We start from the raw sequence: 144,179 nt of genomic DNA, 5'->3' as shown, positions 1-144,179 counted from the left end.
ATTTGCGCCTAGTCCGTCTGTGGCTATGCCCCTGCCCTACAAATGTCCCTCCAGGGTCAAGGCAGTTTCTGGTCACAGATGTGAAACGAGTCAGGATTCCATGGATCCTAAAACCCACATAAACAGATCTGCCAGTGGCCTGGGGTTCCTGCCCCCTTAGGCAGAGTTCTCAGGTGACAAGAGCCTGAGGCCAGGATCTGTGGTGGTGTTGGGGACATTCAGGGTCCATGGGCGACTGCCGCCTGAGGACAGACAGGAGGGAGCGGTAGTGCCTAAAGGCTCTGAGGGCTGGAGGGCAGGGGCAACAGAGAGAGCACTGGGCCAGGGGTCAGGATCCGGCCTTCCAGGCTGCTCAGCAGTCTCAAGCCCCGCAAGCCAGTCAGGCTCCCTGAGCCTCAAGGACCTTTTCTGGAGCTGTTGTGACACCAGGAAGAGAACCACGAGGGAGGGAAGCAGGAGAGTGGTGGCTGCACTTGAATCTTCTACGTGACCCACAGGTTTCTAAACCAACTTCCACCTCTTACCTCATTATTATATCAGGGTCAGCATGTGGTTAATGAGCTATTATTATTATTATTCAGTGTAAAAGAATGCAAGAGAGTAACCAGATGCCAAGGCAGAGGAAAAGAAAGGCAGGTGTGGTGCAAAGGTACAGTCTTACTATAGTTGTCCTGCTCCCCAGTATTCTCCAGTATTCTCCCCTCTCCTGGCCCCCACCCACTTCTAGGTGGGGCACACATTGGTGGGCTGCCTTGGGTGTGGCTGTGCTTCTGGGCCTGGAATCCTCCCAGAAGCTGCAGTCTCTTAGTGACTGAGTTGAGATCATATGTGATCTCCACCTTAAAGAGGTTCTAGAGTCAGTCAAATGCCAGGTCTACCACTTAGCTGTGTGACCTTAGCCAAGTTAACTACCCTCTCTGTGCCTCACGTTCCTCCTCCATAAAATGCAAATCATGATAGGTAGCACCAGCCTCATACGGTGATGCATTACTGAACACATCCATGTCCCCAAAACAAACCTCATGCTTGCCAGCCTCTCTGCCTTTGGTCTTGTTGATTCCTTCACCTGTAAAGCCCTCTTCCCTCCTCATCTCTGCCTGCTGGAACCTGACCTAATCCGCAGGGCACTGCTCAAATGGCACCACCTCCATCAAGTTTTTCTGGGTCTCTGTCACATGTGCCCTCTCCTTCCCTTCAACTTCCCTGACACGCTACACCTCTCTATGACGTCAACGTGGAGTGGCATGAATGACGCCGCACGTATTTTATTCCCAGCCCCCTTCTCAACGGCAAGCTTTGGAGTCAGACCTGAGTTTGACTCCAGCTTTGCCAACTAATAGCTGTGTGATCTCAGCCCAAGTTTCTTAAATTCTCTGATCCTCCATTTCCCCATCTGTAAAAAGAACAGAATAAAACACCTACCTCACAGGGTTTGTAATGAGAATTAAAGAAGAGAATGCCTATAGGACATTTAGCACAGTGCAGACCATATCATATGTGCCAGGAAATGTTATTATAATTATAATGATTATTAGCACTAAGTTGTAAAGGTCACCATTTGAAATTCTTTCCTCTGGGTCCCTCTCCCAATTCAGGTATCTCCTAAAACACAAATCTTGGGGTGAGTTAGTGGTAGCCCCAGGGAGGAGCAACTAGTTAATTCTCACTGAAGACTCAGCTGTTCTCTTGACAACAGAACTTTTTGTGCCTCATGCAAAAGGAGAAGAGAGAAGGGGAAGGAGCAGAAGCTAGAAGGAGTTCCCAAGGAGACTTGTGCCTACTTCTTGGTCTTGACCTTGGTCCCAAGCAAAAGGGGTGTAACATGAAAGATGGCTCCCATGTGCTAAGGGGTCTGCCTGAGGCACCAAGCTGGGACCTTTCCACGTGTTCTCTTTGAACCCCCATGACAAACCTGCAGTATCATTCCTCTCCCTCTTTACCAGTTGATGACTCTGACCTCCAAGAACATAAGTGGCACACAACCAGTGGCAACATAGCCCAGATTCAAAGCCAGCTCTATCTTACTCCAGGGCTTACTGGACAGGAGAGGGGGTGGGTGGAGTAAGGGGAAAGAATGTTCATCCACCGAGAGCACACACCCCCCATGATAGGGCAGAAAAAGCAATCTGTGGAAATATATGGTTTTATTTACGGAAAATGAATTCAGCATACAACTTATCATAATACCATTTCTCGAAACATTAACTCCCATCAATGTTGTAAAAGCCTGGGAAGCTACAAAACATCTTTTTTTAAAAAACTCCCTGTTATCTATAAACATCCACTTTTCAGGCCAACCAAGATGTCGACCCCCCCTCCCCTTGATCTGTTGATTTTAAATCTAGAAAGGTCAGGGGTGGCCACACGTGTTCCTGTGGTTTTGAAAAAGGTTCTCAGAGGCCTGCAAGCCGAGGGGAAAGCATTGCTCACTTTAATTGCTCTGTGAATTAGAGCCTCCCCTTTTGGTTGAAATCCACACCACAAACTTATTATTTTCTCCAGTCCTAGAAACAGTGGTGAAGCCACTGTTTTCTCTTGTCCGATCCCGCCCTCTAGTGGTCCCAACCTAATTGAAAAATAGAGAAAGTAACCCCACCAGAGAGACAAGTGTGCCACCCAGGCCCCTTCACTCCCTTACTCTCTCACCCACCCACCCAGCCAGCCAGCCAGCCAGCCAGCCAGCCAGCCAGCCAGCCATCCCTATGGCTACTCATTTAGGCATCATTGCTTGAGAACCTACTATGCGCCAAATGCAAGCAACAAAGATTCTGGATGCCCTAGGTACTCAGTGATTCATTTGCTAATGTGGAACTTAAGGGTCTGGGGGAAATAGGCCAGATCTGGAGTCCAGAAACCAGGGTTGGAAGCCCAGCTCTGCCCCTTAAAGCCTGAGTGACCCTAGGGACGAAGGTCAGTTCCCTGCTGGACTTGTTTCCTCCCCATGGGGGTAGTAACACCAACTTGCCCATCTTCAAAATAGTATTACATGCACCCCCTTAATCTTTATTTAATTTTCACAACCAACCTGTCCCTCTATTCCTGGAGCACACTTGGGTTTTCATCACAGAGGAAAGGCAGGGGAGCCCATGGGTAAGCCCAGACCACGGCTTCAGAAGCCCTGGGTTCAAATCCCAGTTCTGCCAGTTACCTGCTTTGTTACTTTGGACAAACTACTTAACGTCTCCTAGTCTCTTTTTTTTCTTGTCTGTAAAATGGGCATAAACATAGGGTTCAACAAGATAATTCACGTTCTCACATTTTAGTGTAAGCAAAAGCCCCTGGGGATTTTGCTAACAGGACAGCCCCTTCTCAAACTTACTGGTCCAGAATCTCTGAAGATGGCCCCAGGCATCTGAGCCAAGCTGCCCAGGTGATTCTGATGTACAGCAGCCTTTGACAACAAATGGAATACAGCTGGCCCCCTGGTCGTCAAGCTTGGCCTCACGTTGGAATCTTTAAAAATACCTCCCTCTCTAGATTCTGATAGAATGGGTGTGGGGTGGAGCCTGGCACTGGGATTTTTAAGAATTCCTGGAGTGATTCTCATTTGTAGCCGACGTTGAAAACCACTGCCTTAGTCCCGTGCCTGACACGGAGCAAATCCTTAACACATGTTAAAAGAAACCCTACCAACACATCCGGGTCATGACTCAAAACACTGCCTTTATTCAACAACAACACACAGTGAGCCTCTGTCAGGGGCCAGGCACTGGCAATAGAGCAGTCATCCAACCGAAACAGACAAAACTCTGCCCTCAGGGGGGTCACAATAATGCAGGGGCCAGTGTGTCATCTTGTACTGGGCCCCCAAGATTATGTAGCCCACCCAGGGAGTGGGGACTGCATTTCACACAGGGCCTTGTGGGTCACGGTAAGAACTTTTTCTCTTTGAGATGGGAAGTAGTCACACCTCCCACAGTTATCTGCCTTGGTAAAGAACAGATTTCGAGATGCCATTTCACCTTCAAAAAATGGGACCATCCGATAGCAAGATTTCCGTCGGTGGGGGGACCTGGTCGGGGGGAGACACATGGGTGCAGTGAGGCCTACTCTGACTTACCCTGTCCTGTGTGTCTGTCTGTTCCGCTTCGAGTAAGGCAGTCTGAGCAGGAGATGGACGACCATAGCCTGGAGCTTCCCCGGCCTCTGCTGCTCGCCGTCCTGCAGCCCGCAGCCTCCTTCCTCCCAGCAGACGCAACCGGTCAGATGTTTCCAGCTGTACAGGCAGATGGGAATACTGACTTGTAATCAGGATTTGAGCTTTGCACCTGCTCCCCTTGGCAGGGGCTGAGCCTGTTTCAGAGGCCAGAGGGTGGAGGGGAAACCCTTTTTTAATCCCTGCGGCTACTCAGCTAACCCCCAGCTGCTCGTTAGCATCCATGAGTGAGGCCAGGGAAGCCCCGTGAAATCTTGTTAAATCACTGAGAGCGTGCCCGGGAGGGAGGGTGGAGAGGCCTCTCCAGGTCTTCCAACTAAAATAACTGACTCAGTCACTCACTCTCCTCTCCCTGCATTATCTTTATTCATAGTGCCTATCACAGGCTGACACCTTATGTTTGTTTACTTCTCATAGTCTGCCTCTCCCCCTGGAATGTAAATTCTGTGTTCATCACCACGGTGTCCGCAGCACCAAGGGGTAGGACACCTAGAGGGAGGTTTGTTGAATGAATGAATGACTCGTTTTCAGCCGACTCCAGTTAATACCAACTTTGCTGCTACTAAATGCTCCAGGGAGGAGAACGGGGCTGGGGGAGAACTAACTGACAACAGCAGTTCTGTGTAAGCAGGACAGGAGACTATCTTTCCCTCATAAAGAGAGAGGATTCGTTAGTTGAGTTTGCAGGGCTTTTTCCCTAGGAGGAGGAGGGGGAAGGGAAGGGATCAAATGGGATCACAAATGGGAATCCCAAGTACAGCCATCAGAAGTCCTGTTGGACCTGCGGGGTTTTTTTGTTTGTTTGTTTTTTGTTTTTCCTCCAAAAGCATGGTTCTACATTAGAAACCCAGCCTCCCTGGAAAAGCCTGCCGGCAACGACGGAGCCCCATTCCTGCAGGGGACCGGCAGCCGGCTGCTGTGAAGCCACTGCCCCTTTACCCAGGCAGGGCTCTCCAGGATGCCCCCTCTGAGCTGCCTACTCCTCACATTCCCTGCCTGGCTCCAGGGCCCTGTATCGCGGGCCTCTCCTGCTTCTGCCCTTCTGGCTTTGCTCCTGATCTGGGCCTGGGGGCTTCCTTGCCCACTCCCAGTGACTGAACCCAGACTGTGCTGGGCAGTGGACTTCACCTGGTGCTCTGCCCTCCCATGGCTGCCAGGCAGGGTGCAGCCTTCTAGACCTGCCTGCAGAGCTGCAGCCCTGAGCAGCCAAGGTCACCTGGGGGACGCCCAGCATCGCTCCTATGTAACCACAGGGCCAGCCAAGGGGGTTTATTCTTTTTCCTTCCCTCATGTGGGAATTTGGCCACCAGAGTGATTTTATTCAGGTCACCTTCCCCAGCTCAGAAACCATCAGTCCCCTCCCCCTTTTTGCTGAGCCTGGTAGACATAAACCCCCAGCCTTCATGATCTCTGGCCCCCTCTCCCCTTTATCCCCCCACCTTAAGTATTTCTCAACCAATCTCATTCCTTTTCATTTCTTTCTGTGGCCTCAATCCTCCAGCCCTGCAAATCGACTCAACTGTCTCTGGCACGCAGCCTGTTCCTTCTTGTTATTAACAAGGCTGAGAAGAACGGATAATAAATAAGACCTTGCTTTCAAAGTGCTTTCACACCACCAACCCACAGTATCGCATGACCCATACAAGGTAGATACTGACAGGCAGAGTTTAACTGACTTGTCTACAATCAGCAGCTAGTTGGTGGTGGAGCCAAGTCAGGAACTTACTTATGTCTTATCAGGAAATTATCATTTTAAAAAAGAAGTGAGGGACTTCCCTGGTGGTGCAGTGGTTAAGAATCCGCCTGCCAATGCAGGGGACACAGGTTCGTGCCCTGGTCCGGGAAGATCCCACATGCCGCGGAGCAACTAAGCCCGTGTGCCACAACTACTGAGCCTGCGCTCTAGAGCCCGCAAGCCAAAACTACTGAAGCCCACGTGCCACAACTAATGAAGCCCATGTGCCTAGAGCCCATGCTCCACAACAAGGGAAGCCAGCGAGATGAGAAGCCCACGCACCGCAACGAAGAGTAGCCCCTGCTTGCCGCAACTAGAGAAAGCCTGGGCGAAGCAACGAAGTCTCAACGCAGCCAAAAGTAAATAAATAAATTAATTTAAAAAAAAAATAAGTGAGTGGAAGAGACAGTCCATATTTTAAAATATGACTTTATTATATTTCAAGGGCAAGATTTATTCCCCCTGCTTAGTACTGTAATTAAAGTAAATGTAATAAGATTTGGTATTATATTTGCCTTTCAAACAACTTTTCAGAGGCGCCTGCATTGCTCTGCAAAAGGAAAGCCATCTGCTCATTTATTCACTGCATTAAACACCTGCTCATTCACTCAGTCAACAAATTTGTGTTGCACTCTTACTGTGTGCCAGGCCCTGGGCTTGACACGAAGCATGCACTGGCGAGCAAAACAGGCCCAGCCCTGTCCTCACGCACTTAAGAGTCCAGTGGTGAAGTCAGGTGTTAAACCAAGATTCACACCAAGAGTGTATGATCAGATAGAACCACCATATGATCTAGCAATTCTACTCCTGGGTATATATTTGAAGAAAATGAAAACACTAATTCAAAAAGATATGTGCACCCCAATGTTCATAGCAGCACTATTTACAATAGCCAAGATATGGAGGCAACCTAAATGTCCATCAACAGATGAATGGATAAAGAAGATGTGGTACATATATACAATGGAATATTACTCAGCCATAAAAAAGAATGAAATTTTGCCATTAGCAACAACATGGATGGACTTGGAGGGTTAAATGCTTAGTGAGGTAAGTCTAACAGAGAAAGACAAATACTGTATGTTATCACTCATATGTGGAATCTAAAATATAAAACAAATGACATGTAATAAAACAGAAACAGACATAGCTACAGAGAACAAACTAGTAGTTACCCGTGGGAAAGGGTTGTGGGGAGAGGCAAGATAGGGGAAGGGGATTCAGAGGTACAACCTACTAGGTATAAAATAAATAATGGGAAGATCCCACATGCCGCGGAGCAACTGGGCCCGTGAGCCACGATTACTGAGCCTGCGCGTCTGGAGCCTGTGCTCCGCAACAAGAGAGGCCGCGACAATGAGAGGCCTGCGCACCGCGATGAAGAGTGGCCCCCACTTGCCACAACTAGAGAAAGCCCTCACACAGAAACGAAGACCCAACACAGCCAAAAAAAAAAAAAAAGCCCTTTAAAAAAAAAAAAAGAATGTATTGTACAGCACAGGGAATATAACCAATATTTTACAATAATTTTAAATGGAGTATAATCTATAAAAATATTCAATCACTAAGTTATACACCTGAAACTAATATAACACTGTAAATCAACTATACTTCTCCAACACTATGTTAGTCTGAGCATCCATTTGTCTCACCTGGACTACTGTAGTCACCTCCTAACTGGTCTTTCAGCTCCACCCTTGCCCCCATACAGTCTATGCTCCACACAGCAGTCAAGGGGCAAGTGTTCAGTTTGTGCACATAGAGTCTGACCTGGGTTCAGACTCTTAGGCTCAACCCTGGGGCAAGCCACTTAAACTCTCAGCTTCCCCATCTCTCAACCAGGAGTGATAAAACCGATGTCACAGTATTGTTTGAGCATTCGGTGGATGGTGTGTGTACCACACTCAGCCTGACTCCTGGTTCATAACGAGTGCTCCATAAACGTGAGTTATTGTCACACTGATCCTGGATTCCCTCAAGGCCAGCTCTGCATGTTGAGCATCAGTTGATGCTGATGCTGGTCAGGAAACCAGGCAATGCCTGATTCATTATATGCCAGCCTCTCAGTTCTTCCCCGGCCTTTGGTGGCCACTGAACAACGATTCCAGCTCCATCACTTGGTGTCTGTTACTCATCAGGGATGCACACCGATAGCATCGCCTTGAAGCAGAATTTTGAAACGTGACATGCGATGGGGTTTGGACAGAAGTTTTCTGCACTCAGAATGAAACCACTTCCTGAAACACCTATTCCCCAGACCCAGAGGGGAGCCCTGACTTTTGCAGGCTCCAACTCTGAGGCAAGATTTTGCTGTCACATCCTGAAAGCAGTCTTGGCCAAGAGCGGAGGTGGGTGTAGCTGGGGCAGAGCCATTGCTCATGATGTTTGTGTCCTACTGTGGGATTTCCAAACCATGAAAACAAAACTCATCCTTTTGAAGACACTAGACCCAAACATCACAGGCTGGGGAACACCTGCCCTGTGGTGAGGGATTCCAAGCCGGGCCCCTATACTTACCTTTTCTTATCTTTTCTCACTCCTTCCCCTTCCTGGGAGGCAGGGTTCAGGATGCAGAGTCTGACTGACATGAGTTCAAGTCCCAGCTCTGCCACTCACTGGCTGTGTGACCTGGGGCAGCTGTGAATGCTCTTTGAACCTTGGTTTCTTCATCTATGAAATGGGAAATAATTAATAGGAGCTATGATCATTGCAAAAATAATAAACATCATATCTGAAAATGGAGAAGCAGCAGAGGACAGCAGTTAAGAGGATGGGCTCTGGAGTTTGAATCCCCCTCTTCCACTCACTGGCTGACCCTTGAAAAAGTTACTTAATCTCTCTGATTGTCTCACCTGTAAAATGGGAATAACAACTGTTCTTCCCTCAATGACACATGGTGGGAACTAAAGGTGTTAACACAGGTAAAGAGCCTTGAACAGAGGCTGACACTTAGAAAGTGCCCACCCTTGCTGTTATTTCCACCCAATTCCTATAGCCCTCAGAGGACTGTGTGAGGAACTTGGGTGGAAGGGAGGTCCCGAGATCAGGTGTAAACCCATCACTCTCTCCATTACAAGGAGGATTCATTGCAATCTTCCTTGTTTCCCAGAATGCTTTGCAACTGGTCGTGAACTGACTCCTGAAAAAGAGGCAGCTGGGACCTGCCCGGGACAAGCCTTCCCATGGATCTGTCAGGGAAGACACAGAGGCAGGCACAGTCTCTGAAGGGACAATGGACTAACACAGACACGTGGAAGATGGACATGTCTCCTGCAGTGGTGCCAGCATACGTGGTTTGCGGCCTCTCTGTGAGGTTCTGCTCTCTAGGACTACGTAGCATCCGAGGTCCAGCAGGACAGGAAGGGATGTATCATCGGAGGGCATGGTGAAGGTGGTTCCCTGCCCCGGATGGTCACTTGCCTGCTCGCTCATTGCCACATCACAGGCACAGAAGGTGAGCCAGCCTATGGGTGGCCCAGTCATCTGGTGAAGAAGATGCACAGAGAGGGCATGGCTGGATGCAGAGACAATACGTGGCCAGATGCTTTGCGGTACTACACACAGACGATAGGTTCCCCAGAACCCCGAGAACTGGGACATCGGCTGTCTGGGGCTGCTCTGGGGCCTCAGGACAGAAGGGACCTGGGGCAGGATCACTCTTGTTGCGGTTCTCCTCCCTATCCTCTATGTCATATCAGTGTCTTATCTGACAGACCTGGGTACGAATCTAGCTAAGTAATCCTGGGGGCAAGACTTATCCTGTCTGAGGTTTAATTTCCCCCATCTGTCAAATGGAGTTGATGGTGGGACTGATGTCATAGGGTTGTGAGAATTAAATGACTCACTCCAGATACCTGCTGAGAACAACACCAGGCATGTTTTTCTGTATTCAGTGATTTGCTTCCAGTAAGTGGTTACTGCCATTGTGGTTGGAAATACTCTGACCGTTTTTATTCTCCAAATTCTACCACACATCCAGCCTCTCAATTCCCTGGCACAAAGTAGCATCCAATCTCTCTATAAGCCTCAGAGAAATTGAGGGACTGCCCAGAGAGATAAAGCAAGGTAAAAGTGAGGTTCAACCTATGTTTACAGGGAACAGATAAGCAGATGCAGAGGAGGACTGGATTTGGTTATTTGTGTATTTATTCATTCATTCAATTATCCAACAACTATGAATTGAGGGACCATTGTGTGTCAGGTCCTGTTCTGGCTCCTGGGACCTGAAGTGAACAGGACAGAGATAGCCCCTGCCTTCAAGGAATTCACATTCTAGAGCAGTGCTGTCTGATAGAAATGTCATGTGAGCACATATGTGACTTTAATTTTCTTATAGCCACTTTTTTTTAAAGGTGTAATGAATTTTAATGATATATTTTATTTAGCCCATTATATGCAAAACATAATCATTTCAGTAAAGTCAGTATTAAAAATTATTGATGAGATATTTTACATCCTTATTGCACTAGGTCTTCTAAACCCGGTGTGTATTTTACACATACAGCCATGTGAGTTCAGACTGGCGACATTTCAGGTGCTCAGTAGCCACGTGGCTAGTGGCTACCACACTGGACAGCACAGCTCTCGAGTGTGTGCATGGAGTCAGCTAGATTGGATCAGAAAGACTGTGACGGCTTTGGGGAGAGGGGACCAAATTGCGTCCATCTCTGCACCCTCGTATCTAGCATCTAGCACAGAGGGGGCATTTTATCAACCTCAGGTGAATGAATGCAGGGTGGACGCAAAGACCACAGGCTCAGCGGACAAGGTTTCAACCCCACTGCCTGTGACATTAAGCAAGTTATTTAACCTCTCTGCCTCTTGTTCTTATTTGGAAGATGGGAATTATAAAAGTTGCTCATTACAAGGTTTGGTGAGGATCAAATGAGTAAATAAACATACAGCACTCAGAACAGCATTCACTGAGTAGAATGTCCTCAGTAACTGTTGGCTCTCACCATCATCAACATCACCATCTCACCTCTGTCTCATTTTACAGGTTTCATTTGCATCTTGTACCTCTGCTCAGGCTCGTCCCTCCCCCTAGGGCTGCCGTAACAAAGTGCCACAAAGCGGGTGGCTTAAAACAACAGAAATTTTTTCTCTCGCTTTATTCTTCTGGAGGCTGGAAGTCCAAGTTTATCTTCAGGGCCATGCTCTCTCTAAAGGCTCTAGGGGGGAATCTGCCCCAGGCCTTTTTCTCAGCTTCTGGTGTTGTCAGCACTCCTTGGCACTCCTTGGCTTGCTAGATGCATCCCTCTAATCTCTGCCCCATCATCACGTGGCTTTCTTCTCTCTACGTGTGACTGTCTCTGTGTCTCTTCTCTTAAGGACAAGAGTCATATTGGATTAAGGGCAGCCCTACACCAGTACGACTTTGTCTTCATTTACATCTTGATGACATCTGCATAGACCCTATTTCCAAATAGGGTCACATTCACAGATACCAGGGGTTAGGACTTCAACATAACTTCGGGTGGGGGAGACACAATGCAACCCACAACCCAGGGTTACTGTGAGGATGAGACACTCCAGTGCATGTAAACACCCTGGCACCTCACAGATGCACCTCCTCTAGGTTACGTTGATCTCCTCTGCCAGCACCATGGCCACCAGTGTTCACCAGTGAGACTCAGACTCAGAGAAATTGCCAGCTGCGGGGCCTGTGACTTGAACTAAAAATGCATGAGAGTTAACTCCCCCCAGGGTGAACTTTAGCCACTGGGGGACCAGAAATGGGAAAGAACCAGAAGAAATAGTTCCTCTCCATCCCCCACACAGGATACTGCAGGGACAGAGCTCCATAAGGCCTCTCGGATGATGCCCAGACTGACGGAGCAATCAGCCAGCTCGTTTCTGTTTCTCTCCACACACTCACCTCTTCCTCACGCCTGCTTCCCTGGGGCTGCACTTCTCCATAGTATCAGCACATAATCCCTCAGACTTGCTCTTGCAGAGAACCTGGACTAAGATACTCAACAGATGGCAGTTCCACTGCCTTTTACAGATTCAACCCAAATGATGTCACCTCCTCTAAGGAAGCTCTGATGTGCCCCCCACTCCTACCCCAGTTCCCCCATGCACCCACAGTGCTCTGAACACTCACATCTATATAGCACTGACCAGATCGTATTACCGTTACTTGCTTCCTTGCCTGTCTCCCCACCCAAACTGTGACTCCCTCCATGGACCACAGTCTACTCATCACTGTGTCCCCAGCACTCAGCATCCAGATATTTGATAACTGAATTTTTCTGATTCAAGTAGTTAGCATCTACGGACATGATGTCACTGGGGACGGGGGTGTCTATAAAATCTCTCCATGCACTTCCACCCTGCTCCTGAGAAAACGCCTCTTCTATCTACTCACTGATGCTAAAAATGACTTTTCCAGGTGTCAAAAATCACAATGAGAGCTAAGATGTAAAATGCAAGTATCTCTGAGAGAGAAAACTTAAGTCCTTAAATTCTCACTAAAATGTACATGACTGATAGGGTGTTTCTTTTCTGATAGAGGCAACAGAGATGACCAGCCTAAGGCATTTTATTCCACATAGAGCCAACACCATGCATAGAGCAAAGAGCTTTGGGGTAGTCTGAGGGGTGAAAGGGTGAGGGGGTAATTTAACTCCCTCAAGTTAGCTCTGCCAATCTGCTATGGTGCCCCAAACTCCTACTCCCCCATGGACAGAGCCTGTGAGGCAGTAAAGGAAACTAGCCCAGAAGCCAGAAGACATGGTTCTTTCACTGACGTTTCTGCCTGCTGGCTATGGGATCTTGGACAAAGCCCTTACTCTGTCAATTCCTTTAAACAGAAAATTAAGATGCTCACGATAATGAAGATGATGATTCAGCCTCTGGTTTTCTACAGGGCTATTGGGAAAATCAAATAAGTAACATATGGGAACCTGCTTCCCAATATGTGACGCAATTTACGTATGTGAGGGACTTACTATTTTTAAATTTGTCATAAAGACCTTCTTGACAGAAGGACCTTCTTTCGCAGAAACTTAGAGCTCTCAGGGGAAAGTCAAGAGGGAAAAATTCAGTTCCCTGTGTGACTCTCAGCCACACACCTGTCGGTGTTCTCCTTCCTTTAGGGCTCAGGGTACCAGGAGTCTGCTGGCCTCTTCGGCTCAGGGGAGCTACCATCATCCCGGGCACATCCTCACGCACACTCCCATCCCCTCTGAGCTCCCAGACGAGGATCTGGCCTCCAGGCCTTTCTCCTGGCGTCACTGGGCTCTTCACTAAGGACTAAAGCTCCACCTGAGTTGGAATGTATGAAGCACCCAGGTCTAATCTCAGGTTTAACCCGAGGGGGTATTAGCTAGATATGTTTTTTCCTTTTGGTGGAAAGTTTAAATGAAGAACCTTGAGAAATGAAAAGGACTACAAAGTGAAATCAGAATAAAAAAAACAAAAACAAAAAACACTGCATGTCTCCTCCCAGGGATGTTTCTGTTCTCTCTAGGAAATACCCCAAAATGTAGACTTTTCCTCTCTAACTCTGGATTCATGCTCACACATCATCATTGCTGCCAAGTTTGGTTAGTCGAGATAGTTACAAAGGTCTGCCCAGGTGTGAGGGGAGAGAAAGCTGACCCTCCCCCACCCCAACTTCAATGGAGATGTGTCACATTATAAAAATGTCCCATCAAAGAGCAGCATGTAGGATGGGATATACGTTACTGTGGCTATCTTTGGAAAACTTTATCTGCCACACTAGCTTTTTAATGAAAGAGGAAAAGCTTTCATTAAGAATTACTAAATCAGGCTGAAAAATAAAATGTAAAGCAGTGAATTATTATAGGCATTAATATTGCAAGGAAACAGCATGCTTACCAAAGCATCCCCTTAGAATATAGTTTGACAATAATGATACTTATGATGCTTCTCAGCCTGTACAGTGTCTCCATATCATGCTCTCCTTTAATCCAGCAATGCTGTCAAGCAGGGGCACCCACTTCCAAGCGAGGGAGACTGAGGTTGCCAGCAACAGGTGCCTTGCCCTGGGTCACACACTGTGTAGTGACAATATTAGGGCTTGAACCCAGGGCTTCTGACTTAAATTGTGGTGTCCTTTCCACATCTGACCAGCATCCAGTTTGAGTGATATTTAGCCCCCATTTTAGAGAGCTCAAAAACCCATAAGACATTTTCAGTCTAGTAATCGGGTTCTAGACGTGGCTTTGCTACAGTTTGAGTCTGAGCAAATCACTTTCCTCTCTGAGACTCAGTCTCTGCATCTGTAAATGCAGAGGATTGCACTGGAGGAGTTTAAATTTTTTCTTTAACAAAAAGAAAAATTTAAGCAACCACACCCTTTCCCCAAGTGAAACCTTATGAGGATTCCCCATTCTATGCAACATCTATTCAAAAGCAAAGCTGCTCTACCCACCAGAGCTAAACATGCAGCGACCCCACTATACGTCCATGAGTATACACTCGACAGAAATGCATTCATTTGTCCACCACAAGACTTGTGCGTGAATGTTCATGGCAGCTATGTTCATAATACCAAAACCTGGAAACAACGCCAATGTTCATCAACAGTGGAAAAGATCAATAAATCGCAGTGTAGTCATACAATTCCACACAGCAACAAAAAAGGACAGGCTACTGTTACCCACAAAAACATGGATGAAACTCTCAGATATAATTTTGAGCAAAAGAAGCCAGACACAAAAGAGGATAAACTTTGTAATTCCATTTACATGAAGTCCAAAAACAGGGAAGATCAAGTAGGTGGTTACCTTTGGGAGGGGACAGCACAGAGCCTGCCCAGGGGTGCAGAAAGTGTTCTTTATCTTGATCTGGGTAGTGGCTACACAGATGTATACATGTATAAAAACTCATCAAGCTTTATTTTTGAGATTCCTGTGCTTTATGTCATGTAAGTTGTACCTCAAAAGAAAAAAAGAAAAAATTGGAATTCCTGTGGCTGAAGTAAACAAGAGGGTTTTGAAGATCCATTTGTTAAGCCTTCACCCCACAATCTCCATCCACCCACCCCTTGGGGGACTCTAAGGGACCAGCAGACTAGACCATCTCTAAGGAAAGAGTAGATCCAATAGATTCAGTTTGGGAATTCAGCTTCAGTCACTTTACCTCAACATCATCTTACAGGTGACAGCTGCTTCAAACACCCAACTCCCCGTTCCATGGGTTTCTTGTCTTACCCTTGTTCTTGTCACCTTCTTCCCCGCCCTGCAATGCCCAAAGCCCACGTGCTGCCCCCAGGACCAAAGCCCCCTATATACCCTCCCTAAGTATCACCACCTCCTTCCAATTTCCCAAGAAGGCCCATGCAAGCTTACCTCCTGGTGGTGAGCACAAGCTCCCAGGTCCATCCACTGAGGTTCAATTCCTGGCTCCTCTACTTGTAGCTGGATGTGCTTTTTCTTTGTGCACTGAGGTTGTTAACTGTACAGACCTCATTAAATTGTTAGGAGAACGAATTAAGATAGTACATGGAGAGGACTTAGCACAGTGTCCAATCCAGCCTGGGTGCTCAGTAAGTGTTAGTTACCGTTCTGATCACTGTTTTCTATTCTTCTGTTCTGTCATTGCTTGTTCATGACTAGAGAATATATAGCTTTAAAAAATTAAAATAGCCTTGTGAAATATTTACCACATGCTTTGTTGGACTTCATCCTCACAGCCCAGACTCCTTTTGAGTAGACTGAGGTTAGGTTTCCAAAGTCACACAACTGATCAATCAGTGATGGAGTCAAGACTCAAACCCACTCCCTCCTGCCCCCAAAGTCCATCACAGTCTGAGCTCTTGGCTACTTGCTTAGTGAACCATGTAACAGAGTTTACACAGAAGGCACCCAATCCTAAAAGAGTGAATATATACTGGGCCCACTGGTGTGATAGAGTTTGGAATCAAACAAATCCAGGTTCTAATCCTGGGCTGTGTGGTTTACCAGCTGTATGAACTTGCTCTAATTGTTTTATTTCTCCCTGCCTCAATTAGCTCATCTGTAAACTGAGACACAGTAGTGGAATGCATTAAATGAGATTCCTAACTCTACCAAAAGGAAAGAAAAGTTAACCCCGGGGATTTCCATCATCATGGGATACTGAGGAGGAGTGATTTGGGGAAGAGACCCTATATTTCATCCGTGTTCACCCAGTTCAGAACAGAACCACTTATCTAGGGACAACCCCTCCTAAGACTAGGGAGTTTTTTTATGATCAAATGATTCTGAAGTATGAAATGTTAACTTTGTTTGTGGTTCTGGTCTTTTTTCCTCTGTTGTTAGTTTTAAAAAACAGTTACTAAAAACTAACCTCCCCTCTCAGTCTATCTTCCTCTTCCTGTTTCCAAGACAGAGCCTATAATAGGCAGTTTTGGTTTTCAAATAGCCCATCTTTCTAATTCTCTGTTCCTGATTTATCAGCCATGATATTACTTTCATTCTACTCTAAAGGGACAGGTATGCCTTGAGAGGAATTAGGGTGACATCCTAGACCCCATTATTTTAGGACTTCCAGGTTGCTGTGAGAAGCAGGTGGCTGGAACAGTGACTTAGAGTCGGAAGGGAAGGATTCGGCAATAAACATGGGTTTAAAAGGTCTGACATTCATACACACTCACTTCATAACTTTTCATCACCCCCAAGAGGTAAGTGGGGTAGTCATGCTCTCTCACTCACTTCCACACAAATTACTGAGGCTGCATTTTCTTCTGTTGACAGCCCCCCTTCTTCCCCTGTAGCACTGCCTTTGATGGCCAATGGATCAAGATTGCACCTCTCCAGGCCTGACAGAACATCATCATGTGAAGTGGGCATATTCAAGCAGCTGGCAGGAGTCCAGTCTACCTGGAAGGGCATTTGGCCATCAGAATTGAGTCTTTAAAAGGCTGATACCCAATAACTCCAATTATACCCAATTTATTAAGGAGCCTCAGATTGCCAGGGTTTCAGACACAAACATCACCAATTGTGTGCTCTCAAACCCTGTTTAACAATGCTTAAAATCATCTTGGTCCAATTGTATTATAGGTTATTCAGTCCCATTTTATTTCTATAGAGCTCTGTAGAACTGGATGTTTTTGCTGAGGGAGGATCACAGAAAGTTATAATGATCAGACGTCAATGAGAAGTAAACCCCCCAAAGGATCTAAAAACCTGAGAAGAGAAAACAGAAAGGTTAGAAGGGGAGGCTAAGAAGTGACAAGAATTTCCAGAAGGAGTTCAATTAATGCTGTCATCCTGGGTGAGGAGCAGTCCTGGGCTGGCCTCCTTCTCAGGACGCAGAAGGAAGGCAGGCAATGGTTAGGAACACTCTCTCTGACCTGGGGTGTGATTCCCGGCTATGCCATTTGGACAAGTTACTTAATTTTCTTTGGCCTCAGTTTCCTCATCCATTATATGAGAGATGATAATAACAGGTACCACATTTGGGATGCTATGGGGATTAAAAGAGGTATCACGACTGCAGTGCCTGGCACACTGAGGGATTTCAACAAATGGTAGCCACTGTTATTATCTGCACCCTGAAATTTCTGAATAATTAATCGTGATTGTGAGCACTTGAATGATTCTGTGTATTGCAATTTACACAGAGAGAGTGCTTTATTGTTTAAAAGCACATCTTTGCAATACAAATTGAAACGTGTCACCATCTATCACCTATCAAATTGGCAAATAATACTGCCCGATGTTGGTGAGAATGTGGGGAAATAGGCCTTTGCTGTTGATGGGAAGAGCTTTTTGGCACTATGTATCAGGTCCCTTAAATGTGTCCACGCTGGGACCAAGCAGGATGAGGAGAGAAGTCATGTGGTAGCGAACGGTTGGGCAGAGATGGGAGCAGGATGTCTGGTGGAGGCGAAATGTAGAATCTAGGATGGATCCATGGAATTCACAGATCTTCTTTAGAGTCCCAGACATTCCAGGGAAGAGATATAAAATGTGTGGTCAAGCAAATCAAGTCTCACGAGATTGTTGTTTGGGTGTTAGAGAGAATGCTAACCCTTTAAGACTGGAGACACACAAAGAATATATCTCGCTGCCAACTGCACGTCCCCACCTGGAGGTGTCACAGGCATCTTCGCCTCAGCACACCCATGTTGGACCAACTGACTGCCCACACTCCCCACACTCCCCACCCAAAACTAGCATTCCAGTCTCAACAAACAACGTAAAAGATACCACAACCTACTGGTTGTTCAAGCCCCAGCCTGAGTGGTCATCCTCAATTTCTGCTTTCCCTTCACCTAGTACCACCACCAGCACCACCCCAAATGCCTACGTCTAATCGCTCAACAGGTCCTGTTTCTTCTGCTTCCAAAATGTATCCTGAATCCAGTGACTTCTCTCAGTCTCCATGGCTACTGTCTGATCTAGACCGCCATTATTTCCCACCTGGACAAGCCTTGTTGATTATCTTACTTCTACTCTTAATCCCTCCAAGTCATTCTCCAGGTAACAGCCTGGATGCTCTTTTAAAAATATAAACCAGATTGAGTCACTGGATTGCCCAGATGAAAACTCATCAATTTCATGTTGTCAACCTCTTCATCTTTGTCTACCATCCATCTTCCCCTCACCCACCACCCTGCAGACACACACGCCTTCCCTCTGTACCTCGAACAGTGCACACTCATGGCCTTTGCCCCTTGCTCTTCCCTTAGCCAGAAGGCTCCGTCAGTGGCTCTTCTCATCCTTCAGGTCTCTCCTCAAAGAGGTCTTCCCTTGCTAGACCAGCCAAAAGAGCCCCTCTAGTCATTATCACAATACCTTGTTCAATTTTGTTCACAGCACTTATCTCCAGTTGAAATTCTTTTATTTGTTGACTTGTACATTATGTTCCCCACCATCTCATACCACTAGAATGTGAGCTCTGTGAGGGCAGAAGCCTGCTTACCTCGTTCATTGTTTATCCTCAGCATCCAGTGCATGGGAAGTGGTCAATAATTAGTGGGAAAACAAATCAGTGAATGAATATCGGGGTCACGCAAAGTTGTGGCACCTCCCACTCCAGGGTCCTCTGGTCATTTATGACTTTGATGTTGGTGGTGGGAGAAAGGGGCGGAGAAGTGACAGAATAACAAGTCACCGGTTCTGATGGAAGGACAAGGATGAGTGCTTCTTGTTTAATCAAGGGGAAAACCAGAGGAGAGCTCAGGATTTGGTCCACGTTACAGAGCAAGTTGACAGCAGGAGGAGAAGCTAAAGTTTCTGGATCCTTGGCAATTGTCCAGTTGATTGCTCCAGGTGTGTCTTGTCACTATCTCTATGGGGCTAGTTCACAATGGTATACAATGGATGAGAATTAACTCCATCACAAAGGAAATTCTCTTGGGACATCTGGTCACAGGATATGTAGGAAGTTGATTAATGAATAAACATTCAAATGATGAAATGCTGAAACATCACTAGCTGGTACATGGCACAACAGAGATCCCTTACATTAGTATTCAAGGCACACCACTCTTCAGCTTCTTTCCAGATCTGGGGTCTCTTTTGACCTCGATTTCCCCATCAATGGGAAATACAATGAGAAGCAAATAATCAGCAAAGTCCCTTCCAGCCCTGATATTTTAGAATGCTTCTCTTGGACATGAGTTCCTTCCTCAAGCCAAACTGATTTACTTACTGTCCTCCCTGTCCCCTACCTATATGTAAACCTAAAAATACTCGCTTTTGTCTATACTGGCCCTCTATTAATAATGCTGCCATGTCCTCTCTGCTCTTTGAAATACTGTGTAGCCTTCAATGATCAATGGAATTTCTACTCCCACTCTTCTTTCTTATTTGTCCCAGCTGAAAATATTTTCCTTTTATAATCTCTTGGGCATTTATTGTCGAACCCAGGAGTTGGTAAACTACAGCCTGCAGGCCAAATCCAGGCCATGGGCCAAATCTGTTTGTTTTGTAAATAAAGTTTTATTGGAACACAGCCATCCAATTCATTTGTATATTGTCTATGGCTGCTCTTGATACACTACAAGACAGGGTTGAGTATTTGTAACAGAAACAGTATGGCTCACAAAGCCTAAATGTTTATTGTCTGGCTCTTTACAAAAAAAAAAATGTTTGCCAACTCCTAGCTAATCCATGCTTCTCAAACTTGAGTACACAAAGCTCCAGGCTGGGATCCACACATAAGATATCCAAAGTCACTGGTCAACACAGGGTATCTTCTTGGAGCATCGATTTTACTAGAAGACTGGGGAGAAAAAATGGTTAATAGAATGTAAATGTGGACATTAAAGCAACATATTTATATTAAGAAGTGGATTCCAGCATTTGCATGAAATAGTATGTGAAAATCCCAAATGTGACCAAAATTCCAAGCTTGGGAAGGGCTGCTTCACATTGTTGCTGCTCCTCCACTGTTACAAATATTTTGATATAAAATTTTGGGAGGTACCCATCCATGCCATTTAATTTGAGGTGAAAGTACGTATCTTATATGGTTTTGTATCCTAACCACTTCTGACACAATGCTTGACTATAACAACTCCAGAAGGTCTGAAGTCATTTATCTAGATAAATCCTAAAAGGTCCTCACCTGTCAGGATGGTTAATGGGGTCCTGCCTAATGGCAGAGGAATGGACCAGAGGACTTGACCAGCAGAGGTCTCCTTCGCTATGGGGGGCAGGGCAAGGGGCTTGTTAGTGCTTTGAGTGTCTCTATGGCAACAAAAAATCTAATAACATTCTGTTACCTTAACAATATTTGCAACAATACCATCACCAATTCAAACCACTAATTAGTTCCTTCCTGAGCTGAAGGCAGAACCTATCTTATGATGACCTAGTTGCTTTTTGTTTATATTTGCCTTTTCTTTTCCTATTTACTTATTTTGGAGGAGAAGGGAGAGGAGGTACTAGAAAGTTTACTCCAGCCCTGGCTGCCAACACCACCACTGTTAGCGTTTCTGCCAACCATTCCCCTCACCCCAAAGCATCTCTGACTTCTGAGGGCAGAATAATCCCTATTGCATAAAATGGTGACCCCTCAGTTTGTTGTTGAATGTTGTTGCTTATCTTTGCTTTGTTTTTTAAAGGCAGATGTCCCTAGGAAAGGATAACACATAAAGTTACTAACCTTTTAGAATCAGGACGTGTTTTTGGCACTGGGCGAGGGGGTAGATAGGCAGCCAGACTCCCAGTCAGGGTGGGAAGATCTGATGTCAACCCCAATTCTGCCCCAAATCTGCTGGGCCAACTACCTGCCATTTTTGCACCTTCAGTTTTCTTTCTTGTAATGTGAAAGTTGAGAGCTGGGTAATCCTAAGGAGTGTTTTCAGTTGTAAGATCCTACAGTTCAAGGCAGCATAATTAATGGAAAGATTAAGGTCATGACCACATGGATAGGCCTTGAAAACATAAAGCAAACTGGAAAAGGTTAGTGGCAGAATGACATGTACTGTATGACACCACTCTAACTTTTTAATTTAATTTTTGGAATAGGTAACATAGTCCATCCACACTGTTCAAAAAAATCTTTAAGGAATTCATTTAAGTATCTTCCTTCCCTCCTCTCACCCCTCTTTCCTCCCACATGCAAAATTGTTTTTAGTTTTTTGTATGTAAACTTTCAGACTCTCTTTATGCACATACAAAAACCAGTGGATAAGCAGGCTCATTTTCCCCTTTGCTGCACAAAAGGTAGCATACTATACACATTCTTCTGCACTTTTTTTGTTTTCACTTAATATGTATTAGAGAAATTTCCATATTAGCATAGAGAGTGTCTTCATTCTTTTTTAGAACTGCAGAGGATTCCATTAAGGGGATGCCCCATAATTTATTCAGTCCCCAGTCCCCTATTGATCGATATGTGGATTTTTTCTAGTCTTTTTTATTACAAGCAATACTTCAATGAATAACCTTAAACACATGTGCTTTCGAACAAGCACAAATGTATCTAAAGACAAATTCCCAGAAATGGAATTTCCTTTGTAATTTTCTGCATTTGCTTTAATGATAGAGATTGTCAAATTACCATTTATAGAGATTATACCAATTCACTCACGCACGATCAGTCTGAGTGCCCCTTTCCCCACAACCTCTTCTATGCAGTTTTACCAAATCTTGAGTGCCTGTACTGACCAACTTGACAGGTTTAAAAAATATCTCAATGTGATTTAATTTGTATTGCTCTTTTGATGAATGAGACAGTGAATCTCTTCTTATAGTTAATAGCCATTTGTATTTCTTTCTGTGTAAATAAATACTTTTAGCCCTTTTTCATATACGTAAATTTTTAAAACACACCATACTATATAACATTTATGGCCATGGACATACATAATGAAGGACTGAAGTGACATTCACTAAGGTCAGTTGAGAGGTTGCCTCTAGATAGGAAGGCAGGGGGATGAGACAGGGGAGGGACACAAAGGGAACTCCACTAAGTGTGTGACATTTTTTTTCTTTTAAAAGAAGATATGAAGCAAGCATGGCAAAAAGAAAATAGAAGAGGAAGAAAGGAAGGGAGGGAGAGAGGGAGGGAGGGAAGAGGGAGAGAGGGAAGGAAGGAAGGGAGGGAGGGAGGGAGGGAGGAAGGAAGGAAGGAAGGAAGGAAGGAAGGAAGGAAGGAAGGGGAAAATAAACTTTAAAATCAATGAACCTGAACTTGAATCTCAGCCCCACCACACATGCTCTGTGGTCTTTGACATTTCTCCTAATCTCTCTCTTTCCCAGCTTCGATATCTGTAGGTTATAGATAATGCCTACCTTGCAGAGTTAGTGTAATGACTAAAGATAATCCATGTAAAACCATGATTAGCACATAACTGTGCCTCAACAGTCATATTATAATTCTTAATATTAATTTGGTTATTATGATTCAAATATATAAAATACCTCAAGCCGAAGAAAGTTCTAGTAGCTTTTCTTGGCTCCACTATCTCTTTTTCCTTTGGGTTTCCCAAGGAGTATGCTTGAAGACACCACAGCAATGGTTTCAACCCCTCTAATGCCTTTTCCAAATGTCCTGCCCAGAGCTGCCTCTGTTGGAATGATTTGTGTGACTGGGTGAGAGAAGCCAGGGTGTGGTCAGGGAAGGAGGGGGGAGTTTCCTCTGTGTCACAACCTCTGTTCCCAAGAGCTGTGACCTCTGTTAACACTCGATGAGACTCTGGCTTCCCACTGTGCAGCATCTAGAAGGTCCAAGCCCAACACATACCTTCTCTGGGAACAAACTGTGAGCAAGAATCTCCCCACCATACCTCTCCAGGACGACATGTGGGAGAATGACAACCACACTTTACCTGAAATCTATAACCACCTGTGGCCTCAGAAGTGGCCATTTCCTCCCTCTGGCCTTAGTTTGCATTACATCAACAGGCAGCAAACTGCCACCCACTACCCAAGGCAGTGGTACTTCAGCCTCTTATTGCCTCATTCCCCCAGAGAGAACCAGGAAATATATTCCTTTGCTGTAAACTCCTTTTATCAGAACAGGGAAGATTACAGCAGTAAACTTTGTTTTTTGGGGGGGAAATTATGCTCAGAGTCTGAGACTGTCTTGTCAATATTTAATACAGGTTCACTGCAGGAATTATAATAATTTCACAAGCTAATAGCATACAGGATAATGTCTCTTAATAAGCCAATAAAGAAATAACATACTCCAAATCAATAATAGATTAATTACACTATTGTTCCAGGCAAGAGGAGATGAAAGGAATGAAGTCCCAATTTAATTGAGGTGTGCCTTTCTACATGAGTTGGTTCCTGGGAGAGTCAGCTTAACCAACTGAGAGCCTGACATCCAGCTACCAGCAAAACTTAAGTTCCCTGTTGCTGGAGCACGTTGCTAGGGAACCAAGACGCCGGTGTTGACAAGCAAGATGATCTCCTGAGAGAGGCGCTGCACCGCTTTCCCCACTGCCCTTACCCCGTTACCCACACAGTAACTAATGCCCCAAGGTCTTCAGAGAGCTGCTTAGGTCAGCAAAGGGTCACCCTGCCCAGACCTAAATTCTCAGATTGTCTTCACAAACTCTGGGTATTTATAGTCTAAAGGTCCCCTGGCCATAGATGCTTCTTCATATTATTGCTAAGACCCCAGTGGCGCCCCTGGGCAGCTGAGCTACTGAGGGCTTATCGGCAGCCACAGATGTCGAGAGATGTCATCCTGATGCAGCTTCTTCATATCAAAACAACTTTACTTATAAAGACAACTTCATTCTTATATCAAAACAACTTCCCTCTTAAAAACAATTTCATTTTTGTCATAAGCAAGTGGATTTGATATCATATCAAACCACCGCACAACAACTTTGCACACTTTTTTTTTTATGGTTTTTTTTTTTTAATGTGATGATCCATTTATTTATTTATGGCTGTGTTGTGTCTTCATTTCTGTGCGAGGGCTTTCTCTAGTTACGGCAAGTGGGGGCCACTCTTCCTCGCGGTGCGCAGGCCTCTCACTGTCGTGGCCTCTCTTGTTGCGGAGCACAAGCTCCAGACGTGCGGGCTCAGCAATTGTGGCTCACGGGCTTAGTTGCTCCGTGGCATGTGGGATCTTCCCAGACCAGGGCTCGAACCCGTGTCCCCTGCATTTGCAGGCAGACGCTCAACCACTGCGCCACCAGGGAAGCCCACTCCTTTTTTTTTAAATAAATTTATTTGTTTATTTATTTATTTTTGGCTGTGTTGGGTTTTTGTTGCTGTGTGCAGGCTTTCTCTAGCTGCGGTGAGCAGGGGCTACTCTTCGTTGCGGTGCGTGGGCTTCTCATTGTCGTGGCTTCTGTTGCTGCGGAGCACGGGCTCCAGGCATGCGGGCTTCAGTAGTTGTGGCTTCCAGGCTCTGGAGCTCAGGCTCAGTAGTTGTGGCGTACGGGCTTAGTTGCTCCGCAGCATGTGGGATCTTCCTGGGCCAGGGCTCGAACCTGTGTCATTTGCATTGGCAGGAGGATTCTTAACCACTGCGAAGGGAAGCCCCTGCACAGTCCTTCTTACACCTTTGGATTATTTCCTGAGTTGAATTGGTTTCTGTTCTTTTCCATTATTTTGATCCTAAAACAACAGAAAACTAGAAAGAAAAGAATAGAGGAAGGAGGGAGAAAGGAGGATGGCAAAGAGACAGAAAGAAAGAAAAAGAAAAAGACTCGAAATAGACAGCATCTTAGCAAAATAACTTACTGGACTCTGTGGAGAGGAAGATCCAGAAATGACGTAAAGGTCTGTGTCACACACCACCAGGTCCTTGATTAGTGGCTGAACCCACTACAGGAGCCATGACAGCATTCAGAGCCAATGCCATGAGCTGGGTGAGCCAAAGTCATGCCTGTTCTGATAACATCTGGAAGCTTCACCAAGCCAGCAAAGAAAACATCCTTCAATTATTGGTAGCAATAAACCAATAACAACCCATCAATCAACAAATTAAAATCATGGGGCAAGGTACTAACGGTTATTCATGGTAGGTGAAGATTACTTCCTCCTTGGCAGAACAGATCAGAATCAGAAAGGAAACTATAAGACACACAAAGTTTAACTTTCTGGCATTTGTTAAGTATTTCTTTCTTCTTTGAGCAACCTGGATTCCATGAAGCCAAGAACCTCTTTCTGTAGCATCCCTCGCAGGCCTGCTAACACATTTATGGTCAATGCCTCATCTCTCTTCCCTTTATCCAAAATTCCCTTCCACTGGCCTCATTTCCCATAGCTCTTTGCTGAGAGAAAATTACCTGCTCTGAGAAGCCAATCCTTCCAAAGTGATACTGGATGCAGTGGTAGACAGAGTAATAACCCTCCAAAGATATTCACGACTTAACCCCAGAATCTTTCAATTTTTCCAGGGGATTTCATGAGTGGGATTAAGGTTAAGGACCTTGAGATGGGAGGAGTAGCCTGGATTATCCAGGTGAACCTAATCTAATTACTTGGCTCCTTAAAGATGGAGAACCTTTCTGTGCTGGGTCAGAAAGATGAGAGGGAAGAAGAAGAGTTGCTGACTTTCAAGATGGAGGAAGTGGACACAAGTCAAGGAATGTGAGTGGCTCTAGAAGCTGGGAATAGTCCTCAATGACAGCCAGCAAGGAAACAGCATCTCAATCCTACAACCACAAGAAACTGAATTTTGCAAACAATCCAAACGTGCAAGGAAACAGATCCTTCCCCTAGAACCTCCAGTAATGAACACAGCTCTGCTGACACCTTGATTTTACCCTGCTGAGACCCATGTCAAAAGTCTGACCTACAGAACTGTAAGGTAATAAATTGGTGTTGTTTAAACCGCTATATTTGTGGAAGTTATTTTCTAGCAATAGAAAACTAATACAGATGTTAATATGAGACTCAGTCAGCAGGGCTTTCAGTTAGTTTGCTTTCTGAAGCAACTATTATGGTACCAGATAAGAAAAAAAAAAATCTCTCATATATTTTGGAACAGGCAGATTGTTTTACAATTCGTGGCCAGATGTGTCATCCACTTTGTTCATTCACCTGTTCCATAAATATTTATGGAATGCCAACTAGGTACCAGGTACATAGTTCCCTACACATACGGCTCCTTCTAGATCATGTCTACTACACAAGCAGATCCAGTCAGCAAGTCAATCAACAAATGTTCATTGAGCATCTACTGTGTATTAGGTACAAGGGCAACTCAATCAAGATTCACTGAAAGGGTCTTTTAGCTGCCTGGGAAGGCTGGGAAGCCTGAGATTCCAAATTGTGCAGTGGAATATTGGAATAGACAGCATCTGAGCCTGTCTACACAAGAGCTAGGAGGTATTACTGTCACCCTTTTACATATGCAAAAACTGAGGCTCAGAGAGATTAACAGCCAAATCACACTGCCCGTATGTGATGGAGCTGGAACTTAAAACCTTTTTTTTTTTTTTTTAAAACCTTTTTTTAATTATAGTAAAACACAAATAACATAAAATTTACTATCTTCTACCATTTTTAAGTATACAGTTCAGTAGTATCAAGTACATGCACATTACTGTGCAGCCAATCTCCAGAATTCTTTTCATCTTGCAAAACTGAAACTCCATGCCCATTAAACAACTCCCCATTCCCACCTCTTCCTAGCCCTTGGCAACCACCGTTCTACTTTCCATCTCTCTGAATCTGACTATTTTAGGTACCTCATGTAAGTGGAACTTTAAAGTATTTGTTTTTTTGTATCTGGCTTATTGCACTTAGCATAATACCCACAAGGGTCATCCATATTGTAACATGTGTCAGAATTTCCTTCCTTTTTCAAGTCTGAATAATATTCCATTGTATTTATATACTACGTTTTGTTTATCCACTCATTCATGAATGGACACTTGGGTTGTTTCCATCTCGTGGCTATTGTGAATAATGTTGCTATGAACATGGACATACAAATATCTCTTCGAGACCCCACTTTCACTTCTTTTGGATATATACCAATGGAGCTGGAATTTGAACACAGATCTCTCTGACTCTGCTGTTCATTCTCTCCCGGGGTGCCACACAGCCTAGGGTGAAGTTACGGCTTTCTGTGCTGTAGCTAACCAGATACATGAAGTTTTTTGCTCACAGTCCATTCTACATAGAGCTAGTTTTATTCTATGATTTTCCAGTGATTAAAATACAACCAGATATTCTGCACTAAGAATAAAACTCAAACTCCTTGACCCTATATGATCTGGCCCCTGCCTATATGTCTAACCTCATTTCCAACCACTTGCTGTACTTTAGTCATACTGTCTCTGTTTCTACTCTTCAAAAAAAAGAGCTGTTCCTACCTCAGGGTCTTTGCATTTGCTGTACATTCTCCCTGGGACTTTGCATAACTGGCTCCTTCTTATCATTCAGGTCTCAGCTCAAACGTGACCTCTTCAAAGAGACCTTCCCCCGCCACACTTTATAAAGTAGCACCTCCTATCACTATCTAGCACATTGTTCTCCTTTATTTTCTTCATAACTAGCTAAAATTTATTTTGTTGTTGTTGTTTTCTCGTTTATTATCTATCTCCCTCACAAGAATGTATTTTCCACAGTTATCTATCTTATTCCTCCAGTATCCCCAGAGCATAGAACCATACCTTGTACATAACAGGTGCTTATCAAATATTTGTTGAATAAAGGAATGTATGAGGAACTTCACTGCAGTATTGTTTATCATATCCAAAAAATGGAAACAGAGTGATTTGAATCAAACTGATTTTATAATTTATCACCTAGTACAGGTCACTTAGAGAATGAAAGAGGTTATTGTTAATTATTATACCAGATCTATAGGCAAAACCAGGACTGCATGACGGCTCTAACTTAATCATTTATTCCAATCTCCTCAATTTGCAGATGAGGACACTTAGGAGACCCAGAGAGGGAAAGTCACTTGATGAAGGTTGCACAGCAAGTTAGGTGCAGAGGTGGAAAAAGCCTCAACTGCTGACACTCAGGCTGGGGCCCTTGATTCTTCACTGCTTGGTTGCTCTGAAGCTCAGTAAAACATGCCCCCCATCTGCCACTGTGCCCTCACATGACTCTGGGAGAAAACAGAGCTCATTTTTCTGTCCCAAGAAGCATGCGGTTTGGAGCTCTTCTCTTTCTCTTACTTTTTCTTCCCCCTTTTTGTGGTCGTATACTGGGCTGGCTGGATGGGAAGCACTTAGGTATCGTGGGATTTCACTGCTGTTCCATTACATAAGTGAAAGCCCTACCAAGGGGAGAATGAAATGCAAAGCAGGGCCATCTGACCACTTCCTTGGCTGGTTCCGGGACTGCCTGGGTCACCGAGGGCTTGGTTCTGGGAAATGCTCATTCAGTACATTCCTCATCCAACAACTATTTCTTGAGCATCTTCTAGGTTCCAGGCTATACTGTGCTATACACATGGTATATAAGAATGGATCAGCAAGACATGATCGCTGCCCTCATGGGGAGCCCATTATGGAAAAGGGTGAGTGTTGGATAATAAACATATACAGACAAATTAATTACAGACATGGTTAGTTCTAGAAAGGAAATAGAGCACTCTGATGAACAGTAATAATAGCTGACACCTATTGAAGTCATCTTTGTCTCTACCACTTTGTGAGATAAATATTATTATGATCTTCATCTTATACATGTGGAAACAGAAGCACAAGGAGTTTGGGTGACTGCCCAAGGTCACACAGCTGGTATGTGTCAGAGCTGAACTTGAACCCCAGAGACTTGCTTCAGAGCCTGAGTCCTTAACCACAAGCTATCTTGGGCAGGAGAGGGTCAGAGGGGAGTGCGTGCTTTCAATAGGGCAGGGAAGGCCTTTCTGAGGAAGTGGCATATAAACTGAGATGAACTGTAGAAAGAACTGGCAGAAGAATGTTCTAGGCAGAAAAAGGAACATGTGGACAAAGGTGGAAAAGAGGCTGGTGTGTCCTATAATCCGTCAGAAGGCCTGGGAGATTGAGGCGGAGGTTGGATTTTATTCAAGGTGCCCCTCACAAAGTGTCTTTGCAGACGTATATTTTCTCATTTGATCAAACAGCCTGGTCAGGCCAGTCGAGCAAGTGTTATCATCCATGTTTTACAGAACACTGTATGTTGTTTCTGGGAACTTGGGGTCAGAGGTGGCCCCAAGACTTTGAACTTGTGTCAAGAGCTCTTTCTACTCAACATCCCTGCTGAGGCCCCAGCTGGCCCTTCGCTGTCCCTATCGTCCCTTAACTATAATGTACCCCTGTCTCCCCAGCACCTCCTCCTCCTCTCACCTCAGAATTTACCTCTTCAGCTGCCTTAACACCTTAATTTCTAGGGGAAGCTGATAAACAAATCTGTTCTTATCTGCTAATGGGGAATAAAGCCCTGTAGAAACCTAGCGTGAACTTGTTTTTCTATCCCTATGAAAACCTACAACAGCCTTCCTTTCTTCCAGTCATAAGATCAGCCTCCAGCTATTAGCATTCCCTTTCTGCCAAAGTGGCCGTCATTATTTGATTCATGGCCTGTTCCCAGAGGAGCCTGGCAGAGTTTGAGCCTTGGGCCTTTGGTTAACAGGTAGCAGCTGACAGATGCCAATAATCCAAGCATTGTTCAGATCAGCTAATTCCCTGTCTGTGAATGTGATCGCATCCACCCTCAGAAACCATCCCCAGGAGATGGGGCGGCAGGGCTGTGGGCTCCTCATCATGGCACACAAGCTGTCCAAGTCCCAAACACTGCCTTCCTCTCCACCTCAGCCTGTCCTGCTTCCTACCTTGACCTTGGGGCCCAGACTCACCAGACGTTTCTCACCATGAGCTCTGAGCACACACCACGAGCTTTCACACCTGCGTGCCGCTCCCTCTGCTTGTGACACCCTCCCCACCTTCTTTAACGGCTCCCCCCTTGGCCTGAATACAACCCAGATACCGCTCGCCCGGGAAGCCTCCTCCGACTGCACCTCGCTGAGCCTCACACTCCCCTCCTCCGTGCTTCCAATCTTAATGAGCAGCATTCTTTGAGTACCTGTAATACACCACACACTCTGTTAAGCTCGTTACACGCATCATCGCAATATGAGAGCATTTTAAAGAGGCAGATTCTCTCATCCTACTATTTTACCATTGAAGAAACTGAATCATAGTAATGCACCCACGGCTGAGCAGAAAGTGCTGCAGGTGGGATACAACCCAGGTAGACTGCGTTCAGGATGTGGATCATCACCATCTGCTGTGTTCACCATCACAACTAACACTTATTGGGCACTTACAGTATACCTCCATAGCTCTAGGACACTGACGTACACCTTCTTATTGAACTTTCATAAGTCCTATAAAATTTAGTCACTACAAGGTAGGTGTTATTATGTCCATTTTAAAGGTGAGAAAACTGAGGCCTAGAGTGTTTTCATTATTTAGCTAAACCACACATTGAGCAGAATGCATGGAATGCACCACCACGCACTGAAATTGCCCAGATTAGCTGAGGCTGCTAGTGATCTACCCAACACCCCTTCTCCTCCTCTTTCGTAATATCAAAGACTGTATTGTCAGAGATAACAATGTGTCCAATTTAAGAAAACAAATAAGATAAACAAAACCTCTCCCAGACACCTCTGCAGATAGGGTAGCTGAGGAAACGTAAGTCAATACCTTGGTGTGGGGCTTCCAGGAAATCATTCAAAGAGGGTATACTCTGCTATTATGTACCATTTGCATTTGGTCCTTTCTCCTTCTTCCTGTTTGAGACACGCAGACTGGATCTCCAACAGCCATCTTGTGACCATGAAGCAATCCTACGGAAAAAAAAAAAAAAAAGGATCAGAAGAAAAGAAGGAACCTGGGATCATGGTGACACCATGTTGACAGAGCAACCAGACCAGCCTTGGGCCATGCAGCTCCAAACTTCACGGAATGTGGAAGAAAAAAAAAGAGTTGTTTAAACTCTGTTGCTTTGATTCTCTGTTACTTGAAGCCAAATGCAATTCCTAACTCACTTACTTTGCTATGTGGCTGACCAACCATCCCACTGAGCTGTGTGGTCCTCAAGAGTGAACTCAAAGTACCACTTGCCTCTGTACCAATGTCAGGAGCACAGCACCTGGGTCATTGTATTGACCTCGACCAACTCTGACTTTCTTGCCATTTTACTCAGCCTCCTTGGAGGCAAAAGAGATGAAGTTAGGAAACAGACATTTCTTTCTTTTTTTCATTTATTTATTTATTTATTTTTGCGTGTTGGGTCTTCATTTCTTTTTTTTTTTTTTTTTAATTAATTTTATTTTATTTATGGCTGTGTTGGGTCTTCGTTTCTGTGCGAGGGCTTTCTCTAGTTGCGGCAAGCGGGGGCCACTCTTCATCGCGGTGCACGGGCCTCTCACTATCGCGGCCTCTCCTGTTGCGGAGCACAGGCTCCAGACGCGCAGGCTCAGTAGTTGTGGCTCACGGGCCCAGTTGCTCCGCGGCATGTGGGATCTTCCCAGACCAGGGCTCGAACCCGCGTCCCCTGCATTGGCAGGCAGACTCTCAACCACTGCGCCACCAGGGAAGCCCGGGTCTTCATTTCTGTGCGAGGGCTTTCTCTAGTTGCGGCGAGCGGGGGCCACTCTTCATTGCGGTGCGTGGGCCTCTCACTATCGCGGCCTCTCTTGTTGCGGAGCACAGGCTCCAGACGCGCAGGCTCAGTAGTTGTGGCTCACGGGCCTAGTTGCTCCGTGGCATGTGGGATCTTCCCAGACCAGGGCTCGAACCCGTGTCCCCTGCATTGGCAGGCAGATTCTCAACCACTGCGCCACCAGGGAAGCCCCGGAAACAGACATTTCTGATTCCACGGCACAGAATTAAGGGAAGGGCGAAGGAAAGCGTGAAGAGAAGTTGGCTCCAGCATGTGAAGTGCAGACACTGGGGAGAACCGACCCAGCCTCCAACCTGCTCAGGTGTGGGAGGGCAATGCTGTCTGAGTGCCAGGAGCTCCACTTGCTCCTCTGCTTCAAGCAGTGATGGTGCCATTTCCATGCCTGGGAAACCCAGGGCCAGGAGCCAATTTAAACCTGGTAAGTGAAGTCAGGAGAGTACCTGAACCAGAGCTGGCTGTCAGCTTGTGCAAAATAGCCAGCCTCTCCAAGTACTGCAATTTGAGGAATTATCTTACATCTCCACCCTCTCCTCAGCACACCTGAAATCCAACCACAAGACTGTTGGTGCCAATGAGGTATAAGGCTTGCCATGCCAATACCCCTAAGACAATGAGTGCACTGGCTGTTGGGAAAGTCAACCTCTGGGAACCTCAGTTTCCTCATCTGTACAGTGGAAATAATACTGCCTACCTCTGTTTCCATATGGGGAGTTGGTAAGAGGATCAAATATCATGATGAACAGGAAAGCCCTTTTGTAAACAGTAAAACATTATACAAACCCAAGATAGTGCATGTATTCATTTTTCTGGGGCCTCAGCTTCCACAATTATGGAAAATTCCTTCCAGATCCCTCATTCTATATTTATTACAATGTTTTCTACACTCAAGTGTACACAGCATAAAAAAGTTGTTGAGAGAGTAAATCCTAAGAGTTCTCATCACAAGGAGAAATTTTTTTCCTTTCTTTTCTTTTTATTGTATCTGTATGAGAAGATAGATCTTAGCTGAACCTACTGTGGTAATCATTTCACAATCTATGTAAATTGAACTATCATGCTGTGCACCTTAAACTTACACAGTGATGTATGTCAATTATTTCTCAATAAAACTGGGGAAAAATGACTTTAAAATTGTCATGGTTCCCCCACCCCTGCCACCTCCCACCTCCTATGGGGCCACCACATAATACGGAAACCAGAGTTTTTTGTCCAATCATTAGGCTCTGGCCATTTTCTTGATGCCATAATTGCAGGGAAAGAAAGCTGGGTCACATGTCAGTTCCTGTCCAGCCCTGTGCTGGGTGCTGTTCCCAGGGTGTAGTTGCAGGGATTCTGGGTATAGAAGTGTGAATTCCCACCATTTGTCAGTCCCCCAGGTCAAGATCAGAAGGGAGGTGCTTTAATCCAATTTTGGCATTAAGTCATGGGAAGAGTTGCCCATTAGCTAATTTGCCCACAGTAGAGATTAGCTTAACTGATTAGCTCATTACCACCACCCACTTCTACCAACAGAAAGCAGAGCCTGAAGAGAACAGAAAAAGAATATGCTAGTTTTGATGGGAGGCAAAAAAAATTAAACGTTGGAACTCAAAAGGACCTAAGAGATGATCTAGTCAGGATGCTGTAAACTGAAAAACTCTGGCTTTATTGATCCTGTTCACCGGTGTAATGGTGTGTTTTCCTCACACCTGAATGCTTTTATATGCACTTTTCATTTATCACTCTCCTCTCCCTGTTATCCTTTTCCTGATTGCCACCCATAGCCATGTTATCTGCTTGGCCCATGGAGTGGCCCTGCCAGGGCTAGTCTCCAGCCTTTTGGTACCTATCCTGGTGCCCTTTGGTTAGGGCTAAGCATCTATAAGGATACAGGCACTTAAAGCAGAAGGGAATGGAAAAAGGAGTGGAAGAATTGGACAGACAATACAATCTCTCCAAATCTTAGAAACCTCTGAATATCTCTTATAAAATGGAGTTAATACTGCCTATCCTTAAAAAAAATCTGATCAGAGAAGGCATGTGAATTGCCTGGGATACAGTATGTCCTCATTGAATGTTTCTTTCCTTTTCTTCCCAGAAGACTCAAGATGCTTTCCAACACTCTTGCCTTGTGACTCTACATCCCTTACCTAAAGAAGTAGGTAAGGAGCTCATGTGATTATGGTGCTTCAGAAGGGTGAACGGAGGCAGAGAATCAGGAAGTGATCTGCCCCTCATCACTCAAGGCAGGCACTTGCACTACAACTGTCACCCAGTTACCCAGCCAACTCCTAACAGCAGTAGGAGCTATGCCGCCAATGCTACCCATGACCTGGGTGCTGCATGGTGTCAATACTACTGCTTTTGGCCACTGATTCCACACAAGTGAAGCAGCCAATGGCAGAGACCAGTAACAACAAACAAGCTAAGAGGTTTCTCACTGGTTTCTTTTCCCTGTTTTATTCCTCTGAAGAACAATGCATCCCCCAGTCAGATTCTTGTCTTTTGGGTTGTCCCCTGGGTCAGCTCACTGTCAGCCCACGGAGCCCAACCCAGCCAGTCATCTCAGCAACCTAGCTAAAACTTCAGTCAACAGGGGCAAAATGATCCTTTGACATCATGGAACGCCACCACCAAGGCGCTGGGCACTGTCTGGCCTCATGAGCTGGGTGCCCAAAAGGACTGCCCAGCTCCAATTAGCTGGTCCATTGGTGGGACTCCTGTGCCCTGGGCCAGTCTCCTGATCTGTTTGTTCGTGACCATTAACCCGACTTTCAATGACACCATTAACTCGACTTTCAATGACTAAGTCAATCAGATCACAATAGAAACCAGGGGGGTCCAGCCCTGGCTGAAATCTTGGCATTTTGGTCACTAGTAAGCAGTGACCTTACAGCTGAACCCCACCTCCTCTTTCTCTCTCTCCTCGTGGTATTATCTTTCTTTGGATTTTCCATGTAGTTTCATTGCTTAGCAGCTGGCTCCCTGGGTTTTATCATTTTACACTAATTTCCTCTTTGTCTAAGTCCTACTCTCCCTCTGCCTCTGCCTCCCTCCACATTACTCTTTCTTCCTCCTTCTCCTCCTCCCTGTCTCCTTTCTGTAAACATTCCTGGAAATGCCTGTGCTCCTGATGAGAACTGAAGAAATCTGTCGAAGAGAGAGAGCTAGGAGAATTTACTGGTTAAAAGCAGAAGCTCTGAGGACCTCCCTGGCAGTCCAGTGGTTAAGACTCCACGGTCCCATCACAGAGGACATGGGTTAGATCCCTGTTCGGGGAACTGGGATCCCACATGCCACGCTGCGTGGCCAAAAAATAAAAAGCAGAATCTTTGGTATCAGCTTTGAGTTTGAAGCCAAGATTTGCCACTTAGCAACTGTGTAAGTTTGGCCATATGATCTAGCCACCCTGAACCTCAGTTTCCTCATCTTGACAACAGGTGTAACAATACTCATTTCATGGGGGTCAAGGGTAACACTGTGTTATGTAAAGTGTTTTGTTAGCAACTTGCCTAGCATATGATATACTCTAAATAAAATTTAAATTAACACAGTCTTTGTTCTGTATCGTGGTTTAAAACAATAAGGTTCCAGCTGGGTTCCTTGAAGGTCTGAGGCTCTAAGACTTGCCAGGGATGGAGAGGTGTGTGGTGGATGGCAACAGGTTGAGCCCTACTTACTCTCCCACTTTCAAAACAGATCCTATTTTTTCTCTTTTTCATGTTGGGTCTCTGAAGAATATTCTGAAAAAAGGATTCCATTGCCGTGAAAAAAATTCTGGAACTGGCTTAAACTGATTTTTCACCTGTCCTTTTCCTAGTATTTTCCTCTTTGTGTTCATTCCAAAGGCACTTAGAACCTACGAAATCATTGTTCCACTCCCTGTTGCTTCCTTGAACTTGAACCTCCCTCTCTCCATGAAAAATTGTAACTGACATTTCTATTCTGTAAAGAAGATATCGAGGAGTTTAGCCCACCCAGCAGACTTCCTTGGGAGTTTGTTTCACAGGCCTATCAGATAGTGAAAGACAGTTATTAGGTGCTTGGTTTCATTTGAAAAAAGCTGATTGCCCATTTTCTTTACCATTTGAGAAATGTGGTTACACCCTGAATTTCACACGAGAGCCTGTGGTTGTGAATTACATCTGAAAAAGCGCTCTCCATACTAGGCAATGTTGTTTCACTACCTTAAAAAAATTCTCTAAAAAAAAAAAAAAAAAAAAATGACCTTATTGAAAACAGACCAGAAAGAAAAGTCATCTTTATGATCTGTAATTCCCTCCATGTTCCCCTGGAGGTAGAGATCCGGGTAACCTGATGCTCACAAACGCATTCAGGCTTCCAGGAGGTTCTAGGCTTCTGGCACGTAAGCTCAGAGGCCTCCTTCTCCAGCCTTATCCGTTTTGCATGCCCCCATTTGCATCCCTTGTGTTTTGCCGAGAGAGGTAGGATGTTGCGGGTGCCTACAGAGGAAAGAATTCTACGTGGTTACTCGCCCCGGTGGTGAGCCCATATGAAGATGCGTGTGGTTGAGATGAACCACTCTAGGATTAATGTTCACTAAAGATCATGTGTACAGACAGCACTGTGTGAGGACCCAGGAAACCAAGAGGCACATTTGATTGAAAGTTCAATGGTAGCAAAGTTCATGACAATATCATATATCAGTGTAGTCCCAGGGCCTAACACATTGCTGACACATAACAGACACTCAAGAAAGAGCCACTGAATGATGAATGAATGAATGAATAAGAAAAAACAGCTTAGGAAAGAGCCATTCTCCCTTACCTCCCCTGCCTATTCCACAGTAGTTCACAGTGGGGCTGATGGCCTTTCTGCTTCCCCTCCAATCCATCCTTCCATGCTGCAGCAAGAGTGAGTCAGCTGAAATATAAATAAAGTCTTGTCACTCCTGTGCTTCAAACCCTCCACCTAGGACTTAAAATATAACCAAAATCTTTGCCTTGGTCTACCAAGCCTGTGTGGTATGGTTCCTGGCTAGCTCAGTGACCTCATCTCCTTTCCTCCTATCCCCTTAATCTCTGAGCCACTCTGACCTATTGCGTGTTGCCTGGACAAGCCAAGCTCAATCCTGCCTCAGGGCCTTTGTACTTGCTATTTCACTAGCCTGAAACACTCTTCCTCTAGATTTTTAAATGAAAAGATATTTTCTTGTCATTCAAACCTCATGTCAAATGATACTCCTCAGAGTGGCCTTTCTTGAGCACTCAATCTAAAGTAGCCACCTGTTGGGACTTCCCTGGTGGCACAGTGGTTAAGAATCTGCCTGCCAATTCAGGGGACATGGGTTTGATCCCTGGTCCAGGAAGATCCCATGTGCCGCAGAGCAACTAAGCCCATGTGCCACAACTACTGAGCCTGCGCTCTAGAGCCCACAAGCCGCAACTACTGAGCCCGTGTGCCACAACTACTGAAGCCCGCTTGCCTAGAGCCCGTGCTCCACAACAAAGAGTAGCCCCCCACTCACCGCAACTAGAGAAAGCCTGCGTGCAGCAACAAAGACCCAACGCAGCCAAAAATAGATAAATAAATAATTATTTTTTAAATTTAAAAAAATTTTAAAAGTAAAAAATAAAAAATAAATAAAGTAGCCACCTGTTCATTCTCTATCACATCACCATTTTCTTTTTCTTCATAGCAATAAGCACTTGGAAATAGTTTCACTCATTTCTTTGTTTTCACAATTATTGTCAGTCTTGTGCTCTAAAATGCAAGCTCCTTCTATTGTGTGCACCACTGATAACTCTCCAATGCCTGGAACAGAATTGCACCTGCAGGCCTTGATGGATATTTTGGATGAATTAATAAATGCAGCGTTGGCATCCTGAGGGTTCTGGGCAACACCAAGTGAATTCTCCCAGGGGGCCAATGCATCAGAAACAGAAGATAGATGCCTCAAATAGAAGGGTCAAGAAGGAAGAAATATAAATGATAATAGCTAACATTTGTAGAGCACTTACTACATGTCAGATATTTTTCCAAGCCCTCAATATTTATCTTTTATAATTCTCACAACCATCCTTGGAGGTAGGTCAAATTATTCCTATTTTATAGTTAAGTAACTGGTACAAAGAGAGTAAACAACATATCCTCTGACAAAGGTGGAAAATGGAAGATCAAAGAAGCAAACCAAACTATGAACCACTACGCTACAATGCTTCTCTCAAACTGTCTTACTCAGAGCATACATGGGCTAACAGCCACCCTTGGGGAGAGACTGTAGGAGGGAGGTAGAAATATGGAGCAAGTCATAACATCACTAATCATTAGAGAAATGCAAATCAAAACCACAATGAGGTATCACTTCACACTGGTCAGAATGGCCATCACCAATATGTCTACAAATTTGATTATGCTGTAGAGGGTGTGGAGAAAAGGGAACCCTCCTACACTGTTGGGAATGTAAATTGGTGCAGCCACTATGGAAAACAGTATGGAGATTCCTCAAAAAACTAAAAATAGAGTCACCATATGATCCAGCAATCCCCTTCCTGGGCATATATCCAGAAAAGATGAAAGCTATAATTCTAAAAGATACATGCACCCCAATGTTCATAGCAGCATTATTTACAAATAGCCAAGATATGGAAACAACCTATGTATCCATCAACAGATGAATGGATAAAGAAGATGTGGTATATATACACAATGGAATACTACTTAGCCGTAAAAAAGAATGAAATAATGCCATTTGCAGCGACATGGATGCACCTAGAGATTATCATACTAAGGGAAGTAAGTCAGACGGAGAAAGACAAATATCGTATGCTATCACTTATATGTGGAATCTAAAAAAAATGATACAAATGAACTTATTTATAAAACAGAAACAGACTCACAGACATAGAAAACAAACTTATGGTTACCAAAGGGGAAAGGCAGGGGAGGAATAAATTAGGAGCTTGGGATTAACAGATACACACCATTATATTAAAAATAGATAAACAATAAGGTCCTACCATATAGCACAGGGAACTATATTGAATATCTTGTAATAATCTATAATGGAAGAGAATCTGAAAAAGAATGTACACATTGTGTGTGTATACATATATATATATATATATATATATATATATATAACTGAATCACTTGCTGTACACCTGAAACTAACACAACATTCTAAATCAACTATACTTCAATTTAAAAAAAAGAATTTGCCAATGAAAAAGAAAGAAAAATGAAATATGGAGTAAGGCAGGTATTGATATCAAAGTAAACACAGATGTACCTCCAGGCTGGCAAAGTCTAAAGCCATGAGTAAACCTAATGAATGGTCTCATGTTGATAGAAAATGCTCTGGAGTCTGCCATTTAGCCCTGTGACCAAAAACATGTCTGGTAAAACTGCATGTCCACAGCTGTAGCAGTACCTGGGCAGTCTCTCTGCCACCACCCAGGCTTGTGTGGCCTATAGGCTGACAGCCTACAGACAAGTTTTGCTTAATCCTCATGGTATGGCCTAAATAAACATTTTTAAAAATTATACCTGTGGCCAACCTTTAAAATCAGGATACTTCACATTTAAGTTCAGATTTCTGGCTTCCATCAAAACATCACAAGAACTGGTAACACTAATCTTGGTTTTGCACTTGGCACGGTCAGCCAGAACTGAGTCACAGCTGTCTTTCTGGAAAGGAGCATGTGCATCCAGTTCACCACGGTCCCCATCACTCCCTAGTTTGTCTTTAATACTGAGCCATATATTTCTGCCTACGTGTATTCACTTACATGAGTCGTGTATACTCTGAGCGTTTGAGTTAATGATCCCTGGTGGGCATTTAACACCACACCCTGCACTGCTGAGACAGCTCTGACTGGCCTCCCAGCCTCCAGTCTTTACCGCTCCACAGCCATGCTTCCCAGTGCCACCAGATCCCACATAACAGTTAGGAAAGGGATCAGCCACATAGCCATAATTCAAAACCAAGTTCATCCCTGGCACTGTGTTGCTGTCCTCCCCTCCCCACACTTTCCTCACCTTTAAAATGGGAGAATAATAACACCCACCTTGGATGGCCAAAAAGCATTTTAAATACTAACAAATTCCATGGCACATATGCCATTCTGGGCATCATATATTATTTATCTCTGTCTCTATTGTTCTTTTACCCAGAATGTTCAGCACTTTATTGAAAATAATAAGAGACACAAAGAAGCAAGAAAAAAAAATACCCTCCTGTCAAGAGATAAAATATGCAACAGAACCAGACCCAGAAATAACCTAGATGTTAGAAGCATCAGACAGGGACATTTTAACTACTCTAATGAATACATTAAAGGACTTAGTATTAAAAAGGTGGACGAAATGTATGGATCATAGGGAATTTCAGCAAAGAGATGGAAGCTATTAAAAAAGAGTCAGATGGAAATGCTAAACATGAAAACACAACATCAGAGATGAAGAACTGCCCAGGCAGGCTTGTCAACAAATGGGACACAGCAGAAGAAAGGATAAGTGAATTTGAAGATAGAGGTTATTTTTACAAATATGAAAAGAGAAGAACAATCAGTGGAAAAACACCCAGGAGCTGTGAGACCATATCAAATTGCCCGACATAAATGAAACTGAGTGCCAGAAGAAGAGAGAGAATGGGGCAGATGAAGTATGTGAACAGATCATGGCCAGTAAGAGAAATAGACAAATCAACAATTATAGTTGGAGATTTCAACTTTTTTCTTGTCAATAATTGATAGAAAAATTAGACAAAAATTATTAAATATATAGATAACTTGAACAATACTATCAAGCAACTTGACCTAATGTATAGAATACTTCATCTCAGAGAATTTACTTTCTTTTCAAATGTTCATGAAATATTCAAAAGTAGTCCATATTCTGGGGCATAAAACGAATCTCAATAAATTTAAAAGGATTAAAAACACAGAAAGGTATATTTTCTGATGACAATGGTGGTCAACTATAAATCAGCAACAGAATGACACCAAGAAAATTCTTAAATATGTGGGTAATAAACAGAACACTTCTAAATAATCTACAGGTCAAAGAAGAAATAACAAGAGAAATTAAACATATGTTTAAATTGAAATGATAAGAAATCTTAAAATTTGTAGGATCCAGCTAAAGCAGTGTTTAAAGAGGAACTGATGGTATTAAATGCTCATATTAGAAAAGAAGAAAGGTCTAAAATCAATTATGTAAGTTTCCACCTTATGAAACTAAAAAATTAAGAGCAAATTAAACCCAAAGTAAATAAAAGGAAGGAGATAATAAAGATAAGAGCAGAAAACATTGAAATAGAAAACAGAAATTAGTAAGCAAAACAATGAAACCAAAAGCTGGTGCTTTGGAAAGATCAATAAAATTGGTAAACCTCTATATATACAGATCAAGAAAAAAGGACAGAGACCCAAATTACCAATGTTATGAATGAAAGAAGGACTGTCACAGCAGATCTATCAGATGTTGGGAAGGATAATGTTATTTTATGAACAACTTCCTGACAATAAATTTGATAACATAGATGAAATAAACAAATTCCTTACTAAAACTCATTCAAGAAGAAAGGGGAAACTTGGGTGGCCTTATATCTATTAAAGAGATTGTATTCATAGTTAAAGTCCTTCCCACAAAGAAGAACTCCAGTTTTACCAGGGGATTCTACCTAACATTTAAAGAAGATACAGTATCAATTCTACATGAACTCTTTCAAAAAATAAAAGAGGAGAAAACACTTTCCAAATTGTTTTACCAGGCTGGCATTACCCTGACATTAACCACACAACCCAGCAATTCTATTCTGAGGAATTTACCCAAGGGAAATGAAAACATACGTCCTCCCAAAGATTCATACAGGAATGTTTATTGTATCTTTATTCCTAATAGCCCCAAACTGGAAAAAACACAAACGTCCATCAGTTGGTGAGTGGATAAACAAATTGTGGCATATAGTGGAATACTACTCAGCAATAAAAAGGAACAAAACAGTGATTCATTCAGAAACATGGATGAATCTCAAAAGCAATATTCTAAGTGAATAAAAAGACACAAAAGACTACATACTGTATGATTCCATTTAAAAGACAGTCTAGAAAAGGCAAAAGTATAGGGACAGAAAACAGATGAGTGGTTTCTAGGGGCTGGGAATGGGGAGAGGGGGTTAACTGCAAAGAAGCATGAAGAAACTTCTTGGGATGATAGAAATGTTCTACCTTTTGATTGTGATAGCAGTTACTCAGCTGTATATATTTGTCAAAGCTCATCAAACTGTACACTTTAAAAGAGTGATTTTTATCATATCTAAATTATACCTCAGCAAATTTTAAACCTCTTTAAGAATGTTACCATTAGGGGAGACTGGGTAAAAAGTACACAGGATTTTTCTGTAGCATTTTGTACAGATGTATGTGAATCTACAACTATAACAAAATAAAAATTTTTTAAATAATAAAAATTTTTTAATTATAAGAGACTTTAAAATCTCTTTAAGAGAAGGATGGAGCAGAAAACGTTACTTCTATTCATTAAAATAATAAGAAAAAGGTTTACACGATAAATCAGGGCTCAGAAAGAATGTAGATTACACCCCTAGGTAAAGAGTTCAAGGTAATTTACCCAAAGTCATATTCGTGTGAGAGAGGGCGATGGCTTCTCCCCCTGAGCTTGCTCAAGTTGCCATCAGAAAGCCACTGCCAGTTATGATTCAAAATGTTCCCAAAGATTAGAAGGAATCCTGCAATCCTCAACAACAAACTTCAGCTTGCGATCTTACCAAAAAAGCTCATGGTGACAGTCGTGCCAAGAATCAAAGTCAAACAGCAACCATTCCAAATCTCCCAGCCGTACTTTCCACCAGTAGAGAAGGCCAAGACAGGACAAGTGACCTTTGCCTAATGAGAGACTGGTGAGCCACAAAAATACTTCCCCAAAAGTCCACGGGGGCATGAAGTGCTAGAGCTGTCCACAGCAGTTGGTGAAGTTCCTCTTTTGGGTTCCACATCTGCCTGGCAGACTTCCTCCATTTGGTCTGGCAGACCAGGTTCCAATTACCACAGGCTGGCATCACTATGGACCAAGCAGGGGATGAGGCATTCTGGGAGGAAGCAAAGGGGCAAACGGTCAAAGAGGGTCTGAACTTTGGTTTAGGGACAAGGCCCTCCATGCATCCCTCTAGAAGCTGGAACTTGACTTTCATCAGAGGACTTGAGGTTCATCCTGGTTTGGTTATTGTGGGACCTTGTGCAAATTCTTTAACCTCAGAATTCTCAACACTGATGGTCATAATACTTCATAAGAGAGATATTAAGATGTAATGAGGTCATGGTTATTCAAATGTTGGATTTCTCTTTTTCCCTAAGCCAGTGTTTCCCAAGGTGTAGCACCAAGGGGGTACATCAGAAAATTTTGGGTTATAATAGACTTTTAAATTTTAATACTTATAAACTTAATTTAAAGGGTATTAGAAAAGTAGAACTAGCCCATCTACCTTGCTAAGATGAAATTAAGTTTAAAATGGAATCCAAGGGACTTCCCTGGTGGCACAGTGGTTAAGAATCCACCTGCCAATGCAGGGGAAATGGGTTCCGGCCTTGGCCCGGGAAGATCCCACATGCCGTGGAGCAACTAAGCCCGTGCGCCACAACCACTGACCCTGTGCTCTAGAGCCCGCAAGCCACAACTACTGAGCCAACGTGCTGCAACCTAGAGCCCATGCTCCACAACAAGAGAAGCCACCGCAATGAGAAGCCCACGCACTGCAACAAAGAGTAGCCCCCGCTCACCGCAACTAGAGAAAGCCCGCGTGCAGCTACGAAGACCCAACGCAGCCAAAAATAAATAAATAAATAAATAAGTTTATAAAAATAAAAAAATAAAATAAAATGGAATCCAAGTGAAACCTATGTTAGAAATATATTAGGTTAATAATTTTTTAAATGTAGTAAGTAGATATAGCAGAAATTATAAAGATGATTAAAATTTGAGAAATAATACTGCCAGGGCTGTGAATATCATCCTTGGGTCTCCTGGAAGGAGCACTCAAGGTCTTTTACATTATATAACACAGTACTGTCTTTGTAAGAACCCAGGGACACATTGTTTTTGGTCACAGGATCAGATGCAGTTGTACTTCTCCCAAGGATTTGCTTTGGTTTATCTCATGAACATTGCAAACTGTGTAATCAATTAGGTTTCCCTGTTTGCACTGACAAGAAAGCTTAAAGCCTAAATTGGGGACCAGTTATCACATAATGTGTAGGACTGTATCATATTCATTGTTTATGAGCCTCACTCCTAACTCTTATTGTCATTTATTTTTTCAGTTCTTTTCTATGTTTAACTTACTGTCTTCCTATATTTTCATATCCTTTTAAACTACCTTAAATCTTCTTTGAAATAAAAGAGGAGATAAATTGTTAAATGTCCTAAGTTCTTTTTCTTTTCTTTACTTAAAGACAGCATAAGCAAAGTTTGTCCTTAAACTCCAGGGATTGTTCTTTCTGAATCTCTTGGTGTCCCTAGGTTAATATAGATTCAAGCGTGCTTTGAGAAGAGTGAGACAATCAGCATTCAGTTTCATTTTGAAATCAGCCCTTGTCAAAAGCCATCCTTGTCAGTGTTACATCCCTGAGGTACAGAGAGTTATGACTGACTTCACACCTGGGTAACCCCACAGACCTTAAGTAAAATGGGAAATAGGTGCTGTGGTAGAATTGGGTTTCCTCCTTTTCCCTCAAAACCCAAGCTTTTGCTGACAAAAAAACAAAAAACGAAAAACGCAAGCTAAAATGATACCAAAATTTGGCGTCAGAGCACTCAGAATACCCACAGCAATGGAAAGCTACTTTATTCATAGTTTATACACTGAGTCTCCTAAACTAGCAGACTTTTCCTGCCTGCATCTCCCTGTACCTACCAGTGTTTTCTCCAGTGTGAGAAGTTTTGGATCAACTTCTCATATTTTTCAGTGTCTTCGTTACATTATATTTTCTGAGCCTCATTTTCTTCTCTATGAAATAAAGATAATCTCTACTCTACCTATTTCAACATGAAGTTACAATAAAACAAAATACAATACAATATTCGCCAGGACTCTCTAAGTTGCATATGACAAAAATTCAACTCAGACTAGCTAAGGGCAAAAGATAGATGGGGGGGCGGGGGGTGGAGTGGGGGAGGAGATTATTTAGAAATTATTCATATGAAGATGGAATAACCAAATCAGTGCATAATGGTGGATCTCAGAGACCTCTGGAATCAGAAACTTAAATGCCACCAACACCCTCTCTGTGTGTCTCATGTGTTTCATTCTGTAGGTCAACTTTATTCTTTCTTGAACTATACTCATAGCTTCCGTATCTCAAATCTCACAATGCACAAACCCACAGAGGAACTGAGACTCACTTTCTCTAGTCCCAAACTCAAAAATCCTACAAACGGATCTAACTGGCTAATCTTGGGTCAGCTACCCACCACTGAACTCATCAACTATGGCTGTAAGTTTGGGTATTAGGACTGGCTCATATCAGATCAAGTGTCTATCTGTGAGCCATTAAACACTATCTAGGACAAAGATCTTTAAAAAGATGAAGCTCCCACTCAGGTCACATTTTTTAACTTAGTGTAGAGAAAGAAGAGAAGAGAATATGGAGAAAGATAGACTGTTATGGGCAGAAAAAAAAATGAGAGAATTACTAAAGAGTGTTTAGGAAATCAGGATTATGAGACAAACATATGGTTTTCAAGTCACCCAGGACTTCAAGACTCATATCAAGTGCCACACTCCAAGAAACCTCTGCTGATAATTACTGCCAATTATGAAACCCTTCCCTCACTGGTCTACCCATTATGTTTATGTGAAATATAACTTCCACTAATTATATTTAATTTCTCATTTGAGTATATACTACATTAAATTGCCTTCTAGCACATTGACTATTTTAAGTTTTGCCTTCTCTGCTTGATTATTCCCTGATGATAGAAATTGGCTGTTTCTTGCTGATGTAGTCATAATGATTGGTGTTAACTTATTATTGCTCCCAGGAAAGATATTTGCATTTTAACTCGGGTCTGCCACGTGCAAAGTCTGAACCCAAAGGAGTAATTATAATGTTGGGAATGTTACACGTACAACAGAACATCTTTGGCAGTCTAACTTAGAGCCCAAATGCTGTCAAATCAAATATAACCACCACCGTATGACTACATTTATCATCATCATGTCGTCATCATCAATTTTGGTTTGTTGATAAACTTAATGGCAGTTATACATCCAGGACGTACTATCTGGAGATGGGGCGGGGTGGGCAGCACTGCGTTATGGTTAAGATCATGGCCTCTGGAGCCAAGCAGACCTGAATTTGGTCTAAGTTCTGCCACTTAGTTGTGTGATTAAAGTCAAATTACTTCACACTGCTGAACATCGGTTCCTCACTATAAAGTGCGTACAACAGGGCTTCCCTGGTGGCGCAGTGGTTGAGAATCTGCCTGCCAATGCAGGGGACACGGGTTCGAGCCCTGGTCTGGGGGGATCCCACATGCCGCGGAGCAACTGGGCCCGTGAGCCACAACTACTGAGCCTGCGCGTCTGGAGCCTGTGCTCCACAACGGGAGAGGCCGTGATAATGAGAGGCCCGCGCACTGCGATGAAGAGTGGCCCCCACTCGCCACAACTAGAGAAAGCCCTCGCACAGAAACGAAGACCCAACACAGCCATAAATTAATTAATTAATTAATTAATTAATTAAAAAAAAACAGCATCATAAAGTGCGTACAACAATAGTACCTACCTCAAGGAGTTGTTTTCAGAATTATAATAAATGAGATAAGATGTCTAAAGCCCCTGGTACCTGGGAGTGTACCTGGTACATAGGAAGTGCTCAATAAATGGTAGCATTTTGTTAAAGTTCTAATTCAAATAATGTGTCCCATTCCCGCATAAACATATATATTCATCAAGATACACCACACACACACATACACACACACACAAAAGATATATGACACAACTTTTAGTTGGAGAATGCAATAATTTCATCTAAACTCTATGTGGAAGGGGCTACAAAATCACAATAGTATATTCAAGTATATTCCTACATAAACTCTAAAATCTTCTGCCAGGATATAGGACTGCAATTATCTTATAAAACTTTATTAAATTTATTAAAGTTGTTTAATTAAGACTTCCTACTAAGTCCCATACACAGACATATATAATAACACAACTATTCCTGCCCCCATCCCCTGGAGGGTAGCATGGACTCACAGCATACTTTATATGGACAAGAAACTAACCTTTTCTTGGTCACACTACTGAAATTATGAGGTGGTTTCTTTATTGTACATAACCTATCCTTACCTGACTAATAAAAGACTTCTTAATTTTTTCCCCAGTGTGCACTTAAAACTGCCCTTCCAGAACTTCCTCTCCCCATGCTTCAGATCTTTACTTGCTGCTTTCTCCATTGAAACACACCTCTCCTATATCCCATGCCTTCAGGGACAATGAATTCTATGTGAATTCCTGCTGACTTGTTAAAGGCTACAGAAGCATAAAAATGTTATCCTTTCAAGAAACATACTTATAATTTAGCTAGAGCCAAATGCAACAAAATGTCTTATCCCAAAGGAGTGAATTTTTAACAGCATGGAAGTCCAAAGAGAAAGAAATTTAAACATGTTAAGACATTTCTGACTAGCATATTAAAAATGTCTCATTATAATTTTATACTTCATAAGGAACTTGTATATTCAGTATCTCAGGGCAACATTATTATCCCCATTATGCAAATAAAGGAACTGGGGCTAAGAAAGTTTCATTTGATTGCTCAAGTTCACATGGCTGATAAATGATAGATTCAGAAATATTTAATCCAGATCTTTTAATCCAGATCTACTCCAAGCACAGAGTCCATTCATTCAATGAATAATTGTATATTATCTACTATATTCCAGACACTGTTCTAGACTTTGGAGATACAGCAGTAAATAAAACAGAAAAAAAAAAATCTCCGATCTCACAGAGCTTACATTCTAGAAAGGGGAGATGAGGAGAGCCAAACAAAACAAAACAAAAAAACACATAAATTTATTTGGTGTCAGTTGGCAAAAGGCATAATGAAGAAAAATAAACAATGGTAAAGAGGACAGAGTATGCTAGAGGGTGCTATCTTATATAGGTAGTCACAGAAGGCCTTTATGAAAAGGTACATTTCAACAGAGACCCGAATGAAGGAAAGCAGCAAACCATGCATCTATTTGAAGTATAGGCTTTCCAGATATGGGTGGCAGCAAGTGCAAAGGCCCTGAGACAAGAGTGTATCTGATGTTTCCAAGGAACAGCAGGAGGGCCAATCTGGGATGGATACAGGAGTGAGTAAACAATAGGAGATGAAACCAATGAGGAAGTAGAGGCAGATCACAGAGGGACAAGTGGGCCAATGCAAGGATTCTGGCCTTCTCCTGAATGAAATAAGAAGCCTTTGGAATACTTTGAACATAGGGGAGACTGGGCACTCTGATAGGAACTGGTGATGTAACAATAGATAACCAATAATAATTAATTAATTTGGGGGCACCAATTAAGATCATGCTTATAGGGAAACTTACAATCTTAAGACCCTTATATTAAGAAAGAAGAAAGACTGAAAAAAGTCAGTGATCTATGCTTCCATCTCAAGAAGTTAGACATGAAATAACAAATTAAACCCAAAGAAAGTGGGAGGAAAAAAAATGGTAAGAGTAGAAAATAATTAAATAAAAAACTTATCCCTAGTGAGAAAAATTGAGATCAAAGAGAAGACACAAATAACCAATATCAGAAATGAAAAGGGCATCACTCTAGATATTTTAGACATTAAAAAGATCATAAGGGACAATATATTGAAACGTATTTCTAAATTCCAAATTTTTGAAGAAATAATCAAATTCCTAAAAAAATATAAATTATCAGAACTGACAAGAAGAAAGAGAAAATTAAAATAATACTGTAACCATAAAATAAATTAATTACATAATTTAAAATCTTCCCAAAAGAAAACTGTAGGCCCAGATAGCATTACTGATGAGTTTTACCAAACATATAAAGAAGAAATCATGTCAGACTTTACAATAAATAAAATGGAACCCTCATCCACTGGTTTTGAGGCCACCATAGCCTTGACACCAAAAACTGAGGAGGGTATTCTGAGGAAGGAAAATTATGGACTAATCTTATGCATGAACACTGATACATTAAAGCCAGCAATATGTAAAGAACAATGTATCACAATCAAGTAGAGTTTATTCCAGGAATGTAAAGTTGGGTTGACATTTATAAACCTATACATGTAATTTACCATATTAAAAGAGTAAGCAGAAAAATCATGATTATCTCAAGAAAGAAGGGAAATATGTCGAGTACTTCGAAGAGGAGAAAAATGTTCATTCATCACATTTTTCATATGGGTAATGTCGCCTATTTCATTTCTAATTTTATTTATTTGAGTCCTCATTGTTTTTCTTGGTAAATCTAGCTAACGGTTTTATCTATTTTATCTTTTAAAAAAAACACTCTTAGTTTCATTTATCTTTTCTATTGTCTTTTTAGTCTCTCACTTATTTCCACTCAGATCTTTGTTATTTCATCCCTTCTGCAAACTTTGGGCTTAGTTTGCTCTTCTTTTTCTAGTTTCTTAAGGTGTAAAGTAAGATTATTTCTTTGAGATTTTTCTTTTTACTTAATGTAGGTGTCTATCACTATATACCTCCATCTTAGAGCTTTAGCAAAAGCAACAAAAGAAAAAATCGATAAATTGAACTTTATCAAAATTTAAACTTTTGTGCCTTGAAGGACACCATCAAGAAAGTAAAAAGAACAGTTACAGAAAGATAGAGAAGATGAAAAGGCAGAGGGCTATGTACCAGATGAAGGAACAAGAAAAAACCCCAGAAAAACAACTAAATGAAGTGGAGATAGGCAACCTTCCAGAAAAAGAATTCAGAATAATGATAGTGAAGATGATCCAGGACCTTGGAATAAGAATGGAGGCAAAGATTGAGAAGATGCAAGAAATGATTAACAAAGACCTAGAAGAATTAAAGAACAAACAAACAGAGATGACCAATACAATAACTGAAATGAAAACTACACTAGAAGGAATCAATAGCAGAATAACTGAGGCAGAAGAACGGATAAGTGACCTGGAAGACAGAATGATGGAATTCACTGCTGCGGAACAGACTAAAGAAAAAAGAATGAAAAGAAATGAAGACAGCCTAAGAGACCTCTGGGATAACATTAAACGCAACAACATTCGCATTATAGGGGTCCCAGAAGGAGAAGAGAGAGAGAAAGGACCAGAGAAAATATTTGAAGAGATTATAGTCGAAAACTTCCCTAACATGGGAAAGGAAATAGCCACCCAAGTCCAGGAAGCGCAGAGAGTCCCATACAGGATAAACCCAAGGAGAAACACGCCGAGACACATAGTAATCAAAGTGGCAAAAATTAAAGACAAAGAAAAATTATTGAAAGCAGCAAGGGAAAAACGACAAATAACATACAAGGGAACTCCCATAAGGTTAACAGCTGATTTCTCAGCAGAAACTCTGCAAGCCAGAAGGGAGTGGCATGATATACTTAAAGTGATGAAAGGGAAGAACCTACAACCAAGATTACTCTACCCGGCAAGGATCTCATTTAGATTTGATGGAGAAATCAAAAGCTTTACAGACAAGCAAAAGCTAAGAGAATTCAGCACCACCAAACCAGCTCTACAACAAATGCTAAAGGAACTTCTCTAAGTGGGAAACACAAGAGAAGAAAAGGACCTACAAAAACAAACACAAAACAATTAAGAAAATGGTCATAGGAACATACATATCGATAATTACCTTAAACGTGAATGGATTAAATGCCCCAACCAAAAGACATAGACTGGCTGAATGGATACAAAAACAAGACCCATATATATGCTGTCTACAAGAGACCCACTTTAGACCTAGGGACACATACAGACTGAAAGTGATGGGATGGAAAAAGATATTCCATGCAAATGGAAATCAAAAGAAAGCTGGAGTAGCTATACTCATATCAGATAAAATAGACTTTAAATTAAAGAATGTTACAAGAGACAAGGAAGGACACTACATAATGATCCAGGGATCAATCCAAGAAGAAGATATAACAATTATAAATATATATGCACCCAACATAGGAGCACCTCAATACATAAGGCAACTGCTAACAGCTATAAAAGAGGAAATCGACAGTAACACAATAATAGTGGGGGACTTTAACACCTCACTTACACCAATGGACAGATCATCCAAAATGAAAATAAATAAGGAAACAGAAGCTTTAAATGACACAATAGACCAGATAGATTTAATTGATATATATCGGACATTCCATCCAAAAACAGCAGATTACACGTTCTTCTCAAGTGCGCACGGAACATTCTCCAAGATAGATCACATCTTGGGTCACAAATCAAGCCTCAGTAAATTTAAGAAAATTGAAATCATATCAAGCATCTTTTCTGACCACAACGCTATGAGATTAGAAATGAATTACAGGGAAAAAAACGTAAAAAGGACAAACACATGGAGGCTAAACAATACGTTACTAAATAACCAAGAGATCACTGAAGAAATCAAAGAGGAAATCAAAAAATACCTAGAGACAAATGACAATGAAAACACGACGACCCAAAACCTATGGGATGCAGCAAAAGCAGTTCTAAGAGGGAAGCTTATAGCTATACAAGCCTACCTAAAGAAACAAGAAAAAGCTCAAGTAAACAATCTAACCTTACACTTAAAGAAACTAGAGAAAGAAGAACAAACAAAACCCAAAGTTAGCAGAAGGAAAGAAATCATAAAGATCAGAGCAGAAATAAATGAAATAGAAACAAAGAAAACAATAGCAAAGATCAATAAAACTAAAAGTTGGTTCTTTGAGAAGATAAACAAAATTGATAAACCATTAGCCAGACTCATCAAGAAAAAGAGGGAGAGGACTCAAATCAATAAAATCAGAAATGAAAAAGGAGAAGTTACAACAGACACTGCAGAAATACAAAGCATCCTAAGAGACTACTACAAGCAACTTTATGCCAATAAAATGGACAACCTGGAAGAAATGGACAAATTCTTAGAAAGGTATAACCTTCCAAGACTGAACCAGGAAGAAATAGAAAATATGAACAGACCAATCACAAGTAATGAAATTGAAACTGTGATTAAAAATCTTCCAACAAACAAAAGTCCAGGACCAGATGGCTTCACAGGTGAATTCTATCAAACATTTAGAGAAGAGCTAACACCCATCCTTCTCAAACTCTTCCAAAAAATTGCAGAGGAAGGAACACTCCCAAACTCATTCTATGAGGCCACCATCACCCTGATACCAAAACCAGACAAAGACACTACAAAAAAAGAAAATTACAGACCAATATCACTGATGAATATAGATGCAAAAATCCTCAACAAAATACTAGCAAACAGAATCCAACAACACATTAAAAGGATCATACACCACGATCAAGTGGGATTTATCCCAGGGATGCAAGGATTCTTCAATATACGCAAATCAATCAGTGTGATACACCATATTAACAAATTGAAGAATAAAAACCATATGATCATCTCAATAGATGCAGAAAAAGCTTTTGACAAAATTCAACACCCATTTCTGATAAAAACTCTCCAGAAAGTGGGCATAGAGGGAACCTACCTCAACATAATAAAGGCCATATATGACAAACCCACAGCAAACATCATTCTCAATGGTGAAAAACTGAAAGCATTTCCTCTAAGATCAGGAACGAGACAAGGATGTCCACTCTCACCACTATTATTCAACATAGTTTTGGAAGTCCTAGCCACGGCAATCAGAGAAGAAAAAGAAATAAAAGGAATACAAATTGGAAAAGAAGAAGTAAAACTGTCACTGTTTGCGGATGACATGATACTATACATAGAGAATCCTAAAACTGCCACCAGAAAACTGCTAGAGCTAATTAATGAATATGGTAAAGTTGCAGGATACAAAATTAATGCACAGAAATCTCTTGCATTCCTATACACTAATGATGAAAAATCTGAAAGAGAAATTATGGAAACACTCCCATTTACCATTGCAACAAAAAGAATAAAATACCTAGGAATAAACCTACCTAGGGAGACAAAAGACCTGTATGCAGAAAACTATAAGACACTGATGAAAGAAATTAAAGATGATACCAACAGATGGAGAGATATACCATGTTCTTGGATTGGAAGAATCAACATTGTGAAAATGAGTATACTACCCAAAGCAATCTACAGATTCAATGCAATCCCTATCAAATTACCAATGGCATTTTTTACGGAGCTAGAACAAATCATCTTAAAATTTGTATGGAGACACAAAAGACCCCGAATAGGCAAAGCAGTCTTGAGGCAAAAAAATGGAGCTGGAGGAATCAGACTCCCTGACTTCAGACTATACTACAAAGCTACAGTAATCAAGACAATATGGTACTGGCACAAAAACAGAAACATAGATCAATGGAACAAGATAGAAAGCCCAGAGATTAACCCACGCACCTATGGTCAACTAATCTATGACAAAGGAGGCAAAGATATACAATGGAGAAAAGACAGTCTCTTCAATAAGTGGTGCTGGGAAAACTGGACAGCTACATGTAAAAGAATGAAATTAGAATACTCCCTAACACCATACACAAAAATAAACTCAAAATGGATTAGAGACCTAAATATAAGACTGGACACTATAAAACTCTTAGAGGAAAACATAGGAAGAACACTCTTTGACATAAATCACAGCAAGATCTTTTTTGATCCACCTCCTAGAGTAATGGAAATAAAAACAAAAATAAACAAGTGGGACCTAATGAAACTTCAAAGCTTTTGCACAGCAAAGGAAACCATAAACAAGACGAAAAGACAACCCTCAGAATGGGAGAAAATATTTGCAAATGAATCAACGGACAAAGGATTAATCTCCAAAATATATAAACAGCTCATGCAGCTCAATATCAAAGAAACAAACACCCCAATCCAAAAATGGGCAGAAGACCTAAATAGACATTTCTCCAAAGAAGACATACAGACGGCCACGAAGCACATGAAAAGATGCTCAACATCACTAATTATTAGAGAAATGCAAATCAAAACTACAATGAGGTATCACCTCACTCCTGTTAGAATGGGCATCATCAGAAAATCTACAAACAACAAATGCTGGAGAGGGTGTGGTGAAAAGGGAACCCTCTTGCACTGTTGGTGGGAATGTAAATTGATACAGCCACTATGGAGAACAATATGGAGGTTCCTTAAAAAACTAAAAATAGAATTACCATATGACCCAGCAATCCCACTACTGGGCATATACCCAGAGAAAACCGTAATTCAAAAAGACACATGCACCCGAATGTTCATTGCAGCACTATTTACAATAGCCAGGTCATGGAAGCAACCTAAATGCCCATCAACAGACAAATGGATAAAGAAGATGTGGTACATATATACAATGGAATATTACTCAGCCATAAAAAGGAACGAAATTGAGTCATTTGTTGAGACGTGGATGGATCTAGAGACTGTCATACAGAGTGAAGTAAGTCAGAAAGAGAAAAACAAATATCGTATATTAATGCATGTATGCGGAACCTAGAAAAATGGTACAGATGAGCCAGTTTGCAGGGCAGAAGTTGAGACACAGATGTAGAGAATGGACATATGGACACCAAGGGGGGAAAACTGCGGTGGGGTGGGGATGGTGGTGTGCTGAATTGGGCGATTGGGATTGACATGTATACACTGATGTGTATAAAACTGATGCCTAATAAGAACCTGCAGTATAAAAAAACAAACAAAACAACTAATACTAAACTTTCATTGGGTTATTTGTATGGAAACATGTTAATATAAATGTTTCAGACATTACATGAAATTTCTAAAAATCTTATATTTGTATTTGTATGGAAATATGTATGGAAATATGTTAATATAAATGTTTCAGACATTACAAAAAAAAAAAAAAAAAAAAGAAAGTAAAAAGACAGCCCACAGAATGAGAAAAATATTCACAAATCACATACCTGATAAGGAACTAGTATCTAGAATACATAAAGAACACATATATCTACATAATAGAAAGACAAATAACCCAATTAACAAATGGGCAAAGGATTTGAATAGACATTTCTACAAGAAAGGTATTAAATGGCCAATAAACACATGAAAAGACACTCCATATCATTAGTCATTGGGGAAATGCAAATCAAAACCACAATGAGATACCACATCACACCCACTAAAGATGGCCAGAATCAAAAAGTCGGGTAAACAACAAGTGTTGGTAAGACTGTAGAGAAATTGGAACCCTCATACACGGCTGATGGGGATGTAAAATGGTATAGCCACTTTGGAAAACAGTCTGGCAGTTCCTCAAATGATCAAGCATAGAGTTACCATATGACCCAGCCGTTCCAACCCTAGGTAACAACCCCAAGAGATATTAAAACGTATGTCCACACAGAAACTTGGATACAAATGTCATAGCAGAATTATTCATAGTAGCAAAAAGGTGGAAACAACCCAAATATCCATCAACAGACAAATGGATAAACCAAATGTGATACAGTCATACAATGGACTATTATTTGTGCATAAGAAGGAATGAAGCACTGACATTTGCTATATATGGATGAAGCTTGTAAACAAAAGAAGAAAAGAAGCTAGTCACAAAAGACCACATATTATATGTTTCCATTTGTATGAAATGTCCAGAATTGAAACCTATAGAAACAGAAAGTAGATGAGTGTTTGCGTAGGGAAGCAACCAGGTTATTAGGAGCATAACAGCTAAAGAATATGGGGTTCATCTCAAGGTGATGAAAAGATTCTAAACTTGACTATGGAAATGGTTGCACATATGTGAATGTACTAAAAATCATTTAATTGTACACTTTAAATGGGAGAATTGTATGGTATGCAAATTACAGTTCAATAGAGCTATGTCTTAAAAAAGGAAAAAACATTAGATTTCAAGGACTGAGTACAAAAAGGAATGTAAGGTATCTCATTAATTAATTTTTGTTTTTGGCTACATCGGGTCTTCGTTGCTGTGCACGGGCTTTCTCTAGTTGTGGCAAGAGGGGGCTACTCTTCGTTGCAGTGTGCGGTCTTCTCATTGTGGTGGTTTCTCTTGTTGCAGAGCACGGGCTCTAGGCGTGTGGGTTTCAGTAGTTGTGGCACGCAGGCTCAGTAGTTGTGGCTCACGAGCTCTAGAGCGCAGGCTCAGTAGTTGTGGCGCACGGGCTTAGTTACTCTGTGGCATGTGGGATCTTCCCGGACCAGGGCTCGACCCCGTGTCCCCTGCATTGGCAGGTGGATTCTTAACCACTGTGCCACCAGGGAAGTCCCTCATTAATTAATTTTAACATTGATTATATTTTGAGATGATAATGTTCCAAGTTGATAAAATATATTATTAAAACTAATTTCACTTGTTTCTTTTCACTTTTTTTAAACGTAACTACTTGGAAATTCAAAATGACATATGTGACCCACATTATATTTCTATTGGATGGTGCTGTTTTAGAGATCTTACTTAAAAAATAAACTCTCTGAGCCTCAATTTCCTCACTCTTTATGAAGCAGTTATAATAGTACTGACCTCACAGGGCTGTGGCAGGGATTAAATGAGATAATGGTTTTAGAGAATTTAGCATGTGAACCTTAGCTCTTATTATAAATGCTGGGTCTTATTATCAAGGAAGCCCCTGGGTATCACCGAATACAGCCATCATATCAAAAACCTCTAGCAGAAACTCTGAATTTATTTTACTATCATAAACTTATTTTTAGAACTGAAAGGGATCTTAGAAACTACCGCATCCAAGAATCACCAACTGTCATCTTGCAGATTTATTGTTTAGACCACACCATGGTTTTTAGAAATTGGATCTGAATATTTTTATTGTGAGACTGTGCTCTCCACTAGGCCACAGGCCCAACCACTCCCAATTCCCTTGGCAGAGCCTTACATTTGGGTCACCTCTTTGGTGCTGAAGGCATTTGAGTTTGGACTTCGTCTTCAACTGGTCCAAGCCCCTCACTTATCTGCTGAAGAAACGGCAGCCCATGGAGGAGGACACTCAGCTGGTAGGTGCAGAACCAGGACTATAATTCAGTCTGCAGAGAGCCAGGCCAGCACCTCCTCCATACACACCAACGTCTGGAAGATCCTGACTGAGGGGGCAGGAACACAAGATGTCCAGCTGTTGTTATAACATGCAACCCTTGGAGGCCTTGGTGGGACTGTGAGTTGCTCTTTAGTTTACCACTGGAGCAAATCAATCATTACTGTAGGTAATTACTGTAGGTTATGATAACTTTACTGGAGACCAGTGGGTCATCCTGGTGGGGAGAGAGAAAAGATGGTACCTGGAAATCAGTACTTCCAAATAGCCTGGTCTAAGATGCCCCAAATCCAGCCCTCAGTAAATCTGCCAATTAGCCCTCCCTGCAGCATTATTTCCTTCCTCACATTTGTTTAGCAAATCAAACTTAACAAAGCTCAATCATTTGATTACCAGAGTAAACCCACTGAGAAAAAGGTGACGGGGAATAATTATTTCCATTTTATTTTTGAGGAGACTGGACCGACAAGAGGTCAGAAATTGTAGCACGAAGCAAGGACCCAAAGATTTCCCAAAGTTCACTCCATGCATATTTTGTTTCTAACATATCCAAATGCCACCTGCACTATTCCATTTTGTGGGGTTTTCTTAAAAATGGGCACTTACTAATTTTCTTAAGTCAATTGATACTGAGAAGAAATTTTACTTCATTACCTGAAATAGAAAACCAGCATCACTTGCCAAAAATAGATTAATAAATACAATGTAAAATTCTAATTAGAAACTGTTGCCTGGAGAGCTTTTAAAAGTCCCAATGCCCAGGCCGTACCCCTGGACCTACTAAAGCAGTATTCCGGCGGAGGGAGGAGGAGACCAGACAAAAGTAATTTTTAAAGCTCTTTTCAAGAAATAGCAGTGTGAGCCAAGGATGAGACCCTCTAGAATTGATACTTCTGCCTTCTAAAACCTCCGCACCTGAGGCCCACTCTCTGTTAAAGAGATCAACAAGTGGTGGAGAGGCGTTAAAGACACATCTAGCCCCAAACTGAGACCTCCACCTCGATGCCTTCAGAAAAATTTTGAAATGGAAAAAAGTTCTCATTTGTGATTTGTAACTGTTTAATGGGTTGTTCCCTTACAGTCTAAAATCACCTCACATAGCACTTGCCCTTTGGAAAACACGGGACCAGAAGACCCCAGGTGGTCTGGTTTCTATTTCTGTGCACATTCCACTCCCACTTCCCAGCCAAAGACTCCATCAAGGTAATTCTGGAGAACCCCTACTCACCTCTGTGTGTTCTCCAGGAGGGACTCCAAATGATTGCACTTACATCACACTTTCAGGCCCATCTTTCTATTTCAAAATGAATCCGTCCAGCGTTTCACATTAGAAAATCTTAAGGCAAAACCACATCTCCGTCTTCTTTCATTTCCTCCCAAGAAGCCCCTCATTTTCACCCAGGAATGTCTGGCCCTGGAGATGGTTTAAGCCAGCTGTGCCCTTTTGAATCTTAAACGGAAGTATCAGCAAGAGAGATGGTGCAGAAAGCCACATGACTTGCAGAGGGGCTTCTGCTATTCAGTTTCTTTTTCTCCCTTCATCCCTGAGCACACACAAGCACTCAGTGACAGCCTATCCTGATCAAGGGATGGGTCTAGAATGAAAGCTGGACTTTTGAGTGGAGACTCCTGATCTCCAAGACGTTTCCTCTTCTGGCCTGGGCATCACCCCTAGAACTGGGTACCTGGCTGCATGGACTCAGGTTTGCAGAGCTGCCCCCGGAGGACAGCATGGCCTCAAGAGCAGGCAGCTTGGTTCACAAACAGAAAATTGAACAAAGCTCTGATCTCCTCACTGCCTATATTTAAAACTCAAATGCTGACACACTGTCTACCACCAGCTGAACCCTTCTCTCCTGTTTCCCTTAGAGCCTATGATCCAGCCTCCAGGTCTCCTCCCTGATTCTCTATCCCAAAGCTGCAAAGCTCCTGCTATGCCCGTAAGTCTAAAATGTCCTTGTGCTCCATCCCCACTTGTCCAAAGCCTACCCACCCTCAAGGCTGATTGCAAATGTCACCTCCTCCATGAAGCCTGAGATGACTTCTCCAGCCAAATAATAATAATAATAATAGAATTAATAATAATAAAATTAACATTAATAGCTAGCATTTATCAAGCGCTTGCTATTGGCAGGCACTAAGCTAAGAGCTCACATGTTTGATCTTGACCAAATCATACACTAGACAGTATCTCATTATCCCTGCCCTGCCATTTTCTATCTCTGTGACCTCTGTCAAGTTACTTTTTCTCTCTATGCCTCATTTTCCTCAGACATCAGTGGGGATTATAATGTATCTTCCTCATAAGGTTGTTGTAACAATAAAATAAATTAATGCACATAAAGCATGACACATGGTTTTTACTCAGTAAGTAGCATTAGTTCTTGTAAGAACATTACAAGAAGTAAATAATAATGCGTTAGTATTATCCTCATTTTACAGGTGAGGAAACAAAGGCACAGAGAGTTTAGGGTAAACAGCCCACGTTCAGTGAAGAGCAAGAATTTTACTTCTCTCTCTGGTCCTAAATTGGGCTTTGCTCATAGTGCTCAACCGTTCTTGTCAATTATTTGCATACCTGCCTGCTGTCATCTTTCCAGTTTCATTGTTTCACTTTTCCTCCTGTGGACACTAAACTCCAGGGTAGAACAAATGGGTGTCTCCTGGACACTGGGCCCCTGCATTTTCCTAGCCCTCCCCGACTGACCCTCTTCTTGTAACAATACAGCCTCTCCTTCAAATCTACTGTGACTCCTCCTCCTTCATGTAATCTTGCCTTCAACCTCCCAAGTGGGCGTGGTCTCTCCACCCCTTCTGTTCCCCTAGCAGTTCATTTGGACTTTGAGCCTTCTCTCATCCTGCCCTGTTTAATAGCCATGTGAGCCCTTGGCTTATTTCCACCGCTAAACTGTAAACTCCTTATGAAAAGGGATTAGGGACTTCCCTGGTGGTGCAGTGGTTAAGACTCCATGATCCCAATGCAGGGGGCCAGCCAGGGTTCGATCCCTGGTCAGGGAACTAGATCTCACATGCATGCCGCAACTAAGAGTTCACATGCCAAAACTAAGGAGCCAGTTAGCCGCAACTAAGGAGCCCACCTGCCGCAACTAAGACCCAGCACAACCAAATAAATAAATAAATAAATAAATAAATAAATAAATAAATATTTTTTAAAAAAGAAAAAGAAAAGGGATTCACTCTCAACCAAACAATACACTAGGAATTCAATAAAAGTGTGATGGATGAAGGAATGGCTGAATAAATAAATAAATAAATAAATAAATAAATAAATAAATAAATAAATAAATGCACTTGTTTCCTTGGAGAGGATCCCTAGCTTCCTGGATGTGTTTAGTATCTGCATTGCATAGAAAACACTTATATCCTGAGCATTTTGAAGAGGAGATAACTGTTCATTCATCGTATCTTTCATGTGGACCGAGGAGATATTAAGAGAAGTTATATTCACTATGACTCCTAGTGTAGAATTCTGAGCTGTATTATACCTCGGCAAGTTTTACGCAACCTTTCCAGAGGTTACAATCAGTCAGTACAGTCAAATTCCACCCATAGACCTGTTTGTTGTAGTGATCAAAATATTGTTTTCAAAACTGAATTGAGGTATAGCCACTTTGGAAGACAGTTTGACAGTTTCTCATAAAACTAAACATACTCTTACTATACAAGCCAGCAATCATGCTCCTTGGTATCTACCCAAAGGAGTTGAAAACTTATGTCCACACAAAAACCTGCACATGGTTTTTATAAAGTTTATAGCAGCTTTATTCATAGTTGCCAAAGATGTCTTTCAGTAGATTAATAGATAAACTATGGTATATCCAGACAATGGAATATTATTCAGCACTAAAAAGCAATGAACTATCAAATCATGAAAAGACACAAAGGAACTTTAAATGCATATTTACAAAGTGAAAGAAGCCAGCCTGAAAAGGCTACGTACTGTATGATTTCAACTACATAACATTCTGGTAAAAGCAAAATTATGAAGACAGTAAAAAGATCAGTGGTTGCCAGGAGTTGAGGAGGGGAGGGATGAATAGGTAGAGTGCAGAGGATTTTTAGGACAGTGAAAATACTCCATATGATACCACAATGATAGATACGTGTCATTATAGATTCGTCTAAGCCCACAGAACGTACAATGCCAAGAGTGAACTCTAATGTAAATTATGGGCGCTGAATGATAATGACATGTCAACGTAGGTTCATCAGTTTTAACAGAGGTAGCACTCTGATGGGGATGTTGATAATGGGGGAGGCTGTGCATATGTGGGGGCAGGGGGTTTATGAGAAACCTCTGTACCTTCCCCTCAATTTTGCTGTAAACCTTAAACTGATATTAAAAATAAAGTGTAAATTTTGAAAACTTGAATTCGAATGCATTTAGATGGGACATGACTGTCCTAGTATTCTGATGTCTCCAGGACCATCCAGAAGCATATACACGGCACCCTTTGCTTATTTACCTTTTCTACCTGGCTCCTAAAAGCCCTAGATTTTGTCATCCTGCAAGTTTAGGCTAATAAGGGGTCTTTACTTCAAGCCTTAGCTCCAAAATTTCCAATAGAACAATGAGATAATCTCAACAAAGACAGAATACAATATTCAGGACTTCCCTGGTGGTCCAATGGTTAAGAATTGGTCTTGCAATGCCGGGGATGCCGGTTCGATCCCTGGTCTGGGAACTAAGATCCCGCATGCCGCGGAGCAACTAAGCCTGCGCACTGCAACTACTGAGCCTGCGCACTCTGGAGCCCGTGTGCCACAACTAGAGAGAAGCCCACATACCACAATGAAGAGCCCACGCACTACAACGAAAGATGTCGCGTGGGGCAACTAAGACCCGACGCAGCCAAAAAATAAATAAATATTTAAAAATAAATAAATACAATATTCAAGTGGATATTGAAGAAAATGAGATATGAGCATCTGGAACTGTAATCAAGGACTATCTTGGTGTGTTTGTTAGTTTTATGACCAAGTACCCTGAGAACTCTTGCAGCTTTCAGAAGTGCCTGAGTATTCACTGGGAAATATTTTTATAAGTTATTAATCAACAGCACCAATTTTGTGCTCAACATTGTTCTAAAGATTGAAAGACATACAAGAGAAAGAGAAAATAGGCATCTTGACTCAAAGAACCTCATAATCTATTTATCTAGCCCTGGATGACAGGAGTCTCAAAAAAAAAGAAAAAAAAAATTACTGAATGTCTCTTGTAAGCCAGGTCCTGTTCATAGAGCATATGAATCCTCTTTGTGCAGTATCTCCTTCAGTCTTCACAACAGCCCTTTGTGGTAGGTACTAGAAAAACCATCCCCATTGTAATATGAGGAAAGTACAGCACAGAAAGATCGAGTACCCTTCCCAATGCCATATAAACAATAAATGGTAGTCGGTGTTTAAGCATGTGGGCTCTTAGAGACCATTACGTTTAACTATGCCCTACATTCCACCTCAGAAGGTAGCACGAGCTGACTTTAAATGTAATATGTAGTGAGGAAAGGTGGCTCCAGTTCAGGTCATCCATGTTCGAAGGGATATATTGCTATTTTCCATCCCCACTCCCAGCCCCCAATAAAGCCATGCTTTTTAAATTTTGTTAATTAACCACTCTCCATGTGGCAAACAGTGACAAGTCAGTGGATCCAGGAGGGAACTCAGATGACTACACCTTGCAAAGAGAACTTGGACCCTTCAATATGCCAACAAGTGCAAAATTTCCAAGGCTAGGGATTTCCCCCAGGGAAGTATCTCTCTCTCTCTCTGATCGTCTACCAGATAGAAGGAGATGGCCTAAGCCAACCTAAGAGCACCTCTTCATTCAGAGTGGATTTTCTCATGCCTAAAGTGTTGACCAATGAGGACACATTTCACCTCTGAGTGATACTGTGGATTCTCCAGCTGATTTCCTGGGTCCAGCCATCACAAGGATGATATAAGTTTATCTCCATGCAAACTGGTTTCATCAGTGTCTCAACCAGCCTGGAAAATTTGCATATATGATGTCATGCAGAAAGAGAAAGTTAAACTGCCTTAAAGTCAACTGGTTCTACTGGCTACTGTTCATTGAAACAACACGGTGCTTATACTGCATCAAGGTTCCAGGGCATTCCAAAGACAGGTCTGCTCATCTGCTCACTAATCCTCACACTTCTCTCAGTCACCAAGAATGGCATCCAGCTAAAGAAACAGATGAGAGCAACCAAAGGAATGTGTTGGTAGAGCTGGGTGTTGAATTGCTTTTCTGCATGTTCTATAATCGTCTTCTGGCAGGATATTCCTGATTACGAGGGGCAACGCCCCGAGGATTAGCCAGCTTAACTGCAGGTTCTGACAACAACCAACCCTTCAGAATCCTGGCATTCATTGCTTCATCAGGGGCCCCCAAATCTCTATTGCACATTGCATACTCATTTCCTCTGTTCAACAGCACATGCTTTCATGCTATTGCTGAAGATCTGTACTCATTTCTCACCTTTTCCCTCCTCTCCTCTATCCATAGCAGCCAGGCTGGCTTAGCACTCTGGGGCCACCTCTATTGATTTATGCGCAAATAGGACACAATTTCCAGAAAGGTGGTGATTTTCCTTCCTGGAATCCTCACACATAATGTTACTATGTGCCCAAATATGGATTTGAGAAAGGATTTAGCGGCAAAGGAATATCTTCGTTCCATAGTCTGAAAGTAATATGTCTATTTCTGTGGTCCCCCAACTGTATACCAAGTCACCCCAGGGCAACATATAAATTCACAGAAGTGCTGGGAGATACTTGAAATTCCCTAAGGGAAACGTGAAATACTCAGCATCTGTTGAACACACTGCACCAATTTAGGGCTGTTCAGTGTCAACATTAGATCCTGCTGCATTCCTTTCAATGATGGCATATCTTTGCAAAATCATGTTTTGTGCAGTAACTGTGATAAAACAAACAAAAAAAAAGTCCCATAAGGAAATCTGTGGAACAGGAAATGAAGGTGGCAGCGTCCAATCTGATTCCAAAGTTTGAGTTGTTGCCCAGTGCCCAACAGGCATGTGCATCCCATTAGTAACCAGGTGATTTAACAGTGCAATAAAAATAGGATTATTTTCTTTCAATTTATGAGTATCATTTTTTCAAACGACTGCTAAAAAGTTGTTAGGACATAAAGACATTACATTGTTTGGACCTAACTACTTAATAAATGGAACCATTATATATTTCTTTTGGCCTAAGGGCACCATGAAAAAAATCACTGGGGTACTAAGGGCTCCATAAGGGCTTTGGAAACCTCTGGTCCAGTCAATAATGCTTTGCAGCTCTCGGGGACCTCATTTGTACCTGATCTTGGTTTGGACGTTGGGGCTGCTTCAGCTCAGTGGCTTTTCTACCTTTTGGTGCTCAAGGTGCCAGTACACAAGGTCTTTGTGATATAGCATCTAGCCCAGGCCTGTCTCAGCCTTGCTGGGCGTCCCTCCTCTCTGTCCTCCATGCTCTGCTCACATTGACCTCCTTTCAGTTCCTCACACACAGCAAGCCCTTTCCCATGATGGGAATGTCTTGCTGGCACGTCTTGCTGCCTCTTATACTGGTTTACTCTCAGGTCCCATCTTAAATTCCACCTCATCAGAAAGGCCTCCCCTGACCTTTTTTTTTGGCCACACTGTGCAGCATGTGTGTGGGATCCTAGTTCCCTAATAAGGGATTGAACCCGCGCCCCCAAGATCTGAAGCGCGGAGTCTTAAACAATGGACCACAAGCCTCCCCTGACCTATTACAGTGAGGTCTCCCTGTTATCCTGTCTCACCCACAGTTCATTTCCCTCATATGATTTTATCCTTTGCACATCCGTGTTTACCTCTGTGGGGACAGTCTGTCTGCTCACAGCTGTGTCCACTGAACTTAGCACAGTGACTTAGCACATAACTGTCATTCAAGAAATCGCTGTGGGGGCTTCCCTGGTGGCGCAGTGGTTGGGAATCCGCCTGCCAATGCAGGGGACACGGGTTCGAGCCCTGGTCCAGGAAGATCCCACATGCCGCGGAGCAACAAAGCCTGCGAGCCACAACTACTGAGCCTGCGCTCTAGAGCCCGAGAGCCACAACTACTGAAGCCCACGCGCCTAGAGCCCGTGCTCCACAACAAGAGAAGCCACCTCAATGAGAAGCCTGTGCACCGCAACGAAGAGTAGTAGCCCCTGCTCGCCACAACTAGAGAAAGCCCGCAAGCAGCAACGAAGACCCAATGCAGCCAAAAATAAATAAATAAATAATTTAAAAAAAAAAAAAAAGAAAGAAATCGCTGTGAAGTAAACAAATGCCAGGATTTTGACTATGGCCCTGTCAAGCCCAAAGCGTTCAGGAGGCTTTTCTGGCAAACAGTCCTTCAAATAAAAATGAGGGCCAACTGTATCACCATCCCTGGGCAGAGGCAGTCCAGGGCAGTGTTTGAGATCATGAATCCCAGCTCCACCACCCCCTTGCTGGCAGACACTGGGCAAGTTACTCATTCTATCTGTCTACCCTCAGTGACTTTCTCTGTAAAAGGGTTGTTATGAGGACTAACTGCAAAGCTCTTAATTGGTGTCTGGCAAGAAGCAAGTGTTCTAAATAAAAGTTTGCTGCCATTATGAGGACAGCATTCAAGGACTCCCCATGGAGCCCCACGTATCATTCTTAGGGGAAGTTTCTGCCTCAGAAACTGATGGGTCCAAGTGACTCTTGCTCATTTTAGAATACACAGATCAGTGCAAAAAGTGATACATAAGCAAGCAGTTAATTCCTAGACCCATCAGTGCTCCTGGCTCAGCTCATGATTGGAACCAAAAGGAATTTGTATGGAACTTTGATTATCCACTTGGATGACAGAAATGGAAAGTAGCAGCTGGGTTATTGCTAATTTGTCTAGACTTGGCCTGAACTGCGGTCCCAAGCACTGAGTGTGTTTGCTTGATCCTCCCAACCCTTTGCTTGTTCCCTCTTAACCAGCCCTCTTCATGTTCTAGGCTTAAAAGTAAGCCCAGTGTACCCCAGTGTCTGCCCAGTGGTACCTGTGGAGCCCACCATCACAGAGCAGATATGTCACGTGGCTCCCCTCCTTGCAGGGGGAGGAAGCATGAGGCCATCTTCATCCATTCACACTGGATTGCTGCGCACTCTCTCTCCTGAGCCTTCTGCCCCAGTCTCTCCCCACCCAACCCTCATATCTGGATGCATCATTCTCAGAAACCACTGGAATCATATCCCTGTCCTCCTCAAGAGCTCTCTGCACCTCCTATTGCACGTGTATCCACCTCTCAGAAGACCATTTACCCCTTTGGCCTCCCATATATGTATGGCTTAGGTGAGGATAATGCCTTTCCTGCTAACCTGAATTGTCCTCACTGTCTAAACATAACATAGGGTGGCCTTTCATGACAGGTGAGACCAATGAACTCAAACACGTGATGTGTTTTGATCCCAGTTTCTCCACTTACTAGCTACATTTTTTTAATATAAATTTATTTATTTTTGGCTGCGGTGGGTCTTCGTCGCTGCATGTGGGCTTTCTTTAGTTGTGGCGAGCGGGGGCTACTCTTCGTCGTGGTGCGCAGGCTTCTCATTGCAGTGGCTTCTCTTGTTGCAGAGCACGGGCTCTAGGCGTGCAGGCTTCAGTAGTTGTGGCTTGCAGGCTCTAGAACGCAGGCTCAGTAGTTGTGGCACACGGGCTTAGTTGCTCTGCAGCATGTGGGATCTTCCCGGACCAGGGATCGAACCTGTGTCCCCTGCATTGGCAGGTGGATTCTTACCCCCTGCACCACCAGGGAAGTCCCACTAGCTACATTTTCTATGGCCAGTGAACTATTACATCTATGAGCTTCTGTTTCCTCATCTGTAAAGTGGGCAGGATAGTACTTACCTCATAGTTTTGTTCTGAGTACTAGATAAGAAAACACAAGTGAAACACCCAGCCCTATACTTAGTAGACAGGAGTGCATTCAAAAAGTTAGCTGTTATTGTTTCTCTTACAAACACCTCATTCTTCAGTTCTCAGCTTAGATATCACGTCTCCTGGGAAGCTTTCCCCGACCACCACCCCAAAAATGTGGGTGCTTCTAAAGCACCCTGCCCTGATCACCATAGTAAGATGTGTTACACTGCAGTGTCTTTGCCTCTTGGCTTTTTGGCTGCCCGCTAAGGTCCTATGACACATCACTAGCAGGGATAGTGTTCCTCCTGCACTGACATAGCATCTGGCACAAAGTAGGTACCCAGTAAAAGTGTGGCCAAATAAAAAGTAATTAATTAAATAAACAACCAAATAAAGAGAAAATAATTGTTAAAACTTTGCTGTGTCATCTGACCTAACGATCACTCCATTGTAAGACCAGAGGCTTGTCTGACAACCAACCACATTCCTTTTTTATATTATTTAATTTTGTTTTGTTTTGTTTTGCTTTGCTTTGTTTTGTTTTTTGGCCTCACTCTGTGGCATGCGGGATCTCAGTTCCCCGACCGGGGATCAAACCCATGCACCCTGCAGTGGAACCATGGAATCCTAACCACTGGACCGCCAGGGAATTCCCTATAGTATTTAATTTTAATAGGAGTTACCATCTATTGATCCACCTTGTACACAAAACATAATTCGATCCTGATAGCTCCTCTGAGGTAGGTACTATGAGCAGTGCCATCTTCCTCAGATGAGGACACAGAGGCTCAGAGAGTTGAAGGAATTTGCCCAAGATCATCCAGCTAGTAGAACAGAGCTGAGGCCAAAACCCAAGACTGTTCAACTCCAGGGTCTGTTTGCTGTGCTGCTTCTTGCTATACTTGAGGATGCTGTTTTTCCTTTTTGCTAAATTTCTCTGGCCTCTCAAAGCCTACAGAGTGGTGTTTCATCACCACTGGTGCTTACACCACAAACATGATAATGCCTTAGGCATCAATTCATTTGGTTACTAATCACCCATTCAGTGCCTTGCCACATTTTTGTCTTGGCATCACATAACTTTCATGCCTTATCAAGTCTACCCAACATGAGCATAACCTGTTGGTGGCAGTGCCCAAGTCTTACAATTCTATCTCCCAAGGCCTAAAAGAACATGTTTCACCAGGTAAAAAAACATAAATAAAATTAAGTTTCTGTCTATTTGTTTGTTACATATTCAAGTACAATGACTAAGAGATTATCCCCAAATGTGAACGGTAAGTTTAGCACAGCCTCACTTGGCTGTGGTATAAACAATTTTCACACTGGGGAGTCCAGGAGGCACCTCAAGAAAGTAAACACATTTAATAACCTTTGTACTATTTGATTTTTTTTAAACCAGAAGCATGAGTTATTTTTTTAAAGCACCATCAAAAATAAAGATAGATAAATAGACAGGATTTTTAAACCCAAACATTCGCGAGAAAATGACAGGGCAAGAGACTAGGCTCAATAGTTATCTTCCTGAGCAGACTTCCAGAGCAAGATATAATAATAGCCTAGAAGAATATAAATTCCTATGAATAGAGAAATGAATGTAGCCTCAAATGGGAGTTCCAAACCAACAGTCACAATGGAAGTTGCACCAAATCACAGGCCCTGATTTTTGGTCATGTTACTTCTTGGTTAGAGGATTCTATGTGCACCAAGATGAGTAGCAACAGGAATATGCTTTATTAAATGGTGGTTTAACAATTCATCCTACAAATGCAGGGGTGGCCAGCTGATATGCAATAATTGTCTTTTGGTTTGAGTTGATGTAGAAAGGGACCATCAGACAGTAGATGGTAGGGCTTTGCCCCAGATGCCTGCCCCCTCCACCTTTGTCCCACTTTGCCTTGTTCTACCTGTCTCTGCTAACTGCAAGACCAGACCAACTGTTCCCACTCCTTTCTAGCATAAGCATTTAAACACCTCAGCAATTCTACAGCCCAGGACACACCCACTTCCTTCCAGTTGTCCACACACCCATTCCTTTCACTGGGATTAACATAAAATTGCACTTAGAGAGGAAGAGAAAAAGATTTCCATATGCAAATTGAAAAATCAGTTTCAGAGTGGAATATTTGACTTACTTTGCAGTCAGTCCAGTAGAGCAGGTCAAAGATGCCCACTTGGATGATGAACTTCAGAAGTGACTACATCTGACACCTGCTGCCTTCAAAGCACAGGCCAGGGAGAGAAGGATGACACCACAGAAACGTGATCAGAGTCATTGCCGAAGGGGAGGTGGCTGGTGAAGACATCTTAGTCTCTGTAAAAATGAAGCTGACTTTAGGGATCTTTTACAAAGCACTAAAACAAAAAATAGGCATTTGAAGGACACTTGAAATAACTGAATGAGATTACTTCAGGCAGTCTTCTGCCTCTAGGAAACATCATACCTAGGACAGACGCCTCTCCATCACTACCCATAAAGCATAGCACTTCACAGTGACTTGGCAACTTTCATCCCAGGAGAAGGTTATAATCCAGGAGCACATTCAATTATATTTGACATACGGATCATGTTCTAACCCAGGTCTGTCTGGCTGTAGAAGGCAAATTCCTAACCACTAAACATTCTGCCTTTTTTGTATATTTCATTCATCTCTTTTTTCAATGACATTTTTCCAATTAGAAAAGTAATACAAGTTCATTGTGGACATATTGGCATATTTAGGAAATCACAAAGAAGAAGACAAAAATCACATACAGTCGTTACCACTCAGATATATCAATATACGGTTAAATTTTTGTCTATAAAATCTTCCAGTCTTTTTTCTGCAAGAGCACACATTTCTGAGATGGCAGGTGGGAATGACTGCCAATGCCTTTAAACTCCAAGTGTCCCTTCAAAAGCAGCTGACCATTTGGGGGAAGACTTGGTCCTCATGAGCTACAAAATGGCCATATTTCTTCACTTCATTGGCAGCACTAACCAGTCGGGCTCACCTAAGAGACACATTTGACTCTTGCTGCACTGCCATTTCCACCTCATTGGAGTATCCACTCCTGTGGGATCTTGATCCTCTAACAGCTCAGGGGCAAACCTGACTTGGCTAACACTTTCACTGTAAGCCCATCCTCCTTCTCAATGATTGACTCAAGGGGACCAAGCAGACAAGGAGAAGGCCATGGGAGCTTCTGGGACAAATTCTTTGCTCTTAAGAAAGACACACCAGAAAAGACAGTCTTTTATTATCCCAGATGCTGTCCTGTGTGGACTAATCCCTGGAATTGAAGAGCCATTTTAGAAGCCTGAGAGAAGCTGGCTGGGGAACAAAACCTGAAGCGATAGAATATTCTAGATGACCTGTAGGAAGACACAGGAGGCCGCCGGACACAAAACAGACTATCACAAGGAAAGAGCAATTTGCGGAAGAATATGTACAGTATGATCCCATTTAGATAAGGAAGGAAGGAAGGAAGGAAGGGAGGGAGGGAGGAAGAGGAATGAAAGCCATAGAAAAGATCCAAGAGTAGACTCTGAAGGAATATACACCAAAGTGTTGACACTGGTGACCTCTGGGAGCCATGTGAATCAGGGTCTCAACTTTTTATTCTATCTTTATTTGTATGGTTTGAAGTTTTTACAATAGCATGCATACATGTATTGCTCGTGTAATTTTCTAAAAATATTTCAGTTTTAAAGAGTATATGTGGCTTCCCCTTTATTTGAAACTTTAGAAGTTCAGAGCATTCTTCTAGAAAAAAAAAAGGCTTGTGGTAAAAAATTCTTCAAGTTATTTTCAGTTTCTAGGGGGATCCTCTCTATCTTACAGCTCAGCACTCCTGCTGTTTGTCAGCAGAGCTTCCTTTCCCACAGGAAAAGCCACAGGGAGATCATGAGCTTTGGTTCAGTTTGCCTGGGGTCAGTGTCTGAATGGTGAAGTGGGACAGGATGATAAAACTCTTCTGTGAAATCAGGACATGGGCATTTGGCTGACATCACCAGAGTGCTGGCTGGCCTTGCAGGGTGTCCAGAGATGAGTAAGGCATGGGATGTATCTCCAGGCACTACAGCACGAGGGTTGTGTAGCATGTCTCAAAGTGTGGGCCACAGTCCCCACGTCAGAATCACCTGCAAACTTGTTAAAATGCAAATTCCTGCACCCCACTCCAGATCTACTGAGTCACCATCTCTGAGGGTGGGTCCCCCAAACCTGAATTTTTTTCTTATCTGTAAATAAAGTATGAGAACTACTTTCCTCAGTGGGTGAAGTGGCCTCATCAGAATAGGTAGTCAGTCCTCTGGGGCAGAGGTGGCGCAAGTACAGGTTCTTCTTTCTCATCCTGGCTACCTGGATGCTCAGAGCCGAAGTAATGGCCCAACTGTAGTTATGTGGTTTCACGGCATGAGGACGATTAGGAGCCCTAATCCTGGTTCCTCACATTAATTCCCTGACTTCTTTCATTCCTCTTGCCATCTTCAGTGTCCCCCAGTGAGTTACCTGGGACAAGCAGGGTAAATGAATAAATGAGTAAGAGCAGTGCTTTATTAAGCACTAAGCCAGATGCTGTGCTAAGTGCATTGCATCGTACCTCATTTAATCTTCACAACAAACCTAAGACCAGGTACTATTATTAATCACACTTTACAGATGTGGGAACTGAGGCTTAGAGAAGTTAGGTAATTTTTAGAGCAGGTACTGGAATCCAGGTCTCTAATTCTAAAGCCTATGTTCTTAAACACCTACTACTTGCCCTTGGCATTGGTGAACAGTGGTGGTCCCACACTTTTCATATAAGACTCGCCCTGGGGCTGCAATCTCAGCGGAAAACGGGGGCCAAGGCTAACCTTGAAGGTTTTTTTGCATAACTAGCACACTATTTTTACTTAGATTTTATGTTTCAGACCAATTTTTTAAAATTTTGAAGATGTTTTTATGAACACATTTTTAAAATGTTTTGTCTCATTTTACGTATGTATATATTTACGGAGGGTCACAAAAGGGCTCATCTGTAGTGGTGCTGCCATTGTAAATGAATTAGTGTAACTATTTCATGTCAAATTCATTTTAACTTTTCTGTTCAGTAACCGTTGATGATTTGCAGGGGGAAATGAAAGCATTTTTACAGGAAGAACCCCCCCCCAACTTGGTACATATTTTAATACATATTTAATACGTCTGTGTATCATATAACAACAACAGCAACAACAAAAAGTCAAACTGTGAAAAGGTCCCATCACCTCCTAGCTGTACTCCTCAGGGACACCCACTGTAAAAAGCGCATGCGCTCGCTCTCTCTTTTTCTCTCTCACACACACACACACACACACACACACACACACACACACAGAGGATCATACCACCAACATGCAATGCAACCTACTTTGTTCACATAACCATATATCTTAGATACATGACATTTGCTTTGTTGTTTAACTTGAGAATAACTTCCGTTCCCCCTTCAAGCCTAGAGGGCAGAGGAGACAGGAGAAGGCCCTCTGAGCTGGAGGTAACGTCTCTCCGCCCAAGCCAGAGCTCAAGACCGGATAACCAGTGGGACTGCCAGCTAAGCGGGCCCCCGCCCTCCCACGGCCCGGACAAATGGCGGGAGGGAGGAAGTGTGCAGCTGGGAAGCTCCGCCGCTCTCGCCCGGGTTCCCCGTTTTCCCCGACTGAGACTGCGAGGAAAGTTAGTGCGGAAATCTGCACCCACCTTAAACCCGGCCGGTCCCAGGAACTTCCCCCGCCGCTGGGACCAGAGGCCGGGATAGAGAAGTCACCAGAGGGTGCGCTCCCGGACCCGGGTGACCGCGCGGGGACCGCCTCGCTGCAGCGCCCTCTGTCGGCAGCGTACGTATTTGAGTACGGCCCGCATCTCTCTGCCTGTGGTACTTGGTGTAGGTGTTCGTGTTTATGTTCCTGTTCGTGTGCAGATGGGTGTCGGGGTGTCTAACGCCGGTGTACACCTTTGCACCCCTATTAGCAATGTTAAATTCCGCTGGAAATTTCTAGATAGTTCTGCTAACTCTGTGCATCTGTGTACAGCTCCTAGGGACATAGATTTGTGTGAAAATGAGTCTGGGCACCCAAAGTGGTGTTCCTTGAGTGTGGCATCAGTTGTATATATGCCTGTGGATATTTCACTTTCTGCTCCCATCCATCTATGAGTGAGTACCTATGAGCATAGGCAGTATTCCTACAGATTTGAATGTTATTAGTAATACACACATTTATCATCTTCCCAGGGCCGTGTCTGTATGAATGTGTGTGTGTGTGTGTGTGTGTGTGTGTGGCGCATGAAGCACAAGGGGTGGTAAGAGTGTGTTTCTGAAATCCAGATGTTAAAGGAGTTAGGCTGGGGGAGGATGCTCCGGACATACTAAATCTTTTGCACTTCATCTCATCCTCTTTAACCTCAGGAGAACCACAGATTTTGCTTTTGGACCCTCTAGCATACAACTGCTGGACCCTGACCTGAACTCATCCTCCTGTGTGACCTCTCCTTGGCCTTCCTTCTTCTGTAGTCTGTGGAGCCCAGGGAGGCTGCCTGTTACTGTCTCTAAGCACTTTGGTCATGATGTCAACCCAAAGAAGTGAGCATCCCATCTACTTCCTTTTTCCCCACCCAAAAGTCATTTCCTCTTAGTTCATTACCTGGGATTTTGATGCCTGTGTTCCCTCTGCCTTATTGATACACACAAAGAAAAAAAAAAAAAGGAACTTCTTGAAATTCCCCAGATGGTTGTGAGAGTTCTTTTCAGTGTTGCAACTTGGAACAAGTCAGTTTCTAGTTTAAGTTTCCATCAGAAAACTTGGTAGGAGTAGGGTATATAAGCTCCAATAGTAGCAGCAGCAGAAGAAGAAACAAACGGTTTCAGACCCAGGGAACACTGCAGCCTGACCAGAAGCAAGGTAAGCACTTGCCTAGGCCCTGCCACCCCTTCCACAGGCCCACAGGCTGTCCAAGGGTAGACACCATTCATGTGCTACCCCTGTACCAGGCATTGTGGAGTGGGTGAATTCCTGGAAGCATTCCTGGTGACTTACCTGCTGGGACACTAGTGAAAAGTCAGTGCTTTGGGAATTAATATATAAAGTATTCATTTTAAAAGTCAACTAATAATAATTGTATATTAAGGTCTGTGAACAAATGCACATTTTATAGAAAGGTTTGTCTTGTTTTAAAGTGGTATGTATATAAAAGTATGTTCCTCAATATTAATACTCATCAGTTAAAGGATTGTATAAAGTGAGTGGTGCTTCCCTTATTATTGTAAACTTTTTAAAAGCCTTTTATTCAGTAAGTAATAATGAATCCAGTAAGTAATTGAATTCATTCTTATACCTCATAATTGAATGTTATAAGCATAGTTGGTCCCATATTTCTCGTGGGCTTGTGACAGTCAACTAGATTGACAGTTAAGTTATCCAGATCTTTTGGATTAACTCATCACTTAAAAAATGGAAAGGAACACCAATGTTTAAAACTACTTTCTGAAGTTTAAAATCTGTGAGAAGGAAAAAAAAGATAATCTTTACTGTGTCTTATAGTTGCCTAGGTAAATCGTGTGCAATAATTTTCAGGTTAAAAAAATAATGGTCAGTTTAAAATATCATTTTAACAAAGAGATTACTAAACCTGAGCTGATGGCCCACTTTTTTCAAATAAGGAATTTCAAGGTATTAGAAAGAATTTGGGCAGCCTCTTAGAGTTCACTTTACTGGGGTCTGAAATTTTATTATTTCTGTCCATTCATTCATTCTTCTAATAATTAATGAAATCCCTCTGAGCTAGACTCTCTCTGCTAGACTCCAGGGACATAGTGTGGAATAAGACAGACATGATCACTGCCATCAGAGAGCTCAGTGTGGGGGGGAAGACAAACATGAAAGAAGTAACTATATGATTGCAATTGTGTTATATAAGCGCTGTCAAAGGAGGAATGGGGCTCTGAGAGGAAACAGCCAGGAGTCCTGACTTCATCAGGGCACCATGCTGGATACTTTATGTGAATTATTTCATTACCTCTTCATCACAGCAGGGTTCCCATTTTACAGATTAAGAGTATGAGGCTCAAAGACATCAAGTGACTCGTCCAGAGTCACACACCTAACAAGTGGCAGAGCTGGGATGCCAACACAGCACTGCCTGTCTCTAGAACTGGGACCCTTTGCATGTGCTACACAAGCCTTCTGTGACTATGTCTTTTTATTTTTAAATAATAATTCTCTTTTCTAATTAAAAAGAAATGAACAAAATAAAACTTGAAAAAGAGATGCCTAGCCAATTGTCACTGGCATGCCCATGTTGGCACCAGAGTTAGGGAGCCTTAACACACCACAAGACCTGGGGTCCCTGCGTCCCTCATACAAGGGTTTCAAGAGTTTAGAAAACCTATGGAATTCCATTTTAAAATGTTTAATCCTTAAAACTCTCAAATTTAGCAGGCCGAGAAAATGTGATCTGTGGGATACAACCAAACAACCCTTTGAGATGGGTATTATGTCCATTTTACAGCTGAGGAGACTGAGGCTTAGAAAGTAATTTGGCCAATATCATATGATTAGTGAGTGGTCAAACCAGAATCCAAGCCCTTGGTATCGATGATCTAGAGAACAACAGGGTAACTGCATGCTGCCCCTTATTGGTTTCCCCTGGGTTTGATTAAGAAAATGACCCACCACCATCTCTACCTTCTGCCAGTGTCCTGTGGTTTAAAATGTAGGTGATACAAAAATGGGAGCTGTTTCTTAGAACCATCACCAGGGCTCCCTTGACCCTGAAGTGTTGTTCACCTGAAGTTCTCAGATGCATCTGAGGCCCAGAGGGGAAGGGCTGGGCACTTAGCCAAAGGGAAAATCCCAGTGTTAAGAGAGTTAAGGATAAAGGATTCACCAGGAGGTGCCAGGAATCTCTACCATTTCCATTCCCAGAGTGCTAACATCCGAGTTTTATAGGCCTGTGTAATTGCAGTACCTCTGTGGGCATTTCCCTACAGCCAGGCATGACTTTTTTGTTTATCCATCACAGACAACACAGAGAGAAATCAAATTTTTCCTTTATCTCTTCCGCTGGGTACAAGCTAACACATTTGGTTGGCTTCTATAATATGTCATCTCATTGCATTCTCCCAACAACCCTTTGAGATGGGTATTATACCCATTTTGTAGATGAGGAGACCGAGGCTCAGAGAGTAATTTGGCCAATCTCACACAACTAATGAGTGGTGCAACCAGAATTCAAGTCCATGCTGCTGGACTCCAAGCCTACAAATGTACTAACTGGTGCTCCATGGCAACTAGAACTTTGCTACAGTCATAACTTGGACTAAACTGATAGATGTGCCCTTGAAAGTTGCCTGCTGCAGTGACAAGAGTGCTGACAGTGTACGGGAAGGCCTGACTTCTGCTCCTGACTCTGCCACTCAGAACCTTTATGATATAAGGGAATAAAATACGTGGCAAAGTTCCCCTAGGATTAGCAGCAGTTCTGACAAAGCCACGATTTGTCAATATTCTGTTACCCCAACCAAGGGGTGCTTATTTTCAAGGTATTTCACAGAAAACTTTGAGTCTTGTTCTTCATATAGCCCAGTGGTTTCTGAAACCATGTTCCTACAGAACATTGGTGCTCTCCAAGATGGATGGAGGTGTGTCAGACTGAAAATAAATAATAATCATCTCCACCTAATTCACAGGTGGGGTGTAATTGTCAGTCTGAAGATTTTCATAAACCCTGGATACTAATCTAGACTGAGTTTCATTATAAGTAAAACTAATTTAGCACAAAAGTATGCATTTCATTATTTCATATTGAATATATTCTATGGTCTTCTCCCAAAGAACATCTTGATTTGCAGGGGCTCTGAACCCTGAACATGGATTAAACCAATGGATCTCAAAGAGTAGTCCTCAGACCATCAATATCAGCTTCCCCTGGAAACGTACAGGAGTGCAGATTCTCAGGCCCCCCCAGACCTGCTGAATCAGACATTCTAGGGTCAGGGTGGGAATGGGGGCCAGCAATCTGTGCTTTAGCAAGGCTTCCAGGTTATTCTGACATATGCTCAAGTTTGAGAACTACTGGTTACCTTATGTGGGAAGAAGTAATCTTTGTGTTTGGAACAGTTACAGTCTTAAGCAGGGAGAGAAAGGAAACCTCACCAACAAGGGCTGGACTCATTGCCAGAAATTGAAAGATCACTTCAGTATTACTCCCCCTGCCCCCCAACCCAAGTCCTTTAGTCCTGGGTGTCACCGCACATACTGCCTTGTGCTGCTGTAATACGGGTATGTAGCTTATCTCCCCAACTGGAGGGTAGGCATTTAACACACTGACTTAAGAAATATTTGTTGAATGAAAGTATTTGCTCCTAGAAGTCAGGGTCCAGGTAAAAATCATTTTTCACTCTCAGCTGCTCTAGCTCAGTGCCCTTTACACAGGAAGTACCAAGTAAATAATGACTGAATGTTGATCTAGACAAGTCACATTCCTCCTCTGAGCCTTAGGTTTCTCATCTTAAAAATAAGAGGAGCATATCAGATAGCTGGCCTTAAGGATCTTTCAGCTGCAGATCGTCTGCGGTTCTCTATTTGGAGATGCTCTTACCCAGAGACTGGCAGAGGGATCCTGGAATTCACTGAGTATTAACCTGACAGTGTAGAGAAGAAAGAGGAAGATAAAGATTAACGACAATGTACATAGAATGTGAATATGGTTTCCAAAGGAGATTGCCTAACTACTGACATTCTCTCTTCTCTTATCCCTCCTCTTCTTTCTCTTTTCCTCCATCTCCTCCTCTGTTTCTCCCCCTCCTGCAGATGCACCCTCAGCAGTTGGTTGTCTCCTGGTTTTCCCTGGTTTTGCTGGCATCTCCCATCACGGCTATATGGGAACTGGAGAAAAATGGTAACCAGACTTTCCTGATTCTCTGTGAAGGCCCCAGGATCTAAGACAGGACTGTCAGGCAGCCCCTGATGGGAAATCAGACTGAAATGGGCAGGCCTTGGGGCTTCCTAGTGAAAGCCATCACTCTGGGATAACACGGGCCCTATGTCCTTGTTCCACCTTTGAGGGTATCTATTATTGTATGGCTTGAGGGTATCTATACTGTTTGGCTTTCACATTAGATGCCAGAGAAGAAGCTTTTTATGGACTATGGTGGGAAAAGAGAGATGGATTTTGCCAGTATTACTAAAAACCAGCTGTGTCATATGATTAAGATTCCAAAGTGAAAGATTAGAAAAGTATAAGAACTATGTTCTAACATCTTCCACTCCACCACGCAATACTACCCCCTCAGTTGGCACTGAGATGACTTACCTCTGACCAAGCACTTTGGGGAAAGCATGGAATTTAGACCCACACTGACTTGGGTTCAAGGCTGATTCTGCCACTTATTGGTTATGTGACCTTGAGCTGGGTCACCTCTGAGCCTGAGTTCCCTCGACTGTAAACTGAGGATTACAAAGTGATATCTACTACATAGATTATTAAATGTACTAGTGAATGCAGAAGACAACTCAACAGATGATGAAGTGACAGTAAATGTTAGCTAGTATTATTGTTTTGGTTATTTAAAATAATGTCTCTGATGATTCAAGAGAACATGTTTATTTTCCCAGTGATCAATAAAAATTATTAGTAGAATAATAGATAGGTATTATTAGAATAAGGGGTTCCCTCTATCCTTCTAGTATCTCACACACGGTAAGTATGTATTAACTGATTGTTAGTTGTTCCTGAAAGACGCTCAGATATTTCTCATTGAAGCCAACATAATAATGTTGGCAATTACTGTCTTTAATAATAAAATAATAATAATAGTTGATATTTATTGAGGCCAGCATCTCATTTAATTCTCACCACAACCATAAGCGATAGGGACTGTGTGTACCCCATTTTACAGATATTAAAAATAGAGGCTACAGAGATTAACTAACTTACCCAATTTCACATACCTGGTAAGGGTGGAACAGGAACTTGATCCCAGTTCTGTCTCATTTCAACACTTATGAACTTAAGTATTTGAAGAAGGTTTTACCAGAAGGACATGAAGCAATTGTTTCCTCTGTCCTTGGACAGCTGAGCAAGAGGAAATAGGCATACATTTAAAATGAAGACATTGCAGCTGATGATGAGAAATGATCTTTCAATAGTGAGGAGAATACAACACTAAAATGGGTCCCTGAAAGAAATTTGGGGCTCTTCCTCCATTCTTAAGAATTTCTGGAAGATGACAGTCCAGCCATCCCTGCTCTGCCCCAGGAAGTTCTGAGTGTTTTAGACCCTCCCTTGAATAAAGACAAAGCCCTGAGCCAGGTGATTATGCCAGATTCCTTCCAACCCTGGGATTTTTAGTGAGCTCAGGAGCTTTGGCCCTTTCATAGTACACCGTTAGTTACTTCTGATTTGGTAAACCATAGAAATTCCAGAAAGTCAATGTGAGAAACACTGAGAGGGCATGCAGCTTTGGAGACAAGATGAGATGCAGCTAAGCATTAGGTTCTAGATGTGCCTCATCAGGCTGCCCCCTGCAGCTGTTTCCCCTACCCTTGGGCAAGGGTCTTCGGCTTCTGAATCTTAGTTGTGACAGGAAAATAGCCATGCTGGTCAGTCACCAGTGGGACAGAGAGAAACCAGAGAAAGCCAAAGGTGCCACATGGTTTTATGTCATCACAGCTGACCATTTTCCAAGAGTTGGGGCCCAGATGCTTTTTACCTTTCGTCTCTGTTACCCATTCAGTAGTTTTAAATCCCTTTGATGTCAAGTGGGAACTTTATATTCCACAACAGCTTTACATTTGGACACCAGTCACAAGAGCCAGCAGTTACAGCTCATTTAAGGGCACTGTGTCAAACTCTTATATGAATTAGCTTATGTGATCCACATCTCCACCTTCTGGATCAAGTACTATAATATGTTGCTTACTTTAAAGATAATGACACTGAAGCTTAGAGTAATTGAATGCCTTGCCCAAGGCCACAGGCCAGTGTAAGAGATAGAGCTGAATCCTAACTCAGACCTGTGTGATTCCAACATCCAGGCTTTTCACCACTGTGGCTCTCAAACTAGAGTGGGTTTCAGAATCATCTGGAGAGGTTAAAAACAGGTCACTGGGCCTGTCTCAAAGTTCTTGATTCAGCGACTGAGAATTTACAACGCTGAGTCTCACGTGCTGCTGGTAGTAGTTGGATGATCATGCTTTGAGAAGTACTGCATTAAACAATTCTATTTAATTAATAATTGATGCATGAATGAATGAACGAAGATTTGATGTGAAATACTCTTTGAAATACTATATTAGGCCATTCCTCAAGTGCCAGTTTAGATACTGGTAATAAAGGTTCAATGCAGGGAATTCCCTGGTGGTCCAGTGGTTAGGACTCTGCACTCTCACTAGCAAGGGCCCGGGTTCGATCCCTGGTCAGGGAACTAAGATCCTGCATGCTGCGTGGTGCAGCCAAAAAAAAAGATCCAGTGCAAAGCTGCAGAGACAGAAGTTCTGAGATATAACTCTTGTGCTTCTCACTTGATGTAACCTTGCTTAACCTCTTGGTCTCAGTACCCTTCTCTACAAAATGGAAAGATTAAGATCTACTGAACTGCCTCGTAAGAAGGTAAAATAGCTTTTAAAAACACAGAGAGAATGAAAATCTCCATTGGTGAGTTTCACGCAGTCGGAAATAAATCCTTCAATCCCCGTGGAAAATTGGAAGGCAGTTTCTCATGCAGTTGTCTGAACTTTGGTGTGTGAATAACAATAACAACCAATGCTGAGTGACAGGTTCTGTGCTAAGTGTTTTACATGCTTTTTTCATTTAATCCTCACAGCCAAACCTACAAGGCAGATACTATTATTATTGTCATTTTACAGACAAGGAAACTGAGGCTCATGGTAATTAAGTATCTTTCTCCAAATTCCCCAGCCAGCTATTGGGGACAGGATCTCAGTCCTGGTCAGTCTTTCTCAACACTTATTCTCTATGAATGTGAACTGTGCTGGAAGTTTCTTACATCCACCAGGCCTTCGGGAAAGAATATTGTGCTGTTTGCATTTTTCAGTATATCAAGGTTTTCCTCATCTGCCAGCTAATTAGAGGTTAATTATTCACGGCAGCCTGGCAGTTAACAAGTCGATGGCAGCTATTAAACTCTTTGCTTCTCTCTTCTACAACCTTGAACTCAAGTGGTGCCCAAAAACCTGAGATCATCTTAGCAAGCATTTGCTGTTATGAGCAAGGTTGTGCTGCTTTAGCCATCCAGATACCGGGTGATCCAAAAAACACAGTCTGATTCTCCAACCCCTGTGCTCTCCAGTTTATGTTGTAGAATTGGATTGGTATCCTGACGCCCCTGGAGAAATGGTGGTCCTCACCTGTGATACCCCTGAAGAAGACGGCATCACCTGGACCTCAGACCAGAGCAATGAGGTCTTGGGTTCTGGCAAAACCTTGACCATCCAAGTCAAAGAGTTTGGAGATGCTGGGCAGTACACCTGTCACAAAGGAGGCGAGGTTCTGAGCCATTCGCTCCTCCTGCTTCACAAAAAGGAAGATGGAATTTGGTCCACTGATATCTTAAAGGACCAGAAAGGTAATTCCATTCCCTTGGGTAGCACCAATTTTCTCTTTTGCTCCATAAGAGATAAAAAAATAAAAAATTTAAAAGGCAAGACATGATTAGTATAGTTAATGAAGTAATACCAAGTCCCTTACTAAAACCACCCAAAACCTACATTTTCCTTTGTTTTTCATTTGCCGGACACTTTGGGTTATCAACCATCAAAATCTCCTGCTGAGAGAGTTTCATGGGAAGTCTAGATGCTTTTCCTGAGATTCTTTTTAAATAACAGTGATATTATTGGATGGCTAATGGGAGTTAGTTAATGTGCATAGTGTGTAACTCAGCACTGGGCTGATAGCCTTGAAAAATATTAATACCTCCGTGCGATATGTTGGGTGTGTGGCATACAGAATCAGCATCCTATTGGGACATTCCCAGTCCTCGCTGACTGTCTGCCTGGGGAACAGCAGATTTTCCAAGGAAATAAATGAAAGATCTTCACTCTTGTACCATTTGTTGGCCTGTGATTCATCGCAATAAAAATCTTTGCAATTTTAAAAGAAAGAAAACCCCTAAATATTGAATTCTTGTTCTTTTCAAATCCAGAACCCAAAAATAAGAGCTTTCTAAAATGTGAGGCAAAGAATTATTCCGGACATTTCACCTGCTGGTGGCTGACAGCAATCAGTACTGATTTGAAATTCAGTGTCAAAAGCAGCACAGGGTAAGTGAAACCACTCTGGTTTCTCAGCATTTTGCTAAAACTTTCTCATTAAGAAAATAAGGGCAACCTAGCAATGGCCTTTCAGTTAATGATAAGGGAGAAAATAAAGCCAATCCTATATTTTTAACCCCCCATCCACACACACACACCCTTGCCTAAATTAGGGAAAGGACATGGAGATTTAAGCTAATTGCCTGAACAAATGTATGCATTAGAACAGGATATTATTGGGGCCTGGGAAGAGCCTCTGCTGTATTTGAACCCACTCATCCAAATTGTCTGGCGATGCCTCATTAAGGCTCATAGCACCACGGCAGGGGTGGGTGGTGGTGATAAAAGGGGAAATTGAAGCTGTGAAGGACTTGTCGAAATTGCACCTCGAGTTGAAAATAGAAACAAGAGCTCTAGGGCATCGATCTTGCAAGCCCTAAGGCTGACTCCAAAACTCTGTGAGGCCTCTAGAAATTTTCCCAGGGCCACTTCAATTCCTTTCTCTTCTGCTGACAACACCAATCTGAAGTTCACTGTTTGTCCTATGCAGTTGGGCTTACCCCGAGAAACCAATTCCCTTGGTACAGAACCTACATTAACACTCTGTGTGACTTCCTTCCCTCTCATCAAAGTTCCCAAACAGTGTAGGATAACAGAGTAAACCCTAGGTGATCATCCTGACCTGGCCACTATTTAACTGAGTAAATTAACCTTTGGGGACTTACTATTCCATCTTTAAAATGAAAATGCTTGCTAAAGAAATGCTTATACAAGTGCACAGAGACATAGATGCAAGAGTTCATTGTGGTGTTCTTGGTGATCAGCAGGGCAAATGTTAAGTAAAGTGTAGTACATTATGCCCCAGCTTAATGTGCAGTCCTCAAAATAAATAACCCAATCCATGTGGTCTGTCATGGAGCACTCCCCATAATATGTTCAGAAGGGGGAAAGATGGTTGCAGAATTATGTATACCAAATTTTATATATAATATATATATATAATTTGATATTATTTCATAAAAATAAAATCTATGTGTGTATATATAAATATGTGTGTATGCATATATATTGATACATGTGGATATATGATTGCTTTGAATATTCACAGAATAATGTCTGGAGAGATACGACAAGCCAGGAATAGTATTTATATCTAGGGAGTGACATTAGGGTTAAAAAGGGGATTAGGGTTAAAAGAGGCATACACATTTCATTTATACACCATCTTTATCTTTTTAATTTTTTAAAATTGGTATGTACTGATTTTGTCGTTAAAATCCAGAATATGAGTTAAAAATTTTAATAAGGAGATTTAACCAGGAGCTTTGGATCTAAAAGTTTTCAGATTCATTTAGGCCAGAGGCAAACATTTGTATTGGGTTGGCCAAAAAGTTCATTAGGGTTTTTCCGTAAGATCTTATGGAAAAACCTGAACGAACTTTTAGACCAACCCAATTATTACCTCTCAAAGCAAAGCTTGTTCTCATGGGGAGGGCAGCTTCTTATCCCCTTGAGAGAAATCAAACCAGCTGGAGAAATTGTGTCCTCAGACAGCTGTCTGGTTACAACAGCTAGGGATGCACCTGCAATCATGTGACACAGGATAATATCTGTCTTTGATTTCAGCTCCTCTGACCCCCGAGGGGTGACGTGTGGAGCAGCGACGCTCTCAGCAGAGAGGGTCAGAGTGGACCACAGGGAGTATAAGAAGTACACAGTGGAGTGTCAGGAGGGCAGCGCCTGCCCAGCCGCCGAAGAGAGCCTGCCCATTGAGGTCGTGGTGGAAGCTGTTCACAAGCTCAAGTATGAAAACTACACCAGCAGCTTCTTCATCAGGGACATCAGTGAGTTTGCTTGATTATATGTGCTTAATAAGGATAGATGCCGTTCATCATGTTACAATGCCCCATGCACTGGGGTTAGGGGTTTATATGCATTATCTCTTTTATTCTGTACCCTGCCCCGAAAAATAATTATAATGTAGATACAATTGTCTGCATTTTAAGGAAGTGGAAATTAAGTCCTAGCTAGGTTAAACAACTTGCCCCAGATCTCACACGTAGCAATTCAGACCTGGATCTGCCCCTCTAGAAAAAGCAGGCTCTTGGCTACACTTCTATTCTGCTGCTCAGGCACCTTCCATGCTGAATTCAAGAGCAGCACCTCAAGCATAACATTCATATGCAGAACCAGAGCTTCCCCTACTAACTGCAATTATTCCCAACCAATCTTTCTCTAGCATTTGAAAAAGAGACTTCTTTATTGGAATATAAACCCCTCCAAAATGGATGTCTGTTTTTTTCAGTTGGAAGATGGAGATTTTTGCCATTTGTCATTTCCTTTACCATTTATCCAATGTACATGCATCATGAAATAAAAAGTGATAGAATCACAGAACCTGCTCAAGCATTTGTGGGGAGATTGCCTTTGGTGGAAAGGAGAGGGTGGGGTCTTGTTCACTTGGGTACCAGGGAAGGTCTCTATGAGGAGGTGGCATTTAGCTGAGTCCTAAAGGAAAGAAAATGCCATTGTGTTGAGAAGAGGAAAGAATATTTGTGGAGCATCTGCTAGGAGCCTTGGTCTTTGTGTGGAGAGGTGCTAGATCCAGAGAGCCCAAGCCCGTTCCATGGACTCTCTCCCCTCCCCTTCCCCTCCTAGAAAAAGGTACACTACTTGAGGACAGAGTCTTTCTGACACTCACTGTTGTGCTTTCCATGCACTGTCCAGCGGCTGGCACATAATGGGGGCTTTTTATTGAATGAATGAGTGACCGAGCACAGAGACAATTTGGCTGTAACTGCCTCAGGACAGGTCAGTGTCAGATTCCACGAAAGGGCTAAAGAAAGAGCACTAAGTGGAAAATCTCTCATCTGGTCCCCAGCAAGAGGCTCAGCCCAATTCTGAGTCTGGTGCAGAGGGGGATTGATTACAGAGAGGGTGGTCCTTCACTGCAGGCCCAGATGTGAGCATCTTGTTGTCTCTAAGAACTTTCCTCTGAGCACCACACAGAGGTGGTTCCACCACCAGGGCCCCTGTGACTGCACAGGGATGAGAAGGATTCTGAGCCTCTCTCAGGTTCAGCCGTAGAGGAGGCAGCAGTTGGTGAGGGCTGCCTCGTACAGGCACCAGCGTGAACGCCAGCCGCAGGGGTGCCTCACATCTGCCAACCAGGCGCTCAGAGAAGTTAAGTAACTATGATATGGACTCAGAGCTGGTCAAAGGCGAAAGTGAGACCAGAAGCCAGAACTACCTTACCCCAAAGCTCCATTAGCAAAATAAAGAGTGTTTCTCTCTCTTCCACAGTCAAACCAGACCCACCCAAGAACCTGCAGCTGAAGCCATTAAAGAATTCCCGGCATGTGGAGGTCAGCTGGGAGTACCCTGACACCTGGAGCACCCCACATTCCTACTTCTCCCTGACATTTTGTGTTCAGGTCCAGGGCAAGAACAAGAGAGAAAGGGTAAGATGTGATTCAGGTGCCGTCTATTCTGTAGTCAGGTTTATGTAGGCCCACATCAAGGAGATGAATGATGATAATAACAGCGAATGTTTATTTGGCACTTTCTATGTGCCTGAAACTGTGCTAAGGGTTTTCCCTGCGTATCTCATTTAATTCTCACAGTAACCCTAGAAAGGCAGGCAGTGTTACTCGTACCACTTCACTAGTGAAGATTTTGAAGCTCAGAGAAGTTAAGTGACTTGCCCAAGGTCACCCAGCTAGAAAGTGGCAGAACCAGGACACAAAGGCCATGCACCTAACACCCTACTGCCACCAGTATGGTTGATCATTATCTTGCTCTCAGAATTGGTCCTGGGCTTCCCTGGTGGCGCAGTTGAGAATCTGCCTGCCAATGCTGGGGACACGGGTTTGAGCCCTGGTCTGGGAAGATCCCACATGCCGCGGAGCAACGAGGCCCGTGAGCCACAATTACTGAGACTGCGCGTCTGGAGCCTGTGCTCCGCAACAAGAGAGGCCGCGATAGTGAGAGGCCCGCGAACCATGATGAAGAGTGGCCCCTGCTTGCCACAACCAGAGAAAGCCCTCGCACAGAAACAAAGACCCAACACAGCCAAAAATAAATAAATAAATTAATTAATTAAATTAAAAAAAAAAGAATTGGTCCTGATATAGGAAATCTGGGCTCTAGGAGCCTAAAAATGTTTCAAATTGATGAATATAATGGGTGATAGAACATTCATGCTATATCTCATCCAAAATAGATAATTCCTGGCTGTTCCACATTATTGTGAAATTATCTTATTGAACAGAATGTTGGCTAAGACAACAGCTTTCAAACTTTCTTGCCTGAGCATCATAATCCCAAGGTCCTAGAGGCCCTCTTATAGAGCCTGAGACTCCTTGGACGCCAGTTTTAGAAATCACTAAACAAAGGCCTTATTCGGCATAGTGTTTAGAACGTGGTAGAAATTCAGTGATTCAGGTACTCCCTGAGAATTTTTTTGTGGAAGGGAAGGGCTATTCTGGAGTAGATTTTACCTAAAAATTATTTAAAATCTTGATATGTACTTCCCAATATAAGATCTATATTATTAATAGGTAGTATTTATAGAGCACTTTCTACATGGTTAAATACCTTGCTACTTTAACTCTGTGAGGGAGTATTATTATCCCTCTCTTACAAGTGAGGAACTGAGAAACAGAGAGTCTAAGATATTCTCCTGTGGCCACATAGCTAATAAATAGCAATGCCTGGGCTTGAACACAGATTTTATTCTGATAAAAGGATCAGGATATGGAATTTCAGAATATCCAGGGGACAGCTAGAGCAAATCTGTCTCAGTCCCACCATTGACCTGCGGTGAGTGCACATGGGGCCTTCATGCAAGGCAACTGTGCTAGAAAGATGAAAACTGGACCAAACAATTTCTCCCTCAGGGCTTTGGGCTTATAAAGTAGAAAAGCCGCATCTGTGTTGAGAGCTTCTGTCAGCAGGTGGCACAAGTTCTATACACACCCCTATGAATTGCGAGTGTGGTGCCCTGAGACCAACGTGTGGCTGTTTTGGGAGACTGTACTTTGCCAAAATATGCCCAGCCCACCTTGTGATTGCATTGCCAAAAATTTCCCTCTCCTTTGCAGAAAGATAAACTCTTCATGGACAAAACCTCAGCCAAGGTCACGTGCCACAAAGATGCCAACGTCCGCGTGCAAGCCCGGGACCGCTACTACAGCTCATCCTGGAGCGAATGGGCATCTGTATCCTGCAGTTAGGTGAGCAAGCCTGTGAAGCCCAGCCCAGACCTGCACACTCAGTGTACCCAGGTGCAGGACAATGGTGGGGGCTGTGTGGGACAGGAAAGAGGGGGTGGGATGCCCAACACGCAGTCACCAGAGGCAGAAACATCCATTTGTTCATTAACAGATACTGATTGATGCCCATAGTATTCCAAGCACTATGCTGGGCACAGGGACACTGCAGTAAAGAAAGCAGGCACAGGTCCTGCCCTTCCAGGAGGGTAGGCAGTGGGAGAGAGAAGTAGCCAAGAGTCAGAGCACAGGTGTCCTGCAAGCTGTTTCCAGGAATTAGAATCTTATCTGGAGACCACTGGGGGCCACTGAAGGGCTTTAAGCAAGGAAATGACATGATCAGATATTCTTTTAAGAAAACTCTCGAGACTTCCCTGGCGGTCCAGCAGTTAAGACTCCGTGCTCCCAATGCAGGGGGTACGGGTTCGATCCCTGGTTGGGGAACTAAGATCCCACATGCCTCAAGGCACGGCCAAAAAAAAACAACGAAAAGAAAAGAAAACTCTCAAGACAGCCTCTGGTAAGCATGGTATCAGCAAAATCCTAGGCCACATAAGAAAGGGCTGGACCCTTCTGACGAGGAACCCCCAAAATCCAACTGCCCCAGATAATGTGTTGTGCGAAATAAGAAGGGTTTGCTACTGAATTTCAAATCCACATAGACACTCGCCATTCTTTTTCAGGTTCTAATCTCAGGATGAAACTTTGGAAGAAAAGTGGAAGACATTATGCTAAATTTTTAAAAGATGCAATGGAACAGGACCCTCCCCCTAAAGATATTTTCTACCAATTTGCTTTTTTTTTTTTTAGGATTATAAAGATGTCTTTGCTGTATTTTTATATTGAAATGCTCACCGAAACAATCAGCTAATTTATTTATACAGTTTCCAGCTAGCAGGTCAAGCTGACTTTTATGTTATTTACATATTTAAGTAATTTATGTATTTATTAATTTATTACTGTTATTTAACATTTGTGTGCCAAGATATATGTTTCATATACTCATGACCTGATTTATAAGGAATGGGCCCTATTATGCAAAATGTGAATTTATGTGTTATTTATACTGACAACTTTTCAATCGAGGCTGCAAGTGCATCAGTTTTATGGCAACCAGTAAGAACACAGTGTTCTGATGCCAGCGCCATAATATATTTGTGATGGATTAGAACACAAGAGATAGTTAAATAGACATGGAGACACAAACTCTTTGAGGAGGTCCTGGAGAGCAGATATTAGTTCCCATGTCCATGAAGACTTCCTTGAAGTAGTGGTGATAATTCAGAGCTGTTTGCACCTCTAAGCAAGTTTAGTCTTTGGATGCCTGAAATTAGAAAGAGCTAAAAATGATGATTGGAATTGAAATTCAGCTTCAGCCTTCCTGGCAGCCCCCTTCTATGTGTAAGACGAAGGAGAATGACATGGAGATATCTTAAGTGTCTGGAAAGTAAAAAGATCTTATGATTCAAGAGAGAAGACAAGCATAGTTATGGCTAAGGACAAAATTGTCAGAATTGCCGGTTGTTCCTTAATAGGCACACAGAGAAGCAGACAGATGCGGAGAAAACAGCCATGAATCTCTTACTTGTCAGCATGAGGGAACATGACAAGCAGATATGACTAGAAAGTGCCGAGCCATTAAAATGCTACTTTTAAGTAATGAATGTGCTTTCTGTAAAATGATTCCATTTATTTTCTGTTTACTTATTTATTTTTATATTCTGATGGTGAACTAATAAAAATATAACTCTTCTTTGCAATAATATTTTGGGCTTTCTCAGTTGACTGGGTATCCTGTTCCCACGCTTACCAGGGCTGTGTTATTTTTCCCTTACCATTGAAGGATTGCCCCACCGTGAAGCAATTTCATTTCTGGTTTTGCACAATGGGCCCTTTCCCTTTATAGGAAAGTCAGTGTCTTGCCAAGCTCAGGAAATGTCCCTGTGATCTGACCACGGAGGACTCTGCAAGGGCACTAAACTGCATTATGCCCCTTCAGGGGTTGGATACTCTTGCTTCTGTCACCTTCTAAGCTGGAATCAACTCTACTGGTTTCCAAAACATCATGAAACAAATTTCTCACCTGGTAGAGCCATGGGCAGCCCATCCTATAGGTCCAGCTCCAGTGTTCATGGAGGGTTTGCCATCTGTCTGGCCAACTGCTAGGCCCTGGGGTTGAGGAGTTCCAAAACACCTTGGGTTTGCCACCCCGAAACAGTGCCCACTCGTGGCAAAGCCTACAAGACTGGGATGAAAAGTTAACTTCAATACCACTAAATGTGAAAATATTCAGTGTATATGGTGTATATGGTGCCCTGGGGTAAGAATGAAGAAGGATCAGTAATAACCTGGAGTCACCCAGGAAGACTCGATAGAGAAGGGGAGGTGCCCACTTTGGGCTCAAAGGATGGCCAGGGCCTGCCAGTTCCGAGGAACTGGCAGGCCCTGGCCACGGAAAAAACAAGTGGTGGGATCAGAGAGAATGGTGTCCATTCTCTGCTATCTTCAAAAGCCAAGTGCACACATCTGGCTTCCTTGCAATGGCAAGGTAATTATAATAGGGATGTTTGTTTACATTCCTTATTTTAAGTGTCACCTGGACCCCTTATTGCACTCTACTCCTGGCCTGGAGGTATAGTGTAAAGTTTCTATCATCCTAATCCAACATTTGAAACATATCATCTTGTGTTAATAAACCCACACTTGATAGCACGTGGTTGGTTAATAACAACTATGCGTTCTTCTAAGGGCCTTTCATCTAGAGATACCAAAACACTTACTGGGCACTTAATGAACAAAACTAACCAAGAAAAACATAATCACATTTCATAAGCACAGAGACCTGGGGACATTTCCCAAAACTTCCGGCAAGCCTGGGGCACCGCTCAGGTGTCCTGGCTCCACCAAGGCCCAGTGCTTTCCTAACACAGCCTCTTAGCAGTTGATTAATTTCAGTTACATGTAAGCAATGGAGAGTTTTTCTCTTTGAAAAATATTCTCCAGGACAGTCCTTTCTATTGGGAAACTAGCCACTACAAATGCATCAAATGTCCTAGCAAAAGAGCTCAGGACGGGGCACCGGGAGCCTGGGCCCTGGGCCTACCCAGCCCTGCTATGTGACCATGTAACCTTCAGCAGGGCACTGGACCCCATCAGTTCTCCCAACTGCCTTCTCCCCTGATGTCCCTCCTCAGCTCAAAGGTTGGGAAGCTAAGTAATCACTTTTCCAGTTGCTCTTGCTGCCCAGCAAGGTCATGAGACCCAGTTCTGGCTCATGAGATATAAGGAAATTCTTCTGGGGGTTTTCCTGTTAAAAGACAGAGCTATGGCTTACATCTCCCTTCCCCTCCTTCTTCCTCTCTTCAGCAGATGAAATTTAAGAAGTCTCAGAGGATGCCTTGCACCCAGGATAGAAGCCATCATGCTAAGACAGGAAAGATAAAAAGACTCTGGGACCCTAGTGATATCATCAAGGAACTGAACCAACCCCTGTAAGTACCTACCCCAGACGTCTTGTTGTGTTAGAAAAGCAGACTCATATTTGTGGTTTTTTAATTGTGGTAAAATACACATAACATAAAATTTACCATTTTAACCATTTTTAGGTGTAGAGCTCAGTGATATTAACTACAGCCACATTGTTGTACAACCATCACTACCATCCATCTCCAGAACTTACTCTTCTTCCCAGACTCTGTACCCATTAAACAACAACTCTCTGTTTTTAAAATAGAAAATGAATAAACTGAAAATTGAATAAAGACATTCTCCTAAACATTCAGATCCTCATCTATGAGAGGCTGTCGGCCAAGTCAGAAAAAGGAGCCAGGCCAGCACAGGAAGGAACTGACATCAGAAAATCAGGTTCTGCCCCTTACAGCTGGCACGACCCTGGGGAAGGCCTGGAGTACTTGATTTCCAACGATGCCAGGTTGGGTCCTGGTGATACCCTACCTGCCTGCAGAGAGGTAGCCATGGTCAGGAAGCCTGCTGCAAGGGCAGCCTGAGTGTCAGGAGGATTCACATGTCTTGGTGTGTGTGTGTTGGGGGGTGGTCTGGGCAAGTAGCTCCCATAGGACAGACACCTTTGCTGTTCCTTCATTCACTCCACAAACATTGTTTATCACTCTGCCCCTGGCACCATCCGCTACTTTCTGGATACAGGGGTGAAAAAGACCTTGCCCTCACATGGTTTCCAAAGGCTTAAGCTTTAAATTCTAAGCACTGGAGGTCACTTCCTGAGGGTTAAGAGCACTATGAAATGACATCACCGGTTTAATGGGATTGGCACGATTCCTGGTCCACAGTAAGTACCCAGAAAATGGTAGCTATTTCCACTGACTAGCTCTGTGATTTTGAGCAACCCAAGCCCCAGTTTCCTCATGTGTAAAATGGGATAATAACATTTCCTATCTCACAGGGTAGTTGTGAGGATTAAATGGAATAACACTTAGAAAATGCTTAGAAAAATACCTGATCCAGGGCTTCCCTGGTGGCGCAGTGGTTAAGAATCCGCCTGCCAATGCAGGGGACACAGGTTCCAGCCCTGGTCCTGGAAGATCCCACATGCCGTGGAGCAAGTAAGCCCGCAAGCCACAACTACTGAAGCCTGCGCGCCTAGAGCCCGTGCTCCGCAACAAGAGAAGCCACAAAAAAGAGAAGCTTGCACACCGCAAGGAAGAGTAGCCCCTGCTCGCTGCAACAAGAGAGAGCCTGAGCACAGCAACGAAGACCCTACAGAGCCAAAAATAAAAACAAATTAATTAGTTAATTTTTAAAACATACCTGATCCATAGAAGTACTCAATAAAAGCTTGGTGTTAATATTCTTACCATACTACTTATCGCCTGAAAGAAGCATAACTCTAGACCCTGTGCTTTTGGGGGCTGGGGAGATGAAGGAGTCATTGTTAGGAGGCCCCGATGTCTCTAAGAACTAGGTTGGGAAGGAGGCAGTATTAATCAGCCAATGGGGAAGAAAGAGACAGCTCAGTCCCTTGAGAGTAAAAAACCTCTGCAGTGTAGAATCCCTTTCTTATAAATAAAATTGCCCAAGATGCAATGAACCCAGTTCTTGCCTTCGGGGATTGTACAGTCTAGAGAGAGAGAAAAAGGGGACAAACATGGTAGAATATATTAAAATATAGCCTGGCTGGCATAAGAGCACGTGCACCCTAAATATTTCTTTTTATAAAGGTTTCCAGCTCCTAGGAAGAGGCTGTCATTCCCTTTCACCTTCCTGGATGCAATAATTTGGCGTAAACCTACCAATTCACCTTACCTATAAATCAGATCTTAATCATCTCTTTCCATTTCATTTCAGTACGGCCCCTCTACCAGGACAGAATCTGTGAGCAAAATGTATTTGGACGAGATTACTCCAGAGGCTCATATTATACCAAGGAAATGAATTCCCTCTCTCAAGCTCATAAAATGCAAAAATAAAATCAGCATTCGGGCCAAAGGGGGAGAAGACCAGGTACGCATACTGAAAAGCCTCCTTCTGCAGGAAGCAGAATTGATTCGCATTTTCCTCCACGCAGGCCTGGGTCCCGGGGCCTGCGGTCGTGCTCATGCTCTCACCTGGTGGGTGCCCGTGCAGGATGGGCCGCAGGGCTCTGCAGCTGCTCGCTAATCTCCCATCTCCTTTCCTGAGGAGCACAAACCAGCTCTCCCCTGCCCTTCACTCCAGCCCACCTGGCGTCTTCCCTGGCTGCTTGCTAACCTGAGCAACGGGGGCTCCAGGGAACTGAGCATTCTGCCCATGGCCCCGGAGTTTGAGGGAGAGGGAAAGTCAGGGGGACAAATCTTAGACAAACCACAGTGTCCAGTCAGCTCTGTCCTTCCCACACCCACCACCCAACACTCAAACAGGTGGGATGGAGTTAAAATGGCAGCAGGCAGTGCCTGGACATAGGGCAGAGTGGGGGGGGGGTGTGCATCTGGCCCTGGGCTCATATCCCCACACCCTACTAACCAGTGATGTGCCCCTAGGCAATTCCTTAATCTCGTCCTGCCTCAGTTTCCTCACCTCTAAAACAAGTATGCTGGCAGTGCCATCACCTCCCAGGGATGCTGTGAGGGCTACCCGAGACCAGGGTCGGAGCACCCAGCACCCAGCAAGTATACAACAAATGTTAGTTGCAGTTGCTGTTTTTCTAAAGTCAGGCCAAAAATAAGCAGTCCTAATGCCACCTCATCTTCCCTCCCCATGGAAATGAGGGCAGGTTTGGGACATGTACACAAGCCTTCCCATTCTAACTCATAAATCTATGTCCTCCCCCGCACCAGCCCTCTCCTGGGTACACTGCCAGTACACAGCAGTGACATTGCCCCCAAATTACAGCACCCAGAGCAACACTGCATTTCAACAAACCATTGCATGGGTTTCCACTCAACCTTGTGGAACATTCTCCAGCAGTGGCTTGCCCTTTTCTCTGAAATCCCTCTTTTTTGCACTTTTGGGGTCCTTGGAGGCTAACCAGACCAGTGGTTCCCTAACTTGTTTGAGCCAGGATCCGTTTGTTCAAACGGAAATCTTAAATGAATTTCCAACATACAAGGGGACTGGGGAGGATGGGTACCAAAGGGGCTTTGATTGTGTCTGCAGTGTTCTAATTCCTTACAGGAAGGATATATTAGTAGATTTCCTGCATAATTAAAAATTAATTTTTTTATAAAGTCCTACATGTAAAGCAAACAAAAGCAGAACTGCTCTGACTGAAGCTTCCTACCCACTCAGTCCCACCTCCCTATTCACCATTGAGAGCCCTGGGGTGCCACCTCAACATCCCTAAACTCTGCAGGACACAGTTTGAGAACCTCTAGTTTTATAGGTGAGGAAACTGAAGGCCAGAGAAGGTTGCTGCCTTACCCAAGCACTCAGAGCCTGATTAATGCCAGAGCTCACGCTTGAATTTGGGTCTCCTGACTCCCATTTTGGCAGTTCCTGTTATATTAAGTTATAATTTCCAGAAGAATGGTATTAAAATGACCAGCCTATTGCCAGAGAAGGGCTGCACATTAAAACCTGGGAGCTCCACAAGCACTTTAGTACTAATCAGTTTCTCAAAATAGTCACTGCGCTCCTTGGAACATGGTGTCCAGGACCCAAAGAGGATCCTCTGCTTCACTCCTTGGGAGAGTGGAAAACAAACGGCAAGGGCGTGCACCCTATCAGAAAAGAAAAGTCAGAATTTAGGCTGCCACAGTACTGCTACTAGCCTAGAGCACCTTACTGCTAATAAGAAAAAACGTGTCCTTTCCCCTGGGCAGGCACGGCCCCATGCCAGGATGCTGGCTTACCAAGTGGAGAACAGGCTAGATTTCAGCCCTTATTTGCCCCCTAGACCAGGGACCCTTGTGCCGGACACAGCCTGCCCAACCATACATGGCAGCCCTTGTCATAGTGAGAGTGCTTGGAGTAGAGGAAATTGAAGGAGAGGGAGAGCTTTCACTCATTCATTCATTCAGCCAATAATTGCTAGGTGTTTACTGTGCCAGGTACATAGGTGCAGGAGAGAGTACATGAGCAAGGTGGGCAGGTCGACTAAAAAGTGGCTTGAGCCACTAAAAAGTGGCTTGATCAATAACGAACAATTAGGGCAACCTAAGAAAAAGCCTGGAGGTAAGTTGTGGTGGGACGTAACTCAGTAATTCAATGGTGTCATCAAGAACTCAGACTCCTCTCAACTCTCTTCTCCACTAGCTCCAGTGTGCTGGCTTTTGTCCTCACGTGTGCCCCTCGAGATGGCTTCTGCAGTCCCCAACATCATGTCCTCATAGTACCATGCCTGAAGATCAGAAAGGCCGTTCTCCTCTAAGTTTTTTTTTTAATCAGAGAAGACATCTTTCCCAGAGTCCTCCGGCAGATGTGCCCATGCCCTACCTACAAGAGAGGCTGGGAAAGCAAAAACCTGGCATTTTCACCCTCTAAAGTGAGAGGCAGGCTCTGATAGCAGGAAAGTAGCTGAGAGTGGGAAATACTTATTGGTGAGGCAACCAGCAGTGCCTGCCACTGGAGCAAAAGGGAGGGACAGAGAACCTAGATTTGAAGGTGGGCATCTGTGATAGGCAAAATAATGCCCCCCCCAAAGATGTCCATGCCCTAGTTCTTAGCACCTGTGGCTATGATGAGATTATCCCAAATTATCCAGGTGGAACAAGTGTAATCACATGAGCCCTTGAAAGTCAAAAAGATGGCACTAGAGGGAGAAGTCACAGACTTTTGAAGAATGAGAAGGGTTTGACCTGCCATTGCTGGCTTAAATATGGAGGGGCCACATTTCCAGGAAAGGGGAACCTCACTCCTACAACCACAAGGAACTAAATTCTGCCAAAAACCTGAATGAGTTTGGAAGCAGATTGTTCCCCAGAGCTTCCACAAAGGAATGCAGCCCTGCCTTGTGAGACACTAAGCAGAGAACCCAGCCAAAGCTGCCTAGACCTGTGACCTTCAGATCTGCAAGATAATAAATGGGTATTACTGCAAGCAGCTAAATATAGGCCATTTGTTGCAGCAGCAATAGAAACTAAAACAAGATCCTAAAGTACCCAGGCTGTGGCTTTAAGTATTAAGAGGAATTGCCAGGCGAAGCGACTAACATGAGCACAAGTCTGGAAGAGGGAAAGACATGTTTGGAAACCCGCAGAAAACTCATTTTAGCTGAAGCAAAGTAGGGGAGGAGGAGAAGGAAAGGAGAAAGATGAAAAATAAGGATAGGGAGATAAGTAGGAACTAAATTAAGTGGGTCCTCAAATATCAAGCTTGGGCTTCATCACGATGACAACAGAAAGTCATTGAAAGGTTTTAGGCAGAGAAGCGATGGGGTCAGATTTCTGTTTTTACCAGTTCACTCAAGTTGCTACATGGAGAACAGATTGGGAGGTGGCAAGAGAGAAGCCAAGAGGACCAGGTAAAGGTCACAGTAGTGGTCCGGGTGAGAGATTGTGACAGTTTGGACTGGGAAAATGCTGGTAAGGGATGGAGATGAGAGGACTACTTTGAAAGAAATGATGGAGAGAAATGACAGGGCCTATGGGTTGGACATGAGTGCTAAGAGAGAGAAGAATCAAGGATGCAAGAATGAAGCCCGTTCATTCATTCGCTCATCAGGTCGTTATTAGTACCTTCCACAGTACGTGGTCCAAGACTGAGCTAGACACAGAATGTTGCCTCAGAATAAACAAACAGTCCTTACTGTCATGGAACTGAGAGGTTTCTGACTTGATCAATTTGGTCACTGGTGGTACCATTCACTGAGAGGGGAGGAGGAGGATTGAGTGGGGAAGGAACAAAGATGAGGGAATAAAGATGATGAGTTCCACTTTACATCTGTGGACATATATATGGGACAACAAATTGGAGCATCCAATAAACTTTGGATATATGGATCTGGAGCCTGTAAGTGAAATTTGGACTGGAGATAGGGAGCTGGGGATCACCAGCATATAATACAAGAAAATTAGCTTCAGTCGTTCAGAAAACAATGCCTATGAGGAGATGGGTTACGAATTGGGAAACAGTGATTTGCTTTCAAAAGCTTTCACCTCCACCTTTTTTGCCTTGGGACCAACCCTGAATGAGAGACTAACTGAAAGCTAGGACTATCTTCTTCGTCAATTTATGCCGGCTGAGCCCGGCACCAAGAAGCCCAGGGGTGCTCAACAAAGGTTAATTGAATGAAGGAATGACTCAAGAAGGCAAACAAATGAAACCCAGTGGGCAATTCTCAGATTCTTTGCTCTAAAATAGAGGAAATGTTTGCTCTCCACTTTTTTTTAAGTAGCTCCACTGCCCCAGAGTGCAGTCTCCCATGTATCTGAATGACTGAGTTTAATCCCAAATATTTGCTTAAATTAGTTGCTCACTTTCAAAATGGAATATCTCCTTAATGACTAACACTCCTTTCTTGGGAGAACTCGGACATAGGAAGTTCAGTGTTTCCAAGGAGGCAGACATTTGATTCCACCAGGCTGGGGTGGTTGTGGAGGAATGGGTGGTAAGGAAACAGGGTAGGGTACCCACGTGTGCACTTGACTATTTTTCATCTCTGGAATTTATATATGATGTATAGAGAGAAATTAATCAAAGGTAACCATTTCACATCTCATAAGAAATCTTTGTCATTGGAATCCAGAAGTGTGTGCAGTGGATAGGAACATGCTGGTGTCAGACTATAGAGGTTTTAACCCACCCCGCCATTTGCTAGCTGTGTGACCCAGGGCAAGTTACTTACCCACTCTATGCATCAATCCTCTCAGCTATAAATTGGAAGCAGTAATAACACCTTCTGCAAAGGGATGGGGTGAAGATGAAATGAGATAATGCATGTGAAGAGCTCAATGTTCTAAGTTCTCAAGAAATGCTAACTAGTATATTAGTTTGTTAGGGCTGATGTAACAAAGTACCACAAACCAGGTGGCTTAAACAACAGAAATTTACTGCCTCACAGTTCTAGAGGCTCGAAGTCCAAGATGAAGCTGTCGGCAAGATTGATTTCTTCTGGGGGCTGCAAGGGAGAATCTGTTCCATGCCTCTCTCCTAGCTTTTGGTGGTTTGCTGGCAATCTTTGGCATTCCTTGACTCCTGCTACATCACCCCAATCTCTGCCTTAATCTCCACATGGTGTCCTCCCTGTGTGCCTGCCTGTGTCCAAATTTCCCCTTTTTGTAAGGACATATTGGATTAGGGGGACACCCGTCTCCAGTATGACCTCACCTTAATTACATCTGCAGTGACCCTATCTCTAAATAAGGTGACATTCCTGAGAGTATTAGAACTTCAACCTGTGAATTGGAGTGGGGGACAAAATGCAACCCATAACAGCTAGTATTACTACTGTTAACATTATTACTATGCTCAGTTCAGATTACCAAGTAAATATACCTATCTTTTTTTGAGTTTTTATTTTGAATTCATTTCATAGAAAAAAACTGCAAAAATAGTATAAGAGTTGCCTTATAACTATGACCCAGCTTCTCCTAATGTTAGCATCATCCATAATCTTAGTACAAGTATTTAAACCAGGAAATTAACGTTGATACAAGATGATTAACTAATCCATAGATGTTATTCAAATTTTGCTAATTGTCCCACCGATGTCCTTTTTCTGGCCCAGGATCTAAACCAGGATCCAACATGGCATGTAATTTCAAGTCCCCATCATCACCTCAAATCCAAATTCCTTGGTCTTCCTTAATCATTCATTATCAGTACATTTTTGAAGAGCAGCTATCAGTTATTTTGTAAAATGTCCCTCAGGTTGGGTTTGCCTGATATTTCCTCGTGATTAAATGTGGATTCTTGGACTTCCCTGGCAGTCCAGTGGTTAAGACTCCACGCTTCCAATGCAGGGGGCATGGGTTCAATCCCTGCTTGGGGAACTAAGCTCACACATGTTGTGGGGCATGGCCAAAAAAAAAAAAAATGTGGATTCTGCATTTTTGCCAAGGATCCCACACAGTGATATTGTGCCTTCTCAGTGAATCACATCAGGTGGTCCTCAGAGTTGATGTACCGGATCCTCAGGACTAGTGATGTTAACTTCAATCACCTGGTGTAGGTGGTATCTCCCATGCTTCTCCACTGTGAAGGTTCTGTTTTTCCCTTGAGAATTAATATAGCTATCTTGTGGAGAGATACTTTGAGGCTGTGTTAATATCCTCTTTCTCATAACACTTTCACCCACTAATTTTAGCATACAGTGATGACATCTGCCTGCAGCAACAGTTTTGCCTAATGGTGATTTTCTATTTCCATCATTCTTTTTTTTTTTTTTTTAATATTTTAATTAATTAATTAATTAATTTTTTTTTGGCTGTGTTGGGTCTTCGTTTCTGTGCGAGGGCTTTCTCCAGTTGCGGCGAGCGGGGGCCACTCTTCATCGCGGTGCGCGGGCCTCTCACTGTCGCGGCCTCTCTTGTTGCGGAGCACAGGCTCCAGACGCGCAGGCTCAGTAGTTGTGGCTCACGGGCCTAGTTGCTCCGTGGCATGTGGGATCTTCCCAGACCAGGGCTTGAACCCGTGTCCCCTGCGTTAGCAGGCAGATTCTCAACCACTGCGCCACCAGGGAAGCCCCTCCATCATTCTTTATACATTAATTTGAATTCTACCATAAAGAAGGCTTTCCCTTCTTCCTATATTCTTTTTAATAAATTTGAGGTTATCACAGGCCATTGAGTTAACTTCCCAGGATCCTTAGAATCTGATTCTTGGGTCTACCCATTTCTGAGGTATTCACTTGCGTGCCTGCATAAAGAAAAAAAATCTCCTTTATTTTGCATTTCAACCTCATGATTTCAGTTCCCATTAATAAAATCTTTGAAGGAAGAGTGTGCTAAATGCCTTGTAGGGTGAAGAGGATGTTTAAATTATTCAAGAGAACTGCTTTTATACAATTTGGATATACCCATTTACACATAAAAATTAATGCTAATTAGATATAATTTTCATCTATTCATTAAAAGAAATCCCAAAGCATTCCAGAAATCCTTAGTTAGCCTAATGTCATTCTAGGTACTTGAAAACAAAATTGCTTTTCTTAAAAAAAGAAAAATCATGACTTTGTCTTTTATGAAAACATTTATTAGCACCAATGGTGGGGCCTGCTGGCTCCTCTTTCCAAGTACCCACCTCCTTTCCTTCTCCTAATCAATCAGGCATTCATTCAACAACCACACACTGAGAACCTACTGTGTGCCAGCCTCTTCTCTAAGTGCTGGGACCAAAGTGGTGAATAAAAAGACCTGAACCCCTGCCCTACAGAGCTTCCAGTTTCATGGGGGAGATAAACAACAAACAAAATAACAAATCCTGTAAGTGGTAGCTGCTTCAAAGAAACATAAAGCCGAGAGGGAAGAGAGAATAACAGGGGCAAGGGAACCTCTATTCAGATGGTGTCAACGAACAAGATGACCTCTCAGATGAGGTAGAGGAGGTAAGACTTGACAGAGACTGAAAGAAGTGAGGGAGAAGCCCGGGGTGGGGGGGTGGGGGGATGGAGAACATTGTAGGAAAAGGAGCAACAAGTGCCCCAGGTCTCAGTTCTGTCTTAGGAGCCATGACTGGGCTGCATTTGCTAGTGGGAGTGGTTGTTGTGTGTCCATCCCCAAACTGGTCCATTTTTGCTATATATAAAACAGTCTTCTTCTGCTAAGTCTTAAGCTTTTTGTGCCTTCCAATTTACCCCCCACTTAATTTTTTTAACATGTAGTTTTGAGTATCTTTCCTCATCTGGAAGAATACTTTATATAACTAGATAGATAGATAGATAGATAGATATTAATATATACAGATACACACACACATAGAGAGAGGTCCTTTTTTTGTTGATTGACAACCGACAGCTTTTAAGCCTTGCCTCTCCCTCTTACCTCTGCCTCACACGCACATCTGGGCAAGCTGGTAAGACAGCCTGAGTGCTCCCTCCTTTGGTACAACATCGGAACCAAATTTTGAGTGAAGGTTCACAGAGTGCACGCGCGCACACACAGCCCTGAACTGATCAATATTACAGGCACTGACCACACATGGCTACTGAGCACTTGGAATGTGGTGAGATGTACTATACATGCAAAATACGCACTAGGCTTCAAATATGGTATGAAAGAATGTAAAATATCCCATTAATAATTTTAATGGTGATCATCTGTTGATATGATATTTTGTATATATTAAGTTAAAGTACTATTTAAATTCATTTCACCTGTTTCTTTTAACCTTTTTTAATGTGGTACTAGAAATTTTAAGATTACAAGCACAGCTCATATTTGTAGTTCATCTTCTCTTTTTGTTGGACAGCACTAATATATACTAAAGTGATAACAGTGGGTATATCTTTTTTTAAAAAATATCCTTCTTTCGACTTCTCTGTAGTTTTCGAACATGTATTTAAAAATTAAAAGACACTTTCATGCAGTTGTTATCAGTGGAGTTAGTGGGGGCCGCTTAGGGGCTTGGAGGAGGAGTGATTGCCCTGCTCAAAAAGTCCAGAAAGTAAAAATATTTTCCAATCAGCCATAATCCAAAACTGAAGTCCATCCTCTGTCCACACAAGCTCTGTGAGGGACAGGCAGCCTCTCTGTAAGCTCTGGAGGACGTGACTTTCTAATGGTGATTCTAGAGTCTGCAAATGCATTGATGTGCCCTGGCCTATAAGCCCTGGGTCCTTAGAGGCAGAACCTGCTAGCGCTAATGCGCTGCTGTCATAGGAAATGTGAGGCATGGCTGTCCCACTTCCCTGTGAGCATCCCTGGCGTGGCCATTTGTGCTTGATCCAGTCCATGGTCAACTCCATACAAGCCTTCAGTATTCAGATCCTTGTTCACAAACCATGAGGACCAAGCTTGGGATGCTGTCTAGGCACAGACCATCCTGCTTTGCAAGGTAATGTTTTGGAACAAACTGTGCAGACTTAATCATGCAAAAATGTTATTGTATTGAAGAGGTCAGAATTCAAAACATGCTTGCCTGGCCCAGCAACTGAATATACTGCTACCAACTCTCACCCCAGCCACTTGTACTTAGACAGGCTGCTCTTTCTACTGAAAGAATGGATAATAAGAGAAGATGGAGCAGGGGAAAAAAGTGTAACCAAGCAGGACCCTATGGGGCCTTCCCCCATATCCTCTGCTTTAGCTCCTCTCTGAAGTACCTAGATAACAGTATCTAATGCACATTTGAAATCGCTAGGTGGCATTTAGGGGGCTCAAAGAAGCTCCGGTCCTTTATGTCTCAGTGCAGAAAGAATTCAGTGAGAGGCAAAGTGATAGATAAGAAGTGATTTATTAGAATAGGACGCTTTGGGGCTCTCCTGGTGATGCAGTGGTTAAGAATCCGCCTGTCGGGCTTCCCTGGTGGCGCAGTGGTTGAGAATCTGCCTGCCAATGCAGGGGACACGGCTTCGAGCCCTGGTCTGGGAAGATCCCACATGCCGCGGAGCAACTAGGCCCGTGAGCCACAATTACTGAGCCTGCGTGTCTGGAGTCTGTGCTCCGCAACAAGAGAGGCCGCGACAGTGAGAGACCCGCGCACCGCAATGAAGAGTGGCCCCCGCTTGCCACAACTAGAGAAAGCCCTAGCACAGAAACGAAGACCCAACACAGCCATAAATAAATAAATAAATAAATTTAAAGTAGTGCTCCCATTTAAAAAAAAAAAAAAGAATCCGCCTGCCAATGCAGGGGACACGGGTTCAAGCCCCGGTCCAGGAAGATCCCACATGCCGTGGAACAACTAAGCCCGTGTGCCACAACTACTAAGCCTGAGCTCTAGAGCCCGTGAGCCACAACTACTGAGCCCACACGCCACAACTACTGAAGCCCGCATGCCTAGAGCCCGTGCTCTGCAACAAAAGAAGCCACTGCAATGAGAAGCCTGTGCACCGCAACGAAGAGTAGCCCCCGCTTGCCACAACTAGAGAAAGCCTGCACGCAGCAAAGAAGACCCAACTCAGCCAAAAACATAAATAAATACAATAGGACACCTTTTACAAGTGGGAGGGTGAGAGGGTGCCGTGCCCTGAGAACTTAGTGGGCTACAGTTTTATAATCAAAGGAAAAGTAGGGAGAAGGCCACCTTCTTCCTCATTCTTGAGTAGATGTCACGCTTCCATCATCAGCTCCTCCTCCACGTCAGGCAGGGGAGTTTTCTTTTCCTTACATGGTCAAGCTGGGACTGTCATGGCACAACTGAAATAAGCAAAAAGGCAACAACATACGTTAAAAATGGCAAGTCATCTCAGGTTTTAGTATACTGTCACCTTTTCCTTATACTTTTTTCTGGTGTGCGCAGAGGAGCATGTCCTAGGAATCGTTAACTTACTAGCTCACTGGGCAGGATGTGGGTCTCATGCCACCATTGTTTTATTCTTTTGGGGCATTTCTCATGCTTCTGTTGCATGATTTTGTTGCTAAGCAAGACTGCTTGGTTTTGTGGTTAAGCTTTTTTCAGTAATCATTAATTTACAGGGGTCTCCCATACTTTTTTCTTTAATTACAATCCCTTAGTGGGATTAACTATTTAATCACCTACTTTTTCCCTTTACTCTGTCCCTATCATATTCACTGAGTTGTTTTACAGATGTTAAAACCCCACCAAATGAAAGAAATTAACTACTTGATGACCATGAACACGTAGCCCCCAGACCTACTGGAGCCTAAGGATTGATAATGTTAACCCCTGTGACACCACCCTGTTACCTCACCATCAACCAGTCAGAGAATTGTGTACAAGCTGATCGCATACCCTGGGACACCCCTCCTTCACCCTGCCTTTAAAAATGCTTTGCTGAAACCCATTGAGGAGTTTAGATCACTAGTTGCCCTGGACTCCTTGCTTGGCACCCTGCAATAACCACAGCACTTTCCTTCACACAACCTGGTGTCAGTAGATTGGCTTTACTGAGCAAGCAAGCAGACCTAAATTTGGTTCAGTAATAAAACAAAATGGATTTAACTGGATCATGACATGAAAACTGCAAATGTTGTATCACTTTTCAGAAAAATTCACTACCTGCCTTCAAATGCTTTTGCTTTGTATATTTTCTGTACATAAATAAATTCTGAAAATTAAATCTGAGTAATTTCAATTTTGTAAATTTTGAAACTGAAACCGAGCAGGACCCTGTGGGACCTTCCCAGGTACAAATCCTTTCTGTGTCCTCCATTTCTCGTTTGTAGGAAATAGGCTTCATTACAGCCTCCTAGACTTTCCCTTAGTTCCAAAAAGCAGATTCAAACAGTTGCTAATCGGGAAAGTGAGGGAATGCAGAAACAAAGGAGGTGCAATCAAGAAACAGTAATGCAGCTGTTAAGGCAGGGTCCTGGTTCCTCCTCAAGGGATATACATAAAAATATCTTTAAATTCTTCTGCAGGAACTAAGGCCTCCACCCTGGTGGAAGATGGTAACTATACATGCTGAGACTCCAGACTGGTTGAAACCAGAAAGCTGATGATTGACAATCCTGGAACACCCCCTATTACCTCACCAGCAACCAATCAGAACACAGTTACACACCCTCCAGCCCTCACCCCAAATTTTGCCTATAAAATCTTCTCCCTGAGGGCTTCCCTGGTGGTGCAGTGGTTAAGAGTCCGCCTGCCAATGCAGGGAACACGAGTTCGAGCCCTGGTCCGGGAAGATCCCACATGCCGCGGAGCGGCTGGGCCCGTGCGCCACAACTACTGAGCCTGCGCTCTGGAGGCCGTGAGCCGCAACTACTGAGCCCACGTGCCACAACTACTGAAGCCCGTGTGCCTGGAGTGTGTGCTCTGCAACAACAGAGGCCACTGCAATGAGAGGCCCGTGCACCGCAACGAAGAGTAGCCCCTGCTCGCTGCAACTAGAGAAAGCCCGCGCGCAGCAACAAAGACCCAACGCAGCCAATAAGTAAATAAGTAAATAAATAAATTCTTTAAAAAAAAAAAATCTTCTCCCTGAAAACCATTGGGGAGTTTGGGTTTTTTGAGTGTGAGCCACTGGTTCTCCTTGCTTGGCCCTGCAATAAACCTTTTGTAACAGGGAAGAGCAAATTCTGACTCCTTGTTGGTTCTGTTTCTTTTACTTTAACCTTTGCTTTTCGTTGCTTTTTATTATAATCACTGTCTATAGCCATAAGCATACATAATGGCCTGCCACAGGGAACCCTGCCCCTCTGCCTGACTGTTAAACTAAAAGGCCTTTGTTCAGCTCACAGAGAGACATTCTGACCCTGCCCACCTGTGAATGGCTGCAGAAAAGAAGAAATTAATACATCCCCTCCCCAATGAGGGCCAAGTGAGGAGATATTTTGCAAGATAAATGGCCTTCTTACTTTACTTCCTCACCTCCTCCCCCTCTCTGTTCTATAAAAGAAAGGGGCATCCAGACCCCAATAAGATGGTTTTTTGGGTACACTAATCTACCATCTTCTCGGTCTGCCAGCTTTCTGAATAAAGTCGCTATGCCTTGCCTCAACACCTCGTCTCCGGATTTATTGGTCTGTCGTGTGGTGACCAGAGTGAACTTGGACTCAGTAACACTTTCTCTGCCCCAAACTCTGGCATTTCAGTTTGTTTGGCCTCACTGTGTGTCAGGCACACAAACTAGTGTTCGGTAATAAAACTTCATTGGGTAAGAGAAATACTGAGTACTGGCCCCCAAAAGGCTAATATATACCAATAAGGAATTTGTGAGTTTACGTTCAGCCCTAGATCTACAAAAAAGAAAACATTTCACTTTTAAATAATGAAAAAGTTATTCAAATACATAGAAACAAACTCTCATATTAGGCTTCACTTTTCTAACTCTATAAACTGAAGCTACTACAATTTAAATATCAAGGTTTTTTTTTTAACAGCTATAAGGGGTATAATTTACACACTATGTAACTGACCACTTAAAGCATACAATTCAATGGCTTTTAGCATATTCACAGAGTTATGCATCCATCACCATAATCAATTTTAGAATATTTCCAATACTCCAGAAAGAAACCCAGCACCGCTTAGCCATCAGCCCCAATCCCATTTCTCTCCTCCCCTGGCAGCCCTAGGCAACTACTAATCTACTTTCTGCCTCTGTGGGTTTGCTTATTCTATTTCATATAAATGGAATTATATGATAAGCAGTTTTTGTGACTTCCTTCTTTTCCTTAGCATAATGTTTTCAAGGCTCAAACATGTTATATCATGTATCAGTATGGATTCTTTTTATTGAATTGCACTGATATGTCACATTATGTTTATCTATTCATCAGCTGATGGACATTTGAGTTGTTTCCACTTTTTGGCTATTTATGAGTAATGCTGCTATGAATATTCATGTACCTAATTTTAAACTTAAGTAATTCTTGCTTTAGGGCTTGGATGCATCCAAGGAAAGTGAGTATAAAACAAAATTTGCTTTATCAGTGATTGCCACTCATAAATCATCTTTTCCCAAGGAAAACATTCCCTAACAGCCTGATTTGAAGGCATCAAGAAAGTCCCTCTGAAAACTGTTTGATCCTTCAACAGATTCAAATACACACATATTTATTGCATGGCTACCGGAAGCAACATACCGTTTATGATGGATTGATAAATTTGAAATATTAAACATCCCCCCCGCCCCACCGCCCCGGTATTTCTTTGCACTTCTTGCTCTTCTCCCTCATTCAGCCATTCATTGCCTTGGGGAATGGATACCTCAGAGAAGAGCAGAGAACAAAGTAACTGGCTTTGGGCTTTTGAATCTCAAAAGCCATGCAACAAACTTGGGAACATAGGTGATGAATTAGATCAAAGCTTCCTCCCAAGAAGATTAGGTTCTTTGGAATTGAGGAAGAGGGAGTGTATGAGGAAAAATGAGCCCAGGAGGGGAACATGGAGAACTCCATGAAGGTTCATGAGATCAGAGAGCAAAGTGAATGCATGCCTCACTTCTCAGGTAGTGCCCACTAGGGGTACCATGATCTCAGAGAAGAAATGTCCATGTGGTGTGCCTAGGCAGAGAGAACCTAGACAGCCTCCCAGAGTCTTCCCTTGGCTCAGCTTCCTCTTCTGTGAAGGGAGAAGGCTGACATTATGAAGTCTGCTGAGAGTGGCTCTGGGGTAGCACAGGGTTTTAGCTTCACAAAGTGATTCAAGGCTGAGGAAACGCAGGAATTCTGTGCATTCAGCAGAAATACGGAGCATAACAAGGAACATCCCTGGACCTGACTTGGAACAAGGGTTGAGGTAGCAATGACCCATGTGGACCAGTGACCAAGGTCCAGAGTAGATTTCAGAGACTTTAGCAGATACCAGTGTGGCTAAGTGACAACCAAAGACCAGACCCCTCCCCATCTTAATCCCATGCCCCAGGAATGTTGTCAAAATCCTTATTCCCTGGGTCACAAGATTTTATCCCTTTTCTGGAGATGGCCTATCTGTTTTCACTGGCCCCTCCAAATTTGGCTACCTTCCTGTCCTTGCATCTGACCTCACCTTGAGAGGGGAAGGAAGGGAGAAGGGTGCAACCATTAAAAGAACGACAGAGCTATTAAGAAAAACAGGATACAACAAAAACTGGTTAGAACCAACTAGGCCCAAGACGGCAGAAGATGTGACTTCCAGTAGACTTTGAGCCTCATTATATGCTCATTGTAATACATTAGCATGCTAAATGACACACCCACCAGAGTCATGACAGTTCTGAGGCTGACCATAAAAGGCCAAAAAGTGGGCAGTGGCCCAATTCCTGGAAATCCCTACCCCTTCCCTCAAATAATTAGGATATTCCTCTCTCGTTAGCATATGAAATTAACCAGCTCATAAAAACTAACAACCCCATATCCCAGGGCTGCTCTCGCTTTCTGAGACAGACCACATTCTACCTATGGAATGTGTATCTCTCTAAATAAACTTGCTTCCACTTTGCTTTGGCGTGCTCTTGAATTCTTTCCTGGGCAAAGCCAAGGACCCTCACATGGCACCCATTCTAGGGACTCGCCCAAGACAAGGGACATGACCATTCTCTCGCTCCCCCTTGTCCTGCAACATACTCACCCTCCTCCCTACTATATTAGGTCCTCCTATAACACACACCCCATACTTGGAATTATTTGTTTAATGCCTGTAATCTTTCATTGACTATGAGGACCATGAGGGAAGGTAGCATATCTGTCTTATTTACTCAGCACTTAGCACAATGTCCGATATGATACATAATAAGCTGTCAGTTAATGGTTGAATAACTTTTTCCTACAGGAACACACAAATGTACAGAATATACATAGAAGGCTGTTGATTGCAGCACTGTTGGTAATAATATAGATTCAAATTAAATGTCCATCAATAGGGAAGGAGTTAAGTAAATTAGAGTAATTAGACTTCCTCTGTAATATGGAATAATTTGCCTAAGCAAAAATAATCAGAAAGAAAAAAAAAATCTTAAAGTTTATTTCAAAGTCAAGTTAGATATTATTCCTGAATTTTGTACTGCCTTAGATAGATAATCAATGCCATCACCATCCTCCCCATATCACATAGACAACTGACTTGACGCTCTCCTTTGAAAAACACAAATTCAAAACTTGAAATTCTGTATACTCTCATGAGTTCTTACAAGGGTCCCCATGATTGAGGAAGATTGTAAGCATTTGTCAGGATAGCCATTGGTTATCACCAATGATTGTCACCATCATCATCACTGACATTTACTGAATGCTTACTATGTGTCAGGCACCCATGCAAACACTTGCTATATGTTATCTTATTTTGAATCCACATAACCACCCTTATTTTTATACCAACTTTACAGATTAGGCTCAGGGACTGTGGCAGAGAGACCATAAAATAACTCAATGATTCTACCTCCTGGTGTTCACACATTTGTGTAATCTCCTCCCCTGAGTGTGGGAGGGACCTGTCACTTGGCTCTAACAGAACATGGCAAATGTGGTGGGGTGTCACTGCCGTGATTACCTCATGTCACATAAGACAAATCTGTTTTAGCAGGCTGCACTCAGAGACTCTCCCTGCAGGTTTGATGAGGTAAGCAGCCATATGGGAGAAGCTCATGTGGCAAAGAATTTCGGGAAGCCTCTAGAACCTGAGGGCAGTTGACAAGCACCAAAAAGTGGGGGACTTCAGTCATATATTCAGTCATACAGCCTCAAGGAAATGAATTCTGACAACAACCTGAATGAATTTGGAAGCAGATTCTTCCCCAGTACAGCTTCCAAATAAAATCCAGCCTGTCAGATACCTTGTGGCAGCTTCGTGAGACCCTGAACAGAGAGGATTCAACTAAGCCACGCTCAGACTCCTAACATCATGAGGGATTAAACGTGTGTGGTTTTAAGCCACTAAGTTTGCAGTAATTTGTTATGCAGCAATAGGAAATAAATACAGAGAGGTTACGTTTCTTACCTTAGACCCCACATAAGTTGTGGGACTAGATATCCTACCTGGGTCTGTCGACTCCCCTGTTCGTCAGGGCCAAGCCCTGCCCCGCTGCATCTACGTGGTGCTTTCAAGATTGTTTCAGATCCAAGAATGGGGATCATCAGAAAATCTACAAACAACAAATGCTAGAGAGGGTGTGGAGAAAAGGGAACCCTCTTGCACTGTTGGTGGGAATGTAAATTGATACAGCCACTATGGAGAACAGTATGGAGGTTCCTGAAAAAACTAAACATAGAACTACCATACATACGACCCAGAAACCCCACAACTGGGCATATACCCTGAGAAAACCATAATTCAAAAAGAGTCATGTACCATAATGTTCATTGCAGCTCTCTTTACAATAGCCAGGACATGGAAGCAACCTAAGTGTCCAGTGACAGATGAATGGATAAAGAAGATGTGGCACATATATACAATGGAATATTACTCAGCCATAAAAAGAAACGAAATTGAGTTATTTGTAGTAAGGTGGATAGACCTAGAGTCTGTCATACAGAGTGAAGTAAGTAAGAAAGAGAAAAATAAATACCATATGCTAACACATATATATGGAATTTAAAAAAAAAAAAGGTTCTGAAGAACCTAGGGGCAGGACAGGAATAAAGACGCAGACGAAGAGAATGGACTTGAGGACACGGGGAGGGGGAAGGGTAAGCTGGGATGAAGTGAGAGAGTGGCATGGACATATATACACTACCAAATGTAAAATAGATAGCTGGTGGGAAGCAGCCGCATAGCACAGGGAGATCAGCTCAGTGCTTTGTGACCACCTAGAGGGGTGGGATAGGGAGGGCGGGAGGGAGACGCCAGAGGGAGGGGATATGGGGATATATGTATACGTATAGCTGATTCACTTTGTTATACAGCAGAAACTAACACAACATTGTAAAGCAATTATACTCCAATAAAGATGTTAAAAAAAGTTGTATCACCTTTGGACATCATCTAGAAGTCATTCTTCTTCACCATTTGAATAAAGGTCACCTTTGTCTTCCATGAGAAAAAAAAAATGTAATCTTTAAAAATAAATAAATAAATAAAATATATAACCAACAAGGGGAAAAAAAAAAAGTTGTTTCAGATCCAAGCCTGCACTCCAAAACATGACTCAGCTGAGTTCCTCTAATCACTCAGACCAAAGGACCTTCCCTGTCTTGGATCACCTAGCAGACCTCACTACCTTCTCATGCAGGCTACAGCTGCGTGATGGAGCAATGATAATACGGGCCCATCTTGGGCCCTGTTTGATAAGTGTCAGTGATTAGTGGCCCTGGAAGGACTTCCTAGAGATGTGGGCTCCCATGCACATTCCCTTGGCCCCACAGTGGGGCTGGATGTGGGGATGCTTAGTTACTCAGTGAACTGGACGGCAGCAGGCATATTGTAGCACTTTGCTTTTGATGATTTGCTGCTCAGTGGCATTAGTATGATACCTATCAGTGTCCTGTTAATCAGAACAATCATCTAGTCTTGAGCTCCCAGAATTCCCTAAGAATATCAACTTATGAGAAAGGATTATGGCATTTAGATATGGTACTGTGCACTTCTATTATTGTCTGGTGAAAGCATTTGTAAACTACATGAATCAGTTTACTACTATACTAAACAATGTACCTAAGAAACAAATGAAACTCTCTCTCGTATATCATGAGCCATAAAACTATAGCAGTTCAACCATCCAACATCACATCAGTAACTAGAACTTACAAATTTCTTCTTTACAATAAGCTTTCATGAAAATATTTTCCTTATATCAATATATCCTCCTATAAAGGTAGATGGAAAAAATCAATATGCAGGGATGCAAAAAGAAAAGGGAAATAATACATATCTTGTATTGTCATGAGTCTCGTTACAGTTGGAAGCATTTAAAGAAGCAAATGTTTAAAATAATGACATTATGTAAGTGCATAGTTTATGGCTTGTTTACACATTCATTAGTTTAACTCACATTTGTCATATATCCACCAAGTTCAGATGCCTACTATGTACCTGGAAAGAATTCAAAAGAAAAAGAAATATGGTCTCTGCTTCCAGAGGCTTTCTAACTATATGGATCTGAAAATAACCACATGGGCTAATTCAAGCACAGAGAGCCACTGAGGCATATCTTGCCATTCTTGTACATGTATTTCACCAGTACACATGAACATAGAGAAAAGCTTGGAAGTACATCACAGTGTTAATCGTGGCTATGTTTAGGTGGTGAGATTTTGTGTAATCTTTAAAAATTATATTTATTTCCTAAATAAAACAGCCCTTAAAAACAAAAATAATCATGCATAGCTATTAAAGATCTTTTAAACTACTAGGTCTAGGGAATTCCCTGGTGGTCCAGTGGTTAGGACTCAGCGCTTTCACTGCCGTGGCCCGGGTTCAATCCCTGGTCCGGGAACTAAGATCCAACAAGCCTCGAGGCCAAAAAAAAAAAAAAAAACATTAACCACTAGGTCTAACGTTAACTAAACAAATCCTCCAAAACAATGATGCATATCCATTCCTCTCTGAGCAAAGAACCATTTAGGGGAAAAGAAAGAATATTAACAGTCTCATATTCTTTTTAAAAAAAAATATGTCTTGGGAATTCCCTGGAAGTCCAGTGGTTAGGACTTCGCACTCTCACTGTCAAGGGGAAAAAAAACAACAAAAAAAAAACAGACCAAAAAAATGTCTTTTAAAGTTGAGTGATATGTACAATAGTGCTTAAGTGTTCCTTCATTAATCCCCTCAGTAGAGGGGAATAAGTTCTGGCTTATTTTTTCTGTTTTTGCTTTGACTAAAACTTCAAAAACTTTATAGAAGTGCATGTTCTGAAAGATCTGATCGTAACGCAGCACCTCTGAATCAGTTTGCAGGAGATGAGCCCCCAGAAGGCTGGAAGAAGGGGTTCCAGGGATTGGGAGTTAAGGAAATATCTGGCAGAAGTCAGCCACAGATTTAGGGCACACACTGTAACTCCATTAGATACTGGGAAGAAGTGGCAGTATATTGAGCACGAAAGCAAAATACTCTGTAAATGATTTTCTTGGCTGCCTGTGTATGAAATGGCTAGAAGGGGATGTTCTCGCTGCGACTCCCCAGAGAAACAGAAGGGGCCTCTGATCTATCTTGCTGAGCACTCTCCCGACACTGTCACAGGCCACTCACACTCATGCTGGACACTCCATCCTGGGTCCACTTCTGGACAGCACAGAGGGCTTTTTCACTGTGGGTGGCGGGTGAAGTGAGAAAGGCTCTTTATATGTTGACTTTGATATGTGAGTTCTCTATTCTTCAAATGAAATCTCTTAGCAAGTGGTGAAGCCCAGAGGCTGAGTTTGCTATATGTTACCTCATTTTGAATCCACATAACCACCCTGTGAAATAGGTTATTTTTATACCAACTTTACAGATTAGGCTCAGGGACTGTGGCAGAGAGACCATAAAATAACTCAATGATTCTACCTCCTGGTGTTCACACATTTGTGTAATCTCCTCCCCTGAGTGTGGGAGGGACCTGTCACTTGACTCTAACAGAACATGGCAAACGTGGTGGGGTGTCACTGCCGTGATTACCTCATGTCCCATAAGACAAGTCTGTTTCAGCAGGCTGGACTCAGAGACTCTCCCTGCAAGTGTGGTGAGATCAGCAGCCTCATCAAACCTGCGAGGAGACACACAGTCCATGCACTGCTGCGTGCTCCACAGGGCGGGAGGGATCACGGCTAACATCATCTTCATCACTGGAGACCTGGTTCCTGGCATTGGGCCCAGCACAATACAGGGGCTCAATAGGTAGTTGGGAAGTGAGGCAATGAAGGAGTGAAAAAATGCCAACTTTCCTTCGGTCACTTTGAAAATCTCTCACCTGGGTAACATCAGTAGCCTCCTGATCTTGTCCTTAATACTTTCACCCCTGTATAATCCATTCTCCACACAAGAGCCAGGATGATCTTTTAAACAACAAATCAGGTTCTAAAATTAGATCGTGGTGATTGTTGCACAACTCCATAAATGTTAGAAACCACTGAATTGCACATTGAATTCAAATGGGTGAATCTTAAGAGTATGTAAATTATATCTCAGATTGTTTAAAAATTGTCATTCCCTTAAAACCTTTCACTTGTTCCCATTTCACTTAGAATAGTCACTCAGAATTCACCAGGTTACTTACAATGACCTACAGAATCCTACCTATCCCATGGGCTCTGCCTCCCTCTCCATTCTCAGCTCTCATTACCGCTTGCCTTCCACTAGTCCCTGAATCTGCCCATCTTGTTCCTGCCTTAAGGTCTCGCACTTGCTCTTAGCTTTGTCCAATACTCTTCTTCATCATATCCTGAGTGATGCCTCTTACCGTTCAGGTTGTCCCACGTTAGCCCACGCTATTGTCAATCACCACTCTACAACTCCACCACCCCACACACTTTCTATCATATTACTATTTATAGCACTTCTTACTCTTTAAAAAAAATTTTTTTTCATTGTTTTCCATACTGGAATATACACTCTTTGAGGGTAGAGAATCTTGGTGCTTACCTCTGAAGAACATGTCTGAAACACACAGTAGGTACTAACAAATACAAGTTAAACGTTGATTGCCTGGTTCCTGCATAGACAGTTTATTCTGCCAAGACTGTCGGGGAAAACACTAGTATCTACCATAGTGTATCTTTCTAAGAAAAGAAGATGTTTTAGAAAATTCATTGCTTTGGAACGATTTGTTATTTTTTACATGGCATGGCAAAATTAGCAAGCTTCTAATTTCAGTGAACAGATTAAAATAATGTTCAGTGAACAGATTAAAATAATGTTAATATTCCACTATACAAGATGTATTATAACACTGTGAAATTTTCAAACATATACACCCCTATGGGGGGGTGGGGTGGCAGCAGATCTTCCATCCAGACCATTATTAAGTGGCATTTGCAGACTTAAAAGCATTTGGATATTTACAAAAACATCTAGATCATAAGAAGAGTTTCCTCATTCTACTTTCCTTGATTGTTTAGAACTCTTAGAAAGCCAAGGTAATATTTGTAAAAAATATACTTAAGAAAAGTTTTCCTTTTAATACTACACTCCTGTTAATTATAATTTCAATGATATAGTTCAATCATAGCCACATGCTCTGAACTACTTTTAATAACATCTAATTCACACAAGCCTTTGCTGCTTCAAAGTGCTTACACACTGTCTCATTTGACCTTTGCAACAGCCTATGGGTTATATCATTAGCACTTTTGTGAAGAAGGAAAAGTTCAAAGAGTTAGAGACACTTACCCAAGGTACCACCACTCGTAAGGAGGGATTCTCCCCAAGTGTTTTTCTGACAAATCACTTGCCCTTTCTTCTTAAGGCCTCATCTGGGAAATCATCACTGTTCTCCTTACAAATTATACAACAAGAAGTGATAGCAATCTAAAGTACTCCAGGTAATTAAGAACTGGGAATAGTAAATAATGCAACTATGAACACTGGGGTGCACGTATCTTTTCGAAGCAACCTAAGTGTCCATCAACAGATGAATGGGTAAAGATGGAACATACAATGAATGATGAATGGATATACAATGCAATACTACTCAGTCATTAAAAAGAAGGAAATTTTGCCATTTGCAACGACATGGATGGGCTTGGAGGGCATTATGCTAAGTGAAACAAGTCAGACAGAAAAACACAAATAGTTTATGATATCACATATGTGTAAGCTAAGAAATACAACAAATTAGTAAATATAACAACAAAAAAAGCAGACTCAGAGATACAGAGAACAAACTAGTGGTTACCAGTAGGGAGAGGGAAGTGGGGAGGGCAATATAAGGGTAGGGGAGTAAGAGTTACAAACAATTAGGTATAAAATAAGCTACAAGGATATATTATACAACACAGGGAATACAGCCAATATTTCATAACTATAAATGGGGTATAACCTTTAAAAATTGTGAATCACTATATTGTATACCTGTAACTCATAAAATATTGTACAGCAACTCTACTTCAAATAAAAAAAAAATCTCAAAGGCATTATAATGAGTGAAAGAAAAGAAAGAACTGTAAATAGAATTAAGTGATTGGCATTCAATCAAAAATTACTTCATTTTGATAATCTATATATTCCTGAAAAGTCATCAATTTGGCCTTTAGCATCACAAATTATACACAATCTAATGTTTGTTGTGGCAATATTGACTTATGGAAATATCTTTGTTTTTGGTATTTTTAAAGACTGGTTTCCCATAGTTTATATCAATACAAACTATAGGTTCAACTTTTAAAGCTTTTCAGAAGGAAATCAGTGTTTTAATAAGTAACACTGGGTGCTTCCCTGGTGGCGCAGTGGTTGGGAATCTGCCTGCCAATGCGGGGGACACGGGTTCGAGCCCTGGTCTGGGAGGATCCCACATGCCGCAGAGTAACTGGGCCCGTGAGCCACAGCTACTGAGCCTGCGCGTCTGGAGCCCGTGCTCCGCAACAAGAGAGGCTGCGATGGTGAGAGGCCCGCGCACCGCGATGAAGAGTGGCCCCCGCTCGCCGCAACTGGAGAAAGCCCTCGCACAGAAACGAAGACCCAACACAGCCAGCCAGCCAGCCAGCAATCAATCAATCAATCAATCAATCAATCAATCAATCAATAAAATTAAAAAAAAAAAAGTAACACTGTATATCAGGAAATATCCTTATACTAGCATTTAAGAAGTGCCTGCCTACATCCAGAGTTTTAAAAAATCATTAGCGTAGGAGGTTTTTAAGATTTTACGTTCTACATGGAACCTCGCTGACATTAAATGATTGACACCCTTTTCTAAATCTACGGGATGCCTGATACTGACTTCTGTTTCAATTGTTAAAATGCATTAGTTTCTCAGAAGTCTTTGATAAATCTATCCAACTAATCTTCAAGGATTTCTTCTTAAGCTCTATATACTTAGCATTCCCACACAGACCCACACAGTTTTTCCAAAGCAATTCTAAAAACCAGTATATCGGGGTTCCCTGGTGGCGCAGTGGTTAAGAATCCACCTGCCAATGCAGGGGACACGGGTTTGAGCCCTGGCCGGGAAGATTCCACATGCCACGGAGCAACTAAGCCCGTGCACCACAACTACTAAAGCCCGTGCGCCTAGAGCCCATGTTCCGCAACAAGAGAAGCCACAATGAGAAGCCCACGCACCACAAGCAAGAGTAGCCCCCGCTCTCTGCAACTAGAGAAAGCCTGAGTGCAGCAACGAAGACCCAACACAGCCAAAAATAAAATTAAAACCAGCATATCCTTACATAAATATCTAAGCACTTAATCTCTAGAGACACCACTTGGGCTGCTATTCCAGCTAATAAGATTAATAATTTTTTTTTTTTTTTTTTAGTTTTATTTATTTGGGGCTGCATTGGGTCTTCGTTGCTGCACGCAGGCTTTCTCTAGTTGCAGTGCGCAGGGGCTACTCTTTGTTGCGGTGCGTGGGCTTCTAACTGCGGTGGCTTCTCTTGTTGCGGAGCACGGGCTCTAGGTGCATGGGCTTCAGTACTTCTGGCACACGGGCTCAGTAGTTGAGGCGCACGGGCTTATTTGCTCCGCGGCATGTGGGATCTTCCCGGACCAGGGCTCAAACCCGTGTCCCCTGCATTGGCAGGCAGATTCTTAACCACTGTGCCACCAGGGAAGCCCAGATTAATAAATTTTGATGTATCAATACTTTAGGGAAAACTAACAATTTGTTCCTCGAGTTGTTGATTGCTTGGGATGAGAAAAATCCTCAACCAGTTTATTCACTATTCACATATTTTATTACTATTCTTGGCAACTAACTGTCATTTAAAAACCAAGAAATACCCTATATAATTTGCATTTTCCCATGTGTTGTTGTTGTGCATACCCTTCTTTACCAACCCCTATTCCCACACAGCTCTACCTCCTCCCCGCAAAAGACAACCATTTTCCTTTCTATGAATGAAGATCATGTTGCAGTTCCTTACTGTAATGACCTGCTTATCTATTCTTTACCTTTAAAACTGAGTAAGTCCTACAGGTATCATTAATCCAATAACTTGATTTTCATAAAGGACCTGAGGGGCTACCAGGTCTCAAACTGCCTTCTAAATCAAAGATTTAATGATGTTCTGCAGTTTTTAGATTAAATATACTTTATTAGGCACTAATTGTTTGTAAGTCTGGAACATGTATATCATAAAACTAATTTGCTGTTTCACTAGAACATGAATCTGAATTGTCATCTCCTGGTTCTGCTGTGTACGCCACATACATAGAAATACAGAGATAGATCTGTTCAATAAATTATGAGACGCACAAGACACACTAAAACTCTCACACTCTATGAATTAACCACACAAGCACATGTGATTTCAATAAGCTGACAATGACAATGTTCTCCCAGGACTGCTTAATTTAGCATACCAGCTAATAAACTTTGGTTTGGGCACCACCTAATGGCAGAAAATATTTTTTTTTAGAACCTACTTTGCTTTGCTTCCTGAGGCTTGCTAATTTTTGTAGTTCAGTTTATACTGATTTAGAAAATGTTTGCTCTTCATCAACCTATATAAATAGTTTTAAGTGTTCAGTTTTTTTAAAAAGATAAAGCCTTACCTTGGAATAATAAACTACTTTTCACACTGGGAAAATGTGCCAATTAAATGCTTTAAAAAATTGTATTCGATCCTTAAATATTTAAATTGAGCCTCATAATTAAGATGTTTTCATTGAATCATCTTAATTAGGGGTTCCCAAACTTTTAAACCATACACATTTAATTTTTTTCAAGAGATGCCTGCCCGAACCTAGTGTTTGTTTCATGATTCAACAAAGAGGCAAAATATTTGGGATAATATAGAGCAGATAACTGATGTTTTAAGAAAAGGAATTTATTATTTACACCACTGAAATAGTCCCCCGTAAGAACAATACATACCATGTTTATTTGAAAGAATCAGATTCCTTTCAAATAGAAGAACTGTATAAAGCAATACTGTCAACACAAAACAGTGATCATATTACGTATCTGCAGGCATAAGCATTGCAAATAAATTTTTTTAAAAATCTTATGGCTAGATATTTTCACTGCAACACAGTGTTTGCACTTAGAGAAGACAGAGCTGGAACAGAACAAAAACTTTTTGTTCATGCTTTTTAGGACTGAATCAGTGATAAGTCCCATTTTAAAATGTACTGCCTTTAACTTCTTTTAGGACAACGGTTTTAGGCAGGAGTGCTTCTACTTGGCCACCACAAAGAAACACACTCTTGTTCCTTAGTTTCATTCCTCAATCTCATGTTTTCTATTTGTCACACTATGACATATCTGTATCAGAGCAGACGTTTTCCAGTTTTACTCAAAGAACACTGACACACATACACACCAAACTGAGACAGCTCAGAATTTAGAGATGTAAGTAGTGGAGTAATAAGAGAAATTGTGTTTATGACAAAGGAATAAGAAAAACTCTCGGTGGTTTTAAGCATACTAAACTAGGTTCCTTACTAAAAACTTTTCTTTTTTTGGTTTTAAAAACAGTAGTTTCAAGGTGGGTTTGGGCTTAGACAACAACACAGTGAGACAAAAACACAAGACATACTTCCAAAGTCACAAAATGACATTGTTAAGCATACATTTTTGTCCACTTTTTGTGTGTGTGTGGGGAATAAAATTTAGTACTCTATGCTGGAGAAAATATTTTTCAAGAGTTACAGTATATTCATACAGGGGGAAAAAGGTGTTTTTTGTTTTTTGTTTTTTTTGGCGTATTGCTATGATCTTCAAAAAATATAAAATTAAATTTACAAAAAACTGGAAGACCAAGTATAAGCAGTCTGATATTTGCTGCAGTGTCCAGCACTATCATAATGATCTTTAGCATAAAAGCAAAAAGAAGTTCATGGATCTCAAGTATCTTCAATAACTGCCAGTATAGCTTGTAACTACTGTCCTTGCTTCTTTGAGAGATACCTGCAAGAAATAAAATAAGATGTCTAAGCTGTATCACATTAAATTTAAGTTAACAATCTAACTCTCCTACCCAAAGAAAGTTGTTTATTTTAATAACAAAACTTTTCAAGATAAGTAATAACTGTTAATAATCGCTAACACGTGTTGTTTATGTGCCAAGCACTGTTCTAAGTACATGCATTAATTCATTTAGTCCTCACAACAGTTCTGTGAGTGTTCAGTGAGAACTTATTTCTATTTTACAGTCACAAAGAGGTTAAGCAATTTGCCCAAGTTCATACAGCAAGAAAGTGGCAGAGTTCAGATTGAAAACAAGGCTCTGGAGGCTACATGCTATCACTCCACACTGCCTTACTTCCAAATGTGAAAGCAATATATTAACTAGTATTATAATTTCCCCCCAAAACTCAAAGTCCATTTGAAGATCTTCTTGCATAAAGGTAGTGAGCCAAAGCTGCTAAAGAACTCTGATCAAGACTGTAAAGATGCAAAGATGTTAATTCATCAAGCAAATTTTTCTTCATATTATTTTATAGGAGTCTACCAATAAATTAAAATGTTTACATCTCTATTTCTCACATTTATGAATTACTATACTCAGAGCTATGGGGATGGGGAAAGAGTTCTTAAAATCAGGAGACCTGGACAAGTTTTGATGGTAAAACTTGCTCACACTGTGGCATTTACTATCTCTATGACTTAGTTACACCATCTACAGGAAATGTGGATAAAAATGCCAGCCTTACCCTCCTAATAGGATTATGAGACTCTAATAAGAAGTATATAAATAAGTATTATGTAGGCATATAAGTACATAAGTATATGAGTGATCTGAAAAGCCAAAAGTGTAATTTGAAAAGCCAAAGTGTTATATTACATGAAGTTTCTTTTGTTGCTGTATTGGTGAAGTCAGCTCTTCAAAGATCTACTTCCAAAAAAGTACTTGCAGTACCTAATAATCCTGTTCACTTCTCCAGAGGTTTTTCCTGCCTCAAAATCTTGACGTTTATATGCAGTCCATATGTAGATTTGTACTTATGTTTGTGCTCAGAAAAAAGACTAGAAGACTAGACACCAAGCTGGTAACAGTGGTTATCTTTCATAATCACAAGTAATTGTTTCCCTAAAGGAATAAATTTTCTAATTTTTCTGATACACAGAGGTTACTTGTAATTTTTAACAGAAAACTTTTTAGTATATTTTATTTTATCCTGACATTATTTTACAGTATGAGAACAGATTCATAAAAGAGTAACCCATTTAATGTCACAAAATAATTAACAGGTAGCATCACAAACATGTACTAGTCTCTCAAATCCTCTCTACTAGAGAAGTATTAAAGATCTTAAGAGATGTGGGTTTATGGACAAGTTAGAGGTTAAGAGAAAGGGAAAAATATTCCAGGGGAGATGTCACTGGATTAGAAAATAGCTTTAGAATTCACCCATTTTAAACAAAAAATAAGAGTTATGTGTATACCAGAGATGCCAGACAATTTTTTCATTCATTAATATAAAGAAGAAATGAATAAGCAATTAGCACTTACCTTTCCCAATATTTGTGATTTAGGTCCAAAAAGTCATCTAACTTTGCTATTTCCTTGAGGTACTGGGTTAATTTTAAAAGTTCTTTGTCTTTATCTCGATTTAGGTGTGCTTTCATAAAAGGTCTTATCTATTAGAAAACAAACATTATCCAACACTTCACATTGTAGTAAGAAAACTAGTACAAATCTACACTATTCTATCACTTAAATTACAGTTGAGATTAAAATATTAACAAGGCTGTCAATACTAAGAATTACTTTTACATTATCTCACTGACAGTCATGGTATGTTTATAGTAGAAGTTCTTCCACTTAATTTACCTTCTGTTATCTCTTCAGTCTGAACCTCACAACACCAGCTATCTTATAGCACTTGAACCTTATGTGGCTTCTCTACTTTGCAAAACTGCTTAGACTTTTCCCCCTTCTATCAATCCAGTTGCTTCTTACTAATTAAATAATCTCATTCACGTCACTTTATTCATAAAAAGGTACCCAATACAAGCTTGATCTACAGGGGAGTGAGATAAATTTTAACACTGATGATTTTCACATCAGTATTTTCTATGAAATTTTTATATAGCTAAAATATTACACATTTGTATAATCTATTTTCACTCACATTTTATCATAAGCATTTTTATCAGTAAAGTCTCCATTAAAATATTTTTAATTATATGAGTTTTCCCATAAAAATCAGGCATATTTTCTAAATTTTTAAGTTCAATATATTTTATGATAAAAAGTATTCATTTCAAAAGCATAAAAGTCAGGATGGTGGACAGGGTTGAAGACTACAATTAGTAAGGGATTTTACATCTTGACTTGAATGGTAGTTACATATGTTCTTTATAAAACAATTTGTTAAACTGCACATTTTATGCACTTTTCTTTATGTTACACTTCCAATAAAGAGTTCTACTTTTTTAAAGACACCAGCTCATCTATACAGCACTCAAGACAGCATTTCAAAAACTTTTAACTAATTTTAGATGAAATAATGTATCTGGGATTTGCTTCAAAATGCAGGTAAGGTATAGAGCAAACATCCATGAATTAACAAGTTGTTTAAACAGGATAATGCATACATGGGGGTTAGTTTATACAATTCAATGTAGTTCTTTTTATGTTTGAACTTTTCCATTATAAAAAAAATATCTTTTAAAAATCACACATACTCCTGTAAGGACTGAATAAATCATTTTAGTAAAGCATTAATATATCCTTATTGTGATTGGGAGAAAATGCAAACCGGTCAATTTTACATAGTGACATTTAAAAACAGATGACATTTAATCATTGTCACCTGTTGAGAACAATGAGCCCACAGGAGTCGTTACCATATCTATCAAGGGTAGAGGTTTTAAATATTTTTTAATTTACTTCTCTGTCATTGGAAAAACACACCACCAGCTTGAAACAGTAAGAAGAAAATTTTCCCATACGTTCCAGGTTCTATTCACATCAGAACAGTTTAGGGCCAGGGACCTCCACAGCTGTTAGTCAGCTGGGCTCTGGCTGAAGGGCACCAATTAAGAGCTTTCAGAGTCTGCACAGAAGCAAACTCTTGTAGGAGATCCTAATTCCAAACAGGCAGCGTGGGCAGTGCTGCTTCACAGCAGCAGCAGTGACTGCAGGAGATCAAGAAAATTCTCTGCAGGGACCTGCTTAAGCCCTACAGTTAGGCGTAAATAGGCATGATATCAGAATGTAGTGAAATGAGTTTCAGCATAATCCTGGGCAATACTGTAATGTTTTAAAGTACTCTCTCATTTAAAAAGATTGTAAAGGCAACATATTGACTTCTAAACTATTAATATACAATGTACCAAAGTGATTCCAAGTATAGAAGCAGGAAGGGATTGAGACTGAAAGAGAAAGTAGAGTCAGTGGCTGGTAAGTAAGATTTTCAACCCAAGGCCCTGCTAAGTTACTTTTACTTTCTAAACATTTGGTCTTAAGCACTATTAAGTAACAAAACTAAAATACCCCAAAAATTCTGGATCTAAAAGTTAAACTAGTTAAGTGGAAAAAATTCACCTAACTGACTTCAACTGTTTTAGTATAATCACTGTTCCATTCTTCAAGAATGATCAAAGTGATCACTAGAAGGGCAGGCAACATATATTACCACTGCTGCTCATATCAAAAAACATTTTTAGGAAATTAAGAATGTTTAGATTATCCGCATTCTCTTAAATCACCATTTCCTTATATAAATAATAAAAGTGAAGTTCAGAGTAACTACTGATTAATCCATGACCAAAATTCAAGTTCCTTTAGTTCAGTACTATATTCATAATTGACAAAGCCTCCTATGTTATATATTTCAAACCTTAAGATTAGTAAGCTTATATTAGAAGTTAACTATTTTAAAAATAAGCACTCTTTAAGATATCTGTGAAATCTCTGAGATTTCTACCAGAAACACTATGGAACTGTGATAACAAAACAGAATTTAGAATATTTCACAATTTCAAAACCACTTCTATGTCAACGTGGGCAGATCATTAATTACTACCTTCTTAAAAGAGGCTTTCAAAAGGAGACATGCGAGAGATTACCTGTAGAATGCTTAAAAATACCTCTCCTGAATTAGAATTTTTGGAGGCAGAAACTTACATATTTTTAGGAATTCCTTCAATGATTCTACTGAGTACTCTGCTAAAAAACAAACAAACAACTTGCTCTAAAGTAACATAAAGAACTAGAAGTTTATATCATCATCTCTCTGCATCCAGAGATGAGGAGGGCCCAAACGTTGGCTGGGAAAATAATGTTTCTTCTAAAAACACACATGAAACTAATATATATATATTTTTAAGTTAAAGCTCTTCTCAAAAACCATTCCCTGTCTCACTTATATGTAGAATCTAAAACAAAAACAAAAACAAAACACATACATAAAGCCAAGCTCATACACACAGAGAACAGAAAGAACATACTGGTGGTTGCCAGAGATGGGTGGGTGGGAGAAATGGGTAAAGGGAGTCAAAAGGTACATACCTCCAGTTATAAAATAAATAAGTCATGGGGATGTAAGGTATAGCACAGCAACTATAGTTAACAATACCATACTGCATATTTGAAAGTTGCTAAGAGAGCAGATCTTAAATGTTTTCATCAGAAGAAAACATTCTGTAACTATGTATGGTGACAGATGTTAGTTAACTAGACTTATTGTGGTGATCATTTCACAATATAAACAAATATCAAATCATAAATTATGTTGTATACCTGAAACTAATATTATACCTCAGTTAAAAAAAATTTAATCATTCCTTAAATACCATGACTTTACCTCCTTTCCAGTACAGACACCAATAGTTTCATACAAAATTTGGCTTAGATCAATTGAATCTTTCCTCAAGACTGAAGAACGTACTTTTGTACCTTATACCTCATAAACTACACACAGGAAAAGCACTTCTCCTAAAGCCTCAAACAGAAATCATTTTTAAAGGACAGCATAACCACCAGTCTACACCAAGTACTTTTCTTCCAAGTCAACAGCTTTTATATTTGTGGCAATTCACTACCTAGATTAATATTCAGTCCCTAAACTATCCTCATTGTACACTAAAGACCACATCAACAGTCTGTACGGAGAGCTTCAAAAATCTACCTTCTTCAAGTTTTTCTCTCTTGTCTTTTAAAGTCATCAAGAATTCAGCTGGTGGAGACTTCCCTGGTGGCAGAGTGGTTAAGAATCTACCTGCCAATGCAGGGGACACAGGTTCAAGCCCTGGTCCGGGAAGATCCCACATGCCGCGGAGCAACTAGGCCCGTGCGCCACAACTACTGAGCCTGTGCTCTTGAGCCTGCGAGCCACAACTACTGAGCCCACATGCCACAACTACTGACGCCCACGCACCTAGAGCCCACGCTCTGCAACAACAGAAGCCACCGTGATGAGAAGCCCGCGCACCGCAACAAAGAGTAGCCCCCACTCACTGCAACTAGAGAAAGCCCGCGCTCAGCAATGAAGACCCAACGCAGCCAAAATAAGTAAATTAATTTAAAAAAAAAAACAAAACATTAAAAAAAAGAATTCAGCTGGTGGAAAAGTTCAGGACTGAGATTAAAAGTATCTTAGTGTCAGGACTTACACTTCAAATGGAGACTCCATTTGCATTGTACCATAATACAGAGCTATCTTTTCCATTTTCATATTGTATTTACACATAGGCAACCACAGGTACCAGAAATTTTAAGTTTCAAATTTCTCTGTTACCAATTTTACGCTGCTACCAGGGTTAAATATCACTATGATGCCTATATAAGATTGCATGTGAGTTAATGCTAAGATCATCACTGGCCTAGAAACCAAGTTACTTGGGTTCTAACTCAAATTCTATCATTAACCAGTTACATACATGACCTTGGGCAAGTCATTAACTTTCTGATCCTCAGATTGTTTCTATAAAAGATGACTGAGGTTCCTTCTAGCTCCAGCATTTCATAATTCTAAGCTCTCCACTTAGACTATATGAATTTTCAAAAACCTTTTATTAGTTTCAGTTTAAAAAGGAAAAATACCCTTATTGCCAGCTTTCCAGCTAACTAGAACATCAGAAATTCAAGATTTGTATCCAATAGAATGTCTGATGCTTTCACTTTTGATGCTAAAAGTCAATGTCAGTAAGCTCATGTTGCTCCACAGCGCTAACTGAAAATAAAACATCTGGATGGGGGCTTCCCTGGTGGCACAGTGGTTAAGAATCTGTCTGCCAATGCAGGGTACACGGGTTCGAGCCCTGGTCCGGGAAGATCCCGCATGCCACGGAGCAACAAAGCCCATGCGCCACAACTACTAAGCCTGCGCTCTAGAGCCCACGAGCCACAACTACGGAGCCCACATGTCACAACTACTGAAGCCTGTGCGCCTAGAGCCGGTGCTCCACAACAAGAGAAGCCCCCGCTTGCCACAACTAGAGAAAGCCCACGCAGCAACAGACACCCAACACAGCCAAAAATAAATAAATAAAATAAATTTATGTAAAAAAAAACATTAGAAAAACAAAACAAAACAAACCATCTGGATGAGTTGGTTAACTAAGGAGATACCAAGCAAAAAAAGAGAATGCTCAATTTTATATGAATTTTTCTAGACACTTAAGCTTTTCTTGCCAGGATAATACACTACTTCCAAAAATTTATAAAATTCAATAGTGCTAACGTTCTACTACATAATCCAGCATATGTGAGAACAGCAAGTAAAATTATGTCTTACCTTTAGTCCATTCTGTGGGTTCATTAGAAAATTTCTTCCTATGTCATCAAACATGATGGTGTTTTTTTTGCTGTAAAACTCCGAAAACTTTCCCCATATAACACCAAGAGGCTTTACCTTAGAATAAAAGTTTAGATTTAACTCAAATTTCATCAATAGTTCATCCTTTCTTAAAAGCAGAAATACTGCAAAATGCCCTGCAGAACTATGCCAGAGCGTTCCTTTACCATGAGACAGTGATGGCTGGCTGTGTGAACAGAACAGAACCAAGATGCAACACACTGTAAGGGACAATATATCTTCAATGTCAACTTCTGAAAGGTCTGTTCATGTCTAATGGAACTAAGCCCATTATAAGACTTCCTATAATTTCAATATGAAGATTTGGGATCAAAAAAAGTATTTAATTTTAAAAAAATCTAGTATTTGTTTAGATGTCTGCTGAGCATTCACATGTCCCCTCAGGGCTTGAGGTTTCACATGGGGTCTGTTTTCAAAACTAGAAAACCTTAATGACAATGTACCTCGTTCTTTTATTACAATATTTATATATTTTGTAAAGGAAAAATGGACTTTCTCCTTAGTTCAGTGGTATAGGTGCACAATTTCTAGGGCATCTGATTATTTAACTTCAGAACACTGTAATTTGTAAATTCTTGCTTTTATTTCTGAATTCTTAAAATGAGCCTTCAAAAAAGTAATTCCTCAGTTATTCATATCTATTGATACCTGCGTAAATTCTATGTAAGATCACACAAGAAATAATAGTGATTGCTTGAAGGAAGGAAAGTTAAGTGGCTGGAGGGTCCAGGAGGGAGGAATACTTTTCACTATACACTTTATTTGTGAATCATGTGAATATACTTTACACACTCACAAAAATATTTTAAATACATTAACTTTTAGAAGAAAAAGTACTTTTTGCTGAAGGCAGTAGTCTCATTGATGGTAATGTGAGATTATATGATGATAATAATAATTATACGAGATTAAATGGTAGTAAATAAATGGTGACAAGGGTTGTCATTAATTTTAAAATGTTTTTTCTCCTCTATAATTTCTTTTAATATGGAGAAAACCTTTTATTTTCCTTAGTATCCTCATTACTGCAAAAAATGTTATTCAAATATTTTAATTTCACTAAAATTTTATTTGCTGTATTTGTCTGCACTATTTGTTTACTACTGAAACAAACCCCCCAAATACTTGAAGCCAAATATATAGAAACTGACACAATAAACCAGATTCTTGGTTTTCTTAGCCAACATAAAGCCTCAAAAAATATAAGAGCTTTATGACACCAAGGGTTAGAAATCCTACATCTTCTTAAATAGTGCTGTCATTTTGCAATTAGGGCAAGCACCATATGTTCTCCAAAACATGAGCTACCTTGTTTTCAATTAGAGAAGTAATATTGCTGACTGTAGAAAAAATCTGAAAACACAAAAAAGCACAAAGGAAAATATTTAATTACCTATAATCCAGTTAGTACCAAAGAATGCAACTAGATATTCTGATATATTTCTCCAGTCTTTGTGATACAGAAACAGCAGCAACCTCAAAGAGTTCACAGATCTTTTGTTAAGCTAAGGGAACCCCTGAACCAAACAACGGTTAAAAACTATTTTCTAACAGTTTGCAAATACTGCTAAAATACTTCTTTCACTTTAATAATGTATCATGAAAAATTTCTGAAGTACTAAATACTGCATCAAATAATTAGCTGCATTCCATTAAATGGACGAACAAAAATGTGTACAACCAACTCACTACTGCTGTAGGGATTTGTTATTGAGGATTTCTTTTTATTCCTTTAATTTTTCATTATTATAAACACTCCTGTTTAACACTTCCCAAACTTCTTTTTACTGTTTAGACTTTGTACATGTACCACTTTAGTAGGTAATATATTATATTTTTCCTTGATGTACGCAGTATCTCCTTTATTGAAAACTCCACACACACATAAACAATTCTATTTATGACTTTTATGACTTTGACAATTTTAATACTGTCTTCCCTAAGCATTCCTAGTTTGCTAAGTTCTCCCCAATTCCTATTAGTCTGTGTTTCCAAAAGGTATGGACCATGTCTCCTCATCTCTTTATTCCCAACAGTGCCCATTACAGGGCCTTGCAGATCATAGAAGTTCATAATATGACTAGTTACTTGACAAGTAAACAAAGTGAAGAACCTTAATCTTTTTAGCCCAACTCTTCCCTGATGGTTCTTATTGCTTTCTCTAGGGCTTCACGTACATCACCCCAAAGTACATGCATCATGATATATCTGCTTTTATTTATCAGTTTCATAGAGGGCAGGGCAAGTGTGTCCTGGTCTGTTTCTAGTATCTTCCTTGACAACATTCAGTGTTTTTTCACACCTACTCTGTCTTTAGCAACACTGTGCTGTTATCATCACAGGACAATTAACCATGACCTTTCTTGACAGTCCTTCCCCAAGATCCTTAACTTTGTCACTAAAATTCAAATCTGTTAACCTGAAATACATCTTCCTATGTCAAAACTCAACTGATATTTTATTATCCACTCAGATGTATTTCTAAACTCTGTGTAGTTTATTCCATCAATATAAATATAAAAGTACACCAGAAAACAAGCAAGTCTTTCAATAAAAAGTAAAATAACTTCTTACATCTATTAATCCTCTCCTTGGAGTATGCACTGTTATCATAGCAGCACTGTCCAACATGAAGGTTATCTTGTAATTTGCATTTGTACTCACTCCCAGCTCCTATAAATACAAATATTCATGTGGTTAAAATACAATAATGTGGAAAATTCCAGGCTTTATGAAAAGTCCAGTTATAATTTCCCATAATGCCAACTTTCTACCCCCCTGGCTACCACACCTTGCTCAACAACTAGCAAGCATTTTAGTTTCACGAAGCGAAATCGATAAATGGTAGTCCAAAGAACCCTAGTCTATTTAGCTCCAAAATGAGGGGCCCTTTTCAATGTACTACCAGAAACAGGTTACTTCCCAATTTAATATTTTAGAAGAGCATCACTCCTTTAAGTATCACATACCAGAGAAAAGAAGGAAAAGAAAGTATTAGCGTAAAATGGGAGAAAGAGGAGAGGAAGCTTTGCTGTACTTTTTCTTGAAAAAGACATAGGTAATCAATGCAAACCACCATTAAGCAGACTTTAAACACACCTCTAACTCCTGATACTGGCATTTGTTTTGCTACTAAATGCCCTCCAATGACAATGAAATTAATTCAATTCGGAACTTTCTAAAAAGACAAATGCAGTTTCAAAACGTTCTTAAATGGATTGTTTTCTAACACTTACTTTCATTTTAGCTTCAATCCACTTCATATTTGTTGCAGCTAAAACATGAGGAATGATAACACAATATGTATGAAAAGCTTGAATTTCATTTAAAAAATCTTTCTTCTGTATAAATCAGTTAAGTTTTCTAAGCAAGACTAAAAGTTCAAATACATCACAAACAATCCCTAGCATATTTATGGTAATTTCCTTTTAACTATTTATAAAAATAAACTTATTTTGGTATGTCTTCAAGACAGTAACATTGAAACAACTTTTATCTAAAAGATAAGGTAACCAATGCTCAAAAGAACTCTGAACCTAGGAAATTCATAAATCAAGACCTAACCACCCTTTTAAAAACAGCCCTAATACTGTTCTCTATTAGTTCTAAACTTGAATTTAGGGTGCCTGGATCTCCATTTTCTTCTGCGTTCCTACTGCCAGGCAACACACAGGTATATATGTCAACATAAGCAGATTAATGTTATGTGCCAAAAGTTTATGCTGAAGACTGCTAGGCTGAAGACTGTCAAAAAATGCTAATGAAAATTAGCATTTTGCCAGGCTCAGCAAACTTAGTGCTCATTGAGTCCAGCAGCTTTTAACAAGAAGTCTGAGGCAACTAAATTCACAAACCCTATCTATGTTACGTGCCTGCTCATTGTCAGACACCAACCACTTCTGAGATCACTGATAAAAATTCAAACTTCAGTTTTATGTGCCCTACTCATCTCAAGTTATTGGACTAAACTATATAGGTATTACAAAGTAAAATGTTTAAAAATGGAAAAAGGAGTTCAATTATTTAAAGTGTGTATATGAGTGTGTGTATATTATTTAAGGGCAAAGAGGTAGCTGAGTCCTCAAAATAAAAATCTTTAGCACACATACAAGAACCAAAATCACCTTACATGCAAAACTGGTCAGTTGAACTAGAATTTTAGAGATTGATGTATCTACAATGACAACAATCAGGCGATAGGGAAAAACAATTTTTTTAATTCAGAATATACTTTAGGACTATAATCCCCAGATGAAAAACAGAAAGATTTACAGCTAATAAAAAGAGTTTCTAATTATTAAGAAACTATTACATGTCAGACATGTTACTAGTTGCTATACCAACATTTTATTCTTACAACTACCCTGTAATATAGATTTATTTATCTTCATTTCTCAGATGAGGAAGCTAAGGCTCAGAGCAATTAACTGACCTGTCTAGTGTCACAAAGTGAGGTCAGAGCCAGGATTAAAACCCTATTCTATTTAGCTCCAAAATGAGGTGCTCTTTTCAACGTACTACCATGAAATTCATTTTTTAAAAAAAATTTATTTTAAACATGATTGTAAAAAGTTCTCAAAGTCCCTAAGTCTACTCTAACATTTAGAGAATAAACTTTTTTCTCAAATGTCATCTCAGATGTCAGAGTTGCTGAACAAAAAACTGCTTCCCAGAAAGCTTTCTTCTCTGTATCTTATAAACCAGAAAATTACGTATTTAACTACGTATTGAATTGTAATGGCTATGCACTCATAGTAACACTAAACTATTGAGATACTCTGATTATAAAAGAAAATACAAAGGAAATTTACAAACTGCAGAACAACTATGTGGCCTCTCATCAAAAACCTAGTACGATTACCATCTTTAGGGATTTTATTTAATTCACAATTAGGATAGCTCTTTTCTGCTTATGACATTGCCAAGAGGTAACTTTAAATGTCTGTGGGAAGGTGAGATGTAAATCAATACACTCCCCTTCCCTTTTCAGAAAGTCGTGCCACAAAAAGATTGTCACCTGAACTAAACAGTGTGCTCAGTAATGTAGTAAATTTACTTTTTGGAGCAAACTCACTGTTACCACAGACCTGTAAGTTCCTGGAATGGCAGACCACAAGCTGAGTAACATTGCTTTAGCCCATTTATTGATTTTCCTTGAGTAAATTCATATTGCCTTTATTTCTGAACTACATCACTGTAAAATTTTTTTTAATACTTATCTTTCTCCAAGTGTTTTGAGACTAGAGTGACGAAGAAAGGAGAAAGCAACAATATACTAAAGCATCAAAGATTCTATAGCAAAGATCAGAAAGAAAAGATCCTAATCAAGGTGGGATCTTGTGGAAATAAGGCCATTTTTTTTTCCACACCATAATCTACTCTCTTCCTATATTTAATTATTTCAGTGGTTATTTGGCAAATACACATAAGTTTATATTGTGATGCAAGAAAGTCAAACATGCTTCATCAGAAATTTGCAAAATATAAAATTTAAGTCACATTTTATAAAGCAGAGTAATATAAGGAACAACCTTATTTTCATGGAAATCTGAACAAGAAATATAGCTTACACCAAATAACAATGTCATAATCCTCATATGCAGATGTTAGGAATTCATGAAGATATGGCCGCATTAATTCTACCCCAGTCTCTGCACAAGACCTATGGTCTAAAAGAAAATCAGTTAGAGATGATGATTAGTTTATTATCATGGACAAGTACCTAATATCAATTAAACTTCTGAAATGTAACAGAAACACTCAAATACAAACTACTTCAGACTAACTTACATCAGCTGACAAAGGGATGTCTTCAAAGCACACAATTCAATATTCTTGCAATCCAATTTTAATTGATCAATTCTGTTCAATTTGCAAAGACCGATACCCAGAATTCAGGTTTATATAATAAACAGTAAATTTTTTTCTCATCTAATCTCTAAAACGTAGATGTTATTTTAGGATATGAAAAACTAGGGCCACATATACTCACTTTTTAGCCATTTACCTCCCAAATATAATCATATTTCACCAAAATAACAGGTTTGATTAACTTAATAATCAAATTTTTAAAAAAATTTACGCTAACTTATGACATGTACTTAAAGTTAAGGATTAGAGGTAAATAAATTCATTCTAATATCAGGAGTTAACTAATCATTTCTGGCAATATTAGAGGATGAAAGAACAAATTTCTTTTTTGTTGACATGAAATTTTAAATTCAAGAATCTGCCTTGAACATAATTAAATAGAAAACCAGGAATAAAATATCAAAAATGATTTTTAAATAATCATAAAATGTTAAGTGTTAATCAATAGGGAATCACTTGATTAAATCATCACACATCCATAAACTAGAAAAGCGCCTGACCAAAAAATACACATATTTAACTCACAATGAATGTTAAATGACTGCGATGTTCAATATATCATTAAGTAAGCATAAAAAGGACATACATACAAACACCCTGGAAGATGCACATAAAAATATGAGTAGTCATCTTTGGATCTTGGGATTACAGATGACTTCTTTTTTCTCTTACAATAAAATGATTTACTTTTAAAATAAAAAGAAAAGCTTTCAAATATTTCATATTGCAAGGGAAAAACAAAGAAATAAAAGGGGAAAATGCTATTGTGGATAACAGAAGATGGAGCACAGTTTTAGCTGACTTACCAAATAATGTATAATCAACATCTAGTACCAAAAGTTTTTTCCCTTCCCTGGGAGGATTCAAAATTTCCACTTTGTACTCTTTTACTCTGCGGGAAATTTTCAGTAGGTTTTCCTCCCTAATGAAAAATAAAATCAGATGAAATATTCACTTTTTCTCAAATTACAACCAATTTCCTTTGATGATGAAAAGCACTCACCTATTTTCTACTTCAACTACTTCATCTTCAATATCAAAGTCGTTAATAACATCATCATTGTCAGGAGGTGGACCTAAGACATCTTCCTATTAAGATGAAAAATAGTTTTGTTTGACCATATTATCATTAACATAACAAATACATTCATAGCATAAAAAACAAATAAGAGGTACAATTTGAGTCCAAGAGTCTTGCAAGCACACACTACGGGAAAACGTCCACATTTTATATTTTGTTATATATGTTCACTGGGCAGATTTACCATGTTAAATTTGACCATTAGCACTACTACTACACTTACAGCTAGCTATACACTAACAAATTTCCCAGTATTTGCCTTCTGCTGAGTTAATAATACATTCATTGTGCAGCTTTTACTTTTCATTGACTGCTAAACTGACAATTTTACCACAATTAAAACTATGATACAACAGTGTGATATAAACCATAATATCTTCAAAGGGACAAATGGTAACAAAAGTAAACATTTACCAAGCTCTCCTCACGAGTTCCCATCATCATGATTTTAGTATTTGGTTTCAGTTTGAGAGCTCCAAGCTTAACATCATTTTCTGCAGGTTTGCCTACAATACAAGCAAATGACTGTTTTCTCACTAAAGTTCAGGTGCTGGTTTCACTATCCCATTACACAAAACCCTAACATTAAAAGGTTTGGTACAGATTCCACAGCAAGTATTTTTTCTTAAATTAACAAACTGTTACTGCTGAATTAGTAATTTCTAACACACTAAGAAGCAGTAATTAACACAAGGTTGGAATTTTTCCCAAACTCTTAGAGGAACACCTTTAATTCAACTAACTAAACAAAATAAATTCATGTTTTATTCTGTTGTTCAAGATGAAGATGACTGTTTTCCAGAAAGTCCTGAAAATTGAGTGCCTGAGATTACTGTACATTTACTGCTACTCAGAACTCACCGTTCAATGATAAGACAAACACCTTGAAAGTGCCTTTTAACTGAATGTGAACACTGCCTATAATTTTCAAATCATTATTACTTTCGAAACAGAAAAGATAATTTGGGGAGAGTAAAAGGCCCAAGCTGTAATGAAAAGGCTGTGCTAAAAGACACATACTAGAAATTACACTGGGGACTTCCCTGGTGGTCCAGTGGTAAAGAATCCGCCTTACAAAGCAGGGGACGCGGGTTCGATCCCTGGTCAGGGAAATAAGATCCCACATGCCGCGGGGCAACTAAGCCCGTGCGCCACAACGACTGAGCTCGTGTGCCTCAACTAGAGCCCGCATGCTACAAACTACAGAGCCCATGCACTCTGGAGCCTGCGTGCCACAACTAAAGAAAACCCGTACACCAAAACTAGAAAGAAGCCCACACGCCACAAAGAAAGATCCCGCATGCCTCAACGAAGATCCCGAGTGCCGCAATTAAGACCCGACCCCGACATAGCCAAAAAAAAAAATTAAATAAATAATATATAAGTCTTAAAAAAAAGAAAGAAATTACACTGTTTACCTGGGACTTCCATGTCACAGGTTTAACAAGCAAACATCAACTGTCAGAGGAAATCAAAAGTAATCTTAATAGTGGTGGTATTTTCAGGTATCCTTAAATATTCTTACTTGTACCATCAAAAAAATTTTAGGGATATCCCTATCAAAGAAATCTCCAAGAGGAAAGACTTACTAAAGTGAACAGATAATAGCTATTAAAAAGATTCATAAATATATCAATGCAATAAATTTGAAGAAGGGAGAAAATTACCTTTAACTTTGAGTCCAAGTAACTTCTGGCGTTCTGGTAGCACTCCCGTAAGGGTCTTGAGAAACTGTTTGAGATCTAGCACAGTATCATCTTCTGAAAGTGTGGTCACTGAATATTCCTGTCCACCCCATTTTACAATGATAGGAAGAGCCATCCTTGAAACATACGATGAGGCAGCTTTTGTTCAGAAAAAGATACCTAGAAAGAAAGGCATATACAATTTAAAATAGATATATCAAAGATGTATGTAAACTTGTAACTTTAAATTTTATAAACTGTGTCATTTGAGTCCTATTTTACAACTTGATGGTAGAGAAACAGGATTTTCTACTTACAGAAATGTTATCAGAATGCCAAAAGTTATCAGGAGTCAAAGTTAAAATTCTCCCACCCTCTCAATTTTTGGCTTAAAGTTACAACTTCCTAATATTCTATCAGATTCTCCCTGTTCAAGTGGAAAGTTGCAATAAATGAGCTAACTATTCCTCCCTCTCTGATCAGGTTTATGCTACTGGCAAGTTCCTCCATGATGGACCGTCCATGTTCATTTACCATTTGCAAGGTAGGACAGTGAGTTGTTAAGAGCATAAACTCTAGAGACAGATTACCTGGGTTCAGAGCTCAGCTCTCCCACTTATTAGCTATTTAACCTTGGAAAGCTAACTGACTCTTAGTGCCTAGGTTTCCTCATCTGTAAAATAGGGATGCTAATACTACCTACTTCTCAGGGTTCTTAAGAGGAATAAATTAATTTTTGTAAGTCACACACTACCTGGCACATAGTAAGCTCTAAACAAGTAAGTACTGGTTACATAAATTGTTTTAAAAACTAGAACTGAAGTGTTCCAGGCACTGCGTTAAATAAATCGTAAGTGGCCATTATTTGTTTCATATTTAATACACTGGACAGTTTTTACTCAATCTCCTTTAACAAGGTTGTTTGATAAGAACTGTCCCTCTTTTACAATTAAGGAAATAGGAGTTCAGAGAGGTTATGTAATCTGCTCATGGGCACACAGCTGATAACAGAACAAGTCTTCTGACTAAATCTCATGTTTCTTCCCTTACACAACTGTCTCTCTTGAATTGCATCTACAGGAGTTAAGGCACCAAAGATCAGTAAATACAAAACCTACAGGCACAGATATAAGTACACAAAGATTATATAGCAGCTGCCACTCATCAACAATAGCATGTAGGTCTCCTCCCCCCATAAAGCTTTCTACCAGTTTTCATAGGTTTGTTCCCCCAACAGGTCAGAGAACTAGATTTTCTAATCTCAAAGTAGTGGTATTTCCAAATGCTGTCATATATTTAATACAACATTTGACTTCACTCTTCAAGTATTACAACCAACTGCAAGAAATAAGGCAAATTATAAATCTTAACATGCAAACGTAATTTGGAAATTTAAGGTGCCTTCAACATGCCCATTAGAAAAGAGCACCGTAAATTCACTTACATTTATTCTATGTTTACAACCTGCTCTACTAAAACTTTAAAGAAGATGTGTTACTTTAGGGCAGTGTATTCTATTTGGAGAGAACTTGCTCTAACAAACGTTTTAATCCTCAATAAAAAGCCAAATGGCCCTTTTGAGTCAAATTGAAATATCATTTAAATATTATTTTTCTGTGAGAAGTGGAAATAAAACTGAAAATTTACAAGAGCTAGGAATGCAAGTAGCACTAATACAGCATATTGTGTTGGGCAGAGCAGAACATGTGAAGTGAGATCACCTGAACTCTAGGTGAGCGTGGACAAGTCACTGCACCTCTAGACCAGTGTTCTCAAAGTGTGGTCCCCAGACCATCCAACAGCACTGACCCCGCTTGGTAACTTGTTGGGAATGTAACTGGGTCTGGTGAGAAGAGACCTAGCAAATCTGTGTTTTAACAATCTCTGTCTTCCCCTCTCCCATCTCTGAGGCATGCTAAAGTTTGAGAGCCAGCATGCTCTAGGCTCTTCAGTTTTCTCAGCCTTAGAAAAAAAATGTGCCAGATGGCATGGGCTCTATGTGCTTAGTAAAACAGTATACAAACGTCATCACCCATGCCACAAGTGGGATCTCCAAGTTGACAATTGCTCTAAAGGACCAAGCACAACAAAACACCATAAAAAATTTTACCGCATAAAGTCCTTAAAACTGTTTTTCAAAGTTACTGAACCTCATTCCTTCAATATTTAGATCATTAACAACAATGGAGCAATGCAATGCAAATGCATGAGTCATTTTATGTTTTCACATTTAGCCTTCTTTCTTACACAATTTTAATGTTTTGTATCACTGCAGACCCTATCAGATTTATAAACTGAAAAATGATTTTAGGGGTAAATGTGGCAATCAAACCCGAAAAAGTAAGCAAGGAGCACACCTTTATGGTGAAACTACAGTCAAGAACGGCTGTTTGGGTAAATTCTTCTAACATACAGTGGTGACTTGCCTAGTCAAGGCAGGAATGTTTACTTGACAAGAATAGTGTTAATCCCTGCGATAACAGCCGTGACATCACTTTGTATACTATAAAAAGCAATACGAATGGTGGTGAAGATAGGAAAATGATAACATGCTCAACAACTTAATTGAATAATCTCATTAATCTTCACAATCCTAAACTGACAACTACTGTCTTCATCATACAGACTAAAAAATTGAAAAAGAGGAAAAACAAATTGCCCGAGACCACACAACTAAAAAGTAGCAAAGGCAGTTAATTTGAAAGTAACAGCAGCAAAAGTTAACACCTTGGGAATTGAGGGGAGGGAGTTAAATTTAAACACGCCCAGTAAAGGGTAACTGTTGAAGTACCGTCAACTCCTCCTCGGGAGAGCAGGACAGCAACTGCGAGGGAGTGCAGAGAAGAAAGCTGTGGGAAGTGACTGGTATGAGACAGCACAGAAGGCAGGCAAAGACCCCAAAACCCGAGAGGGCCGGGATACGTTCAACAGGGAGGAGGGAGAGACGGACAAACCCCAGAAGAGGGAGGAATAAAGGTTTGGGAACGCAAAATACACTGAGGCGCCGGAAGCCCTCCACCTAGGCGACGAGGCTGGATGGGAGGGCGTCGGCCCCTGTGAAAAGCCGGCCGGGGCCGGAGGCCTGGGCCGCGAACCTGGGCAGCCGCGGGCGGGGCCCCCACGAGCAGCCACCAGCCCGCCCGCCCGGCCACAGTGGAGGCCGGGTCGCGAGGACAGCAAAGCTGCGTCCCCCAGCCCCACGGCGCGCCGTGGTGCCCCGCATCCCCTCACCTGGAGCGCGGCGGAACCGGCAGCAGTGAACGCAGAAACCGTCCGCAGCGGAATCCAAGGCGACCGGAAGTGAGAGGCGGGGACCGGAACCGGCTAACGAACCGGAAGTTAGGGTTTGAAACGGAAGCGCGCCGGAGAGCGGAAGGTTGCTTCCCTTGTTTCTCTTCGGGCAGTGATGTTACATAGTCGTTGCCAGGGAGTTCCTCACCGCGACGAGGGAACCAGGCCTTTCCGAGAATGTGACCGCTGTACGGATGCCTGCAAGTCCCGGATGGCTTCCGTCCCCCTCGCCCGTTCTGCGCATGCGTCCGCTGGCGGGCTTTGAGTTGGGCAGGCCCTGCGGGGGTATGAAGTCTCTGGTATTGTTTCGCCAAACTCGGAGCTGGAGTCGGTGCGCTGGCTTCCCTGGGTGTGCTGAGATCTTCCTGGGACTCGGGCCTAAGACTTGTGTGGCTTTGTCATGTTCCGAATGAGGCCTCAAAGGTGATGTTTGAGGACTGAAAACTTGAGAACTCTACCTGGCACCAGGGGCCACCAACACTAGTAATTTCAGGAGTTCAGAATTCTACCCGTTTTACCCAATCAAAGAGGAAACTGAGGATGGTCAGGGAAGGGGCAAGCCCAAGTCTCAGAGAACCAAGGAAGCAAATCTCATGAGAGCTGCATCGAGATTACTGTAGTCTTGTATGGAATTAGTCTCCACCCGCCCATTCCCAGGTCCATTCCATCTTCCTGCAGAATGCTAAGAAAGCCAATTACAAACCCTGACAAAAGAATTCCAGGGTTTAATGGAAATTCGGAGCAGCCGCTGTCTGGTACAGCGAACTCCCAACGTGCATCACTTTATGATAGGCAAGAAAAAGAAGTTAATAATTGCCCACTAGATTCTTGTATGTGGCGGCAAACAAAACTTAGGTTTTGAAAAGGAAGGGAAAGGGAGAAAATAATATTGGCCCCAAGTATGCACTAGTCCTTGAATTACTTGTATTTTTCCTTCTACTTGACAGCAGTGTCACTGATCCATGTTTCCCTTTCGGCTGTCATGGAACGGAAGCAAAGAGCCAAGTTTTGTGTCTTAACAGTTTTTTAGTCGAGACACACAAACTATTTTACGTTTTCCTTCCCTCTTCTGGTAATTTTTATTGCGCTAGTAATGTATGAGTATCTGCTCATTTTTAAAAATGAAACATATTTTCCGTAACAAGTATTCCCGCTATCCTTCAAAAAATGGGAAACGGAAAACCCAAAGTTAAAAGAATTTGTACAAAAGTCACACATTAGCAGTCTAGCCAAAGAGATGGCCAAAAGACAAGGGACTGGACTCCAGAATGAATTTTCTTTCAACCCAATCTCTTTTTTGCTTTGTTCACGTGCCAAACAGCTTCTTGGCGACTTTATATTTTTGCTGTTGTGGTTAGAGAAACTTGTTTTTGTTAACATAACGGTGAACTAAAACATTTTTAAGCTTCACTAATTCTAAACAACAGGATACATAAGGAGGTTCCTTTTAATCATGGAATAGCCATTGTGCAGAGTCTGATAAGTCTGGTATTACTAGAGTGTAAATAATTTAATAATTACAAATTATCTAGCCAAGTGTTGAACAGTAGTATTTCTCAGAGAATAATGGTAGCAGAGATTTACCAGATGATTTTAAGTTATGCCCAAATCTCAGTTCCTCCAAGTCCATTTATAGACTTGGTCCATTTACCAGATGATTTTAAGTTATCTTATGCCCATATCTCAGTTCCTCCAAGTCCATTTATATTTAGCTAAACATTCATTAAATCAAAAATAATGTTAAGGGCTTCCCTGGTGGCGCAGTGGTTGAGAATCTGCCTGCTAATGCAGGGGACACGGGTTCGAGCCCTGGTCTGGGAAGATCCCACATGCCGCGGAGCAACTGGGCCCGTGAGCCGCAACTGCTGAGCCTGCGCATCTGGAGCCTGCACCCCGCAATGGGAGGGGCTGCGATAGTGAGAGGCCCGCGCACCGCGATGAAGAGTGGCCCCCGCTCGCCGCAACTAGAGAAAGCCCTCGCACGAAACAAAGACCCAACACAGCTAAATAAATAAATAAATAAATAAATAAATAAAGTAGCTATTAAGTAAAAATAATAATAATAATAATAATAATGTTAAGAAAACACTTGGAGTGGATTGAAAGATAACATTGAATAAAAGAACTGGACTCGTGGTAACTAGGAATGTATATAAAGTGGACCTAAAAAGGGGCTCACAGCCACTCACAACTTCCAATAAGAAGAGAAAAATTAAACGTCTGCCTCCTGTTGCTCACTAGAACCTTCTTCTAATGTGTGGAGGATGATATACTTGTGCCTCACTCATACTTCTCTGCAGCAACTAAAGGTGCCTGGGAATTCCTGCATAGGGTTGTTTTTTTTTTTTATAAACATCTTTATTGGAGTATAATTGCTTTACAATGGTGTGTTAGTTTCTGCTTTATAACAAAGTGAATCAGTTATACATATACATATGTTCCCATATCTCTTCCCTCTTGCGTCTCCCTCCCTCCCACCCTCCCTATCTCACCCCTCTAGGTGGTCACAAAGCACCGAGCTGATCTCCCTGTGCTGCATAGGGTTTTGATAGGTTGTCAGGCCTAAGTGATTAAAAGAAATATGGAACAATTTCAAAAAATCAGATGGTAAACTACTGATACCACTGTGCCCATGTTTGGATTGGAAGACAAAAGGACATTCCTGCACCCCAGACAGAAAGCTACCACCCCTCTGCATGTATCTCCATCTTCCCCTGACTTCTTTACTTCATTCCCTTTCTCAGGCCGTTTTCTTCCTCTCCTTCCAGTTGAAAAACAATCCTCTTTCTAATTTCTTTTTTTTTCATTTAGTGCACTACAGCACTTTGTTTCTCTCTTTTAATGTTTATACCCTTGTTTTTTCCCTGACTGCAATTAGTGAGCTGAAAATGGTTAGAATCTGCCCCATAGAACAGATTCTGCAGGCCCTTAACTCACCCTGGCAAGTGAACTACTGCCTTTCTCTATTCATCTTGCTTTCCCAAACGACTACTTAAAACGTCAACTCTCTTCCAACCTCAGATCTTCCAGTTTACATCCTTGCTCTTGGCAGATGACATTGTCTCATATTTTGTTAAGAAAATAGAAAGTCTCAAAGAGGAATTGCCTGAACTTCAGACCTCCAGATCTACAAACTAAGTTATATCTGCACTTGTCCTCACTTCTTTTGCTTGTTTCAATGCGGCAATTTTCTTCTACCTGAAGTCAACCCTTATATTTGTGCTCTGGCTCCTTCCCTCTCAGGAAACTTTATATAAATCCAGTATCCCTCTCTCTTGCTCTTGTATTTTTAACCTCTCTCTTTCTACAGGCTCATTTCCATCAATGATAAACATGCTACAGGATCTTGCCATCATAACTACTATCCTTTCTTTTCACAGTTGGGCATTTCAAAGCATTGTTTGCATTTGTCTAAACTTGACATAATCTGTAACTGTGTATTTCAGACAATTTGTTTAGTGACAATCTTTTACTATACTGTAAGCTTTGTGAGGAAACAGACCATGTCTGCTCTGTTCACCACTGTATCCTCAGAGCATAGCATGATGTTGGCTAAAGCAGGTACTCAATACATATTTGCAAATGGATGAATAATGAATAGAATGTCAAGTAATGAAAGATTATATAATAATACATATTATACATATAATAACATATATCAGTGATTTATAATGATTATAATTTGTAATTGACTCTGGATGCACAGGAAAGTTCTGAAATACACACCAAATGTTAACAGTTCATGGCACCATAGGATGCACTCAGTAAGTATTTGTTAAATGAATGAAAGAAATTATCTCTCGATGGCATCATAGAGCAGGTGAGTTTCACCTTGTTTATATTTTTCTGTATTTGAATTTTTTACAATAATTTTGCATTCTTTTTCTCTTTTATTAAAAATAGTACAAGGGGGCTTCCTGATGGCGCAGGGGTTAGGAATCCGCCTGCCAATGCAGGGGACACGGGTTTGAGCCCTGGTCCGGGAAGATCCCACATGCCACGGAGCAACTAAGCCTGTGCGCCACAACTACTGAGCCTGCACTCTAGAGCCCATGAGCCACAACTACTGAGCCCACGTGCCACGACTACTGAAGCCCACGCGCCTAGAGCCCGTGCTCCTCAACAAGAAAAGCCACCACAATGAGAAGCCCGCGCACCACAACAAAGAGTAGCCCTCGCTCGCCGCAACTAGAGAAAGCCCGTGCACAGCAACAAAGACCCAACGCAGCCAAAAAAGAATAATAATTAAAAAAAAAATAGTACAAGACTTCCCTGGTGATCCAGTGGTTAAGACTCTCGCTTCCACTGCAGGGGGCACAGGTTCGATCCCTGATCGGGGAACTAAAATCCCACATGCTGTGTGGCATGGCCAAAAACAACAACAACAAAAATAATACAAACATATCCTTACCACTATTAATTTTTAGGCCTATCCTTGAAAATCTTTTCTGTGCTTTAGATATATACACGTGTATACAGTTTATACATATTTTAAAATAATTATGTATACACAGGAGGTTGCAAAAAGAGATTATGTGTACACTTCACTCAGTTTTTTCTAATGATCTCATCTTACGTAATTATAGTACAATATCAAAACCAGGATATTGACATTGGTACAATGTGTGTGCATATAATTGTATGCCATTTTATCACATGTAGATTCATATAGCCATCACTGCAATCAAGGTACAGAACTCTTCCATCACCACAAAGATACGCCTTGTGCTCCCTCTTTATACTCACACCCACCCCCATTTCTGTCACCATTCCTAACCCTTTGTCACTAATCTGGTTTCCATCTCTATGATTTCGTCATTTCCAGATGTTATGTAAACGGAAATATATGGTATATGCCTTTGAGATTGGCCTTTTTCACTCAGAATAAGGCCTGTGAGATTTACTCAAGCTATTGTGTGTATCAGTAGTCCATTTCCTCTTATGGCTGAGAAGGATTCCCTGGTATGGATTTATCACAGTTTGTCTAACCACCTGTTGGACATTGTGGTTGTTTCCACTTTTTGGCTTTTACAAATAAAATAGACCGTTTGTATGTAATGCAATTATTGATATTTTAAGGCTTCAGGCTGCCACTTTATTGTTTTCTGGTTTTTGTTTTTCTATTTTCTTTTTCCTGTCTTTCTGTTGGTTACTCAAACATGAGTTAAGAATTCCATTTTGATTTGTCTGTATTGTTTTAAAGTGTATCTCTTTGTATACATTTTTAGTGATTGCTCTGAGTATTATATATACATAACTTAGCAGTCTACTGGTGGTAATATTTTACTAGTTCCAGTGACGTATAAAAACCTTGACCGCTAATTAAGTTCCTTTACTGTCTCTAGTTTATAATTGTCTTAAATATTTCCTCTACGTACATTGAGAACCATATCGAACAACGTTATAATTTTTGCTTCAATCATCAGATACAACCTAGAAATTTCAAGGAGAAGGAAAGTCTGTTGTATTTACCCATATTTTTATTCTTTCCATTGTTCTTTCTTCCTAATGTCCCAAGATTCCTTTTTGTTTAGAGAACTTCTTTTAGTCATTCTCTTAGGATAGGTTTGCTAGCAACAAATTCTTTCAGGCTTGCTTCATTTGAGAATGTCTTGACCTCTCCTTTATTACTAAAGCATATTCTCACTGCTTATAGAATCTGGATTGACAGTTCTTTTCTTTTGGCACTTGAAAAATGTGCCACTTCCTTCTGGCCTCCATAGTTTTAGAAGAGAAATCTGTCAATAAAATTGTTTTTCCTGCTGTTTATAAGCTATTGTTTCTTTCTTGCTGCTTTCAAGAATTTTTTTCTTTGTCTTTAGTTTTCAGAAGTTTGACTATGCTGTGTCTTGGTGGAGATTTATTTAGGTTTATTCTATTTGAGATTCACTCAACCTTTTTATTCTATATGTTTATGTCTTTTGCCAGTTTGGGAATTTTTAGACATTATTTCTTCAGATACTTTTCGTGGTTGGGGTAGAAGTCCAAGCTCCTCATTAGGCCTCCTTTGACACCCCATGTGGGCAGGAAAGGGC

General features: G+C 41.6%; 2 protein-coding genes across 3 annotated transcripts; one reads left to right on the top strand and one right to left on the bottom strand.

Annotated features, from left to right (window-relative positions):
• Positions 1–77,770: 77,770 nt before the first annotated feature.
• On the top strand, positions 77,771–87,465 carry IL12B (interleukin 12B). The gene is made up of 6 exons (XM_059919590.1): positions 77,771–77,858; positions 81,271–81,546; positions 82,123–82,240; positions 83,858–84,075; positions 85,535–85,692; positions 87,334–87,465. The coding sequence occupies exons 1-6, from the start codon at positions 77,771–77,773 to the stop codon at positions 87,463–87,465; spliced, it is 990 nt and encodes a 329-aa protein (XP_059775573.1).
• A 14,801-nt stretch (positions 87,466–102,266) lies between these two features.
• Positions 102,267–138,291, bottom strand: UBLCP1 (ubiquitin like domain containing CTD phosphatase 1). Of its 2 annotated transcripts, none has more exons than XM_059917610.1 (11): positions 138,085–138,291; positions 134,836–135,033; positions 133,583–133,674; positions 133,091–133,176; positions 132,894–133,009; positions 131,787–131,885; positions 129,453–129,490; positions 128,791–128,889; positions 126,136–126,252; positions 120,903–121,030; positions 102,267–103,190 (listed from the first exon to the last, which is right to left on the bottom strand). In XM_059917610.1, the coding sequence occupies exons 2-11, from the start codon at positions 134,987–134,989 to the stop codon at positions 103,166–103,168; spliced, it is 954 nt and encodes a 317-aa protein (XP_059773593.1). In that variant the 5' UTR covers positions 134,990–135,033; positions 138,085–138,291; the 3' UTR covers positions 102,267–103,165. The 2 variants fall into 2 exon arrangements, with proteins under 2 accessions (XP_059773593.1, XP_059773592.1); XM_059917609.1 differs by lacking the exon at positions 102,267–103,190 and adding an exon at positions 117,066–119,356 and having other exon boundaries at positions 138,085–138,290.
• Between the last annotated feature and the right edge of the window lie 5,888 nt (positions 138,292–144,179).

The sequence above is a fragment of the Balaenoptera ricei genome, chromosome 3, assembly GCF_028023285.1.
Source record: "Balaenoptera ricei isolate mBalRic1 chromosome 3, mBalRic1.hap2, whole genome shotgun sequence".
NCBI lineage: Eukaryota > Metazoa > Chordata > Mammalia > Artiodactyla > Balaenopteridae > Balaenoptera > Balaenoptera ricei.
The sequence above is the reverse complement of the archived record's forward strand: the minus strand, read 5'-3'. Positions and strand labels throughout refer to the sequence as shown.

What these genes read in the sequence shown, in the direction of transcription:
- IL12B (XM_059919590.1), top strand. Translation starts at nt 77,771, where the DNA reads ATGCACCCTCAGCAGTTGGTTGTCTCCTGGTTTTCCCTGGTTTTGCTG. An exon ending in ATGGGAACTGGAGAAAAATG is followed by an intron (nt 77,859 to 81,270) that starts GTAACCAGACTT and finishes TGTGCTCTCCAG; the next exon opens with TTTATGTTGTAGAATTGGAT. An exon ending in TATCTTAAAGGACCAGAAAG is followed by an intron (nt 81,547 to 82,122) that starts GTAATTCCATTC and finishes TTTCAAATCCAG; the next exon opens with AACCCAAAAATAAGAGCTTT.
- UBLCP1 (XM_059917609.1), bottom strand. Translation starts at nt 134,989, where the DNA reads ATGGCTCTTCCTATCATTGTAAAATGGGGTGGACAGGAATATTCAGTG. An exon ending in GAACTCGTGAGGAGAGCTTG is followed by an intron (nt 133,177 to 133,582) that starts GTAAATGTTTAC and finishes TCATCTTAATAG; the next exon opens with GAAGATGTCTTAGGTCCACC. An exon ending in TTATGACATTGTTATTTGGT is followed by an intron (nt 129,491 to 131,786) that starts GTAAGCTATATT and finishes CTCATGTTTTAG; the next exon opens with CTGCAACAAATATGAAGTGG.